This window comes from Aethalodelphis obliquidens, unplaced genomic scaffold (genome assembly GCF_003676395.1).
Source record: "Aethalodelphis obliquidens isolate GAN/ISIS:26980383/991018 unplaced genomic scaffold, ASM367639v1 scaffold66, whole genome shotgun sequence".
Classification (NCBI taxonomy): Eukaryota; Metazoa; Chordata; class Mammalia; order Artiodactyla; family Delphinidae; genus Aethalodelphis; species Aethalodelphis obliquidens.
In genome coordinates, this window is record NW_020838010.1 from 290,776 (window position 1) to 412,671 (window position 121,896).

General features: G+C 43.6%; 3 protein-coding genes across 6 annotated transcripts; 1 reads left to right on the forward strand and 2 right to left on the reverse strand.

Moving 5' to 3' along the window:
* Positions 1–14,940: 14,940 nt before the first annotated feature.
* On the reverse strand, positions 14,941–17,568 carry RIPPLY1 (ripply transcriptional repressor 1). Of its 2 annotated transcripts, XM_027089624.1 has the most exons (4): positions 17,426–17,568; positions 16,479–16,554; positions 15,799–15,863; positions 14,941–15,261 (listed from the first exon to the last, which is right to left on the reverse strand). In XM_027089624.1, exons 1-4 carry the CDS (start codon positions 17,566–17,568, stop codon positions 15,015–15,017), a joined length of 531 nt encoding a protein of 176 aa, XP_026945425.1. In that variant the 3' UTR covers positions 14,941–15,014. The 2 variants fall into 2 exon arrangements, with proteins under 2 accessions (XP_026945425.1, XP_026945426.1); XM_027089625.1 differs by lacking the exons at positions 15,799–15,863; positions 16,479–16,554.
* A 22,154-nt stretch (positions 17,569–39,722) lies between these two features.
* CLDN2 (claudin 2) lies at positions 39,723–41,481 on the forward strand. Its single transcript, XM_027089571.1, has one exon. It carries the CDS (start codon positions 40,111–40,113, stop codon positions 40,801–40,803), a length of 693 nt encoding a protein of 230 aa, XP_026945372.1. The 5' UTR covers positions 39,723–40,110; the 3' UTR covers positions 40,804–41,481.
* A 12,292-nt stretch (positions 41,482–53,773) lies between these two features.
* MORC4 (MORC family CW-type zinc finger 4) lies at positions 53,774–104,470 on the reverse strand. 3 transcript variants are annotated; one of them, XM_027089435.1, is made up of 17 exons: positions 104,101–104,470; positions 103,910–103,982; positions 97,782–97,914; positions 92,005–92,222; positions 91,104–91,251; positions 88,678–88,810; positions 88,215–88,343; positions 85,384–85,503; positions 83,876–83,976; positions 74,975–75,073; positions 71,145–71,273; positions 69,144–69,212; positions 68,696–68,747; positions 67,137–67,312; positions 55,594–56,287; positions 55,006–55,289; positions 53,774–54,678 (listed from the first exon to the last, which is right to left on the reverse strand). In XM_027089435.1, the coding sequence occupies exons 1-17, from the start codon at positions 104,200–104,202 to the stop codon at positions 54,525–54,527; spliced, it is 2,814 nt and encodes a 937-aa protein (XP_026945236.1). In that variant the 5' UTR covers positions 104,203–104,470; the 3' UTR covers positions 53,774–54,524. The 3 variants fall into 3 exon arrangements, with proteins under 3 accessions (XP_026945236.1, XP_026945238.1, XP_026945237.1); XM_027089436.1 differs by having other exon boundaries at positions 53,776–54,678; positions 55,044–55,289; XM_027089437.1 differs by lacking the exons at positions 91,104–91,251; positions 92,005–92,222 and having other exon boundaries at positions 104,101–104,438.
* Positions 104,471–121,896: the final 17,426 nt, after the last annotated feature.

The following is a 121,896-nucleotide window of genomic DNA, read 5'->3' on the forward strand; positions in this document are numbered from 1 at the left end:
TTCTTTTGCCAGCCAGAATCTATTTCATTGGCTATCTAAAGTAAGATTGATACATGTGACACCAGGAGCCCTGTAGCACTGAATCCCTCGAGGTCAGGTAAGCAAATTATCCTGGTAGCTGCATTCCTGGGCTTCCAATCACTGGCAGAAGGGCATTTTATCCTTAATCTCACATTATACTGCAGCTTCCATTTCTGTCATCAGAACTATACCTTTTCCGCCATCCCAAAAGCACCAAGCAGTAGATTTCCTAGCCTCTAATTCTGTTTGTCTTCCTTTGAGGGTAATGTCTTTTCTTTATGGCTGCTTTTAAGATCTTGGTGTTGCCAATGTTCTGCAGTTTCTTACGATTTATCTAGCTTTTAAAAAAGTCATGTTTGGCATTAATTATTAAATTTTGATTATCAACTATCATTCTCCAAGACCTGCATACCTTTTGCACAGGCCAAACAGGCAAGTTAAATGAGGATGTACTAGAAACCACCTCCCACCTCACATACACACACACACATCCTTCAAATCTTTGGCGGGCACTCATCTGTGTGATTTCCCCAGGGATACAGTATTAACAGATACAGTGAATTCTACCTGGCCCTTCCTACCATAAATAGCCCTTATTACACCGGTCAGGGAGAAAAAGTGGTAGGTCTGCCAGTGGCTGGGTATTGCTATTTCAAATATTCATTCATAAACTAAGAACCATATGATGTACTTGCAGATCCACTGGACCCATTGTAGATGGATTCAGGGTAAAATTATATTTCTTAACTCCATGAGCCCTGACTCCAACCAATGGATGACCGTTGTGTTCTAAACTCTCCCGCTGCCCCCAACACTGGTCCTGGATGAATGTGAACTCATAGTGTCCAAAAGACTGAGAAGTATGAGTGTTTCCAGTTGCCCAGTGCATGGCTACCCTGGTAAATGACCACAGGCCCCTCTGGCTAGAAAGATAAAGGAAATCTAGGAAGAAAATCTACAACACATGCTTATGGTATTGCTGAGTCCTTCCTCAAGGGTACCCGGCTTTCCCTTCCAGGGCCTCTGGGTGTGTGAACTGACTCATATCTGCAAATAGGTGAGACTCATATCGAGCAGGACCCTGTGGGGCTCCTGGGCACACAAAAGCCCTCCTGTGTCCCCCATTTCTTGATTACAGGAAATAGGCTTCATTCGGCCTCCATGACCTTCCCTGGGTTCCAGGGAGCAGGTTCAAACAGTTGCTAATCAGGGAAGGAAGGGGACGCGGAGACAAGGAAGGAACAGTCAAGAGAAACAATAGTGCAGCCTTGGGGCAGGGTCCTGGTTCCCCCTTGAGGGACATATATTACAATATCTTTGACCTGTTTTGCAGATACTGAAACCACCAGTAGGTGGGAGAAGTTAACTGTATGTTGCCCACACGCACGTAGACCCCAGACCAGCTGGAACCAGAAGGTTGATGATGCTGACGACCACTTACTTCACCACCAACCAATCAGAAGCATGTCCACGAGCTGATCACGCCCTCTTTGAACCATTACTATAAAACTTCTCAGTACCCCCTCCAGGTCGGGGACACACAGTTTGAGGGCATTAGCCCGCTGTGGCCCCCTTTGCCTGGCAAAGCAATAAAGCTATTCTTTTCTGCTTCACCCAAAACTCTGTCTGAGATTTAATTCAGTGTCAGGGTACAGAGGCAGGATTCGGCTTCAAGAGGCCATGAATCTCCATCATAATAACTCAAATTAGATCTTTATTCACCAGAGAGAACTGTTTCGGCTACGCGGATCAAGTAGGAATTAGTAGGTTGCTCATCTATTTCCATCTAAAGTATCTGAAGAACAATTAGCCATTACCAAATTTCTCTGCAGGTCAAAAACATTCAGATTACTTCTCTGACCATGCTTCTGTCATGTTCACCATGCTCACCCCATCTCTGGTCATTAAGTGCTGCCGCTTGTTCTTTGCTATTCTAAGATCCCATTATTCTCATTGAAATTAGCAAATTACTTTCAGTGGCAGCATCTCTCATCTCTCATCTCTCATCTCTCATCTCATCTCTCATCTCTCATCTCTGGCCTACTCAAGACTACCACTGTAGCATGTTCCAAGAGTGATAAGGCTGCTTTCATGAGTGTATTTTTCAATGTCTTGGGGAAGAGAACATCCCCTAGGTCCTATTGGGGGACATGGTTAGGACGTAGGTGAGTGGATCATATATCATAAATGTATTCCATGTTTCTATTTCCTTAAGCCTTTGGAGAACTTCCTCTACATTATACCAAGGATATCTGGCATATCAACTTCATTTACTATGGGCTAATTTTCAGCCTTGGCTTCAATCAACCAAGCAAATAGAACCACTGCCAATTGGGCAAGCTAGTAATTGAATCCAGAACCTCTGGTAAGTATTCAGATGTTGATATATTTGGTCCAATCTAAAATTACATTCCTTCCTCCAAGGTATAGTATCCTTAAAATACATTCCCACACATATTCTCCAAATTTCTGCCATTATAAGTTAGCAAAATTTTGCAATTTCCTCCTTCCAGTTCAGACTTATATTTGTATCCTTGGAGCATACTGTGTTCTAACTCTAGTTATAGGTCTGGAAGCCACGAGAGGTGGTAGGCATGGTACGTGAGGAAAATTGGCATTCCCTTGCAAGTAACCTGAGGGTGTTCAGGTAAGGCAGGACCAGCCTCATCAAACTAGGGATGCTTCTAGTGCAAAGAAGTCTCATTGGTGAAGTACTTAGAGTTATCTGAATTCACCCAAACATCCTCATTTCTATTCTAGGAGGTCTCATCTGGCCAAACAAATGCCCTTACTTTCCCAAAAGTGACACCTGGAAAGGCTGTGAGTTCAACGTATATTGCAATTCAAAAACCCATAGGATAAGACTCTAATTTTCAGCTATGTGAAGCCGCATCTGGCCTCTGTACCCCTACACTGAATTCTTGGAGATAGTTTTGGGTAAAGTAGAAAAGAATAGCTTTATTGCTTTGCCAGGCAAAGGGGGCCACAAGGGGCTAATGCCCTCAAAACTGTCTGTCCTGACCTGGAGGGGGTAATGAGAAGTTTTATAGTAATGGTTCAAAGATGACATGAGCAGCTCGTGGACATTCCTCTGATTGGTTGGTGGTCAGGTAAGTGGGAGTGAGCATCATCAACCTTCTGGTTCCAACCGGTCTGGGGTCTTTGTCAACAAGAGATAAGAGAATACAAACTTACTGTCCTCTGTTTCTTGAGCTGGGAATTTAAATCCTAAGATTGCCATTTTCTGCCATTTTCTTTTTTCAAACCTCTACAGCACAGTTAGAAGTTATCCCACTCCACAGTTCTTGAGTTCATCATTAGTGCCCAAATAATCTGTAGTAGCAGCTACTTGGACCATCAAGCCTTGCGTTCAATAGGCACTTCATTGTAGATGCCCACCAGTGATGATCTGATTGGTTTGCCGTTATGTGTCATGAACTACCAGCATCTCATCTTCTAATACTAACAGAATTATCACTGCTTTCAAATCCAATCAGGCTATCTAATCAATTCCAGTTCTGCATTTTCTTTTCTTTTTTTTTAAATAAATTTTTATTTATTTATTGGCTGTGTTGGGTCTTTGTTGCTGCACACAGGCTTTCTCTAGTTGCGGCGAGCGGGGCTACTCTTCGTTACAGTGTGTGGACTTCTCATTGTGGTGGCTTCTCTTGTTGCCGAGCACAGGCTCTAGGTGCGCGGGCTTCAGTAGTTATGGCTCGCAGGCTCTAGAGCGCATGCTCAGTAGTTGTGGCGCACGGGCCTAGTTGCTCTGCAGCATGTGGGATCTTCCTGGACCAGGGCTCGAACAATTGTCCCCTGCATTGGCAGGCAAATTCTTAACCACTGCGCCACCAGGGAAGTCCCCCCATTTTCTTGAAACACTATCGCCTCTGAGCACTCCTGGTACTACATCCTTCATTGGTCATGGTTCAGTTTCAGAGAGCAGAAGCCACTCTAGCTAGTTTAAAGAGGAAGCAATTTATTACAGGGTATCAATAGGTATAGAATTATATTTAGGAGGGCTGAAGAAACAGATGCTATGTTGAGCCTTCAAGAATGATTCTTGGGACTTCCTTGGTGGCGCAGTGGTTAAGAATCCTCCTGCCAATGCAGGGGACACGGGTTCGAGCCCTAGTCCGGTAAGATCCCCCATGCCGCGGAGCAACTAGGCCCGTGCACCACAACTACTGAGCCCCCATGCCACAACTACTGAGTCCGCGTGCCACTACTACTGAAGCCCGTGAGCCTGGAGCCTGTGCTCCACAACAAGAGAAGCCATGGCAATGAGAAGCCCGTGCACCACAACAAAGAGTAGCCCCCGCTCGCCGCAACTAGAGAAAACCCGAGTGCAGCAACAAAGACTCAACGCAGCCAAAAATAAATTAATTAATTAATTAATTTTAAAAATGATTCTCAAGGCCACATCACAAAACCAAGCCATCAAAGAGTGCTGCTATCTCTCCATACAGTCAAGAAATTTCTGGCTCCAGAGCCATGTCACTATTGCCACAATCTGGAAGCCATGACTACTGCCACCAGCTCCAGAAACATACCACATATAGTACAACCTGCACCAGCAAAATGGGTGCCACATGCACTGCCTCTTGACTCCCATGTATTTAATGACTGGACCGTGGGGCTTCTGCTAATCCTCCTGCAGAATAACTAAACATCTCAACTGCTATGCTTGGCAGCAGAAATGAAGCAAAAGCCGTGTTATACCTTCCAAATCTCATGCCTGTGCATCTGATTAGCTGCACCTAAATCATATTCAGAATCTCAGCTGCGAGGAAATCTGGGAAGTGTGTATGTGTGAGTGTGTGTGTCTTTATATACTTTCTATCAACTGCGTGACACACTAGGATGAGGGTAGAATGGAGTTGAATACAAAGCTACCATATCTACCTCATCAAAGATTTGGCATATTTGCCTTGAACCCCAATTCCAGGATCACAGGAAATCCAGAGTTCTTTCTGTGATTTTGTCTCTATTTTCTTGTGTTTCTCTGAATCATTCTCTGCTTCTAAACGCACACAGGCTTTCTGGTGCCTCTAATCAGAACCTGGCCAAAAACTCCACCCTTCTCACTATCTTCTAAAAGAAATCAAAATACAATAAGTAGTACATGATGATTTTTGTATTTTCCCTCAAGATTTGTGAGGTTATAGGAGAGAAAGTCCGTATCAAGGAACACATAGCCATCTGCCATCTCACTGCTCCTGTCTTTTTCCTCACTTACTCTTGAAGCTGATCCCTCAAGTTCCTATCCTTCCATGAGTCCACAGTCTTCGTATATGACTCTCCCTGTGGTACTCTTAATAATTTTATTTTTATTCCCATTACTCTCCTTTTTTTTTTTTTTTTTTTTTTTTTTTTTTTTTGCGGTACGCGGGCCTCTCACTGTTGTGGCCTCTCCCGTTGCGGAGCAACAGGCTCCAGACGCGCAGGCTCAGCGGCCATGGCTCACGGGCCCAGCCGCTCCGCGGTATGTGGGATCTTCCCGGACCGGGGCACAAACCCGTGTCCCCTGCATCGGCAGGCGGACTCTCAACCACTGCGCCACCAGGGAAGCCCCCCATTACTCTCCTTTAATCTTACTTTTTATGTTTCATTCAGCGAACGTTTTGGTCAGTTGGGATGTCTTCTACCATTTTTACTGTTGCTCTTGTGCCTGCGGTAATTCTTTTATAGACTATTTGTAAGTTTTTCCACTATTTTAGAGCACTTTTAAAAATTTCCAGTATCTTTTTGGAATTTGAATAGGGTGAGTCCTTAAGGTGGCTTCTAGAAAAAGAATTCATTTTGCTAACATGCTGAGTACGTTATACTCATATGTGAAGGCAGCTTAGCTTTGGAGAAATAGCATGAATTGAGGATTTTGTAAGCTATTGCCAATGGCAGCTACCAAACGTCACCACCCCCAGCAATTCGAGCAAAGCTACTGCTCCAATATGCACAGTTTTGTACACAGAGCCTCTTGGACAGCTTCCCCAAGTTGATTAGGAAATGGAGTATCCAGGAAAGTTGGGCAGACAGAAAAATGGAAATATTTCAGCTACCTCTAGGAGTGAAGCCACGAGCTTCAGTTCCTCCAGTAATTTACCTGAACTGCTTTATGCCAGATCTCCAAGGGTTTCTCTCAGAAATGTCTGGGGCTTATGCCTGCATTTTTTTTTTTTTTTTTTTTTTTTTTGCGGTACGCGGGCCTCGCACCGTTGTGGCCTTTCCTGTTGCGGAGCACAGGCTCCGGACGTGCAGGCTCAGCGGCCATGGCTCACAGGCCCAGCCGCTCCGCGGCATGTGGGATCCTCCCGGATCAGGGCACGAACCCGTGTCCCCTACATCGGCAGGCGGACTCTCAACCACTGTGCCACCAGGGAAGCCCCTATGCCTGCATTTTGAAAGGCAGATTATTATACTGAAGTTTCTTTCACAGTGCTTATTAAAATGCAACTCTATATAACATTTTACAATTTTCAGACTGACTTCATCATCTAACTATTCACTCAAACCTCACATCCAGCAAACCTAAAGAGGTTGATAGGCTAAGGACTGTCCCCATTTTAGAGATGAGGACACTTAGTCAATAGTCCAACATACTACAGAACCTGAACAAGTACTTGAGTCAAGTCTCCTGATTCTGCTGCTCTTTCCTTTCCACAACACTGCCCCTACCTCAGAAACTACTAGCCATTAATAAAATCTGATAAGTTTACAAACAAGGGATTTTTACTGTAAACTTTTCTTACCTATGGAAATTGTCATCAGTTTTCCAAAAGTGCTTGATAATTAAACAAGTTTCCATGGATCAGTTTAAGCAGGGGATATTCTCACTGTTAGCCCAAGGCAAAGCCCCTACTCCCAGGCTCATAATTTCATGACATAGTCCCGTCACTCCTGGGTGTCCATGAAAGAGCTACACACAACTAGAAGCTCAATATGAAATTTGAATTTAAATTGAAGTTGCTCCCCAGGTCCTCAGAGGACCTCAGGGGAAGGTGAGGAAATGGAACAAGTACACCCTCTCTGTCCAGCATAGACATGGGCTAGGACAAGACTCTGGCCCTTGGCAAACCTTCCTAGGTGTTGTGGGTTGAAGGAGGAGATTTCATGGCTGAATCCCGCCACTCACCCTGCTTCTCTTCAAGGCTTTCCACTGAGAAAGCACAGAACGATTAAAACAGCAAGCAAAGTGTCATTTATTAATAAAAGCTTGAATCGAGAATTTAGCATACACTAGGTAACCCCTCCTCCCCTCTTTCTCTCTTTCTGTTGTAGGTTTCTCTGGTTTAACAAATGGATTGGAAAACACAACTTAAGCTACTCCTTCTCCGAATCTGAGAAGCTAGGTCTTCAGAACAAATGTGGCCTGTGCCAATCATCCAGAGCGGGTGGACCCAATAATATGGTCACAGATGTATATCACTTTTCACTGTGATGACCGTGCTCCCTGGTACCCTAATGATTGACCTCAATCAGATTAGCAACTCTTATGCAGGAAGATCTAAGAAAGAGGTATATCAAACACCGGAATTGTAGGTGAAAAACTTTGCTCTCTGCCATGGACCAAGACTGAAGTGTGGTGAAAGGGTTAAAAATGTTCGCTTTCCTGGGCTTCCCTGGTGGCGCAGTGGTTGAGAGTCCGCCTGCCGATGCAGGGGACACGGGTTCGTGCCCCAGTCCGGGAGGATCTCACATGCCACGGAGCGGCTGGGCCCTTGAGCCATGGCCGCTGAGCCTGCGCGTCCGGAGCCTGTGCTCCGCAACGGGAGAGGCCACAACAGTGAGAGGCCCGTGTACCGCAAAAAAAAAAAAAAAAAATTCCCTTTCCCTAATATGATAGAGAGTACACTTGCCTTTCCACACATGTCTGTTGTGGAGGAGTTGATTTTGATGCTGCCTCCCTTTCAGGTTGCCATGGTAATGACAGAGTGAGGAGCAAGTGACAGCAGAAACAAATTCAGTGCCACTCAGAGATCCAATGCTCCAGGAGGAAGTGACAAGATTCCCCTCATAGCAGAAACAAGCTTGCCAGGGTTTCCAAGTGACATAGGGCCTGAGGAGGAGGTCTTTGGGCTCAATGATCTGTTATCCCAGTAGGGCTTGTGCTGCTGCCAGTGTCTCAGAATGAGAGGAGCCCTGCCTCCGGTACTGACACTCGGGCATGCATTCTCTACCCCCCAGAGTCATGTCAAACGACACCAAAAGCTATTATCATACTGCTTCCCTTAGTGCCTGCACACAGGTGCTGCCATTGGGACCCACGCTGATGACACACATCAACACCTCCCAATCTTTGTACTGACTCAGGGCAGAGTTGCCCTTCTGAGCCCCTGATGGCTCTGTCCAACATGAGATGAGTGGCGAAATCAAGTTGGCTGTGAGTACAGGACAGCAGTTAATTTCTCAGCAGTGCCCACAGCTTGGCTGGGGAGATAATGTTCATCTCTCCTCAAACCTGTCATCTGACATTTAATTGTATTATTGGCATGTGTTGGAGATGTGGCTATCTTGGGTCACCAGTCCTAGTAACTTGCTGTCATTTCTTTTAGGGAAATAACATAGTTTGACAGTTTATTGGAGATACCCTGGCCTCAGTAGAAGCAGGAAACCTGTTGTCAGAGTGCAGTGATGTGGCTACCAAACAATAAAGCTGTACCCTGGGTTATAGACACGTCCCGTTTAGCCAGAGCTCAAGGCCCTGGACGATTGCAAGGGTTGGTGGAAAAACCCTGGACTCAGCATAAGATTCGGGGGTCCAGTCTTGGCTCCTGTACTGACTTGCCGTGCAACCCTGAGCCAATCACTTCTCTTCCCATCATATTCAATTTCCTCGTTGAAAAATGGGAATAGCTCATGGAGCGTAGTAAGAGACTCAAATGAGATCATGGAAGCCAAGCTGCTCTGAAGTGCAGAAAGAGCCCAGCATGTGTGTAAAACAAGCTTACTAACATTCACAGGATAGTGAAGGACAAAGATGTACAGTCCAAGGTACTTGAAAGTATCCCTGGAGAAAAGCAAGTGTCTTAGCCCATGTCTCGCCCACAAGCCTTAGGTAAGTGTTGACAGCACTTCCCTCGGCAAGACAGCAGGCTTGGAGGCACCAGGGGAAGTCAAGAGGAGTCAAAGATGTAATTACTGAAATGACAGCATCTGTCAAAAAAGGAAAATGATTATATATATGCACACATTAGATATATATATACACACGCACCACACACACAGATGTATTATCTCATATCTGTAATGTGCCAAGTACTCTGCTAAGTGTTTTACATGTATTGTCTCATTTAATCCATACAATTACCCTGTTAAATTAGTATTATTATCATCCCTATCTTATAGATGAAGGAAAAGAGGCTTACAGACTAATTTGCTATTTTGGCCATCATCATTTAGCTAGAAAAAACCAGTATTTGAAACCCAGGTGTAGTGTGACTCCAGAGCCTGTTCCTATAACCACCGGGCACTAAATTGCTAGCCATAGAAGGTGCGTGGGCCTCCTATCCCTTGCCGGGTGCTGTCGGTCCAGGCTCAGTTTAGAGCTCAACCACTAGGGGGCGCTGCCTCCCCTGCTGTTAATGGACAGCGGTTGAATTGCTTAGGGACTTGTGGGAGCTGGTCGTTCTCTCCCAGGGGTGGAAGACTTCTGGAAGAACCCAGAGCCCGACTCCAGGTTGTTCATGGGTTCTCCCTCAACCCCTTTTCACACTTGGCCCCAAGCCCCAGATGTCCCCAATGATGGGGCTAGAAATGCCTTTGCATGACAGTTTATGTGCTTCTCTTCCGTAGGCCACAGACCAGGTGAGCAGCCTGCCCTTATGAGACTCTCAAGGGGGATGAATAGAAAGGTAGCAGGAGCCAAGTGGTTAAGAGCCAGCACTCTGTAGCTACACAGTCCCGGGTCTCCCCCAGCTGCCCCACTTCCTGACCTCTCTGAGCCCCCATTTCCTATCTGTAGGCATGAGGATAGCACCCCGACCCTGCTGGGATTTGATGAGCCTTGATCGGAATAAAGCATGTGCGGTGCCGACTCAGTTCCTGGCGCATCTCTGGAGAGCTGGGCCGCTGGTAGTTTCTCCTTCTGGGCCCAGACCCTTCAGCCAGAAGGAAGCTCACCCAGCCAGGGCCCGGTCCACACAGAGGCTGCACAGCGCTGAGGGGCGGGAACAGAAGTCCCTCATCCGCCCCTGGCCTCTGGTAGCCCTGTGCCCCAAAGAGCCCAGGCTGCGTGAGAGGCTGCCACTGCCCAGCAGGAGGCCCCCAAATATCCCTCCCTCGGTGACACCTTTCAAGGGCCCTCAGCTCTTCATGGCCCAGAATTGTTCCTAATGTCTGAGTCACTTCCCTCCAGCTGGAATTGAAACCTTTTCTTTCCTGCCCTCCCACAAATTTAATCTTTCACCAAGCCCTGTAGATTCCAACTCCTGAAAGCCCTGGGGCTCTGGAGTGAGACAGACCTGAGTACTGGTCCTGCTGCTTATCACTGGTGTAACCTGGGCAAATGCTGTAATCTCTCCAATCTTGGCTTAGCCACTGATTCATGGTGCAACCTCGAGCAGATTCCTTTACCTCTCTGGACCTCAGTTTTCTCATCTATAAAATGGGGATAATAATAGTACTTATGTCTCAGGGTTGTTGTAAGGATTAAATGAGGTAATAATGTAAAGGGCCTGGCACTTAGAAGGGGCCATGCTCCTAGTAACCTCCACGCAAACACACAAACCCAGGGACAAAAACCTAACTCTTAGTTTTCTCCTTCATAAAGGGGCATAATAACGGTGTCGCTCTCCGAGGATTGTTGCGATCATAGTACTGTAGGAGATCATGGGGGTAATGTGAGCAGTGAGTGCCTGGCAGAGGGTGTGGCTACCACTTCCTGAGGACTCGCTCTTTGCCAGGTTTTCTACCTGGGTTTGTGTGCTTGCCTGGAGGTTGCTACAGGACTTGCCAGCTGGGGAGTAAACCCAAAACATAGTAACCAACACCAGGCCCCCGATAGGTCCAATCAGTGAACTCAGGCCACCTAACAACTTTGTTCGGGAGGATTCACCACCATTTTACAGCAGGGGCCTGGGGCGGAGAGGAGACAAACTGCCCACTAGATAACCACACAGGTACAGTCTGTGGGGAGGGGAGAGAGGAGGGGGTTGGTAACAACCACTGGGGTCGGGGAGGCGACCTTCCTTGCCCAGAGAAAGGGGAGAAAATAGGCAACTCTTTTCATGAGCATGTGCAGCGTGTGTGTGTGTGTGTGTGTGTGTGTGTGTGTGTGTTATAATCAGGGACGACAGAGATGGAGGTGAGAGGGTTGAGAGCACAGAGCTGACCTTGACACCTGAGGGGAGTGGGTCTATGGAGAGAACCAACAGTGGCAGATATGGTATTTGAACCCAGGTACATCTGCCTCCAAAGCCCATGTTATTAATCACTACAATATTAATGCCTGGCACAGAGTAGGTGCTCAATAAATATTTGTTTAATGAAGGAATTTATACTGCTGCCTCTTTCTGGAAACTTTTCTCTCTCCATCTCTACCTGAGCCCATCCTTCAAGGCCCAGCTCAAATGAAGTCTCACACTCAACCGATTCGCCCTCTTTCCGTTGCTACGGGGTGGGGGAAACGGGAGGCAGCAGTGCTGGGATGAGGAAGTATGGGGCACTAGGATGGGCCAGCTAGGGTGAAGCCAGAGGAAGGACTCAGTTTTGCAAAGATTATTTTTCCCCCTGAGTTTGTGCACTGGATCTGAAGTTGCTACAAGGACTGGATACACCCATAACAAGGTAATTCACACTGGGCTCTGATTAGTCAGAACGGTGAATTCCAATCACTTAGCAACCATATCTGGGGAAGAGGATTGGAAGCCATTTCAGGGCAGGGCACTGGGAGGAAAATGAGACAAAATGGCTACCACTGACCAAGGCACATGCGCAGTACGGGGGAGGGGGGGAAGTCAGAAGAGCTCATTCTGAGTTAAGAATTACTGCTCCAAGGGTTTTAGGGTGTTTAAGCCACTGGGGATTTAAGGATTTGTAATTCTATGCTATATAATACCCTAAAACCAAGGATATTGGGATTCCAAGGATTTTAAACCTCTACTACCTATGGTACAAGGACTCGAGCAATTTCTGAGATATGAAATGCTCAAATGAAATGAAATGCTGGGAGCTTAGGACACAAAACAAGGATTTTAAACGGAACGCTGGACATGTGGACATATTAAAATACTAATCCCCCTTTGACTTCAAATCAATCTTGGTTTAACCCTTAGGATAGTGGTTTCCAAACAGTCTTCCTCACAATCTAGGGATCTCTGAAGGTGCCTCACAGAAAGGGGGTGGAGAGAGTTCGTTTACAGAGAGAGGACACCAAGGTAGGAATTCTTTTTTATTTTTTAAATTTATTTTTTAAACAGCAGGTTCTTATTAGTTACCTATTTTATACCTTTTAGTGCATATATGTCAATCCCAATCCCCCAATTCATCCCGCCACCCAAGGTAGGAATTCTGTGTCTCCCATTGTGGCTCCGGCCAGGGCAGCGCCATCTTTATTTGGTTGGTATGTTGGCTTTCTGCATTCAATTCAAAAGAAGGGTGTTCCTGCTGAAGCACAAAAAATAAGTTGAAGCCACATTTGGCCTCTGTTTCTTTTTTTGTTTGTTTAATGGGGGACAAACACTACAAAGATGCTGTGACTGGTAAACCATCCATCAAATGGTGCCAAGGAGCTCAGGTGGAGATGACCGATAAATCAGTCGTTAGTTGAATAAAAACCAGTCATTAGCTGACTCTAGCCTACTAATTCATTTCTGTTATAAAATTAATAATAACCACTACTACAACTATGATTACTATGAATACTAGCACTTATTATTTGCTTTTACTATGTGCCAGGAGTTGTGCTAATTACTTTGCATATATTATCTCACTGAATCCTTACAACAACCCTGAGAGGAAGTATCATGACTTTCCCCATTTTACAGATGAGGAGACGGGTTCAGAGTGGATAAGTAACTTGCCCAAGGTCATACAGCTAGCACATGGTAAATTCCACTTTACCTGCAAGCAGAAACAGAATGGCCTAAAGGAATGAAAGTGATCAAAGGTCAACTGCCTGGCAGCCTTAATTAAGGAACAAGGTTAAATTCTGACCAATAGGTGGCACCAGTGTGTGAGTTTGGTGGCCTGTTTAAGGCTGTGTCCAATTCAGGGAAGTCCCAGTGAGGGCTCAGAACTGAAGCAGCCTGTCTTAAGCTGAGAGAGGAGAGAAAGAGAGATGGCCAGCGTTTCGCTACTGAATCAGATAATGCTACCCTGTCCTGTCTGTAGCTCAGCAAAGATACGGGAAGCCAGCAAGTGGGGGGACAGAGCTCGTTCTACCAAGAACTGCTTTAGGAAGACCTGAGAATCTTTTTCCTTCAACATTTCCTGGGCACCTCCCTTGTGCCAGGCAGTATGCTGTGCAAAGAAGTCACGTAGGGATATCAAACACAGTCCCATCTTACTGCACAGAAAGGGAGGTAGATGCTATGGTAGATGAGGTACTGAATGATGGGGACACCCAGCCTGGGCTTGGGGGTCTGGGGAGGCTTCTCACAGGAGACGTGTCTGAGCTAGTCCTGTTGCATGCATGAGAGCTTATCAGATACAAAAGTGGAAAAGCATTCCAGACAGAGGATTAAAGCCACAGAGGGATTATAAAGCATGACACATTCAAAGACAGGCAGCATGAGCTTCGAGTGTTGAGATAGGAATCTTAAGAGATAGGCAAGAACCAGGTAATTGAAAGGCCTAGAATATCAAGTTGAGGACTTGATTTGTGAATGTCTGAGTAGAGAAGCTATGGATTCTCAAGAGGACCTGTGATTTAAAAAAAAAAAGTCCAACTGTTGGTGAGGCAATGAAAAGCCATGATAGGGCTTTAAGGAGGGGGCACAACGTGGTCTGATCTGGTGGCCAGTGTAGAGGATGAATTGCAGAGGGAAAAGGAAGGCTGATTGGGGCAGGGGTGGGCCTGAGGGCCTGAGCTGTGGCAGATACAAAGGGACTTGAGAAGGTAAACTTGATAGGACTTAGTAGCCTCCCAAGGCCCCTCCCCACATGCACAGGCTCATAACCATGGCTGCACCTCTCACCTCTTCTCCCAGCCCCAGCCCTGCTTCCGACATTTAAGCTGCCCTCTGGGGGCCTTTTTGTTCCCTTTCCAAGCTGTCTTTGAGGTTTAATCAAGCCTGATTGCACAAGCTGACGAAGAGGGCCTGGCTCCATGTTGGGCCTCCCGTGGTACATTCCCATGAAGAAGGATCTGTCAACTGACCTCAGGTAGAGCAATGAAGTGGCCTTGAGCTGGTGTCTGACCCTCTCCCCAGGGGTTCACAACGCGGGCAGAGTTCAGTTAAGAAATCAGTCCAGTTCCAGGAAAAAAGGTAAACATCATCTAGTTTATTTTTCTCCTGATTCATCTCATGCCAACACACAGACCCCAGTAGACAAGGGCCAAAAGGGGGGAGGTCCCCAAAACAAGTTGAGTTTTTCGATGTCCCCTTCCTTTCCTGCAAGTTCCATCAGAAAGGCACCCCAGCTGTGCTTGCATCTGGTGTTGGTATCGTATCCGTGGAGGTGAAGCCAGAAGTCAGGCTTTCCATGGGGAGACAGGAGTATGTGGCCACGTAGAAGGCTGGGGAGTCAAAAAGCCCTGAAGAGTGACAGTTCCCCTCTGCGTGGCAATGCTCTGTCCTCATCTGCTCCCTGGGGGCTTCAGAAAGCAAGTCTTCTTTCCCCTAGGCTTCCTAGGACGCTCTCACTGGCAACACAACAGCAGCCCAGTGAGATGCCAGAGGCCTGGGCTCGCAGGCCTGTTGAGTATAGCCAGGGTGAGCCGGTGTCTTGAGGACCCAACTTTCAATCCAGAGAGCTGTGCCTGGAGATTCCTGGCTAATCGATGCCCTGAAGCCTTGCCAGGCATACCGGACCCCAATTAGACTCTGACTGGCTCAGTTGGGACAGGTCAGGAGCAGGGAGGGAGAGGGAGCTGAGGCCCTGTGCGGCGCTGGCCCTGGCGCCTTCACACACCCTTCTGGCCCTTTTTCATCTGCTTCCTCCTCCTCTTCTTTGTCCTCCTCCTCCTCGCTGGCTGAGTCCTCATAGAGGTTGATGGTTGCCTGGACAGGGAAGTTCTGCAGTAAAATCTCCCCATCGCTGTACAGGTAGTCAAAGGAACGGGATTTAGGCCAGAAGAGCCTGTGGACAGAGAAGAAACACGGCCCCCACTTAGGGCGCATATGTGCAGAGGGGTCAGTAGGGCCAAGAAGGAAGCCAGCCCGTAAACCCCTTCTACCTGCAGTAATGGGATGAGAGGGAAAAGAAGAAAGGGTGCTTTGTAACAGAACCTTCTGGATTGTTACAAAATGGCTCCAGACAGGAAGGTCCATAGCTCATAGCTGTGGGGAGCCCCAGCCCCGGCATGTATCAGTCCTGACACTGATCCCACCGCCCACCTCTGAAGGCCTCCAGCCAAGCATTCTCTAGCCCTGTGTCCTCCATCTCCTACTAAGGCTTTCTTCACTGACCCTTCCATAGGGGCTTAGGGGTCATTGACAATGACCCCAGGGAAGGCAACCTTGGCCAAGTCCCTTAACCTCTCTGGGCTTCTGTTTCCTGGTCTATGAAATAGTGATCATAGCAGTGCCTCCCTCCTCCTGCCTCACAGGGCTGTTGTGAGGATTCAAAGGGCGAATGGATCTATGTCAAGTTCCAAGTCTGGTGCCAGAAGCTTACCTGACAGGGTGATGGAACTCAGAGTCAACCTTGGTGACCTCGGCACCTGTTGCCCCACCGGCAGCCTGTCCAAAGCAAAAGCTAGCATGTGGCTCAAAGTGCATGGCCAGATAACTGCCTCTTCCGTATCAGGGGTCAGCAACCTGTAGGTAAGATGGTCTAGAAGAGACCTCAGACATCTCTGGGGTCCAGTCCCCACCCCCCCAGTAAGGGGGTCTGTCCTGGTTCTAGTTGAACAACAAGTGGACAGAGTCCGGGGGGTTGTTTGCTTTCCTGCTCCTGTTCTAACACCTGTTTGGAGACCGTCCAGGGGACAGAGTCCTACTGGAGCAGACAAGACGCAGGGGCGGAGTGGAGGTGGGCGAGAGCACCGGGGTTGGGTGCCAGGAGACCGGGACGCTAGTGCCAGCTGCACCGCGGACGTGCTGTGGAGCCTGCCCTCATCCCTCCCGCACTCTGGACCTCAGGCTCTTCATCTTCTAAATTACCCAGAAACCTCAGCTCCGCCTTCCTCCCAAAGCTGTTGTGGGAATCAAAAGTGGGCAAGGCTGGGAAGGTGCTTTCCGGGGACTGCAGCCCTGGACAGAGGTCGGGGGCTCTCTGGGAAGGGACCAGTTCAGCGTGCCTGAACGTGGTCATGTGTGTGTGCACGAACACATGGAACAGGGGCTCAAACTCACCAAATCCACAGGTTTCCTCACCTGCCTTGGGAGGTCATTTGTAGAGGAGAGCCAGGGTCTCCAAAGACAAGCTCCTCTAGGACAAAGGGGAGAGATCAGCTGGTGGAGGGAGAAGAGACGGGGCTCCCTGAGATAACAAAAGAGGCCTGCCAAAAACGTGGCTCGGACTCCATCTCCTTCAGGAAGCATTTCTTAAGAACCCTGAGTCCAGGTCAGGACAGATGCCCCTCCTCTCTGCTTCCACAGTGTTATCACACTGTTCGGTGATTATCTGTTTACTCGCCTTAGAGCTTCTTAAGGGCAGATTTATGTTCAATCATATCTGAATCCCCAACACCTAGCGTAATGCCTGGTACACGGTAGGTGTTTCTGTAAATGTTTGGTGAACGGTAAATGTTTGGAGGAATGAATGAGGGGTGGGTGAAAACTATCCTGCCCCCGCTCCAGGAAGTAGAGCTCACAGTTCTACCCTCTTCCTGGGCTGGGGAAAGGGGCCAAAAATATTTCTGGGTCCACTGCTTCCCCACTACCTTTTCCTGCCAAAGGTAGGAAAAGAGCAAATGGAAATCTTATGGGGTTGTCAGGAAAGAGACGGTCCTTCAGTCACAGACCTCTGGGGACTTTGGACCTCTTTCCCCTCTCTGCAGCCTAGGTCATGTTCAACCCACATTTCATGGCAATCTCCCCCTTTGCCCCTCGGTGGACTGGGCGACTTGGCCCATGAGGGCCTGGCTGCTTGGCTTTCAGCTTTGGCAATGCCCACTGTCCCCAAGTCCCCTCCTGCCAGCCGGAAGGATTAGTGACGTGAAGAGCCAGTTGAGATATTGGCGCCTGAGATGGGGAGGGGGCACAGAGAACAGGGGTGCCCTGGACATCTCATTTCCTTTCCTCTCCCAGGAACCCCACTAAGACTGAGTTCAAATTGCCAAGGGCCAAGTTCCACTTACCGTTCACTTCTGTCTACTTCTTGTCTAGAGGAGAGAAGGGGCGATGGGTTTCCCAGGCCAGGGAGCGCCAGGGGGCCTTGTGCTAGGGCTGGGGCTGAGGCCGGGGCCAGGGCCGGGGCTGGGGCGCGAGCAGCAGGGTCCATCCTTAGGGTGTCACGGCCAGGCAGGCTGTGGGGTCCTCCTATTTCTCAGAATCTCCCGCACTCTTTTGGCTTTTCCTGGGAGACCCTTTTATAAGGCCTGCCTGGACTCATAAATTATTCAGGGCCGTGCAAGGATGGGCTCCCTGACCGGTAGGGGAGGGGAGGGGAATGAAGATATAGGAAAAGGGGCTCAGGGAGGGAGAACTGTGTCGCTGGGTGTGAAATCTCTCCCAGTTGAGTAAACAGAGAGTCAGTGGGGGGCAAGGGGTTCTCTTTACCTCCAAGTCAGAAAGGAAAACACAAAAGGGGCAAATCGCACACCGTTTGTGTGAATTCCCCAGGCAGTAGCAAGGCCTGAGGGGTGGGGAGGGAAGGAGGGAAGCTCGTTAGAAACCACAGAAAGTTCTCAGGCGCAGAGGGCAGGGTAGACAGGCCTTTAGCAAAGCTGGTTCCCAGTGAGAAGGCACAGCTGATCCGGCTAAGGCGAGTGAGGGACTCATGTTATTTCAGCTCAGACCCCAAATGGAGTTGCCAGGTGGACCTGATACGGGGTGACTTCCATTAAGCATATCACCGGGGTTAAGGAAAAAAAGGAGGTTGTGGGTAGGACGTGTCCGGATGCCTGCGGGGGTGGGGGGTGAACCTCAAGTCTTTCCACGCCCTCCTGTTTACTGGTCAGTTCATTTGCAAAAGTGCCTGAATCCCCTCTCCAGCCTCAGCAGTCAGTGGTCCAGGAAAGGAGCGCGGGTGGCATTTCTAGGGTTTCCAGGTCAGAATCCGGATCTCAGAGCTCAGCTTCCAGTCGGGGCGCCAGGGTGCAAAGCTGCTGACCATCCCTGGCCCCGGGGCCTTGGCTCCCTCACGTGTGAGAGAAGGATGCGAGCCCTGTGGTCCCAAAGGGCACCATCAGCCTGAACGCTCTGCGACGGGGGCTGGATAAATGGGTACTGACCCCGGGCAAGCCCAGCTGCTGAGCCACGGTCTCGGCCTCGGCCAGTCTTCTGGGTCTTTGCAGTTACAACTACTGGCAGGTTCCTTATGCATTAGAGGTCCGAAAATATGCCTCCTAACCTCAGTGTCGAGCACCGGCGCGGATTTATTTAGCTTCTTGGATATTCGTCACAGCCGGGTGTGTAATCGTCAAAAATTAGAGACCGCCTCAATGTCCAATAATAGGAAACCAGTTACGTTAATTAGAGGAAGTCCTTGTAACCGAGTACTAAGCAGGCACTCACAACCATGTTCTGGGAGGTATAATTATCGACACAGAATGTAAAAAAAAAAAAAATCAGATGCTAGAATAGTATGAATAATTTGATTCAAGGGCTCTCCTTTTCTCTGTTCACCTACCCACTACCTTCACCCCACTTCAAATTCCAGCCCCACTGTGTTCTTTGCAGCAAAGGAAAATTGGAAACAAGCCAAATGTCTCACTTTAGAAAGCTGGTTAAATAAATCATTGAACGGTTATACAATTTTATATTAAAATTGGCTTGGTAGAGGATTGGGAAAAAGTTAATATATTGAAGAGTGAAAAAAAGAAACCTGTACAATATAACTTAGAGGATGATCCTGTTTTGGTAAGAAAAAAAAAAGGGGTAGCATATACAGGAAAGAAAAAAAGAGAGAGAGACTGGTTAGAAGAAAGGAGAAAGTTACAGTGGTCATTCCGGGGAGTGAGATTATGGTAGAATTTTACTTCCTTCTTTGGGCTTTTCTGAGTGTTTCTAAAAGTTCTGCAAGCCCTGGTACTCCTTGGGTAATAAAAAGTAAAGACACATAAAAATAAAAAGAAAGAAAGAAAGAAAGAGATGCTTATCCACAGAGGAGAGAAAACTCCTGGGAAAATGACAGCCATTTTCAAATATCTGAGGATTAGACTGCAATGAGATTACACTTGTTCTGTGTGACTTCAAAGGTAGGGCTGAGGCCCATGGGTAGAAGCTACAGGGAGACACATTTTGGCTCAGTCAAAGGAAAACTTTGCAACAGTCCAGCCAACACCTAAACCAGAGAGCTGGCACTGTACTGGCCCTCAATAAACAGAGCTTTATTATATGCGGCGAAATGAGTGGAGCCTTGGGCTGGGCTAAGCTCTCTGCCCCTGAATTGTATAAGTGCAGGCTGGATCGCGGATCCTGGATCCTGGAGTGGAAAATCTAGAGGGTGGGGCAGGAGATAGTGAGCAGGGCTGCTGGGGAGCCCGAGTTTCTGTTAGTCTCTGAGGGTTCTTGCTAAATTTGCCTCCAGAAGATGAAAATGTGCTTGTATTTTGTCAATACAATGGTTCAGATGAGCGCCTGAGAGGGAACCAGGTTGAAGAGACTGGGCTGGAAGGAGATGGTATGTGAAGGAGAAAGAAGCAGACCTATTGTCACACCCGGGGATCTTTTTGATCTCTAGGCGGCCATGGACTCTGAAAATGGGCAGGAGCGGGGACAGAATGGGAGATGAGGTAGCTATTCCTCCAGAGCCCGGGGCTCATTCCCAACCAACCGTGAACTTGTGTTTATTCAGCCAGTCTTTCATGATCGGGGCTATCCAGCCCCTTCATTCCCCTGAGCAGCAATCCTCGGAGTTCCCCCCTCACGCCAACTCTCTCATCCTTTCCCAGAGCCCAGGTAGCCTTCAGGCCTGTGTTCATGGATCGTTCTTCTCCCTACACAGCTGCTCTGTCTTAACTACCTCCTAAGAATTACCTCCGTCTCATTCAGCTTGTGGGAGATGAAACCACTGGCCCCTCTTGGGGGCCTCTCCCCAGCCTGAAGGATTTAAGGCCTACAAGGGTTGCTGGGCAAAAATGGGAGCCTGGCTGTTCTCCATTGCCCTCAGCACGCAACAGGAGTGAGGTGGACAGCAAGGGGGCAGGAAAGGTCTGGGACCACCAAAATGAAGCACTTCCTGTCAGGGCAATTACAATCCTACCTCTGTTTCCCCTAACAGCCCTACAGTGCCCCTGGGTTTTGTCGGTGATGGCTTTGCCAGAGCATCGAGAGGGCTGGGTACCTCCTCTGGGCCAGATGCTGCTGGGCATTGCCAGGCAAGAGAATGGTCTAGAAAGAGGAGCGGACACTGCCTCAAGGTTCTGACAGCCTAGGGAGGGAGACAAGACCTAGGGAGGGGGGAAGACTTGGTCAACCTCAGCCGGGCCTGCTACCCCTCCACCACCCTGAAGCATGTTCCCTTGTCGACTCCCCAGCTCCAGTCTCCACATTCCCTGGGCCACGTTCCAAACTTCCTTCAGCTCCTACCACGTTCCCGCCCCACCCTCTCCCCACAGAACAACCTCTGCTCCCACTTCCCTGAGAAAACAGAGGCTTTCAAGCGTGAATTACCTCAATGCCCTGCCCCCCATCCAAACCTGGTCTGCCTCCCCAACTTCCTTCCCCTCCAGCCCGCCCTTCTCAGGGGACGATGTGCCCCTCTCGTTAAAGGCTAATCTGTTCACCCGGGGGGCCGTGGCCTCATCCACCCTCCTTCTCTGGGGCCTTCCTCCAGGCCCTTCTCTTCAGGAAACTTCAGCTTCTTTATTCCAGCTCTTTCCCTCCTGATTATAAAGTGCCTGTCTCTGTCATCCCCCAGAACAAGGTCCCTCCTTCCCTAGATGTGTTCTCTTGCTCCCCTAACTTGCTCTCTCTCTCTCTCTCCATCTCTTTCTCTCTCTTCCCCTCCCTCCTTCCCTCTCTCTTTTCTTTCCTTCACCCTCAGATTTGTTGAAAGTAGAGTCTATACTTTTCCCAACTTCCCATTTATATCTCAACCTACTCCAGTTTGGCCTCAGCCCCCATCCTCCTAGGGAAAGTGCACTACCAAAGGTCCCCACTGACCTCCTAATTGCCAAGTTCAATGATCTCTTTGAACTCTGGGTGGCCAAAGGCCCTGTTGGCCAAATCCTCATTTCTGAGGCTCTCCCTTCTCTTTTGGTCACTCTCTCCTGGTTTCCCTCCTACTTCTGGAACCATCCCCCTGGGCATCTTTTGCTGACCTCTCTTCCTCTGCTCAGTCCTCACATCTGTGGTTCTCAATTAGAGTCCACAAATGAGGCTGATACACAGTAATATTTTCAGTAGGTCACAGCAAAATGGGAAAAACATCAAAGGTAGAGCTTTTCAAAAATCTCAATGTATTCAATTATAAAACATTGTCTTTTATTCTGACATTATGCCTTTCCTAATTTTGGGGTGGCAAAATATTCTCTTTCTTGAAACGATGGCAATGATGGGTATTAATTTATTTCTTTAATGTCCCTACTTGGCAAAATAAAAGTGTTAGTTTCTCTATGTCAGTCCCATTCATGTTTATTCAACGAATGAAAAATTGACCCATATTTCCAGCCTGAAGTTTTCCTGATAGGTGTCTCAAACTCATTCCAAAACCAAACTGGTTTTGTTTCCCACAAACTTCCTCTGTACCTGCCTCGATAAGCAGCATCATATTGGCCCAGTCACTCAAGCTAAAAGCCCCATTGGTTGTAGTCTTCACCATTTCTCACGCTTGTCCTCTCTGAGCTCCCCACTCTCCTGGTTGTTTCTTCAATTATGGCCTCATCCGTCCTCTGTCACCTGGATGCTCGAAGCAGCTTCCAGATAGGCTCCCCCATCCTCGACTTGGCCTTTCTGATCCATCCTCCTCACAGCCACTCCAGTGATCTTTCTATAACACAGGACTGAGTATGCTTTTCCTGGGCTTAAACACTTCCAGTGATTCCCAATTGCCTATGGGAAAAGTCCAATCTCTTTTGTGTGGCAGTCGAAGCCCTTTGTCGCCTAAGCGCGGCCTGCCTCTCCAGCCTTCTACTTCCAGTGCCCATCCTCCACTGCAGCTCCCCTTTAGAGACCTCCACTCTATAAACAGGTCATGCCTTGCACCTGTAATCATTTCACGGTTTAGAGATGCTGAAGGTCTCAATCCCACCCTGTATGCGACTTGTCACGGGGAACACTGTGGGTCACAACCAGTGGCAGAGCTCAAAATCGATCTAGTGGGTTGCAGACAGCATTTGACAAAATGAATGAATAGCAGATAGAAAAGTGAATCACATGGGGCAAGGGTATATGTTGTTCTGTGAAGCTTTTGCTTTAGCCAAATATCTAGATCTAGATTGAAAGATACACAAATGCATGTCCTGGATGACGCTTTAAAATCCGTTTCTTACTGTGGGTCCCAGTCATAAAATTTGACTGCACTCAAGGGGCTAGATGTTATTCTGGGACTCATTTAACTAGTGCTGTTCATGTCAGAGTCCTTGCTCTCAAGATGGGTCCAGTCTCACTGGGGAGTGTAACAGGGGTCAGGAGAACAGGTGATGCCAGGGAGACCTCATGGAAGAGGGGTGATTGAGTGGGGCTGGGCTTATGTGGGCAGAGAGAAAGGGAAATGTAATCCTGGCACAGGAGTGGATAGTAAGAGGGCAGAACATTTGTTAAACATTTATGTACAAGGCCCTGTTCTAAGCATTTTGCATGGATTCATTCAAGTCTCACAAACAACCCTGTGAAGAAGATACTATTTCTAGCCTCATTTATAGGTGAGATTAAGGTACTTGCCCAAGGTCACAGAACTACAAGTGACAAAGCTGGGATGTGAACTCGGGTAGTCTCTGTGCTCTTAAGCACTGAGCTGCACCCCCTGCCACTGGGGGCCGGTGCAGAAAGCGGGCCGAGCAGAGGAGAGGGAGAGCCTAGGCCAGCAGGAAACCGGAGGAGGACCTAAAATGCCAGGTTGAAAGGCCCAGAACAGGTTCTGCTCTCACCTCGGGAAAGGAGATCTTACTCGTTCTCTCCAGCGTCTGCTTCTTGAGCCAGGGTCCCTGGGGTTAAGGGCAGGAGGCCTAAAACCCAGAATGGGGGCCAAGTGGACGCAAGAAGCTAGGCAGGGCCAGCTCTAAGAGAGGAGGGAAGGGGACAATTCTCTTCCTACCCAAGCCTGTCCCCAAAGCAAAACTAGCAAATGGTGCCTGGGGCTTCTGCCCTCAAGTCCAAATGTCCCAAATGTGCCAAGTCTTGGGCCCAGCCCCTTGGGTGCCTGGGACAGGGGGGTCCCCTCTGGAGAACAGTTTGTTGCCGGGTCAGCTCTCCCCCTGCGCTTTTTGCCTCTTGGCCGCCATTTGAGCCAGGGCTGTGGCCCATGTGGTGCTGGGCTCTCTGGACAGAGCCCCTCGCAGCTCCCCATTTGCTCCTCGTTTGGACGGCAGGGGCCTAGAAAAACAGAGCGCTGAGGAGGCAGGAGGCGTGGGAGGGAGGGTGCCTGGGAAGGTCACTCCCTTCTCCATCAGATCCATCCAGCCCCATCCCTGGCTCCTCTGGCCAGACTCTCCAGCCTCTTCTCTGAGCCAGCTTCCTTTCCCAGCCTGGCCTGAGGCCTGGGGAAGATGCAGCGATGCTGAGTTCTCAGTAGTGCATTCTCTTCTCTTTTCTTTTTAGTCTTGGCATCCTGCAGATCCTGCCTAAGTAAACAACAGATACCGGTAACTAGCGCCAGATGTCTTCTTGGGAGGTGGAGCCTGACAAACTGGTAAGAATAACCAGCACCGCAACAAAAATAGTTAACATGTATTGAGCCCTTACGATGTGCCAGGCGCTGTGCTAAGCGCTTCATTGCTTTATTATTTCATTTACTCCTTGTGGAAACCCTATGAGGTAGGTACTATGATTCCTCCCATTTAAAGGCACGCAGGAAACTGAAGCACGGGAAGATTAAGTGACTTACCAAATAGCTAGTGAGGAACAGATCTGAGACTGGGATTCAAGTCTGTTTGGTTTCAGCGCTCTTTGAGATTTTAGAATCCAGCTGTGTGGAGAGTGTGGTCCATTTAGCAATTGCCCCGGGTGCCCCACTTCAAGGCCCGTGTGCTGCTATAGAGTTAGGCGGGTGGCAGAGGGGGCCAATGAAAGTGGGTGACTGGTGTCACAAGCTGAGCACATCTCCACCATAGCCATCACCAGTGCCCTGGGACTGGGCCTGATCCGTCCATGACACCACCTCTCGACTACAAAATAGGGACAACCCGAAGTTCTGTCCGTGCTTCCTTCGTGACAGCTCTGGACTCAGCCCTCCCTAGTCATTGCTACAGAATGGTTTGGCTACCACACTAGCTCAGGCGCTTATCATCTAACGTCTATATTTTTGCAGTAGACCTTAAAGTGGAAAAGCTGGGGCTTTAGAGGTAGACGGACTTGGGAGTGTGTTCCAGCTCTAGCACTCAGCTGTGTGACCTGGGGCAAATAACTTAGCCTCTCATTTCTCAATTTCCCCATCTGTGAAATGAGATAGTAATGGCGCCTACCTCACAGGGTTGTAGTGAAGATTGAAGGAAAGAGTGTATAGATTGTCCAGCCTGACACATATTTAGGACAATATATGTTGGCTGTTATCGTTATTGTAATTATTCTGTTTTTCCCCTCTACCACTGTGGTTATTCAGAGCATAGGCTTTGGAAGCAGGCCTGGGTTGGAATCCCTCCTGTATAGTTTACCAGCCAGGTGGCCTTGGGTAAGTTAACCAACCTCTCTGAGCCTCAATTTCCTGGAGATGAAAACAATAGTACCCATCTCACAGGGCCTGAGTGAGGATGGAATGAAATACTGTAGGTAAATTGGTATTAATGCTTTTTGTCCCACACACTTTCAGGTGTTTTCTGCATACCTGGCCAGATTCAGCTTCCTAAAGCACAGCTTCCGTCCTGCTCACACATCGCATTGGCAACCCGTGACTGACAGAATAAGCCAGGCATTCACAGTGTTCCCTATAACTGCAGCCTCACTTCTGACTCCACCCAGCTTCCCCTCTCACTTCCAGCAGGCTTGTTACTGCATTGGCCCTGCACATGATCATCTCTACCCCTGCCTAGGTCTGGAATGCCTTCTGTCTCCCCCATGTCTCAAATTCTACCTCTCCCTTCCAGGTCCTCCTTGAACCCACACTTACTCCAGGAAGCCTCCAAGAAATCTTAATATCTGCCTACTTCCGTGGCCTTATCATCTGAGTTCCCTTCTCAGATGTGAAGCAAGGTACCCTATTGAGGTGATCAGGGGAGGGGCCGTGGCTTTGTCATTGCTCCTCCCTCCCATCAGCACCCGGCACAGGACTGGGTACACCGCAGGCACTCATTCCATGTGAATGGAATGCCATTTGACACAGGGTAATTGGTCTGAGAAGACTAACAGATTCAGTCTAGCAGAGCCTTGGGGCTCTAGGGTAGGGTGACAAATAGCCGTGACAGGTGCAGGGGCCTGGATGGGTTTCGCTGTCAGTATTGTAAGACAGAGTATCCAAGATCGCAGGATGGGGAGTTTTAGAGGGTAGCTGTTGACTTGGCTGGGACAGCTCAGGAGCAAGGCAGGTTATTAGTAAGGAGCTGCATAGCAGAGGTCCTCGGGCAGGGGGAAGCTAGAAATTATCTTGAATCCAAAAATTCTCTCCTCTTTATTCCCAGCTGTCTGCTCTATTTGACAGAACATTTCTAAGCATGTTTAAGGTTTCATCTCCACGCCTCCTTTCCCTCTCATTCCAGCCTTGGCCTAGACCAGCAGCCCTAAAAGTATGATCCAAAGACCCATCGGGGTCCCTCAGATTCCATCAGGGGGTTCAGTCAAAGCTACTTGATAACACTGAGACATTATTTGCAGTTTTCACTGTGTTGACATTTGCACTGATGGAGCAAAAGCAACAGTGGGTCAAAGCACCTAAGCATGGATCAAAGTGGTGGCACCAAACTATATTCACGTTATTCTTCATCATCGATGTATTCCTGGTAGAAGAAATATCAGTTTCGCTTAAGAATGTCTTGATTGAACAGTAAAGATGATTCATTTTTAATAAATCTCAACCCTTTGAGTACATGTTGTTTTTAATGGTCTGTGTGACAAATAGGAAAGATATATAAAGCACTTCTACTGCATACTGAAGTATGATGTTGGCATGAGGAAAAGCACTTGTTTGATTGAATTGCAAGCTAAACTAGCCAGTTTTTCATGGAACTTTTTTCTTTTTTTAACTTGAAAGAACAACTGACAGAAAAACTATGGTTATTCAGACTTGGGTATTGGCCAGCATTTTGTTGAAAATGAATCAAGTGAGCCTGTCATCGCAAGGCAAACAATTGATAGTATCTGTTGTCAATGATAAACTCTAAGCTTTCAAGTAAGAAGTAGAATTTTGGAAAACCTGTATCTATTACTGTAAGCTTGAGAATTTCTCAATACCCTAAGGAAATTTCTGATAAGATTAGTAGTGATATTAATGAATGTGGGTTTTTATATTGTATAATCATGAAATGAGTCAACAATTGGAAAATCTGCATAACTGGGTGGACCAATATTTTCCAAATGACTAACGCATGATGTTACAAAATCATGGATAATAGATCCATTCAAAGTGCAAGTTAAGCCAATGGATTTTAATGTAACTGAGTACAAAAGGTTCACTGATGTGGTTTTAGATTCAACATCGCCAATAAACATTAAGAAATGACCACTTGTGAAGTTTAGGTGTAGTATCAAAGAAGAATATCCACAGTGTATTCGTTTTCTATTGCTGCCATAACAAATTACCACAAACTTAACAACTTAATATGACACCTATTTATTATTTCACAGTCCAGGGTGTTTCACCTGAGTTCTCTGCTTAGTCGAGTTGTTGGCTGGGCTGGGCTGTTATCTGGAGGCCCTGGGGGGAAAAGGTGTGCTTCCAAGCTCATTCAGAATGTTAGAAAAATTTAGTTCCTTCAGGTTGTAGGTCTGAGGTCCCTGTTGCCTTGCTGGCTGTCATCCAAAGGCCAGTCTCTGCTCCTAGAGGCTGCCCATCTTTTTTCTCATGTGGTCCCTTCCATGTTCAAACCATCAATGGCATGTCAAGTACTTCTCATGCGTCCAGTCTCTCTGACTTCCTTTTCTGTCACTAGCCAGAGAAAGCAATCTGCTTTGAAAGGACTCATATGATTAGATTAGCCCACCTGGAGAATCTCTCCTTGCCAAATAACTAACATAATCATGGGAATGATAAACATCGTAAACACCCACTCTCAAAGGAGAGGAAATTTATACACAGGTGAGGGTCATTTGGGAGATCATTCTTAGAATTCTGCCTAAAAAGCTATTAAATAACCCCCTTTTCTAACTACATATCTTTGTTAAGCTAGATTTTCTTCATATATCAATGCTTTTAACCAAAACAACGTATTGCAGCAGATTGAATGCAAGAGCAGGTATGAGAATCCAGTTGCTTTTTATTCCGCCAGATATTAAAGAGATTTGCAAAAATGTAATACAATGCCGGTTTTCTTGCTAACTTTTTTGTTCTGGAAAATAGTAATTTTTCATAAATATATGTTATTTTTAAAAAAAGTTTATTCATTTATTTTTGGCTGCGTTGGGTCTTCATTGCTGCGCGCGGGCTTTCTCTAGTTGCGGTGAGTGGCGGCTACTCTTCATTGCAGTGCGCAGCCTGCTCATTGTGGTGGCTTTTGTTGCAGAGCACAGGCTCTAGGCACGTGGGCTTCAGTAGTTGTGGTATGTGGGCTCAGTAGTTGTGCTTAGCTGCTCCGTGGCATGTGGGATCTTCCTGGACCAGGGGTCGAACCCGTGTCCCCTGAATTGGCAGGCGAATTCTTAACCGCTGAGCCACCAGGGATGACCATATATGTTATTTTAACATGCAGTGGGTTTATCATTGTGATTTTAAATTAAAAAATAGTTTAAAAACTTTATCCATTTTAATTTCTAATATGTTAAATAACGATAGAGAGAACCCATAAAAAGGAGCCGTTTTGGAGTCTTTAATATTTTTTTAACTAGTACTTTTTATTTCTTTATTTTATTTCTTTCTTTATTTTTGCGGTACGCGGGCCTCTCACTGTTGTGGCCTCTCCCGTGCGCAGCACAGGCTCCGGACGCGCAGGCTCAGCGGCCATGGCTCACGGGCCCAGCCGCTCTGCGGCATGTGGGATCTTCCCGGACCGGGGCATGAACCCGTGTCCCCTGCATCGGCAGGCGCACTCTCAACCACTGCGCCACCAGGGAAGCCCTATTTCTTTATTTTTAAATTGACATACATGTTGTTTTATATTCTGTGTGACAAAATGTGAAAAGATACATAAAATTCACTCTTTTGGGTGTATAGTTCCATGAGTGCAGAGTTATACAACAACGTTTACAGTTCCAACACCCAAAATAATTCCCTATGCCACATCGTTTTAGTCAACCCCTTCCCCCCATCCCCAATGCCAGGCAACCTCTAATCTGTTCTCCATCCCTATAGCTTTGTGATTTCAAGAATGTCATATAAGTGGAATCACACAGCAAGAAGTCTTTTGACTCTGTCTTCTTTCACTCAGCATAACACATTTGAGCCTCATCCATGTGGTTGCCTGTATCAATAGTACATTCCTTTTTTATTGCTGAGTAGTATTCCATTGTACAGATGTGCCATAGTTTATTTATCCATTCAGTAGCTGAAGGACATTGGGTTTTTTCCTAAATAGTTTTTAAAAGTATAAAGTGGTCTTGAGACCACAAATTTTGAGAGAGAGGTGATGGTAATGGATGGTAATGGACATATCATTTTTATACGGGAAACCAGTAGACGGATGAAAGAGCCATACATTGGAGGTAGGATTGGAAGGAGTTACAGATCAGATGTGATGGGCTGTAGAGGGTCAGAGAAAGAGCAAAGAGTGAAATTAAGTCTAACTCTGGGGTTTCTGGCTTAAACAGCTGGCTTTCTCAAATGGAGAAGATGGAGGGAGGATTGGTTTTCTTTTTTGTCTTTTTTTAAACTTTTAATTTTATATTGGAGTGTAGCTGATTAACAATGTTGTGATAGTTTCAGGTGCACAGCAAAGCGACTCAGTCATACATATACATGTATCCATTCTGCCCCATACTCCCCTCCCAGCCAGGCTGCCACATAACATTGAGCAGAGTTCCCTGTGCTATACAGTAGGTCCTTGTTGGTTAGAGGATTGGTTTTAGTTCAAAGGGAATCAAGGATACAATTTTGGACATGTTGAGTTTGAGGTGCTTTTGAGATATTCAAATGGAGGTTTCAGTTTGTAGGGGTCTGGATTTCAGAGAAGTCTGGGCTGAAAGTGATGATTTGGAACTCATCAGACTATAGAGGGTAATTGCAACCATAAGAGATAAATGAGACTTCCAAGAATGGAAATGCAGAGTGAGTCCTGCATAGGGAAGGAGTCCTAGGTCAGGCTCCTGAGAAACACTCATATTTAAAGATCTAGCAGAGGAGGAGAAGTCAATGAAGTAGTAGCCAGAGAGATAGGAGGAATATCAGGGGAGAGTTGTATCGCAGAGGCCAAGATAAGAAAACATTTCAAGAAGGGCAAAGTCACTGCGGTTGTTGAATTCTGCATAGAAGTCGAGGAAGTTAAGGACCGAGATGTGGCCATTGGATCTGATGAGTCAGGGGTCATTCGTGACCTTGATGAGAACTTCTTGGTTTGGTGAAATAGTGGGGTTGGACTGGCTCTAATCCTCTCTGCCCTGAGCCCCTGACTCCTCCCACACTCCTCTCATCGCTGCCCCTTTGCCCCTAGAATCTTTCTTATTCCTCCTTCTAGACTCTTCTTTTCATAGCACCATCGTCTCCCTCTCCCTCAAGATCTTGCTTTATACAGATCTCTCTTAGACTTTCCTCCTCGAAGACCCTGCTCCTACCTCTTCTGCTATCTTCCCTAAGCCATCTCTTCCCAGATCTCATTTTCCTCCTTTCATTCTCTCACCACTGACTCTTCTCCTTCACCACATACTGCTTTTCTCAGACTCTCTTCTTTCTTATCTTCTTTCACACTCTTCTCCATTCCCCCACCTATCTAGGCTCTCTGGACCTCAGCAGGAGTCCTAGCAGATTACTAAATAGCCTCCTAGGCTTAACGCTGAGGAGTCATAGTCTTTGGCATGATTCCACCAGGAACGGACAGTGCCGACCTGGGGCAACGCAGCATCAGAACCTAGTCCTTCAGTGATTGCCAATCTGGTAACCACATCCTGCCCTCATCCGCCCTGGCACCTTCCCCTAAGATTCTGCCTTTTCCTCTCAATTACACAGAATCAATGTGAGTTGATAAGGCGCCCCCTCTACTACAAATTCTACCTCGCTTCAACCAGCATTTTCTACTTATCAAAATGTGTTCCTCTACGTTAGCCCAGGCTTGGGAAGTCAGCTGGGTGAAGCCAGGAGAAAGAAGGTAGGAAGACTTGCCCCAGGTCACACAGCAGGGTAGAGGATTAGCCCGCTCTTCCTTCCACCCCATCGGTGTTTCTTGCTTTCATGCCCACAGACTCCCCCGGCGTGAGCTCAGGCACGGCTGCCCTTTTAGCTTGTCCCAGCCAGCCACGGGGTAGTCCCCTGGAGAGACCCTGGCTCAGGAGCACTGCCCGGGGATCAGTACCCCACTCACACCTGCAAGACAGTTATAGGCCGCCTTGGGAAGGAGGATGATTTCTGATTTGCTTCATTGAATTCACACTAGGCAACAAATCGGACTGTTTGCTTTGATATTGCTTCCAAAATGGAGTAGAGCGTGATTCTGCTCTGCAGTAGCTCAGTCACACGATGTACATGAAACACTCAAGCACAGTGCCTGACACCTAGAAAGTGTTCAATGAATAGCGGCCACTGGCCTTATCATTTGTAATGAGGAATTCTTGGGAGGGAGTCGGTGTGGTACACTGGCAAGCTTACTGAACCAGACATCTAGAGGCCTAGATTCCAGGTCTAACTATTCCTGCTCAACTTGAAACGCTGGGTGAGTCATTCATTTCATCTCAGTGGGCCCAGGCTTTCTCATCTGGAAATAGTAATAGCTGCCCTACTTCTGTAATATGTTGTATTAGCCTTTAAAGCATTCACAATCTTAGACGTAGCAATTCTAATCCTAGGAATTTGTCAGTGTTATGTGCAAAGATGCTAGGTTATAATAGTGAAAACAATGGAAATCACAAAAATGTCTAATAGTTAATGGTTAAATTATATTTCCTTATGATAGAATGCAGCACATCCGTAAGAGAATGATGCAGATTCGTTTTTTTAATTGACATGAAAACAGGGCCATGTCAATGGACCCTGTCAATGTCTTATCATTATATTATTTAGAAATGATAGAAGGTTATAGAATGGTAGGGAATAATGTGATTCCATTTTATAAAAAAAAAGTTCTATTCATGTCTTCTACAGTACATCAAAATGTTAACAGTGATTAAAACTATACCTCTTGGTTGTGGTATTACGGGGACCTCCATTTTCCTCTTTATACTTTATAATTTTCTGAATTCTTTGCAATCGCATCTAGTATGTTTCTAATCACAAAAAAACCCAACAGGAAAGCTTTTTTTTTTTTTTCCATTTGGAGAGGAAACCCAGTTGCCGCAATCCACTCCACAGAACTTTGGAGAGACTCAAGTGACATAGACTGTGGTCTATGTGGTACTGCTGTGTGTGGTACAAAGGGGAGGCCCACCATTATCATGGCTGCCTCAGTCCCACCTTGTAGGGACCAGGTCCTGCGCTTTGAAGCCACCAGAGTCTGACCCTACAGTACACATGTCTGCCCTTGGACTCAATCTTAGGGGTGGGGTAGGGCTGGGGGTTCGCTGGAGAAGAAGCTGGGTGGACGAGTCTGCAGGGCTGTAGGCAGTGCAGGGCTGCTGAGGTACTAGCTCACCAGGGCTGTGTTTGTGAGGCTTACTTCCTGCTGGGCCTCAGGGCCGCTAGCCAGGAACACTTAATGGGGGTTAACAGAGCCCCCTCCTCTCCCCACCCCAAAGCTGGAATGTTCCGAATTCCTCCTTGGGCCAAACCTCTCTCCCCCCAAGATCTCTCCTGGGCTCACAGAGGTCACTTCACAAAAGCTCAGCTGGAGTTTTTGACAGGAAAAACACAAAACTCACCAAAGTTTTTTTTTTTAAAGTACCTCAATCTTCCACAGCCTCCAGGGGTTTAATTCTGATCTGTAATAAGTCTCTGACCCAAGGCTGAGATTTGCACATGGATTTTGCAAAGCTGCAGCTAACAATTAGAAATCCTTTATCACCTCAGCCTGGGGCCCCTTGCACCTTACTTCCCTCCCTCAGGATCCCTTCCTTCCTCTCCAGGGCCATACATCTCTTCCAAGGCTCTACAAAAGAACTGCTTCGTAAGTGTCTCAATTCTGATTTGTTTTTAAATTCACCTAGGTGGGCTCTTGCTTCCTGGTTGTTATCGCTTTGGCCCATGGTGAAGCCAGGCTGGGCCACCTTGGGTTTCTGAGGGGAGGGTACCGGAGGGAAAATTCTGGAGGCACTTGGGTTGGTAGTATTTGTTTCCTCAAGGCTACCACGAAGTTTCCAGTCTTTGAAACTGCAGGGCCAGAGGAAGCACTCTCCAAGTCAGATGATAATTTCTGGATGGAGCTTTTGAGAGCAAAAGGACTGAGACAAAGGGATGGGAGGAAAGGAGCTACAGTTTACCCCTCTGCTTAACTGTGGTGGTGGGAGAGCTGAGGAGGACGGAAGATGGATTTCTGAGTGAAGTCATAAAGTCTCCCCCTTAAGCCCTTAAGTAACTGTCTCCCACTGGTCTCCAAGTCTGTCAGTAGAAATTCCTTCTTTGAAGAAAATCCTGCTATTTGTGACAATGTGGATGGACCTGGAGGGCAGTATGCTCAGTGAAATAAGTCTGACAGAGAAAGACAAATACTGTAGGATCTCACTTATATGTGGAATCTAAAAAAAAAAAAAAAAAAAAAGAGCTCATATATACAGAGAACAGATGGTTATCAGAAATGGGGATGGGGATTGGTGGGTAAGATGGGTGAAGGGGGTCAAAAGGTGCAAACTTGCAGTTATAAGATAAATAAATCTCAGGGATATAAGGTCCAGCATGGTAACTATAGTTAACAATGCCGTACTGTATATTTGAAAGTTGCTAAGAGAGTAGATGATGGGAGTTCTCATCAGAAGAAAAAAGAAAAAAAATGTGTAGCTCTGTGTGGATGGATGCTAACTAAACTTATTGTGGTGATCAGTTTGCAGTATATACATATATCAAATCATTATGTTGTACACCTAAAATGAATACAATTTTATATGTCCATTACATCTCAATAAAGAAAAAAGAAATTCCTTTTTTTGGACTGAGACATTATTCTCTTCAAGTGGCCTCTTTGAAAATGGAGTTGGAACCATAAACATTACCAGCACTTATAGCTGGAGAGGTTGTAGGTGATGTCTGTTTTCTAAGTTCTGCCTTTCTGTGTTTTCCAGCATTCTAACGTGAGAGTGCTTTACTTTGATGATCAGGACAAAAAGAAACTTCTTTTTAAAGCAATTAGAATATCTCTCAATCCAGTTGTAGTTCCCTGAGCTGTCATCAACCAACTGATGCAGAAGGAGAGGTGAACTGCTCCAAGGACAAGCTTTCCAGAAAATAGGGCTTCAAAGGAATGGCTTTGCCACCTACTAGAGCCCTTGGGAGCTGGGGGTGAGGTGTGGAGAGGAAAGCAAGTATCTCAGATGTCTGTGAGACCAAGGGATGGAGCAATGAGACTGGCTGACAGAAGAGGGCTGTGGTGGCCTCCGTCACCCCCAGAGCAGCACATCAGATCCTTCCTTGCGCCTGAGAACCCCACCTATCTGATCCCACAGAGTCATATGAAAAGTACCCTCAAAGAAAGTGTACCATGCACAAGACTCTTGGAGCAAGAAGTGGGGAAGAGCAGGGCAAGGAGGGGTTAATTCAGGAGCTGCTGTCAGTCTTGACCCTCCTAATCCTCTCCTGCAGTTCCAATCCCTCCCCTAAGGAAGATTAAGTAAGAATCCTAAATGAAGCCTTCTTGCCCAACCCCTGGGCCATGGAGTGTGTTGGCCTCATGCCCAGAAGACAAGTTCAGCTGGCCAGGCCTAGAGTTCTCTGTCTCTCCCTCCAGAGACACCAGGGCTTGACTTCTAGGAGGACCCCTCAGAGAGAGGAGTTTCTTTCAAAGCTGCCTGCTTCTAATAACAACTGTTCAGTCTTCCATATTTATCAAAGTGGCTTCTTGTCCCCATTACCTTAGTTGAGACTCAAAACTTGGGAGACATTTTTCTCATCAAAACTAGGGCCTGGAGAAGTGAGGGGACTTCCGCAACAGGTTCCCAGCAGAACCGAGATGAGAAGTTAGTCTTGGTTCTCAGGCCAGGACTGGTTCTCTAAACCCTCTACTGCTCATCACACAAATCAAAGCAGAATCTAGACTGGCTCATCACTCAACCACTACCTATTTTGTCCACCCCTGCCTTCCTGACCCTGGCTGAAAGCTGACCCCATTGGGCCATTTCTCCCAGTTGAATAAGCTCCAAAGACTTGTTCTTCCTCCTGCTCAGCTCTGCTACGTCAGACTCTTTAGAGATTCCAAGCCTCAGTAATAGCATTTTTAAAATTCTGCCTTCCCCCTGCCCCAAACCACTTTCCTATTTCCTCCTACTGAGTCAGGATTGGCTCTGGGGAGAGGTTTTCCTCTTGGGGTCACTGTCGACTCCCATGGGAAACCTAAGCTGGGCTCTTATGTCACCATCCCAAGTCCTTAAGGCAGCTCACCAACCCTCACTGAAAGCTTAGATATGGATAGGGAGTACAAAGGGAAAGTATTTAAGCCAGCTTGGGTGGGAAGAGTGGTTAAAGGAAGGTTTCAAGGAGAGGATGAGTCCTGAAGGATGACTAGCAATTACCCACGCAAATGTTGGATGGTTGAATAGCATGCTTAAGGGTTTGGAGACACAGAGAAAGGCAACTTCAGATAAGGACACATGTTCAGGTATGGTTAGATTGTGTGTGTGTGCGCGCGTACATGCACATTGGAGCATAAAACATGAGGGTGGAGGTTATTCGTGCGAGATGAGCCTGGAACAAAAAGCAGGAGTCAGACATTGGAGGGCTTTCCTGGTTTCCAGAGCTAGAGAGTTTGAACTTCATCATGAAAGCAATGAAGAGGTCCTGAATTTTTTTTTTTTTTCTGAAATTTTTTAAGCATGGCAAAGAGCTGGGGTGATACTAATGATTCGATTTCCATTTTAGAAAGATCCTTGTTTGCTGGATGGATAATTGATTGCAGGGGCGGGGCAGAAGTAGAATTAGAGAGACCAATTTGAGGTGCCTATGAGATTTCCAACTGGACAGAGATAATACAGCGTTTGAACCAAAGTCTAGGCAGTACAGATGGAAAGAAGTGGATGCATTCAAGATGTATTTTGAAGGTAGATCTGATAGGACTTCATAACTGGCTATAGGTCAGGTAGAGGTTAGGAAACAAGGATGACTGGCTTGGGTTGCTGGATGAGTGATAGTCCCATTGAGATAGGGAACACTGTGTGAGGAATAGTTTGGGAGTGGAGAGAGAAGAGTGAATATGATTTCAACTTTGCAAAATGTTGAGTCTGAGGTGCCATTAAACCGTTCAGATGGGCTCATTCCAAAGGCAGTTGCATACACACATCTTGAGTTCAGGAGAGAGATCTGTGCCAGTTATGTAGATTCAGGAGTCATTGGCATAGAGATGGAGTGGATGAGGTCACCCATGGAAGATGTAAAGAATAAGAAGAGAACTCTAGCTGAAACCCTGGGGTGGGGGAATAGTCAGATTTATAGAGTGGGTAGAAAAGGAGGAAGTTATAGAGGAGACCCTGGAGGAATCATTTTGAGGAGCTGGGAAAACTGGGAGGGATGTTACAGAAAACGAGAAGACAGTTTTATGAAGGAGAGGGACAAGGTGAGATGACAGAGATAGGACCACTGAATTTGGGGCAAGGAAATTGTTGGTAACCTTAGTGAGAACATTTTCAGTGGAGGGCTAACAGCAGCAGCCTGCCTTCAGAGGGTTGAGCAGTGAGTGGGAGGGGGAAGAAGTAGAGACATCGGCATTAAATGGCTTGTTTAAGAACCTTGGCTGCAAAGAGAATGATGAGGAGAGGGTGATAGCCGCATAGGTAGAGTAGGAAGCTCAAAGAGAGTGGTAGGCATTTGAAGTGGTCACCAGCAGATGCTCACCAGGGACAAGCAGAAGGACTTCCAAGCAGCTCTGAAGGCCCCACAGAGATGCACAATCATGATCAGGTAGAATTGTGCCCGTTTTAGCAGTAAGAAAACCAATGGCTGGAAAAGACTTGCAGTGTCCCCACTGATGAGTGACAGAGATGAGATTCAAGTAGATTTCCCTCCATACCTCCCGTCAAGTGTTTTCTTGCCCCTGCTTTGCACTGCTTGGCATCCACACTGGCATTGTTATGTCCATCACTGATGAGTAGTGTTGACTATCAACCACGTGCCCAATGCTATGGAGGCACAACAGAGGTTTCATATATGATTTCTTCCCTCAAATTGTTTAGAATTTGGTTGAAGAGACAAGATAGTCAACATATGCACAAACCTATAAAATGGTGGAACTGTGTCTCTCTCTCTCCCTCTCTCTCTCTCTTTCCCTCTCTCTCTTTCTCTCCTGTGTTCCCCACTCCCTCTTCATTTCCCTTCTTTTCCTCTGATCCTCTCTCTCAATCTTCTTTCCCAAAATTGCACAGCCCTGGTCTCTTACACTGAAGTGTCATTGACTCATTTAGAAAGTCTATATCTTATAGTCCTTGAAACCTCTTTATCACTTTTATTTACTCATTAAGAGGACATTTTTGAACACTGGCTTTGGGTGTGTAATGGGTGGGTAATGCACTGTGCAAGGCACTGGAGATACAAAGTGAATAAGATACAGTCCTTGCCCTCAAGCAGCTCACAGACTAGTGGGGAAGAATAAGGATATAAAGAGGAGAGTGCAACATAGTGAAATAAGTATTATCTGTATCTCAGTTTCCTTATTTATACAATAGGGATTAGTACCTACCACAAGACGTTGTTGTGATGATTGAATTAACATGTATAAAGTGCTTATAACGGTCACATAGGATACACTATGTTAGTGTTGCCATTTTATTAGTAGTATTAGTAGTAGTAGCATTACTATGATGGAGGTAAGTAAAGACAAGATACCATAAGAACACAGAGGATGGGAACTTGACCCAGGCTAGAGTAAAAGACATCTGAGTCCTAAAGGATGAGAAGGTGCTAAACAGAGAGAAAAGAATGCCAGGCATTCTGCATAGTAGGAACAACCTGTGGTCAGGTTTGGAAGCAAAAGGCAACAGGACATGATTGAGGAACTCAAAGTAACTTAGTTCAGCAAGAGCATAGAACATGCGGAGGGCAATGGCAAGAGATGAAGTTCGACAGGTCATAGAGTCCAGACACGTTTTGGACTTTATCCTTTAGCCGATGGGGAGCCAACTGGAATGTTGTATGTAGAGCAGAGACTTGATTAGATTAGTGCTGAAAGATCACCTTAACAACAGCATGGAGAACGAATTGGAGGGGGCAAGACTGGAAATAAGACCAGTTAAGAAACCGTTGCTATAGTCCAGAGGAGAGAGGATGATGAAGCCCTGGACTGTGGAGGTAGCAGTGGGGATGGAGAGAAGGATGCCATCGATTTGAGGTATCTTCAAGAATTGGTGAGACTGTGACAGTAGAAGGTGAGTGGTAAGTGTGAGAGAGGTGTCAAGAATCACTTCCAGGATTTGGGTCTGGTGCAAGGAGATAAATAGAGGTGTCACTCAGTGACCACAGGGAACCCACGGAAGAACTGTTTGGGGAGGGGTACAATGGGAGAGGTGATGAGTCTTCTTTTGAACATGTCCAATTTGAGATGCCTGTGAAATTTCCAGGTGCACATTTTATTTTATTTTTTTAAATGCATTTTATTTATTTATTATTTATGTATTTATTTTTGGCTGTGTTGGGTCTTTGTTGCTGTGCGTGGACTTTCTCTAGTTGTGGCGAGCGGGGGCTACTCTTCGTTGTGGTGCACGGGCTTCTCATTGCTGTGGCTTCTCTTGTTGCGGAGCAGGGGCTCTAGGCGTGTGGGCTTCAATAGTTGCAGCACGCAGGCTCAGTAGTTGTGGCTCGCGGGCTCTAGAGCGCAGGCTTAGTAGTCGTGGCGCACGGGCTTAGTTGCTCCGCGGCATGTGGGATCTTCCCGGACCAGGGCTCGAACCCGTGTCTCTTGCATCGGCAGGTGGATTCTCAACCACTGCACCACCAGGGAAGCCCCCAGGTGGCCATTTTAAATAGGTGATTGCTCTGGAAGTCTCAAAGCTCAGGAGGAAGGTCTATGCAGATTTGGGAGTGCCAGTGGGTGGGTAGGAGGTTATGTCATGGGGGTGGATAGTTTGCTCAGTGACAGAGTGTACATTGAGCAAAGGATGGATTTCTGAGGAATACTCACATTTAAGAGATGATTACAGAAAGAGAAATCTTGAAGAAGGCTAAAATGGAATAGCCAGCTTGTGGTGGCTTGAAAAACTAGTGGGTTGGAGGGTCTTGTAGTGGATGGAGAGAAGGATGTGCCCTTGACCTTTAGTGTCTTGAACCTTGATAAGTGTTGGGGGCGGTGAGAGGGGGACGCTTATTGAACACTGCAAAATCCTGAACAGCTCTGAGATTCTAAAGGATTGACTCACATGCCTGCCTCTTACCAAGTCCCCTTATTCTAGAGCAGCTACCTTTTCCTTTGTCTCAGTGCCCCTAACAAAGAGCCTAGGGAATGTCAGGGCTCCCTCCGGGCCCTGGAACAACCTTTTCTGAATCCTGAATCCTCCCACATCACCCGAGAGGCCTAGGGATGGTGGCGCAACTATTAGGAGAGCAGACAGGAAATGTCTGGGTGTGTTATACACGTGGGAGGCCTCAGGCTAGCCTGTGGAGGGGGATTTGGGCAGGGCTGGGAGGACTTGAACTCTGAGACTGTAGACAGATGCTTCGTTGCCTGCCTCAACCTGCCCTGGAGTCAACTTTCACCGTGGGCAGGATGACCCAGGGCTAGACCATTGCTCTCTAGGCTGCTGGAGATTCAAGAGGCCTCTAAGAACCTAGAGTCCAAGGCTATACCTTAGGGTCTGTTTCTCCTACTCCAGTCTCCTGGGGTTTGGCACCGGTGTGCAATTGAGGGGCCCCGTAGCACTGTTGCCAGGTAATGCGTTAAACAGCATGCCTTGGAGGCGGAGCCAGCCTACAGCCTGACCTGGAGTTAACACAGTCACCACAACCGACAATGGCATCACCACCTTCTTGGAAAGCAGCCACTTGTCTGGCCCCTGGCTTTGTCTGGCTGCCAATCTAAAGCATGTACCTACGCAGGAGCCGATGACATTTTGGCTCCACTTTCAAAGTTTTTTTTTTTCTTTCTCATGTGTTATTTCTAAAGAAGATAACAAAGGTCAAAAGGCATCCAGCATTTTCTGGTTTCTCATAAGCTTCTGGTCAATATTTAATCTGGTTTATGGATTTTTTTTAGGTCTTCTAGATGCCTTCTTGAGCCTGCCCGTGGCCACCCACAGACACTTGTAAGGAGGAGAGAAGTCGGCCTGGCACAGACACTCTGAAATGAGGGATTAGAGCCCGGGATCTAAGGAGGAAGAGCTACAGCCAGAAGACGAGGGAGCAGGCCCTGAAGACGCGTCTACTGAGAGGTCTGCCATGGCCTCTCTTGGCCTCCAACTTGTGGGCTACATCCTGGGCCTGCTGGGGCTGTTGGGAACCCTGGTTGCCATGCTACTCCCCAGCTGGCGAACAAGCTCTTACGTCGGTGCCAGCATCGTGACCGCAGTCGGCTTCTCCAAGGGCCTCTGGATGGAGTGTGCCACACACAGCACAGGCATCACCCAGTGTGACATCTACAGCACCATGCTGGGCCTGCCTGCTGACATCCAGGCTGCCCAGGCCATGATGGTGACGTCCAGTGCAATCTCCTCCTTGGCCTGCATTGTCTCTGTGGTGGGCATGAGATGCACAGTCTTCTGCCAAGAGTCCCGAGCCAAAGACAGAGTGGCGGTGGTGGGCGGAGTCTTCTTCATCCTTGGAGGCCTCCTGGGCTTCATCCCTGTTGTCTGGAATCTTCACGGGATCTTGCGGGACTTCTACTCCCCACTGGTGCCTGACAGCATGAAATTTGAGATCGGAGAGGCTCTTTACTTGGGCATTATTTCCTCCCTGTTCTCCCTGGTAGCTGGAATCATCCTCTGCTTTTCCTGCTCGCCCCGGGGAAATCGGTCCAACTACTACGATGCCTACCAGGCCCAGCCCCTGGCCACTAGGAGCTCTCCAAGGCCTGGTCAACCACCCAAAGGCAAGAGTGAGTTTAACTCCTACAGCCTGACAGGGTATGTGTGAAGGACCAGGGGCCAGAGCTCGGGGGTGGCTGGGTCTGTGAAAACCAGTAGACAGCCTCCCCCAGGGCCACAGGTGAGGGACGTTGCCACTGGATCGTGTCAGAAGGTGCTGCTGAGGATAGACTGACTTTGGCCACTGGATCGAGCAAAGGCAGGAATGGGAGCTGGTGTGACAGCGTGCAGGCTGAACTGTCAAGATGCTTGTCAAGTCAGACTTTCTGTTTCCTTCATCCTGGCTCCCCATCTCCCACCCTGAGTCCCCAACCCTCAACTCCACTCCACTCCCCCCTGAGGCCAGGCCCCAGAGTCTCCCCTTTACCTTCTGCTTTACCTGGGAATCCATCCCCAAACCCACTAATCACATGCCACTGACTGACCCTCTCTGTGATCAAAGACCCTTCCTCTTGCTGAGGTTGGCTCTTAGCTCATTGCTGGGGGATGGGGGTGGGTGGGAAGAAGTGGCGGGTTCCGTGGGCATGGCGCTAACCTCCTTCTCAAGCCTCCCTGCAGAGAAACTGATTGGCCAGTAATGGGCCCTGGAGCCTCGTCCATCCCACTCTTGTTATGACTCCACAGTGTCTAGACTGGTTTGTGTATGAACCGAAATAAAGCCATCCCACAGTATGGAGGGAACAGAGAGCAGCTGGGTGTAGAATGAGACGGGGAGGGCAGCCTCGGAGAAGAAGCCAAGGACCAAAAAAAAAAAAAAAAGAGCAGAATCATGGCCCAGGACTCTAGCCCCCGGCTAGAGGAGAGCACAAGGAAAGAAACTGTGGTGGGACGCACAAGGTGGCAGCAGACTCTGACTCTACTGAGGAACTCCCTCAGAAGCTCCAGCTCCAACGTTCACTGAAGCCCCTGCCTCCCTTTGACCTGGCTAACAACGAGGTTAAAGGGCCTACACAATGGTTTCTTTAGGAACAGGAAACTGGTTTTTGTAGAGATGGCCCTTGGCTGGGGGATGACAGCATGGGAGCAGGTGGGGACTCAGGAAGGCACCACTCCTTGATGCTGCCCGAGAGAGAATAAGAACTTGGGTATCTAAGAAGCTGGGTGGACATGTGTGGGAACCTCAGTGGGTATTTCTATTGGGCCAGAGAGGCAGCCCCCAGAGAGTCTTCAGGCCTAACGGAGAATCAGCCCAAAGGCTGAGATCAGGCCCCCGGGGTCTGCCCACAGAGCACTGCAGAGTCTCTGACAGACCACAGCCCCAGATGGGCCCCCTGTCAGCCACCTCCATATTCTCTCCACCATCCTTCACCAGATATGGTAGAGCTGCTAGAAGGCCCTCATCTGAGTGATAGCTGAGCTGCTGCCTGGGATTTCAGTTGAGATGGAAGAGTCGAGAATGATTCCCAGGCAGCCGGTTCCAGCTCCAAGGTCTAAAAATGCCCCATTTCCCCTGGGGGGGCGGGGCGGGGTGGGAGTCACGAACAAACCGAAAGCTTGACCATGACCAGCTTCTGACAAACTCCAGTACACCTCCCCAAACCTCAGTGCCAGCAGGAGGGGCCCAGTGACTGTCTGTGACATGCCTTTCACAGTTCTACCTTCTTGCCTATATTTAAGCTCCTGCCCTAAGTGGGAAGGCCCTTTCCCCTTAGCCAAGTCTTCCTCATGTTGGAGAAGTTGCTCGGCACCCCTCCTTCACTGAGCCTCCACTGACCACTCCGTCCCTACCCTACCCCTCCGTCCTCTAACCCTCAGTATAAAACTCATTCTTTGATGCTTATCATTCACAATTTTTGATGGATACTTATCTTTCCATGTGCATGTAACTGATTTCACGAGTACATTGTAAACTCTTGGAGGGTAGGGGCCATATCTCAGACTTGTCTATATTTCCAAGACTATCTGTAAGAGTGCTGGGCACACAGTAGGCGATCAATAAACACTTGTTGATTGAGTAACTGTTTTATTAATACAAATTAATTCAGACAGGGCAGGTGTGACTGAGGGAATTGGGCGAAGGGGAGGGTAGAATGGAAATTGGCCTTTCTCCCCACTGGGTGGATAGAAAATTCTAGACTTTACTGGAGACGTTAAGAAAGCAGGACACAGGGCTTCCCAGGTGGCGCAGTGGATAAGAATCTGCCTGCCAACGCAGGGGACACGGGTTCGATCCCTGGTCCGGGAAGATCCCACATGCCGCGGAGCGACTAAGCCCGGGAGCCACAACTACTGAGCCTGAGCTCTAGAGCCCGCGAACCACAACTACTGAGCCTGCGAACCACAATTACTGAGCCCGCACACCTAGAGCCCATGCTTTACAACAAGAGAAGCCACTTCAATGAGAAGCCTGCGCACCGCAACGAAAGAGTAGCCCCCGCTCCCCACAACTAGAGAAAGCCCACAACTAGAGAAAGCCCATGCGTAGCAACAAAGACCCAGCGCAGCCAAAGATAAGTAAATTTAAAAAATTTAAATTAAAATAAAAAAAAATAAAAAGAAAGAAAGCAGGACACCCTCCCTCTCCCCAGGGAAACATTAACCTTTTCATAACGTCCAGGGATCCTCCCGTCTCACAACAGTTGTTTCATTTATTTGTTAAAAGGCTATGTGTTGGGCTTCCCTGGTGGCGCAGTGGTTGGGGGTCCGCCTGCCGATGCAGGGGACGCGGGTTCGTGCCCCGGTCCGGCAGGATCCTGCGTGCCACGGAGCAGCTGGGCCCGTGAGCCATGGCCGCTGGGCCTGCGCGTCCGGAGCCTGTGCTCCGCGGTGGGAGAGGCCACGGCAGTGAGAGGCCCGCGTGCCGCAAAAAAGAAAAAAAAAAAAAAGGCCATGTGTTTATTCCATTCAGCTCTGAGCCACCATTATGAGGAATGTGAAATAGATCAGAAAATCTCCATTTGGCGGATGGGGAAACTGAGGCCCACATCAGTAAAGAGATTTTCCCAGGGCCACACGGCTGGTGTTAGTGCCCCAGTCTCCTGACTCCCAAAACAGGACATTGCCGATCCAACAATATTCACAGCCAAAACGACGAGTCTGCCAGAGGTCCCAAGTTGTCTGAGGAAAACAACGTGTGTGGCCAGCAAGGTAACATCGGGGACACATACGCTCTCCGGGTCTCCCGTGAGGGGAATCTGGGAGAACAGACCCAATTCACCGAGTGAACCACTTGGAACTGCCCCTCCTGCTGTGCTGGCCACTGGGCCAGCCTTGGCCCAGCTAGCTGTCCCATCCCAGGGATGCCAGGCTTACATTTGAATAAGACATGACACCTTAGCTCCAATTCCTCTACCTCTGGAGGTGTAGGAGTTTGGGAGGCCAGTGATTTGGCCCTGTTCTAACCTCACTGGGAATTAACCAAGCTTGATTCTTAAACATGTTAACTGTGGCTACACTGACAAGATTGGAGCCCTACAAGTCTCAGCTTCCCCAGTCCCCAGACCTAGCGGGCCTCAACGCAAAGGAGCCTGTTATAAGAGGCACTACACTTGCATTCCTGAGGTGGGCCTTTTTTGTTGCAGACGCTAGGACCGCAGCATCCAAGCCCATTTAGAGGGAATAGTGGCAGGTAGGGGTGAGGGTGGAGAGAAAGGGCTCTTTGGACAGAAGTTTAATAAGAGGTCATGCCTCTGCTCTGGTACCAGGAAACCCGGAGTCCTTGACTGGGGGCCACGGAGGCTGGAAAATGGATTTGCCTTCCTGACTCTGCTGTGCTGAGTGGGCAGCAGTCTGATACGGGCTCTGATGATCCACCACCTGGCAGCCAAAGCGCGTTCAGACCCACGATTTCACTGCATCCTCCAAATACCCCCAGTGAAGCAGGTCTTTTACAGGAGACAAAACGGAGGCCCGGGGAGGTGAGTAAATTCCCTGAAGCCACAGAGTGTCAGAGTCTGAACATAAGCTTGGAAACTCTTCGCACAGCAACACGGGTCTGGGATTTTGCCTTCAGATTGCTGCTGCCCCCCTGCCCCTGTCTGTCACCGCAGTGTAGGGGCTTTTGAGGAAAATAGGGCACAGAGCTTCCCTTCCTCTTAGGCTGAGGCTGGCTGAGAGAGGTCCTCCTTCCTTTTAATCTGGGAGGATTCTAGGGAAGGAGTTAGAAGTTCATCCTCAAGTAGAAAAACTAAGGCAGACCTGATAAAGATCAACTGTTCTCTTTGGCTGGTTGAGCAAGAAAAGCCTTGCTCTAGATAGTTTCCCAGAGTCTGGGTCCAAGTTGAACAGCTTTCAGCTCACCCCATTGCCTTCCATCATAAAGTAATTTAGATTAGCCACAGACCCAGGGGATAGTGAAGGCCATTGTGTTTATTCCCTGGCCTCGTGGTTCTGACCCTTGCACAAGGAGAGATGTTTCTGCCCTCCCTCATTCCTCTGATAATGGCGTGACTCACATTTTCTCCCCCTGGGGGCCCTAGTGACCCACTGCTATGTGATCATTAACAGGGGAGGAGGAGGCCGAAACTGGCTTCTTGGTGGAAAGACAAACTCCAGCTCTCTGAGAGACCTGCATTCAGCCAGTCAAACAGCCATTCAGCTAGCACTCTAGCCGGCGAGCTACCAGCCGGCCCACACTAACTGCGCTCTCACCTGGTGGCAGGCAATGTGCTGAAGGCTTTGAGGGTGACAAGGGTGAACAAGGTAAAATCTGTGCCTCGTAGGAGGCTGCAGTTGATCTAAGGGAGACATAAGACATGCACACCTACCTGTGGTACCAGGCGCGATATGGTCTGTCCTGTGAGAGATAAGGAAAAGGTGTCGTAAGATGGGGTGCGTCAGGGGCTAGTTAAAAACGGTTTGTGAATCCCCTCAAATCCCAGCCCATAGGAAATGAGGGTCTGGCAACTACTTGAGCTTCTGGGGGAAGGATGATCAAAAGAAACTGCTTCCTCCAGCTGATGGGCCATGGGAAATAGAGAAATAGGGGAGAGGGCAGTGCTAAGGAGGAAGCAGGGCTACAATGCACAGCGAACCTAGGAGCTCCTGGGACACCCTAAGTGGCTCTAACGGCAAGACTGACACTGGGGCTCAGCCCCTCCCCCCTCATCTCCTTCTCCTGGGCAGGGCTCCCGGAAACTGCTGGGGGCAGCAGAGGCAGTGCCCATCCAGGTAACCTGAGGCCTTTTGGCTCTGGCACAGAGGACAAACACAGATGTGGGAGAAGGGAGAGAGGAGAGAGGAGGGGCCCAGTGCTAAAGGAAGCCAACTGAGGCCTCGCACGGTCAACTGTTCTCTCCCACTCAGCCCTAGGCTCACGGACGGGGTATTCTTTCGTGCCTGTAGCTGCCCACTCCGGGACATGGAGGCCCCGGGCTGGGAAGCCCATGGGCTCCTCCTCAACTGGCTGAAGCCTGGCCTTCGCCTAGCCTGGTCTCGCTTCCCCGGGCGAGCGGCTCCCAGCTTTGATGAGAAGTTCTGTTATCTCAACGGGAAGGAGCAGGGGAGACCTCAAACAGGAAGTCCAGCAGGTTATCTCTCTCTTTGGCCCTAAGTGGTGGCTCCCCACATGCTGTGATGTGATCACTGATAAAATATTAACAGGCTGTTATCAGGCACAGCAATACAGAAGCTGTCGTCTGACTACCCCTCCACCTCACACAACCTACCACCTTCCTGAGGATTGCAGCTCAGGGTTTCCTAGTTAAAACTTGCCTACACTTCCCTGCTCTAGGCCTCACTTCTCCACAAGAGAAGCAGGAGTCTCTTAGGGTTTGACGAAGCAGGAAGTCACCATGCAAGGGCAAATCATCAGGTGCTGCTTTTCTGTTATCCTGGAAGTCCCATTCCTCCAGAACAGCACCCTCTCACCGCTTCACAAGTCACTTCCCAGGAGGGCTTTGAAGAAGCTTCTCTTCGCAGACATAGCCTTGTGGAGAAAACACTGAGAAAACTCACGTGCTTTCAAACACATATTAGGGAGTGTAACGGGATGTGCAACTAGATGCCAAAGGAGTGTGAGTAGTGTGGCAGGCAACCCAGCGTTTCAGTGGTTAATCCCTTTTCTCCAATAGCACTTTCAGAGTCTGTGATATTTGACAAAGTTCTGTTTGCGTTGCTCAGGAGAAAGGCCAGTCACACCAAAAGTACGAAGAGAAGATGCTCTTGACTTGAATTTGTTTCTGGAATTACCCAACTGGATGCAAGAAGGTGGATCAGCAGCCCCACAAAGGATATCTGATGACACGGTGAAGATCCTGCTCCCTTTGTTTTAAAGGCACTGAACGCCCTGATTAAAAAGCAAGTATATTTTCTGGGAAGAAACACACATTCAGCCACAGATTGACCATTAACGCCAGAACTTGCACTAGTTTCTCAGTTTAGTTCTTGAAGGAGCCAGAATGAGAAGATGAGTCTAGTGAGTTAAAAAAAAAAAAAGAACACTAATTCAGAGACTACGGACACTGGAATTTGGGGGACCAGGGGACTTCTCTGAGTAACACACACACCCTTCAACTAAATGGTTCAACAGCTTTAAGAATGGAGATGAGGTAGGACTCAAGAGAAAGGCAGACAAGATGAGAAAGGTGGTGCCACCTTCCCCTCGGCAATTCCAGAGGCACCTCGTGTGGTTAATTTTACTCCTCCATGTGTAATAATAAACCAATATGTTCTCAAGTGTCACTTTCTCACTCCCAAAGAGATTTGCCCAACTCAGCACTGTCTGGAGGGGGTGGTGCAAAGGAGCCAGTGAGAACACTCAAAGGCAGAGGCCAACAAGTCCAAGACCTCCTGGAGTGTAAGAATAGGATCTTGGTGGCTGTTTTGATATCAGGAAAGCTGCCAAGCGACAGCCCTGAGTGAAAAACCCAGTCAAGAGGAAATGAATTTCCACGTTGTTTAGAGGGATATTCGTTACAGAGTGAACGATTTCCTGATCATGAGGGCAGTTAAACATTGTGTGGGATCGTGGAACTTTCTTCCTTGGAAATTCCTATTAGTGTGGGCTGGCTGTAGCATTTTCTTATCAAGAGGCAGAAGACGAGACTGATCGTTTTCAAGATAGTATGGTATAGTGGGAAAAGAGCCTGGAGGCTCGTTAGCCGCACTCTAGCTGTGTAGTCTTTGGAGAGTCACTTCAATTCTTTACGCTTTAGTTTCCTCATCTGTAAAATGGGGATTATACCTGCCTCTTAGTGTGGTCATGGCATATAGTAGGTCCTCAGCAAATGGTTAACTGTATTCTAAGCATAGGTGACCTAAAAAGTTGTGCCAAAGTCACACTAAAATGTATGTGTCTTTGGGGAAAGGAGGCAGACAAAGTATATTTTCTACCACAGATCAGAATCTGCATTAGCAAGGGGATATTCCTTCCCAGGACAAAACTTCTTAAGATTCTTCCCCAAAGTCTGAATGAATACCTTGAAGATTTTGAATAGGCTTCTACTCATCAGATTCCATTAACAGAAGCCAGGGGCAAAACAGACTTGAGAAGTTGGAGAGGAAAGGGGTGGTGATGGCTCTTTGACCTTCATCCAGATTTGTAAAAATCTGAGGTGGAACAGAATCATAACCCATCACGTCCCACTGCTAGAGAAAAGCTTAGTCCAGGGGAACTGCAAACTAGGCTTAATTTCCCAAACTCAACAAGTGGGGAGATTCCATTAGCCACTTTCCTAATTCATATCCTACGGAGGCTCCGTTGTTAAACAGATTTAGGGCAGCCCCCGCTCTTGCTGGCATTCCAAGCCCTTGGTCCATTCTGTTCCTTATGCTCCAAATCGAATAATTCACTATTCCTCAAACCTTCTTGGGCGTTCCCTTATTCACCCCACACCCGGTCTTGTGACTTTGCTTATACTATTCCCTACACCTGGAAAACCCTCCCCACACACCTCCACCTTTCCAATCCTTACAGGTTTCCATAGCCCATCTGGAAGATCAGGCCTTTGTGAACACTTTCCTGAGCCGGTCCCTGAGGACTCAACGGGCAAATGTATGGAACGTGGCACCGAAACATTTGAACTACTATCTAAAAGTGTGTTGGGGATTTCTGGAGATTCACATCAAAACTTTGGGTTTAGGTATAGAGGCAATTAACAAAACACATTACTCTTGCAGATTTTATTTTCCATTAGAAAATGAATGCTCTTTATGTCTCACTTAATGACTAAAGCTTTAACATACCCAAGAGTATCTAAGTCAATTCTTTCCAGTTGTGTAGTTTATTATCCAACCATGTGCCCTGACTTTGGAATCAGAAAGTATGGTTCCTGAATTTCCTCTCTGCCTAAGGTAATTTGTGAGTTAGGGATGTCCTTGTCACCAAGCACAAGTTATTCTTTTGGGGAAATTACACTTGACTTAGCTTGAGCTCACCCCTAGCTTTCCTGGGCATACCCCAGTGCTTTACTCCTAACACAATACTACAGAAAGAGGTTTTAATGCATAGTACAGAACTCTGAAACATGTTCTATCTGGAGATTACTCTTGGGAACTGAGAGCCTGCCAATTAAGCCCCTCTCTCTAAATTGTTACCCCAGATTATTTGCAGTCACTGGACTTGGGCAAGCAAATCTTCCCGTCCCCTGGGGCCTCAAAGTCTCTGATCTAGTCCTCTGGTAGGTGCCCATGTGTTCATCCAACAAGCATGTACATACAGTTGTCCCTTTGTATCTGTGGTGGATGGGTTCCAGGATCCCCATCGGACACCAAAATCCAAGGATGCTCAAGTCCCTTAGATAAAATGGTGTTCAATTTGCATAAAATCTATACACATCCTCCCGTATACTTTAAATCATCTCCAGTTTATAATACCTAATTCAATGTAAATGCCATGTAAATAGTTGTAAATACAATGTAAATGCTATGTAAACAGTTGCCTGAATGAGGCAAATTGAAGTTTTGCTTGTTGGAAATTTCTGGATTTTTAAAAAAATCTATTTTTAATCTATGGTTTGTTGAATTCGTGGATGCAGAACTCACAGATTTGGTGGGTTGACTGTACTTGTACTGATTTGCTAACTTGTGTGGGGAACTTACAGGTATACCTCATAGATATTTCAGGTTCAATTCCAGATCACTGCAATAAAGTAAATATCTCAATAAAGAGAGTCACAGGAATTTTTTGGTTTCCCAGGGCATATAAACTTATGTTTCCACTATACTGTAGTCTATTAAGTGTGAAATAGCATTAGGTCTAACAAAACAATGTACATACCTTAATTAAAAATACTTAATTAAAAAACTTTATTAATAAGAAATGCTAACCATCATCTTAGCCTTCAGTGAGGAACAGCAAAGATTGTTGATCACAGATCACCGTAACAAATAAAATAACAGTGAAAAAGTTTGAAATGTCATGAGAACTACCAAAATGTGACACAGAGACATGATGTGAGCAAATGCTGTTGGAAAAATGACACTGATAGACTTGCTCCACACAGGGTTGCCACAAACCTTCAATTTGTAAGAAAAAAAAAATCGCAACATCTGCAAAGCGCAATAAAACGAGGTAACGAGGTATGACTGTATTTCCTTGAGGTGTGTTCTGTCTGTCCTTTGAAAGAGGATAGCTCCTCTTTCTTCCCTTGAAATAAACTATCACTGCTCTTGGGAAAATGAGCAGAAGATTCCTCAGAATTTTTTTCCCTTTGAGTTCTCATTCTCAAGATCTGGTCTCTATAAACTTCTTCTGATTACATTCTGTAATTTTCAGTATTTTAAAATTGAAATCTAGGAAGCCTCCTTGTGACAATATTCAAATATTTGTCACCCATACTCCCTTTCTCCTTGATAGCCTTTCTAATTATCCAAATCAAAGATCAGCTAAAGAGAAACATTAGGCCTCCCATAACCTGTAGCACTTATTGTCTCAGGCTTTCATTTTCAGAATTTAATGCCGAGGATTGTTATCTACCTCACTCATACTGTATTTATCCAACCCCTTCTACAAACGAGGCACTGTTTCAGGCTCTTGAGGGAGATGCAGATATGAACAAAACACAGTTTCCATCATTAACTTGTTCAGTAACAACCATTGATCATCTACTATATACCAGGTACCATGATAAGCTCTGGGGTACAGTGATTGGAAAAAACAGGCGTGGCCCTTCCCCTCATGGAAGTGAGGGAAGACAGAAACCGCGTGTTGTGTTCTCCACTGTATATCACACAGCACACAGTAGGTACCCAATAAATATCTGTTGAATACATGAAATTAAACGGCCAAATATGTGACTGCAAATTGTGAGAAGTGCTATGGATTCAACAAAACAGGAAAAAGTGATAGAATTGGGTAGATAGAGAAAAATGGCTGCTGGGGAAGGCCTGTCTGAGAAAAGTTGGTAACACTAAGGCCTGAAGGATGAGGAAGAGTCCACCATGCCAAGACTGGACACACAGCATTCCAAGAGAGGAAACAGTATGGGGAAAGTCTCTATTTAAGTAAGAGCCTGAACTATTTCTGTGGGAAAAGCACAGTGAGCAAGGGGAAAAGCGAGATATGAAGAAGAGTTGCAGGAGACTCAGTAGAAGAAACAGGCAGGGCTCTTGTAGGACATAGTAAGGAGTGTGGATCTTATTCTAAGTGCAATGAGAAGTAGTGGAAGGGCGTTAAGCGGGGAGTCACATGTTCTGATGTGTACTTCTTAAAAAAAAATCACTCTGGCTGTAGTGATAAGACAATCGTGGGAACAAGAGCGGAGACAAGGAACCAGTTAGGAGTTGCAATTATCTATGGGAGATGATGGTAGTTTGGACTAAGGTAGATGTGATAAAAATGAGTGGAGTCAAGATACACTTTGAAGACAGAATTGACCGACTTTCTGACAGACTGGATGTGTGGGACTAGAAGAGGAAAATTAAGGATGACTTCCAGGTTTCTAGCTTAAGCAACTGGGTGGGTGGAGGTGCCATTTTATAAAATGAGTAAAATTGGGGGAAGGAACAGTTCCAGGGTGTGTGTGTCACTGTTTTTTAACATGTTTTATTTGAAATGTCTGTGAGACATAGAAGTGTAAATGTCAAGTAGGCAGTTGAATTTATTTGAATGTGGAGCTTTCTAATGGGGAGCACAGGATAAGGACACTTGTGATAAGAGCCTAAGTGACACAAAACTTGCATGTTCAAAGAAAATGTCGTACCTGGCTAGGTTAATCGGAGGAATTTTCAGGAAAAAAGTGATTTTAGAGCCAAAGGAAGGATAATGAAGGAAAATATTCCAGGCAAAGGGGATGGAACACGGCAAAGATGGAAAAGGAGAAAATCTCAAGGCAGGTTCAGAAACTGAAAACTAGTTCAGTTTGGATGGAACACGGTTGGCATTTGGAATGTTGGAAGAGTCTAGAGAGCAGGGTTGAAGCCAGATGGGAATTTGTACTGTACTCGGCGGACAACTGAAAGCGCTGGCAAGTCGTTGAGCAGAGGCCTAACTTGATGAGGTCATTAAAAGCAATTTAGTGACAGAGAGTAGAGTAGACTAAATGAACGAGAATTGGAGACAAGGGAGGCCAGCTAGGAATCTTTCAATTAGGAAGGCATGAGGTAGTAAGGACCTAAGTGTTGACTGTGGAAATGAAAAACTGAAGGAGAATTATGATTATGTTAACCTAACAGGATAGCCAGAACGAGGCACCCAACTTTTTTTTTCTTTTGCCTCCACGCTACGTCATAACTTCTGCTAAGGCTGGGTGACACTTTTCAATTGCTCCACTGCTGCATTTAACTTTGCTTAAAGGGACCTCACGCTGGTAAGGTTTCACTGTAAACAGGTAACAGAGAGGTAGCTCTGGTACTGCAGGGAATGAACTCGCACAGCTAACTCTCGCTGGAAGGAGCACTTTGGGGTTGAGGCCACAGACTAGGAAATGGGCTGAGAGTAAGCACAAGTAGAGTTGAGTTAAACTGTTTCCCCTTTGCTCATTTTGAAGCCCAACTGCCTGACCTCCTTCCTACTCTGCTCCACTGCTGACCCAGCACCCGCCCCGCCCACATCATCTCTCTCAGGCTGAATCTCCAATGCTCTGAATTTCCCCCGGAACCACCCTCCCCTCCACGTTGTCCCTATCTGTGCAAAGTCCCACCGTTTCATAGCTCTCATCTGGAGAACAAGTATCCCAGAGAGAATGGCTGAATGTGCTACCCGCCTTCTCTCAGTAAACTTACATTTAGACAACCAGGGCCTTCCATATCATGGTCTGTCTGACGTGAGAGTTCATCACATGGCAGGCAAGAGCCAGCAGAGAGGTGAGGGAAGGGGGCGGGGCTATCTCTCAGCACTCATTCTACTGGTGAAGCGTGGCTCTAGCCTCCCCGTTACTCCCTTGCAGTCCCACTGGAATATCTACGATGGGCCTCCTTTTTAAAAAGTTCAAGTAAGTTTGGGAGAGTCTTCTGAAGTAACTCTGCAGAGGAGAAATAAAACGACCACCCAAAACATCCCTCCGGACTAGCTAATCCTTTTGCGACTGCTTGATCCCACCTCCTCCCTTTTCTCCATTACTTCCTATTTTTCACTGCTGGTATATTTTTATGTGTTCATTGGTCAAAGCCTTTTGAAGAGTACCTTGAACTCTCCGGAGAGTATGCACTATATAAATACTATAAAGAAATGAATAAATAAAATGTCTACTTTTAAAAGAGTGTAAGTTTTACTATTTCTGATAATGTAAGATCTACCCCTCATCAGCACTAGCCTGAAGAGTAGGTAGGAGGTGCATTCTGAGGGATATCAAATAGATCTCGCTGCTCTAAAATACCTCCCCCACCACTACCTTAAATCCCATAGTTGTGCTGATACACATTTAAAAATGTTGAGCCTTGAAGATTTCTTTTTCAAGAATTCCTCATTAAAATGCAAATACCACAGAGGCAGGTGGGTAGGTGGGTCATGATTTAACCTTAGTTCCCTTTACATTAACCCATCACTCCTACCAGACACATTTTTTACATTCCAGCTTTTTCCATGCTTTCTTTCATGTTATTCTTCCAGAGGTAATGCTAAATACAACATAAATTATAAATATAAAAATTACCTTATATTTTCACACAGTCTTTCATTTGATATCTAAATCCAAGCCTACTCATTTTTTTAAAAAAACGATTTATTTTTCCAATGTAAGAAGAATAACAGGTTTATTATAGAAAATTTGGAAAGGCAGGAAGATAGGAAGAAGAAAAAAAATATCAACCATAGTCCTACCATGTAAAGAACAACCGTTGTTAACTGTGCTGTTATGCCCATTCTTTAAACAAACCTTAGTTTAGCTCCCACTTCTGATGTGATGCCTTCCTTGACCTTCCTCCCCCAGAACTTCTCTTTCATGTTTGTACCACTCACTGTACAAGTCAGTTAACCTGGTGTATGTCTTGTGTTTCCAGCTAGATTGTTAGATCCTTGAAGGCTGAAACCATGAGTTATACTTCTTCACTTGAACCCAAACACCTGGTACATTGGACCCAATATCTGCTGACTGATTTAACCTAAATGAATACAAATCATTTCAGAAAGGATATGAAATTGGCCAAGTATCTGAGTCATGAAAGTTAAAGCTTTCCGGTCACCTGGTTTGGTGACTACTGCTTTTCCATTCCTGGAACTCTTGAAAGCCTATTTAACTAGCCTCTTTCTCCACACCAAGACTGAATAAGAAGCAGACTGATTAAGAGCCAGGATTTACTCAAAGATTCTCCACGTAAGGCATAAGGGTGAGAGAGAGAGAGAGTGAGAGAGAGAGAGAGAGAGAGAGAGAGAGAGAGAGAGAGAGAGAGAGAGGTGTTGAGAGGGAGGGAGGAAAGAATAGGGTAGAAAAGGGGATATAGAGTATCTGGTGCTCAATCCAGTATGTGATTTGCCTCCAGCACCGTATACAGGATCCCATCCACTTGTTCTGAGTCAAACCCGATCTCACGAAGCTCCAAGTGAGGGAGGACAGAGGTAAGGAGATAGCTGACGTGGATACGCAGCCGCGTAAGCTTTGCCAAAGCCCTGTATGATGGAGTGAGGGACAGGAGAAGAGATGACATGAAGTCGTTAGCCAACAGAACAAAATGAAGCTCCTTCAAAACAGGCCTACATTTCTCAACAATTACGTTTCCATTAGCTAGAAAGAAAGAAGAAAGCACAATGCCACCAAGCACTGGGAGGTTGGCTGCAGCTCTCTAAGAAGCGATTGCTCAATCCTTGGTGGCCTAGGAATTAATTAAGGCTTCTTCCCTTATCTATGACCAGTAATGGGGCGGGGTGGGGGGAGGGGTCCTAAGGGAGGCTTCCCATTAGCACTCACAAGCTGATTACTAAACCCTAGTAATTAACCTTTCTAGGTCATCTCCCTCTGGGGTCCGGTAGGAGACCTGAGCCTTCTGCAGAACTTCCAGGTGTGTCTCTGTCTCCTTCAGTTTCTCTTTTAGTTCCTGCTTTTCCTCTTTGGTTCTTTCCAGCTCAGCTTTCAGAATCTGGAACTCAGCTTGGCGATAGCCCATGTGTTTCTTGCTCCAGTACAAGCCTTCTGTCTCCTGGGTACTATAGGTCACCAATTCATGTTGGACTTTCTTGAATTCAGAATGCCAGTGATTCCTCTCCTGTTCCAGCTCCTCCACCTGCAGTCCAAGAAACAGAAATTCAATGACCCCACATACTAGTGAAAGCTAAAGAGAGTGCCCCAAATTTTCCTGAATATATTCACCCTGTGATTTCTCTAAACATATTCTACTATGGACCTTTTCAAACCCCAAATATAGGAGGGAAGCCCATTAGGGTTCACTCAATCTGAGATATACCACAGGATCATTCAATGGCTTATTCTGTTTAAAGGCCACAGAACATGAGATCATTGGAGTTCCATCTCTCTGGTTCCTTGGTTACAATGGCCTCTCATTCCTAGTGGTAAGGTGTTACTCTAACCTTTTGCTGGAACATATTCCTTTCTGCCAAAACACGTTCCAACTTTTCTGTGGTTCTCTTCAGTTCCTCTAGCTCTCTTTGGTTCTTCATCTTTGGTGTATGACGACCTCCGCTCTCCTCAGAGCCTCTTCCTTTCTCCACAACAGCTGCAGCAGGAGTTGCAGCAGAGGCCACAGAAGAGTAAGGCACCGGGTTCCAGGATTCAACTGCTTTCCTCCTCTCAGCAAGCTCCTCTCTGTTAAAAGGGATCAGCTGAATGGGAGCTCCTGAATCTCTAACACCTTTTGCAACACCGACAACAGCTACAAAAGGTCCCTTGCTTACTTCCTCCTTGTTTAGGTGTGTGCTGCCTCTGTTAGATTCTTCTGCCACCAATCTTGGCATCTGATCTTCTAATTCTTCAGGGAGCAGGGAGCCCTGGTGCTGGTCTTGGGCCCCTGCATACAGAACTGAGACCTCCCTACTCTGACTGGTATTCTTCATTGCTTCGGGGTATTCTGGGGAAAGGTATGGTGGTGTGCTTCTCTCAGAACTCGATTTATCATGGCTGTTCTCCCCTTCTGGGTAGGCAACTGCTGCCTCTACCCTCCTGTAAGGGCCAGGCATGGAATAATCTAGAGGAGGTGTTGTCATCTCATTCTGGAGCCTTCTTCGTTTCTCCACAGGTTCCTCACCTAGGATCCATTTGTACTTACTGCAAGAAGAGAAAATTAAATTTTAAGCTGTCACAATACAAGCTAAGTATATTCTTATCCTATGGAGCCCCTCTTCAAATTTCCCATATTAAAACTGACTCTAGCTGTTATTCACAGATCATTTCAGATTAGGAATATGTCTTTACCTCCAAACCCCAAACCCTTCACTTATGCAATTTGCTGAGACAGCAATGTGTCTTAAGAGACAGAGTAAATTGAAAGGTACGAAGAGTCAGCATCTGGATATAACAGGACCAGGCTGACCTTGGTAAGATTTCTGAAAATAGGATTGAAGCTAGCCTGACTTAGAAGCTTCCGAACGGCAAGTAAAGGAAGAAAAACAAAAAAAAAAAAAATACACATTCAAAATCCCCTAACACGAGAATGGGAAAAAAGGTCATAAAAAGCCTAGTGGAGTAAGCAGAGGAGACCGAGCCAGATCGTTAGTGTCACAAAGACCTTCCAGTATCAATGACTTATGCACATTTTTTATACTGCTATGGAACAATACACAATGCCTTTGCCAGCCAACTGGATTGTGGCTATTGCCCATTATCCACTTGTAAAAGTTAATTAAAACACAGGGCCCTAGTCAGAAACAAAGAAACTGAATCGGCCAATTCAAGTCATTCCCCACTTAGGGCAAAAGAATTCCCCTTTGTCAGGGCAAACAGGCACTCCCTCAGTTCTTCAGGAAAGCCCAGGACAGTGACCTCAAATCACCTTCTATTTGTAGCTGCTATATTATACTAACGGTTGAAGGAACTAACAAGAAAACTGATGCCAACGAAATCCATATGCAAGTTTATATCATGCAGCACCATGGGACCCCCATTTTTATCCTTATAACTCTTGTGCTCTCTCTCCAGAAAACCAAGAAATTTCAAGGTGAAAATTAACTTTCAAATTCTCAGTGAGAGGGCTTCCCAGGTGGCGCAGTGGTTGAGAATCCGCCCGCCAATGCAGGGGACACGGGTTCAAGCCCTGGTCCGGGAAGATCCCACGTGCCGCGGAGCAACTAAGCCCGTGCGCCACAGCTACTGAGCCTGCGCTCTACAGCCCACGAGCCACAACTACTGAGCCCACGAGCAACAACTACTGAAGCCCGCTCGCCTAGAGCCCGTGCTCCACAACAAGAGAAGCCACCACAATGAGAAGCCCACGCACCACAATAAGAGTAGCCCCTGCTCGCCACGACTAGAGAAAGCCCGCACGCAGCAACAAAGACCCAACACAGCCAAAAATAAATAAATTAATTAATTAAAAAAATTTTTTTCCAATGAGAAAAGAGCCAGGCACATTACTGGCCACCATATCTCAAGGCTGCTTGTATTTCTCTGTAATTTCTGAGAATATCTGTTAAGACACCTCAAACCTTAGCTTCTTAGAATGCCCTGAATGTTCTTCAAAACTGGTGTTCACCCAGAAATAAAACTGGTCTGTCATCTTAATAGATCTTGTTGTGTCGGCCTTAGGGGGAAAGCAAAAGGACTTAGGGGCTATGTAAGAACGAATGTATCCATCTTTAAACATGCGTAGGGCCACTCTAGGCGGTCCATTTAGCGGTGGTAATGAGGATGATAGTAAAACAAGCAGTCTGCAGGTATAAAGGAAGGGTACATGATACTAGATAGCAACAACAAAGTTTTATGAAAGGCAATTAAAGTCAAATTATCTGCCTTCTCTTCATTTTCCCATCTCTAAGGATTCTGTCTTTAATTATCCTCTCTTCTATCCCTGCATTTTTCTTTTTATTTATTTAATTATTTAACCATTTAATTATTTAATCATTCATTCATTTGGCTGTGCTGGGTCTTCGTTGTGGCATGCGAACTCTTAGTTGTGGCATGCATGTGGGATCTAGTTCCCTGACCAGGGATTGAACCCGGGCCCCCTGCATTGGGAGCGCGGAGTCTTAACCGCTGGACCACCAGGGACGTCCCCCTACATTTCTTTTCTTTGGTAATCTCATACAATCTTTTGGCTCTAACTTCTGGAAGATAACTTCCAAGTCATTTTCCCAGCCTTGATCTCCAGTACTGAATTTCAAACTGCCTGTTACACATTTCTTTCTGGAGGTCTCACTGATATCTCACTCAGTATGTATAAAACTGACCTTTCACCTTCACCTTCAAACCTGCTCCCTCTCCCATGTTTCCTATTTGTGTTATGACACCAACAAACTCTCAGTAATTTTATATAGTTCTACCACTATCAATACCCAAGTTCAAGTTCTCATTACCTCTCTTGGACTCTTGCAATGGCCTCCTCCAGTCTCCCCTTGTCCCACCTCCAGATCACCCACTGCCAAGTTAATCTTCCTAAGGCATTGCTCTGATTATGTCACCTCCCTATTTGCAATCTTTAGTTATTGTTCCCCACAACAGAAAAGCTCAGATGTCTTAGCTTGGTATTCAAGCTTTTCCCTTCCAAAACACAGGAACCATTTACTGAGCACTTACTCTGTGCCAGACAGCTCTTAACGTGTATGGTCTCACCCAATTCTCCCAATAACCCTGAGGGAGGAGGTATTTTTATCTTCATTTTAAAAAGAGGATGCTCAGGCCTAGAGAGATTAAATAACTTTCCGAAGGTCATGTAGCTAGTGAGAGGCAGAGCTGGGATATAATTGGCCCTAGCTTTATTTCTCACTACTTCCCTTCAAAAATACCAGCCAAACAGAATGCCCCATAAATTCTCGGGCTGCTTCTTTTGAAAGGAATACACTTCTCCTCCTCAACACTGCAGGTCTTAAGTCCAGTTCAAATGCCACTTCTGAATTCCTATAGCACTTTAGCACTCTCTGTATAATATATATTACTTTCTACTGTGTGTGTGTGTGTGTGTGTGTGTGTGTGTGTGTGTGTGTATTGCAGGTTTCCCACTAAAGTATAAACTCCTTAACAGAAGGTAGTTTAACTAACTTGCTACATGGAGATGAGGGAACAAAATTTTGCAAATAAAAGGCAATCAAAAAAGGAACTATTATGTTAATGAGAGACAGTGAGTGGATTTTACTTACTGGTTCTGTAAATACTCCTGGTTCTTCCCTCTAGGAATCAAATCTTATTCCAGACCTGTATTCATTGATTCAGTAGAGATTAATTTAGAGTTTACATAGCAGGAATTATTTTCCAACTACATAGTTTCTTCTTATTTTCCTTTTTCTTTCAGTCATATTCCTCCATTGGCTGTCTGCAGAGAAGTCAGCTGATATTTTGATAGGGATTGCATTGAGTACTCAATTTCGGGAGTACTGCCATCTTAACAACATTAAATCTGCTGATACACAAACATGAAATGTCTTTCCATTGGTTTAGGTCTTCTTTAATCTCGTTTAACAGTATTTTGTAGTTTTCAGTGTACAAGTCTAGCTTTAATTTCTGTTAAATTTGTTCCCAAAGATTCTATTTTTGAATCTACTATAAATAGAATTATTTTATTAATTGTTTTAATGTTTGCTGTTCCTTTCAAAGAGCCAACTTTTGGTTTCACTGATTTTCCCTATTGTTTTTCTATTCTCTATTTCATTTCCATTCTGATCTTTATTTCCTTCTTTCTCCTTGATTTGGGTTTAGCTTGCTCTCATTTTTGTAGTTTCTTAAGGCGGAAGTTTGTTACCAATTTGAGATATTTCTTCAATTTTAATATAAGCATTTACAAATATAATTTTCCCTCTGAATACCTTATTAGCTTCAATCCATAATTTTTTGTATATTTTATTTTCATTTTCATCTTAAGATGTTTTCTAATTTCCCTTGTGACTTCTTCTTTTACTCATTTGTTATTTTGGAGTGTTATTTAATTTCTACATATTTGTGAATTTCCCAAATTTCCTTCTGTTGTTGATTTTTAATTTAATTCCACTGTGGTTGGAGAACATCCTTTGTATGATGTCAATCCTTTTAAATTTGTTGAGGCTTGTTTTATGGTCTAACATATGGTCTATCCTGGAGAATATTCCATATGCACTTGAGAAGAATATGTATTATGCTGTTTGGGGGTGAAGTGTTCTGCACATATCTGTCAGGTCCAGTTGGTTTATAGCATTCTTCAACTGTTTTACTTCCTTTTTGATCTTCTACCCATTACTGAAAGTGAGATATATCTTTTTACATCTTTATTGGAGTATAATTGCTTTACAATGGTGTGTTAGTTTCTGCTGTATAACAAACTGAATCAGCTATACGTATACATATATCCCCGTATCTCCTCCCTCTTGTGTCTCCCTCCCACCCTCTCTATCCCACCCCTCTAAGGTGGTCACAAAGCACCGAGCTGATCTCCCTGTGCTATGCGGCTGCCTCCCACTAGCTATCTATTTTACATTTGGTAGTGTATATATGTCAATGCTACTCTCACTTCGTCCCAGCTTCCCCTTCCCCTTTCCCCGTGTCCTCAAGTCCATTCTCTACATCTGCATCTTTATTCCTGTCCTACCCCTCAGTTCATCAGAACCTTTTTTTTTTAGATTCCATACATATGTGTTAGCATATGATATTTGTCTTTCTCTTTCTGACTTACTTCACTCTGTATGACAGACTCTAGGTCCATCCACCTCACTACAAATAGCTCAATTTCATTTCTTTTTATGGCTGAGTAATATTCCATTGTATATATGTGCCGCATCTTCTTTACCCATTCATCTGTCGATGGACACTTAGGTTGCTTCCATGTCCTGGCTATTGTAAACAGTGCTGCAATGAACATTGTGGTACATGTCTCTTTTCGAATTATGGTGAAAGTGGGATATTAAAGTTTCCAACTATTATTGCTAAATTATCTGTTTCTCCCTTCAATTCTGTCTGCTTTTGCTTCATGCAGTTTGGGGGTTCTGTTGTTAGGTCCATATATGGGTATAATTTTTATATCTTCCTAATGGACTTTATCAATATGAAATGTCCCTCTTCATATCTAGTAACATTTTCTGTTTAAAGTCTATTATTCTTCCTGATACTAGTATAGCCACTCTAGCTCTCTTATGGTTGCTATTTATATGGTACGTCTTTTTTCATCTTTTTATTTTCAACCTATTTGTATCTCTGAATTAAAGTGTATAGATACTAAATTTGTGTATGTTAAAAAAAATCCAATTGGATAATCTCCATCTTTTGGTTGGATTGTTTAATCTGGTCACATTTAACATTTTTACTGTTATGTCAGAATTGACGTCCGCTATTTAGCTTTCTGTTTTCTGTATGTGTCATGCCTTCTTTGTTTCTTTCTTCCTCTACTTTTCCTCTTTTCATGTTTTGTGGATATTTTCTAGTTTAACATTTATGAATCTAACAATACATTACTACAATTATTACTTTATGTAATGTTATGCCTTTTGAGGAAGCTAAGAGAAGAAAGTGGAGCAAGGACATATTTATAATATTTATAGAGTTTGTTAAATCAACCTTCTTTTTCCATTTTTAATTTTCTTCACTTCTTACTGTGGATCTGAGTTACCATCTGGTGTTAATTCCTTACTCTAATACAGCTTTGCTCCCACCCACTTCTTTTATGCTGTTATCGGCAAATATTTTACATCTATAGACAAGCCCAACAATAAAATTATATTCATATATAAAATTATATACAAATATATACACATTGTTTATGCAATTATTCTTTAAATCAGTTAAGAACAGAAAGAGGAAGAAATATGCCACTGTATTGTCTTTTACAATTAATTACAGTTACCACTGCCAGTACTCTGTTTTTTCATGCAAATTTGAATTACTGTTTGGTGTCACTTGCTTTCAAGGTGAAGAACTCTTTTTAGTATTTCTCGTATGCAGCTTTGCTACAAACACATTCCATCAGCTTTTGTTTACATAAGAATATACTTATTTCACCTTCATTTTCTAAAAATAGTTTTACTGGATTTATGATTCCCGGTTAAGTCTTTCTTTAAGTACTATGAATATGTCATCCCACTGCCTCCTGGTTTCCATTGTTTCTGATGAGAAGCCAGATGTTAATCTTACTGGGGTTCTCTTTTACATGATGAATATTTTTCTCTTCCTGCTTTCAAGATATTCTCTTTGTCTTTGGCTTTCAATATTTTCACTGCATAGCTGTAAATACCTTTGCACTTATCCTATTTTGAGTTACTTGAGCTTCTTGGATGTGTAAATTAATGTTTTTCATCAAATTTGGAAAGTTTTCAGCCATTATTTCTTTGAATATTTTTTATACCTCTTTTCCTCCCTCTCCTCTTCTTCTTGTACTCCTAATTTGCATATGTTGGTGCACTTAATGGTGTCCTACATTTTTCTGAGGCTCTTTTCATTTTTCTTCATTCTTTTTTCTCTCTATTCTTCAGACAGCATAATCTATAATTGCTGTATCTTCAAGTTTGCTGATTCTCCTGCCAACCCTAATGTGCTGCTGAGTCCCTTTAGTGAAATGTTCACATTAGTTATTACACGTTTCACCTCAAGAATTTCCATTTGGTTCTTTCAAAAAATAAATTCTGTCCCTTTATTAATATTCTGCACTTGATGAAACATGGTCTCCTTTAGTTCTCTGAACATATTTATAATGGCTGCTTTGAAGTCTTTGTTTGCTAAATCCAACATCTGGGTCTCTTTAGGAGCAGTTTCTATTACCTGCTTTCCCCCTACCCCTATGTACAGGTCACACTTTCCTGTTTCTTTGCATGTCTCATAATTTTTTGTTGACAACTGATATTTTAGATAATAACAGTATAGCAACTCCCACTTCCCTGAGTGGTTGTCGCCACTGTTTGCTGGGTTGTTTTCTCAGTGACTTGGCTGAAGTGACTCTATGAAATTTGTTTCCCCAGTAGTATGCTGAGTATTCTGCTCAGATTTATTCTTGATTTTTATCTTTTACCTGGCAATCTAGGAGTTACCCTGAGTCAGCATAGGCCAAAGGTTATAATTAAGCCCTCTTAGCCAGTTAGATTTTTACCCTTTACCACTGGATATATGTGTGGCTTGGAGGCTGCTATCACAGTTCAAGGAATTCATGTTTCTACCCCACATTCAGCCAGGTAGTAGTAGCTTGGATTTTCCCTCTCCAATCACCTCTGACCCCTGGGTCAGAGTAGCTTACTGTTCATCCAGTGGTTGATTAGAGGTTGTGCTTAAGTCCCTACTACCAGTGAGGCTCCTGCTCTCTGTTGTTTGATCTGTGTGAGGCTTGGGGACTGCATTCAAGTCCACCTTGTGTCCTGAATGAGTGCGGTCTTGTGCTTATGCACAGCCTTCCTAACCGCCAGGGTTGACTATGATCCCAGGAGTGCTCTTCTTGGCTATCTTTTTGCTTGGTTCTCTCTGTTACCAAACTTATGATTATGCAGCCATTTTGCTTGTTGTAACTTGCATCAAGGAGCTACGAGTGCCCTTTTAATTGTTCGCCACTAAGATTTCCATTGTTTGTGACAATGCCCTTAGGAATGGAATTCTTCATGATCTGTTCCACACAAAGTCAGTTCTCCCTAAGCAGAACCTCTGTGCCACTGTGCAAGAGCTGATGGCAGGGACAGTGAGTGGTCCACTCTCTAAGAGGGAAACCTTTTCTTTACAAATGGGTGCTGGGATGGTTTTTGGCTTGCTCCTTCTGGCATGAAACTCTGCCCTATAAGTAAGCTAGGGCTGGAGCAATAGGAGTCCAGGATTGTCAGCATGCTGTCCCTAGGTGAGTGCTTCCACACTTTGAATGGGGGCTGGGTGGGGGAAGAGAGACCCAGTCCTCTTGATTCTGCTTGGAATAGAGCTCCCGCAAGACAGACCTGGGGGATATGAGAAATGTCAGAGGCCTAACCCCCCAGGTGAAACCATAGCTCTAGACTAGGAGCTAGGAAGAGAGGGAGCCCCCAACTTCTTGACCACGCCTACCTGGATTAGAGCTTCTTGAGTAGTTACATAGCTTGGAGGGGGATGAGAGCAGGCGAATGCCAAAGACTCTTGCTGTTCTTTCTGAGATTTAATAGATTTTCTTGAATGAATGTTTCTGTACTTGCTGTATGCCCCTAGGACAATTTCTAGGAACTAGGAATGATTGCTTTGTTTTGTTTAATATTTTTTTCCAGTTAAATGGGTACTTGTTGGTGAAAGAGTTCATCACACTACTCATTTTGCCATTCTGGAAGTCTTTCTCAAAGATCATATTTTAAAATGTTAATACTGGCTCTTGAATCAATCTTATTCATTTGCAAAACTGTTTTTCTATTTCTACCTCATGTTTGTTGTTTCAAATATTCCTTTAACTATATTACAATGTCTCCCTCCTCTCCTTCCACCATTACGATGTAGTTTGGATTTTTTTGGGTTATCTTTTTAAAACATGAAATAATTAGCCTTTGACATATAGCTTACTCAAAGGTTCTCTAAATATCTAAATAAATTACAGCCACTAATTCTCACCTTTGTCTGTATGCTTATGGCTACTTTAGACCTTAGTTTATACCACTCATATGAAACCTAGCATGTACCAGGGATGCTTACATATATAACTCTGAGTACCATAAGCTCCTTCATCTTTGATTCCATCACTGCCTTAGAGCACTGCTTTCATATAGTAAGCACTCAAATGTATGTAGAATGAATGAACAGAAAGGGGACTATTTCCTTTAACAGATATAAGCTGTCTTCCCCTCAAAGGTTATGCTTGCTTACATACTAGCTAAACTTACTCTTTATTGCAGGTCTTCCCCTCCCCTTGCTAGATTCGTGAGACTCACAGAGCTGTTTCCAATGACACCTCTGGAACACCTTCTAGGTCTTATAACCTACTCCACTAGAAATTTTTAAAACATGCTTGGATGGTGTAGGCTTTATTTTATCTAGAGTTAAAGAGCTGTACTACATGACCCAAGGACCCTTATCAGCTTCAGGTTTTGATAACGAAGGAGACTTTTGCAACCCTGTTATTCCCTTAACATGGTTTTAACAAAAAACCTTGTATATTTTATTAAACTCTTGGGCACCTTAATTTTCCTCTATAAAATTTGAATCCCCCTATATGTGTAGCTTGAAACGACATATCATTTACTGACCTTACATAAAATATATGACATTAGCAGCATCGATTATCACATATCTCTTGAAAGAACACTATTCTCGAATTAAAATTACACGTAAATAGTCACAGTACTTTGCCTGTCCTCCAGAGCCAAAACCCAACTCTGGATACAGCAGTTCTATAAAGACTCATATAGAAATCCTAATTAAGACTGATGAAGTATGCCACCCAATGGATGTACTGCCATACTGCACTCATAAAATACACACATACATAGGTTAGCATTTGTTTTCTCCTCCAGGTTACCAAAATTCACTAGACAGTACCAAAAGAAACACTGAAGAGAAAGGAAAAGTGGTCACAGTAGGAAAAGGACAGCCTTCAAGAGCAATGACACCCTGATACTCCAGTGGCAATTCTGATACATGACCATCTCAAGGAGATCGAGGTAGAGAGGTAACAATGTGCTTTGAAAAAACACAGCACTTTACTGTACACCCCTCCCAACCAAAAAGGGGAGTTGGAAAACTGTGGATGGAAACAGTAGAATTAGACTCAAATCCCTGAGACCGACTAGGCTATATTTCTTACTCCCTTGTTGCATAGTTCTATCTCAGAAATAGCTCCTTCAATATGACTCGATTCAACCATTAGTTACTGAGTACCTACTCTCTTCCAAGGCATTATTCTTGATGCTTTCATACAGATTCTCACTTAATTCCTTTAGAGTTCTACTAGTTTTTCTCCTAACAGTTTACTTCTTCTTGAGACTTTTTGTTCATGCTCGGGGTGACATGGGGTTCCTTCAGTATCTACACGGCTTAACTGTGGAAGAATCACTGAAGAGGGGACTTGCACACATAAAGAGATGTTTGTCTAGGTATAAGAAGCTGAAAAGACCCACCTAAGAAGAAAGAAGGAAAGGAATCAGTAACTTTGGCAGGGGCGGGGGCAGGAATCATTTTTACCCTATTATATATTCCACTGTTTTTTTCCTACAGTATGTTAGGAAAATATCCAAACGGAAAAGGGTTAATGAAAACTTCACAACCTACTATTTAACAGTCATATTATTGAGGACTATAGAAGTTTCTACTGTTAGAGAACAACTCTGTACCTTCCCTATGGCTTGGCCCTGCCCGAAGTGAGAAGCACAGTGGCGAGGAGAAAGCAAGTCATAAATAGCAGTCCTGAGTTCCAGTCTCATGGCAGCATAGGGGCAGTCATACCTTTTAGTGCTTCAAATATTCCTGATGTTTAAGAAAATTTCTGTTGTAAAGACTAACAAAATAATATTGATAAGGTGCTAGAAGATGAACAAGTAAATCCTAAGACTAAACTTATACTAAAAATTTACCCTAGGAAACAATGAACTAGAAGGCTTACCTAATGGCACAAACTTCTGATACTTATTTTTATATGTGGCCAACATGTGCTAGGCCTACGGGGCTGCACAGGATTTCAATATTCCTAAACTTAAGGAAAGAAATAATGCTTATCTATGTAATGTTACCTTACATTTGTATAGTACATTATGCTTTTCAAAGGGTTTTCATGTCCATTATTTCACTTACACAATTCCCAACATAATGTGAATACATAATCCATAAAAGAGCATTTGTCAGATGATGATCACCTCCAAAAAGTAAAAAAAAAAAAAAAGATCGACAAACTTGACATGACAGTTATAATGCTGAAAAATGGGGGATACATGCAACATGCAATTCTATCAACCCAAAATGGTGTTTCTCCTTCTGAATTCCATGCCAGGCCTTAGGAAAAACATAAACATTATAACCATACCAATTTATTTTATAGGAAAAAAAACCCTGAGGCTTATTACTGAAGAGAGTCTGTTTTTTTACCCACCTGGAAAACTGAAAAACACTGGAATCCAGAGGCTTAAGTTGAAGAGAAGGTGTTCTGCTTTCTTCTCCAACAGATGAAAGCCGGCTAGGGCTATCAATTCCCTCATATTCAATCGTCTTATTATTCAAGTCGTCCATATCTTGAATAGAAGGGATCTTGAGTGGATTAGTGAATACCTAGCAAAGAAAGAAAGAACTCATAAAAAATCCCAATTTCAAACTAAATACCAAAGGATGAGTCAATCCTTCTGATGCTAGGAAAGAACACTTGGCCAAATAAAAACAAACTGTTTCCTACACAAAACAAACAGCGCGCAGTAATGTACACTAGAACACTGACCCCAGGCATGTTCAGTTATAACCTTATCAACTGGACACCAACAGACCTCCCCAACTCACTTATTGGCTCCTAGAGTCATCCCATCCACAACACAAACCCAGGCCCCCTAGTCACTGTCTAATTCTCTCTTGTGACCCAGTTTAAGGCTGGGTTTTCACTCCTCTGAGCTCTCTGATGAGGGAAGGGATGAAGGGAATAAGCACTGCAGCAAGGGTCTGTGCTGGTCTTGGAGAAATGCATGCGAGAGACTAATATATATTCGTATTGCACACACACAGAGACATGCATCTGGGATCTTGTGGGAGAGCCAGCTTATGAAGATAGTATGAATGATGAAGGTGAAGGAGTATAAAGGGGAGGTAAACTGAATGAGGACAGGGCGGTCCCAGGAAATCTCCCAATCTCTAGATCAGACTATTAAGCCAAGACATGAGGGTATGCAACCTGTTTATTAATACACCTGGGTCTTGGAAGGCTATCAGAGGAAGAATTAGTATTTAATTGCCTCTATCCTCACCAGTCTGACCTACCCTGACTGAGTGGGTGGAAGGTGAATCTAACATGCTACTAGCAGGTATCTCTGGGAAAGAGGGTCAAGAGGAAAATCATGCAGAAAGGCAAGGTTGGGTGGGGAAGATATATGGGTGCTATGGTGGCTGTCAGGAAAGGAGTGTCCCTGAAAGGACGGCCAACCTTATTGCACCCTTCAGCGTCCGGAGCTGGGCAACCATGTCCGAGAGACAGTGCTCCTGAAAATTCAAAACAGCAGAGTCTTTATAAAGCCAGCCAGCCTGAAAGCAGGGATGGGGAGGGGCACAAAGAACCACCCCTTCTTCCCAAGAGGAAGGAGAAAGGAATCACCCCTGAATCCTGGAAGAAAGGAGACTGAGGAAAACCAGACACTCAACAGGAGCAGCCTGTATGAGGATGGAACATAACCCTGAATATTCTGTGACACCGAATGTGATATTCACACTGTCCAGAATCAGTACTGAATCCAAATCTGGACAATAAATGATTTGGCTTTTCTATTTTTGGTGATCTGAACATCAGTAACAGCAGATCAAAGCAAAATCAAAAGATCCAGTGAAAAAAAAGACCACCAGAACAACTGGTTTGTTATTGCTATGCAGCTTTCAAGAGTGCTGCTTCCTTCAACCTATGTCCTCTGTTGGGGAAAATTTTGTGTAAGAAAAGCAAGAGGGTGGACTGTCTCTCACCTGGTGGCTCTCACTTTCCACTGGTACCTTCTTCTTCTCAACAGTTTGATCTCTAGGAGAAGATAAAAGGGATATTTAGTTCACTCATGAAATTTCTCAGTCTGAAATGGATTGCCAATTATAGACTTAGGTTATAATGTTCCTTCTAAACTAGAAATAGTGTGAGCCTTGTTGAGTAACTAAGTGTTCCTTCCTGAACTCTGCTACTGAAGAGGGATTTCAAATGCCCTATCAAAAGGTGGGGGGAAGAGGGAGAGAGGGTAAAGTCAATCACTAGTTGAGACATTCAGGAGATGACTAGAAAGAATAAAGAACTGGAAGACCAGAGAGGTGAATAGGGAAATCATTTAAAAAAAATCATCTCTCTTCTCAAAATTCCCCTGTCCTATTAGGAAGGGTCAGGCTCCTCTACCGTACGATATAGAGCACCACCTCGGGTATACTCAACTGTTTCTTAGCTTTGCTCAAGTACAGGTCTTCATCAATGAGTTCTTGTTCCTCTGGAACAGAGCACCTCCTGCAGTACAGAGAAGAAATCATCTTTCAGAAACAAAATGTGCCCTTCACTGTTACCCTTAACTTTCCTCACGACTATGACAAGGCAGGTTAACCCCCCTCTAACATTACAGAGTTCAGATTCCACCCACATTACAAAACCTGTGTGCAGGATAACATGTAGCAATTCTCTTTTCAAGGCATATCATATTATTATTTTTGGTGTATATATCACCATTCTCCCAAGACACTCAAAGTACTAAAGCATAATCTCTAGTTCTACACAGTGAAGTTCAAGCACAAGAGAGACTTGCTTGAGGTTCCATAGAAAGAGAATATTGCTGAGACTAGAACCGAGGTCTTTTGCCTCGTGTACTAAGAAAGTAATTCCCAAGGTGCCATCTAGAAGCAGGAGCATCCCTAGACTATGTGATGATACCTGAAGAGGAAAATCAGAGGCTATGATAGAGAGCAGCAAGAAGAGACTAGGAGCTGACATTGTAAAAGGGACAGAACAGAGACCAGCAAAGAGACGAAAAAGAGAATTCTATAAATGAAAAGACTAGATGTAAAGCACGAGGAAGAGAATTTTAGGAGTAAAAGCTGAAAGGAGTACTAGAAAATGTACTCAATGGACAAAAGCAATCCTAGAAATAAACAAAAATTAATAATAATTGGAAACCCTATGTTATACCCATTTTATTAGGGCACAAAGTGTCCTGGAAGGCTATGTCTCCTGGACTAAGTATAGACTGATAGCATATACAGGATTCAAAAATGAGACTTCTAAGCACTCAGGCCTACTTTCTTTTTTTTTTTTTTTTTTTTTTGCGGTACGCGGGCCTCTCACTGTTGTGGCCTCTCCCGTTGCGGAGCACAGGCTCCGGACGCGCAGGCCCAGCGGCCATGGCTCACGGGCCCAGCCGCTCCGCGGCATGTGGGATCTTCCCGGACCGGGGCACGAACCTGTGTCCCCTGCATCGGCAGGCGGACTCTCAACCACTGCGCCACCAGGGAAGCCCTCAGTCCTACATTTTAATCACACAACCCTAAGAGGTACTTAGGCACATCTGGAGACTACGGGGAAATGCTTGCTCATTACAGACCTGGACTTTGTTTATTTAATTTCCTCCATTTAAAAAATTTTTTTCTAAAAAGCATACTCTGGTTTAGTACCTTTTTTCTATCAGCATTTATTCTGCAGAAAAAAGTTAAGAAAGTCACAGCTGAACTGAAGCAAACTGAGTTATTATCAACCTATGTGACTAAGTCATATAAAAAATATTTGTTAAATTGAAATGAATACCCATGGATATGACAGGCACTATCTAGATGTTAGCTGCTTCAAGAAACACATGGTATATTAGAAAGACAAACATGTAAACAACCTGCATTGAATGTACAATAGGTACTACAACAGATGCAAGTATAGGAAGCATATGAAGAAAACTGTCAACTCAACCTGAAATGTAAATCCCTTGTTCTCAAATAATTTATAATCTCTTGAAGGGCCCAAGTATATATATATGAAAAACATCCAAAAAATTCAAACAGTACGTGAACAAATGTGAAGAATTAAATACCACAGGAAGCCAGAGTAAAATAACTGTAAACTACTGTCAACTGGAGAAGTATCACACAAAATACTTAAGCTTACCAGACGGATATGATTTAGATAGGCAGATGGAATACAGAAAGTCACTGTAAGCAAGTGGAATGACAGTATCAAGTCATGGAGATGGGAATACGTATGGCATGTGTGGGGAAGAGTGAAGCCACAGGCCTGCTAAAGCAGAAGGTTTGTGTTAAGATACAATGAATAGGTAGAGTGGGACCAGTTAGCATAGGGGCTTGAATGCCAGGGTGAAGAGTGTGGACTTGAGATGAAAAGTGTTTTAGGATACAGAGACAAATCAGGAGTTCTCTCTGACATAATACTGAGTCTTAACCTTACCTGTACTTTGGATGGGAATTATAGTAACAAAACCATCTTGCAGGTAATGTAGATGGATCAACCTTGCCAGGAAGCTTCCTCCATTTAAGACACTCATCACACTGTACCCATGTCTGGTCAGGAATCTTCCTGAATGAAGGAAAACAGAAGTATGACTGTGTATATCCTAGCTCTGTACTCTGTCTTACATTAGAAAAGCATAACCTAAAAATGAAAGAGCATGATTTTATATATGAAATGTGTTAGAAATGTTATCGTCCAGGTGTCTAAAATGTATATATCTTAAACTTCACAGATAAAATAATGATAGGACTAGACCAGATATGGATATGAAAAATAGTAGCAAGTTTTAACATGGTGAGCTACCATATTACAGAGGTCCATAGTACTTACCTTGGAATCTTATCCTTAAGCAAACAAAAGGATAACTTTAAAATTTATTAATCAGCAAAAAGTTTTATATATATTACAATATTACTAAAAAATAAGACCGATAGAATCATTTTATTTGCTTCTATCCAATCCCGTGATAGATTTGAAATGCATTTGTGAGAGTCATTGAAGCACTGTCATTAAAATGACTCCCCCTTTTCCCTGCAGGCTCCCTAGTCCTCCCTTTTTTATTTTCCTTTCAAGAAGTCTTTGTTCATACTTAAATCAAAATCAATATTAGGTTGATATTCCCAAAGTTAACCTTAAAAAGTAACATAAATTTGGGTTTCCCTGGTGGCGCAGTGGTTGAGAGTCCGCCTGCCGATGCAGGGGACAGGGATTCATGCCCCGGTCCCGGAGGATACCACGTGCCGCGGAGCGGCTGGGCCCGTGAGCCATGGCCGCTGAGCCTGCGCGTCCGGAGCTTGTGCTCCGCAACGGAAGAGGCCACAACAGTGAGAGGCCCATGTACGGCAAAAAAAAAAAAAAAAAAAAAGTAACATAAATTTGATTAAATTTCGTAACTAGAAATGGTGGCTCCAGTTCAACAACTGGGTTAAGTTATGAAGAGAAAATTCTTCCAGAGTTCTACTCTTAAAACACATGCCCATTCCCATCTCCTCTAGGAAGTGTAACCCAGTCACCTACACCTTAGAGTAAATTTGTTTCTCTGTAAGAGGAGATGATCATTATATAATAGAAGTAGTCAGCATCTAATATGTGAAAGGCAGACCAGGGTGGGAAAGGGGAAGGCTGGAGAAAAGACAGAAAGAGGGTAGAGGGACACCTAGGGCCAATTTGAAAAACATGTAATTTAGACTAAAAGATTTTGTGTATGTTACATTTACACTGCTCTTTAGTATACTAGACATTTCAATAGAGTGGTATGATTCTTTTATGCCTTAGTTCAATATTTTTCTTATCTATTTTAAATGGTGCTTTTTTTCTAGTTATAAAAGCAATATAAGCTCATATAGAAAATACAGAAAGATATAAAAAAGAAGTAAAAGGTGCCCATAAGTCTACTACTCAAATACAATGCCCTCTTCTTGTTCAAAACTGTTTTTAACAAAGAGAATTCATACATATTCTTGGATATATAGCTTCCTATCTCCTAGCTACAGGCTGCTCCAGCCTTGCAACCTCTAAACTCTAAGCTCAGGCCTGACCTCTGGTGTCTAAATATTTCTGTACAGTCACCGTTTTATTTAGAGCCAGAGAAAGGAGTTTCAGCCGTAGTGGAAGGGGAGAGGAAAGGTCACAGTAGCTTTGGTTTTACGTGCACACACACAGAAGAGTCTCGTGCAGAAGCGTGCCAATATTACTCCCTTGGGGACAAGCATTAGAGACGGTAAATCCCTCCCTCAGGTTACATGCAGACCATGGTAGATCCTCCCATCCAGGCAGATAGGAGAGACTTTTAGCTTGTGCTTGCAATAAGTAGGTAGTTGAAGGGGCTATGCCATATTCTCATTGCATCCTCCCAGAAGAGTGTCGTGGTTGAGAACCTGGGTTTGGGGGCCTGATTGCCTATATTTGAACATAAGTGGATCTACCACTTTTTACTTATCCAATCTTGAACAAGTTACTTAAGCTCTCAGTGTATCAGTGTCTACATTTGTAAAGAAGTAATAATATCATCTGTCTATCTCATAGGGTTGTTGTGATGATTAAATAAATACATGTAAAGAACTTAGACCAGTGTCCGGCATGTAAGTACTCAATAGATAATCATCATTCTGTCTACAGAAAAGGTTGTATAACATACATAAACACACTCCAGCAATATATGAACATCTGTTTCACTGCATTAATCACTGCTTATTTAAAAGGCAAAAAAAGGCATCTCAATTTGCATTTCTTTGAAAACCATGGATGTTGGACAGGAGTAGAGATCTTTAGAATAAGATATAGTGATATTCATACAGCAATCATGTTGCATTTAAAACAAAATTTTATATCAAACATTTGTCTGATTATTTCCTTTTTTTTTTTTTTTTTTTGGTGGTAGGGGGGGCTCTCACTGCTGTGGCCTCTCCCATTGCGGAGCACAGGCTCCAGACGCGCAGGCTCAGCAGCCATGGCTCACGGGCCCAGCCGCTCCGCGGCATGTGGGATCTTCCCGGACCGGGGCACGAACCCGTGTCCCCTGCATCGGCAGGCGGACTATCAACCACTGCGCCACCAGGGAAGCCCTGATTACTTCCATTTTTAAAAAAAACATGGGTGCCTACCCCAAAATGAACCTCTAATCTTTGTCTTGATGGTATAATTGACTGTATACATGTTGTTACATATCCTATCCTCTATATTATGCTCCTTTCCTGGCCTACTAAGGCATTTCATCCTGATCCACCATTCTGTGTGTAATCTCCTCTCTTAGATTCAATAAATTCTACATCTTTTTCTGACATGCTGGGTTCTCTACTTCTAGTCTCAAATTTCTTGGTACAGTTCCAACAATGTTCGCTAGTAATAAAGAGAAGGGAAATTGGCTAGTATTTCTGAACGCCGGAATGCCTACTATATGCCAGGTACTGTGCAAAAAAGGTTATGTCATCTAACTTAATATATTCAGAGAGGTGAAGTGACTTACTTAACCTAAGCTCAACCAACTATTAAGAAGCAGATCTAATAGACTTGTGGTTGCCAAGGGGGAGTGAGTAGGGGAGGGAAAGAATGGGAGTTTGGGATTACCAGAGGCAAACTACTATATATAGGATGGATAAACAACAAGGTCCTACTGTATAGTACAGGGAACTATATTCAATGTCTTGTGACAAACCATAATGGAAAAGAATATGAAAAAGAATATACATATGTATAACTCAGTCACTTTGCTGTACAGAAGAGATTAACACAACATTTAAAATCAACTATACTTCAATAAAATCTAAAAACAAAGACTAACAGACATTTATCCATGATTTAATTTCATGATTTTTGCCTAATTATTTGAAAGTAGAGAATACACTAGTGAGTTATTTAGGGTTTTAAGTAATATTCATAATATTTATAGAACTTATAACCTTAAAGCAATTGTAATACATTAGATATTGATACAATAAAAGTTTCAAGTTGTTTATTAAATAAAAAAGAAGAAAAAGATCTAGATTTTCAACCCAGGAGTGGCTGATTTAAATGGTCATCATCTTCTACTATATCATGCTGCCTGCAGGATAAACTGACAGTACTAAACTCTTCATATTTATGATCCAAATCACAGAAGTGTCAAACCAGAATGAAGAGGTCTAGAGAATGATGAAATTAGTACCTGTGATTTCCTATTTTTAGTTAATTAAACTTCCTTATGTGAAAAGCACCATCTTATCCCATTCCTTCCATTTGCTCCATAGACATTACCCCTAATACTTTTATATTCTAAATTTACTACTCACGGTATTGGCCTGACTATGGCTGAGGTCTCAAAATTCTCTTGGGAGGTCTTTTCCTTCCAATAAGCATTGAGCTTCTGGGCAAGGGCATTTATTGTCAACCTGAAAGAAAAAGAAAGAAACATGTCAATGTTGAGAATCTGTTGAATAATTCTGCAATCTTTAAGATGCTCCCATTTAACAGAAACCAGCAATTTAGAATATTCAGGATAGGTCTGAACATCTACACTTTCAGAAACTAGGATGGGAATGTACTGCCTTTGTAAATTACATGTCAAAATGACAAAGTCAGTTGAAAAGGTAAGATGGTCACAAGTCCTAAAAAGTACTGTGTTCTCCAAATTTTAGAATCATGGTGAGGGGAGCTGACATTAGAGAAAATGATAGAAGACTAAATTGCAGATAAGTTGTTGGGGAGTTATTCAATTGTCAGATGACTACAGGTAAACAATTGAGGACCAAGTTGAAAGGCAGAGGATCAAATACTGCACCCTATCTATTACAAATCAAACACTAACTTAAAAATGTCTATATGGTTCTTCTTTGTCTAAATGCTGATCACAGCAGTTATAGCAACAACAGGCAACAAAGTCCCCTTCAACCTTCTACTCTATAGCTGTTAGTGGAGGCTATGCCCCAATTATGGCTCTTGCCCTTTCTCCTTTATCTCTCTTCCCAAATGAACAACAGCAGACCCAGGGTTAAACAATATAATGTGTAGAAAACCTGAATTTTACTTTTAAAAACTGCCAATTTCTAGTGACTAATTCCTATTTAATTCTACAACCCAGGATTACAACTTAATGTAGAGCTGTACACACCTGAAACACTACAAATTTAGTGTTTAGATCTCTTGACTCCCCGGATAATTCCCCAAAGGTTTTGTAGACCTCTTCTCTCCTTAAGAGGAATTCTTCCTTAACTCCACCTTACTCATATTAAATTATATTCTGACTACACAGAGAAGATTAAATCATATATGAGTTCCCCTATAAACTCTTAGTACCCTCCAACCTACCAATGTTCCTACCTCTATGTTTATATCCTTCCCTAAAGTCACAGATGAAGAACTATTTCTTGTTTTCTCTTAAAATTTTACTTTAAATCTACTTTTTAAAAAAGATTACATGGGATTCTGGAAAGGTGATGGAGTAGGAAGCACCAGGAATCTGCCTTCCCATCTAGACAACAATTACACTGGCAGAATCTGTCTAATGTAACTATTTGGAACTCAAGAGTCTACTGAAGACTTGTAATTTCCAGGGGAATGCTTGGATGATAGATTGGCAAATTTCAGCTCTTAGCTACCCATCTCCTACCCCAGCCCTGTGACAGGCAGCTGTGCACACATTTCAAGACCAGCTTGCAGGAGCCAGGGTAGGCAAAAAAGGCCTTGTCCTCCAAATATTGGGGATCTGTGCTCTGATCTCTGTTTGCTGCTCCTGATCACAGGATAATGTAATCCCATGGTAACCACAAGGGAAATAGCTATAAAATATACACAAAAGGAAATGAGAAGAATTTAAATGTTTCACTACAAAAAAAATCAGCTAAACATAAAAGAAGATAGTAATACAGCAAATGAAGGACAAAATATCTATAAGGCATATAGAAAACAAATAGCAAAATGACAGTAGTCCTTTCTTATCAGTAATTGCTTTAAATGTAAATGGATTAAACTCTCCAATCAAAAGACACAGAGTGATGGGTAAAATAAAAAAAAATGACCTAAATATATGCTGTCTACAGGAGACTAACTTTAGATACAAAGACACAAATAGGGTGAAAGTGAAAGGATGGAAAAGGATATTCCATGTAAATAGTAACCAAAAGAGAGCAAGGGTAGCTATACAAATATCAGACAAAATAGACTATAAATCACAAGAGCTAAAATGGTGAAGCAATCCAAGTGTTCACTGATAAATGAATGGATAAGCAAACTGTAGTATATACATACAATAGAATATTATTCAGCCTTAAAAAAGGAAGGATATTCTGACATATGTACATCATAGATGAAACTTGAGGACATTACATTAAGTGAAATAAGCCAGTCACAAAAAGACAAATACTGTATAATTTCACTTTTATGAGGTACTTAGAGTAGTCAAATTCATAGAGACAGAAAGTAGAATGGTGGTTGCCAGGGGCTAGGAGGAGGTGGGAATGAGGAGTTATTGTTTAATAGGTATAGAATTTCAGTTTTGCTAGATGAAAAGAGTTCTGGAGTTGGATGGTGGTGACGGTTGCATAACAATATGTATGTACTTAATACCACCGAACTGTACACTTAAAAATGGTTAAGATGGTAAATTTTATGTTATGTGTATTTTACCACACAAAAAAATTGAAAAATAAAGGAAGCAGATTATGTGGTTACCAGGGGTTGGAGAGGAGGGGAAATGGGGAGTGACTTCTAATGGACAAGGTGCTTCTTTCTGAGGTGAAGAAAATGTTTTGGAATTAGATAGTGGTGATGGTTGTACAACTTTGTGAATATACTAAAATCACTAAAGTATACATTTTTAAATGGTGACATTTATGGCATGTGAATTATATCTCAATTTAAAAAATAAAAATAAACCTCTGTCCTCATGTACTCGGGCAAAAAATATTGAGGTGAAATTTACATAGAGTAAAATTTATCTTTTTAACATGTAGTTCTATCGGTTTTAACAAATGCATACAGTCATGTAACCACCACCTCAATCAAGACACCGTTCTCATGTATTTTGAAACCCCATTCCTTCTTGCAAAAACCTGGCTTGACTCCACTGTTCCAGTAATCTCTTTCCTTTTACTTCCCCAATCCTGGTATGTGGTCTATACCCACTATCTCCTCTTCATTCTCCTGTCTTAATCCCGTACAATCTAATTTCCACCATTGCCACTACACAAAACTGTTCCTTTCCCCAACCTCATTATTCTATCAACGATCCTGTCAATATGCCAGTCTACTAAATTTGAGGCTTTGAAGTGATCTTTGATACTTTCCTCTCTTTTATTTCCCTTATCCCATTATTAATTTATCATCAATTTTTAAAATAAATTTATTTATTTATTTTTGGCTGTGTTGGGTCTTCGTTTCTGTGCGAGGGCTTTCTCTAGTTGCAGTGAGCGGGGTCCACTCTTCATCGCGGTGTGCGGGCCTCTCACTGTCGCGTCCTTCTCTTGTTGCGGAGCACAGGCTCCAGAGCGCAGGCTCAGTGGCCATGGCTCATGGGCTTAGTTGCTCCACGGCATGTGGGATCTTCCCAGACCAGGGCTCGAACCCGTGTCCCCTGCATTGGCAGGCAGATTCTCAACCACTGCACCACCAGGGGAGCCCTCACCAAACTTTTTGATCTTTTTTTTCAGTATCTGTCACATACTTCCTTTCTCACAGCTACTCTTATTTCACACCTTCACCCCACACCTAGATTACTCAAATAACATATAATCCTTCTTTCAATCTATCCTGCACCCTCTTTCCAGATTTATCAACTGATATAATTCATGTAGAGCACTTTATAAGCCATAAAGCAGTATATAAGTGTAATGTACTATATTCTTAAGATAGAATTGTTTCAAGTCACCCCTCTACTTAAGAATACACAATGAATTCTCATTGCCTAAAGCATCAACTACTCTATCCAATGTCCCTCTAAGACAGAAGTTCTCAAACTATCTCGCTTCATGGTACCTTTAGTGTCCCAAGTTTTTCATGGCACCCTTAGGTCTAAAGAAATATGTACTGGTTCCAATTACTATTAAACGGTTATGTCGAAACAACTTAATAACTATTTATGTACTAAAATTTAGGGTCCATTTGAAAAATATATGTATATATTTTAAAAATATTTCTGTTTCAATCTTAAATAGCCACAATTACTTATAATGGAATGGGTACGCCTGTTGGATATTGTACAACTACTCAAACCTTGGAGTCAAACTGGACACAACTTCCCTCATTTCTTATTCAACATTGATTTTTGGTAATACTTGCTTTTTATCACAGCAATCATAAAAAACCCAGATTCACAAAGATATGATATAATCAAGAGGAATGTAAACATTTTTTACCTGAAAGTGGGGTGCTACCATAACAAATACCTAAAAATGTGGAAGTGGCTTTAGAATTGGACAGTGGGCAGAGGGTGGAAGAATTGGAGGAGCATTACAGAAATTGCCTGATTGCCTTGAATAGACTGTTGTTAGTACAAATATGGATGTTAAACACCCCACTGGTGAGGGCTCAGAAGGGCAGAGCATGGTCGAGAAAACACAAATTTCCTCAGAGTATATCTAAATCATTGTGAACAGACTGTTAGTAGAATTATGGATGTTAAAATTGTGGCTGGTGAAGGCTCAGAAGGAAATGAGGAACATGTTATTGGAAAACTTGAGGGAAGGTGATCCCCGTTACATACTGGCAGAAAGCTTAGCAGAATTGTGTCCCACAGTTAGGTGGAAAGCAGAACTTGTAAATGATAAAATTGGAAATTTAGCTGAGGAGACTTCCAAGCAGGCTGTTGAAAGTGTGGCCTGGTGGTTGCTTGCTGCTTATATAAAATGTGAGAGGAAAGAAATAAATTAAGGGAAGAACTGTTGAACAAAAAGGAACCAGGACTTAATGATTTTGGAAATTCTCAGTTTATCCAGACTGCAAAAGATGCTAACATTTAGAAAGATGCTCTAGAGAAAAAGCCAAGGCAGTGGCTGGACAACCTTTCGCTAATATCTCAGGAAGATCAAAAGGTCAAAGTATTCAGTCACACAAAAAGCTCTCTGAAAAGATTAAACACGTGAATCAGATCTCCACCACCATCTCAGCAGAAGCCAAGAACAGAAATAGGATTATCTAGGAAAGACATGTCAAGAGTCGCTTGTCTGATGGAGTGAATATCCATGATACATACTTGAGACCCACAAGGTTCTTGAGAATGGTATACAAGGACAAAACTGCTAGATTGGACTGAAAGGGACAGAGAGAGTATAAATGAAAGAAGGCATTTAGACCCCCAAAACTCTAGAGTTAAGAAACAGGCTGATGAAACTACTCAGCTACAAATACATGCATGCTACCTTTCAAATAAAAGGAAAAATGAGTCTGTGGGTGGAGCCATGAGGACAGAGAACAGAGCCTTAAATCCAGAGGGTGGAGCTGAAAGCCCCAGAAGAGTATTCCCAGGCCTTGAAATTTAATGGAGTTAGCATGGAAATTGCTTGGAATCTGTGATTCCTTTTTCCTTCATTTTTTCTCCCTGTTTGAACTGGAACATCTATAACTGGTATCCTATGCCTGTCCCACCATTATATTTTGGGAGTAAATACAAAAAAAAAAAAAGACACACATCTGCAGATGGAGAGGAATTTTACCTCAAGATGCATCAGACCCAGAGTATCATCCATACCTGGTTTAGATGAGAAGATTTGGGCGTTCTGAGCTGATGACATTAAGAGTTTAGACTGAGCTGCTGTAGGAGTTGAGACTTTTGGGGATGTTGGGATGGGGTAAATGTATTTTGCATGTGTGATGTAAGTGGATCTTAAGGGGCCAGAGGGCAGACTGTAGTAGCAGAAAAATGGTCCTCCAAAGATGTCTATGTCCTAATCCCTGAAACCTATGAATATATTAGATTACATGTCAAGGGGGAAATCAGGTTGCAGATGGAATTAAGGTTACTCATCAGCTGAACTTAAGATAGGGAGATTACCTTGAATTACCAACATAATCATTAAGGGTCCTTAAAAGTGGAAGAGTGAGGCAGAAGAGTCAGAATCAGAGAAGGAGAGTGATGACAGAAGCAAGGTCATCAGAGTGTTATGATGTGATGACCCAACCCACCACTGACGGCTTTGAATATGGATGGAGGAAGAGGGCCATGGGCCAAGGAGTACTGGCAGCCTCTAAAAGTTGGAAAAGCCAAGGAAACAGATTCTCCCTTAGAGCCTCCAGAAATAAATGCAGCCTTGCCAACACCTTGATCTTAACCCAGTGAGATCTATGATGGACTTCTAACCTACAGAACTCGAAGACAATATACCAGTGTTGTCTTAAGGCACTAAGTTTGTGGTAATTTGTTACGACAGCAACAGAAAACAATTTCTATTGCTTATAGGCAAGAGTCAATATCACTGTATTCCCCTCGAAAATTTTAAACATCCTGTGGCTCCTCTGTGAGTTCATTATGTGCACCTTGGCACACAGTTTGGGAACTGTGGCTCCAGGACAGGGGTCAGCAAACTACAGCCTGTAGGGCAAATCCGGGCCACTGCCTGTTTTCGTAAACAAAATTGTATTGGACACAGACACCGTTCATTCCTTTACTTATTGTCTACGGCTGCTTTCCTACTACAGCAGAATTGAGTAGTAGTGACAGAGACCATACGGCCCACAAAGCTTAAAATATTTATTTCCTGCCCCTTCACAGAAAAATTTGCCAACCCCTGCCCTAGGACAGGGCCATACTCTATCCATCTGACTTCACTCCCCTTCACTCTACTTACATCCCCTTATCCCCACTCCTCATATTCTTCCCACTCTGAGTTGCTGTCACTTAGCTCACGCTATAATTCCATCCTGGAATTCCCTTCCCTCCCTTTTCTAAACCTGTATCCTTTAAGCAGATCTCAAGTCATACCTTCTACCTAAAACCTTCCCTATCTGTTCTACCAGGGAATGCTTCCTATACCATACCACTTAGTTTTGATTGATCAAAGAGCAAGTTTATTGCTCTCTAAACTGTTTCGTGTCTGTGACAATCCGTCATTACAATTACACTGTGAGCTCCTCAAAGACAGCAACCATGTCTCGAATTTCTCTGGAAAACTCCACAAAATCTAGCCACTGTGCCATGTACCAGTGAGGTGTTCACTTAGTATGCATTGACTGCATTTCTTCAGCTGAAATTCACTCTAAAAATGTTATAAGTTTGAGCCCTGATAGTTGTAGCTGAAATCTGATATCTACAACTATTAAAAGTGATATTACAAATGATTTATTTGTAGACATTCCAGCAGTATGATGGCTGGTATCTCTTATAGCGGTTTTGAAATGTATAATAAATACTCTTAGGATGAGTTTGTGATAGCAGACAACCTTCTCTAATCGCCCTCTCAAATTCCCTTATATTTTAACTAAAGACTTTTTTCATTTAACATAAAATAAATTGAGTAAAAAGGGAAATGCTGCCAGAATTGGGATGAGTTATGCACACTTATTACCCTCAGAAGACTCTGTATGCAGGACAGTATACTAGTTTTCTGTTTTTAATAAAATGTGTAGCAGATATTAAGCTACTTAAGCCAGAAGTCCCATATGTTTAGCTGAATAAACCTACTCTCTATAGAATACCTCCATTTGGTTCCCCTGCCATCACCTCAAACCCATCATACTGAAACGAAACATCACAAACCAAGCATCTAATACCTCTAAACTTTAAAAGCTAGATTGGGGGGTGGTGGAGACGGCTTAAGAGGATGTTACATAATTTTTAATATCTAACATTTGGATTTCACAAATCTTAACTATTTGGTTAATCACCAGAAATTCTCTATTCCTTTCACTCAAGAGAAATAGAATGACTTGGCTCTGAGACTTTTGTCAAACTGATGTCATTCCTAAACTTTCACTCTTGTGAGTCAAGTCCTAGTCAAAGATCTCCATTATGTGCCAGACTCATATTTAAAAGACCATTTTACTTAAACTAAGGGCAGGTAGTTATTATAATCATTGAGCAGCCCGAGTGACCAAGAACCAATTACCTTGAAATTAATCTGGGGTTGTCATCCAAATAGTTCTCTGTCAAATACTAAACCTAAAATTCTTATGGTTTCATATAAATTAAGGCACAACATTTAACTAATTTTATTACAGTTTTGGACACAAAAAAAAAGAGATTTGGGGAAATACTTTTCCCCCACTCTAAGAAAAGATTTGCTACTGAGATTTCTAGAAAAATGACACCAAATGTCCTCATGCCTTCTTTCTCCATCCTCCCAGAACACCCTTTGCCATTTCAAATACTTCCCTGTGCTTAGAATGTCCTCCCCCTCTTCATCCACCTAGCAAACTCCAATTTTTCCTTGAAGTTTAAGCTCAAACATATTCTGCTCTGTGAATCCCTTTAGGCATATTTAAAGCTTCTTCCCATTTGGCATACATCCCCCATTAAAGCAATTATTCTATAGGTATTTAAGTTTCTTATTTACATATATCTCATCCCATTTGTTCATAGGCATCAAGGATTCTTAACTTTCATTCTTATGTCCCTAATACCTGGCACAGAGGAGATATCTCACAATACTTGATGAAAGAAGGAATGTATGATCCATCCCTCCCCACAAGTTTTAAAACAAACTATTATATCCTGGCTTTAACAACTCCCTTCTTTGCCTCCTAAAAATATCCTTACTGGTTCAGCCTCAATGTCAAGTTCCTTTCTGATTCTTTATTGGTCTTACCTATTAAATCTAGATGCTTCCGGAAAAACACACGTTTTTCCTGCTGCTCCAATACTTTCCTCTCAATCTGTTCACTGGCTTCAAGGAAATCTTTCGGAACAAACTTCAAACTGCTGCTTTCCCCACAACATATTCAATAACTTCAGATCCACTCATCTCTTTTCATTAAGATCAATTCCAAGGCTCTTTGTTTCACCAAAGTATTTTACTAAATAACCCCTATGCTCTTTCCCTAATTTTTAAAGTTAAGGTTTACTTCAGTTGGGCTCCATACATCATGTATCAGTAAGCTTTTAATTTAAAAATCAAATCCTTTTATCTCTAATCTTAGAAAATAGATTTGAAAGGATTCTCAGTTAACTTATGTGGCTGGCTTTTAGAGATGATTTTAGAGGTTTCAGAGAATAGAATCATATCTGAACAAACCATCAGAAACACCTCAGGTTGGGAGTGACTCACCGGTACTCCTTGGTGTACTCAAAGTCTTGTTTGTTGTAGGCAGGTTTTAAGAAATTGCACTCAATGACTCCAATTACTCCCACACCTTCTCCATGAGTTGGCTTACAAGAAAAATATTAATTTCAACACTTACATTACTGTTGACTGCCTGGAGGCACTTCCTTTTGATTCTAAACAATAATAGAAAGGTTACATAACGTTCACGGGCAAGGAGAGGCCAGTAATATCTAGAGAAACACTGAGAATGTACGCCAATAGACTGCAAGTATTACAATGAACTGGAACCTCTGGCAAATTACAGGGCAGAGATTTTCAAACTGTGATCCATAGATTTCCTAGGATTTTCCAGGGATTAATAGCCATCTCTACTTCACCCACACTACCTCCACTTTCATCTGTTTTATATTATGGGACTGCCAGAAGATTTCACTTGAACAAAGAATGACAATGCTAAAAAAAAATCAAGGTTATATACTTCTGTTCTAGGGAACTAAAACCAAACTCCATCTGAAAAAAAATTAAGGATGCTATATAAATCACACTCCATTAAAATAAACCATTTTTATATATGTATGCCACCAAACAACTGCTAAAGAGAGTCAGACTTGCAGTATTATTAATTACAAGTTGATACAAGAGATTTTTGGATTTAAAATCATTTTTGTATACTTTAATGGAAGGAGCTGAGTCGGAGTGTAATTAGACTGGCAAACAAACAAGTTGTATAAAGATGATATAACAATGAAAAGCAATATAGGCTGAAAACTAGCTCTCCTGGGTCATATGTAACTTTGTCCTACTGTGTAATATAAAGCAGCTTATCATTCTTTGTGCTTTAGCAATCTTATCTGTAAAATAGGAATGAATGGGATACTTGCAGATATTACTACTTTAAGTTGTCATCAAAATTTTAAGATGATGGTAATATTTGTATAGTTCAGTTATAGAGTACTTTTGCATAATTTATCCCATTTAAATCTCTCAACCCTGCAAGTTGTAAGGTAGGCAGAGCAAGTAAAATTACTATCGTTGTTTCCATTTTACAGGTAAGGAAATTGAGCCTCAGAGAAATTAAACAATGTAGCCAGGATTACATGGCTTTTAGGTGGAAAAGCCAGGCCTCAAATCCTGGTCATAAACCACTACATTTTATACATCTTCCACGATGCCTTACTGTCTCCCCAAGAAAATGGAAAGAGCGACCTCAAACATTAATAAACTTATACGCATGGCAGAGTTGCTGGTGCTCTAATTCTACCTCTTATTAACAGCTACCTAGAAAATGCCTTCAGTAAAACTCCTGGGTTGATTGACATCTATGAAGAATGAGAAGTAGAAAGAGCTTTTGAACATAAGACAGCTCACTGGTAACATAGAATTCTAGGATCAGATTTAACAACTATCTCAAGATGAGTAAAAAGCCATTCATTAGTCTATCCCTTTTGCAAAATTTAAATCCTTTTCCTACTCTTTTCAGCCTCTATGACAGAGAAGCATTAACTACTCACCTTCACCTGGCATCCCACCTTCTCAAAAGACTTTATGAGGCGGTTGTTATGATACATCATTACTCCAAACTGGTTATTATTCTTGCAAGAGAACCCAAAAGTTATTTTCACCTGCTTATTCTGAGAAGAAAATCATTAAGGAGACAAACACCAGGAGCTTTAGCACACAAAATTTTGCACTATATTACAGCAAAACACATCAAACACCATTGTATGTAAACCGGTATAACCTTTCTAGAAGGCATTTTAAAAATCGGTAGCAACAGTTTAAAAATATTCTTAACCTTTGAACAAGTAATTCTCTTTCAGGAATTTATCCTACAGAAACAGTCAGAGAAGACCATAAAGGTTTATGAGTTACAGAAATTTATCAGTGATTTATAATGGCTAAAAAAACATAAATAATTTAGATGTTTGACAATAAGGGAATGACTAAATAAATGTTGGTGTATCCACATGGTCTGTTGTGCAGCTCTTAAAATTATGTCTTTGAAAAGTATTTGGGAACATTAGGAAATGTTCAGAACAACAAGTTTCATCTAAAAATATATACTATAAATGTATACATGGAAAAGACTATAAGAAAATATATCAAAATACCATCAGTGATCTAAAAATTCATAAATCACAAAACGTTTCTTAACACTTGCTAACTGCTTAACTTGCTGCTAGGTAAGATACATGGTACAACACAGATTCACACAATTACATGCAATAAGGTAAGTCCGGCTAATCATACAAAACACAATGAAAGCAAAACCATGAAGAACAAAACCACTTTTAAAGGTAAAGGACAATAAATAGTCCTGTTGTAATATATTTCATGGGAAGAAGTTAACAAGCTTGGATAAATGAAACAAAGAGAACTAAGTATTATACATAAAACATGAATAATTTGAGTTTTTAGCAACTCCTATTTGATTTAAAAACCAAGGTAATAGAGTGAGAAAGATAAAGGAGATAGAGAAACTGAGATTTTCATTAAAACAAATACTAAGAAATCTTCATGTCCAAATGAGTTAAATGAAAACTTATTTTTGTTACTTTTCCAAAAACTGATCTCCATTACCCCCTCTAAGTAACAAGCTACTTGCATCAAATCCATGTGACAAGTGGGTCAGGTATGATATGAAGACATAATACGAGTGGGTACATAACACAGTAATGTTTGGCTCAGAACATATAATGTTCTGGGCTCCAGAAGCTCAAATCAAATCTCAAATAAGACCCTATTCCAATGAAAAAACAAAACAGGGCAAAACTGCCCCAAACAAAAACCCAAAATTCTACACCATAAAGTTAACATTTTAAAGATAAAGATAGTCAAATTCTTTCTGTTGTATACTTTTAAATTCTAAATTATGGGGTGGAAGTACACTGGGGTAGGAGATTCCCCAAATTAGAATAAGGAGAAAGGACAAGAGGAGAGCAGACGCCTTTGCTAACTGAACTGAGGAATAAATAACTCAGCATCAGTAATCTTTTCCCTCAGTGACTTTAGGGGAAATTTTATTAGAAGTTTCATTTTACTCATGCCTAGAGTGAATTCGTTTAGCCCAAATTCTAATAGGGAAAGGTAACCAGTTTAATGGGAAGGGAGGTTGAGAAGAGCTCAGGTACATACAGAATGCATGCATAGGAGGTACCCTGGTAGAAACCCACAGAAGAAAGAAGCTGGAGGTAGAAATGTGGTATATCCTGAGACAGTAGTTGAAAGACACTTTAGACTGGCTCTGTTAAAACTATGGCACTAAGATCCTAGCTACATACAGTGATATTATAACTAATTTACCTACAGATGCTAACAATGTTAGCTCTGGCTTTGTTAAGTTAGGTTTGTTTAGGGCTTTAAAAAAAACTTTCACAGTAGACAAGGGTTGTGTTCTTCAAAAGGAGAAAATCAATCTGCTTATGAGTAACAACCATATGGCTATTTAAAAGGGAATGGCATTTTCTAATTTTTGGTCAGGGGAATAAAGACAAAGTAAGCTAGATAATGACTTTGATAAAGCAAACAGAGTGTGAACATGTTTCTTGGGCCAAGAGCTGAGCTTATTACTAGAGAATAAATTACAAGAGCAATTCTTCATAACTGCTTATGAACTCTCACCCTTTCAAAGACGTTTTTGACCCCAAAATCCATCAACAAAGATGGACCTAATTTCCAAAGCTCATCTTAAGATTTCCTCAAGTGCCTGAAATCCATTCCCAGGGCAATGGGGTGGGGTGGAGGGTAGAAGTGAAAATGAGTAATTACTTCTCTGAGTGGCTGTCAATATGAGAAGTACCAAGAAATCCATGTCAAATCTGTTGAAGATTTATCTCACCCTAGAAAATCAACTTTTAATTTCCAATCTCCTAACTTTTATCAACATAAGTCTGGACTTGTTACAGCAAAAATCATAGTATGTCCAAAAGATGAACAAGTTCTAGTCAACATTTTGCTTATTTCAATCAATGTAATATATATATAACAAAATTCCAGTACAAACCAAACAGTGTGAATCATTCCTTATAGCAGAGATTCTCAAACCTAGCTATTCATTTAAATAAATAAATATTTCTTATTAAAAAAAGAGATTTCAGAATCTACTGAACCAGAATCTCTAAAGTCTCAGGATACTGTATTATTTTAATAATTTCTAGTTGATTTCTGATAAAATTGGCACACAGATTGGCATTCAAGAAATACCTCCTTAGATACCTAAAATAGGGTTTGTACTATAACACATATTTTTGAATTGGAAAAGGAAAGGTTTCTGTTTTTCTGTGCCAACTTGGAAATCTAATCCTGAAACAAAGAGGTCAGCTTCATGTAGTTGTAAGGATACTGTGAAGGTAGGTTTATATATATCATATCCTACATTGGCCAGGCTCTTGGCAATCATCTGGGTAGTCACCTTCTTTTGACGCAGAAAAATTTTCATTCGTGGCTTCATATATAGAATGCCACAAAATGCCTATGGAACAGTGAAGGGAAAGTTATTACACAATATTGCCAATTCTACTGACATCCCTGTTGCTACCATCTACTGACTCTGCTAGCAACTGAGATCTAATCTGGGCAAATACTTGACTCAGTTTCTATACCTTGTTATTCTAAATCAACTACCACACTAAGTGCTGCTGACTATATTAGCTACATTGTTTCAGTGGAGACAGTGAAAAGGAATCCTAGCATAGGGTCAAAAGGTTGTCATCTTTATATAACTAAAGTGAGATCTTGTATTATAATATTTTCATGTTACAGGATATCTTACCTCTCATTGTTGAAGAAAAACCACTCTTACTCACCCGTAAAGAATACTCTGTTTCTGGCAGCTCAGAGGTAATGCCACCAGTCTCTTTTTCTTCTGTGCCAAAGTCTGATACCAGGATATCATACTGATCTGTATCAAAGTCCAACTCAGACTTTCCATCTTTATTTCTGGGTAAAAGAGACAAGTACCAATCTAACAAAAACTGGCTCCAAAGGACAAAAATGCACTAGGAACCCAAGAGAAAAGAAACAACATGAGCCAAAACTCAGATACCTATTTCTTTCCCTGACTACCAATTCAAAGGAACTACACATTACTTGCTTTGAAGATCACACAATATTTAAGGGCCTTTCCAGCCTAAAAAAATCTACTAAGTTTCATAGAGATGTGATACAAAGCACAGAAGGAAAGAAAAAAAAGGAAGGTGGGAATGTCTGTGATCCGATAAATCAAATGGATGCCAGCTATCCTCAAGGCAGGATCTGAAAACAGATCTCAACTTTCTGGGTATTGTTCGGTAGGTCATTCAACATCATTTCCCCCAAATGAATAGACAGATGAATCAAAACCTACTCTTTCTAACTTTAGCAATAGTATAAGGACTACTAAGATTTCCCCAGATCTAATTCTATTTCTTAGAAGGACAAAAAAAGGTTGCGACAGGAACAGCATATACTTGTTAGTCTTCTAGAATTATCATTTAAATATAATAGTACTCATATTGTTTTCCTTAGGACCATTTCTTCTTCTCATAATCCCTTTGGGTCACCTAAATATGGTCCATTCCAAGACCCTGGGCTACATCACTAAAAACTGCCAGGGAAAAAAAGGCAAGACCTATCTTTGTTACTGGAAAAAATGCAAAACAAATGATAGGTTACAGAGAAAAAATACATATCAGAACAATGGTCCCCCAAATTTGTTCTGTGGGACAGCAGTCCCCCAAGATACTCTTAAATAAGAAATAAAGAGATAAATAAAGCCTGTATAATCAAATAAAATTGAGAAACAATTCCTGGCTCCCAGAGCCACCTCAAGCTCTAGGGATACCTCCCACATACTGGAGGTTTCAGAAGCTCAGAGCTGCTGTGTTGAAAATGTAGCTCCTTTTTCAGGGCTGAACCAGAGCCACTATGATACGTATCCTGTCTAAAGCTCATGTCACTATAATAGTATATCCTGTATTTTGCAGGATAATCCTGACTCTTGCTACGCCACCCCACTCTAACGCATGTACTCTGAGGAGATTCCCTGTCCTCTCTGGTGCTCACCATTCACCATCCAAGGAAAGGAGGTCTGGAGAAACATTTTTTCTGAAATTGGGAAACACTGCATTCTACATTGCTCTCTTAAATGTTTTCAATGTATTTTGAAATAACATTAGCATATTAAAGCCTCGGAGAAGTCCTGCAATAAAGCAACATGGTAAGCTTTGTTTAAGCCAGCTTTTTCCAAAGTTCTTGGACCACAGAATCTTTTATTTATATAACACCTAGTACCATATAACTGAGAAACAATATACAAAGAAAAAGTCTGCTTATTGTGTTTAAATCACTGGAAATGGCTCATGAAAATGATCCTTTATAATATAAATTATATTACTTGAGGTTTTCTCAGTAGGACACAGGAAGATGTAAATTACCTTACTTTTTTTTCTTTTTAATGGAAAGTACTTTCTATATAAACCAGCATGGTTTTTATCTAAGTTTTACCCAACTAAGAAATGAGGCAAAATACTTGACCTATGGAGAAAAAAGAAGAATGAATATATCTGCTCCTCTGTTCTATTAAACATAAGAGTAACACCTCTATTTTATATTAAAGATTTTTAGGTTTCAGTGGACACTGTGTTCCATTTAACATGGCAAAGTTAAACAAATGACATACCCCAAAGTATTTCTAGGTTATTTTATTAGCTCTAAATACATAACCTGAAGCCAGCTTCATTATAGTTCAAATGTATCTGCTTTGAAGATTTTTCCACTTCTAATCCAGCTACTCTGAAAACAGTAATACAGAGGTCCTTATTATTTATACAGAGGTCCTTATTATATAAAGATTGTGTTGTGCTTTGTTACCCTAATTTCTCCTTCTCTTACTTCATTTTCACTGCAAATAGGTAAAATAACTACCATTGACCTATCTCAAAACAGTGTCCGTGAATATAAAATAGATATTTATAATGGATTCTGAAGATTTTAGAATAATGTTGAACTGTCTTGATGGTAATAGCTTCAGGATATGTATGTAGGTCTCCACCTTATCAAGCTCCACGTTTTACCAATAAGAAGCACTGTCTCAAACAGAGCTGTGGTTCTAAGAAAGTTAAGGATAGGTTTGCAATGATATACAAACATGTATCAAAATTTATCTACTCTGTTTCTCTAGAGCGATTTATTAAAATATGCTTCATCATACTGCTTTTGCTTATTAGAATCTATCACTCTTGGAATACTATACCTGCGGATGTTCCAAATGAGAACACGAGTGCCTTTTTTGCCTGGGATGGCATCAAACTGGGACAGCAGGTCATTTTCACTGTTGAAAATTGAATAGTTCAAGATGGCTTCTAGGCTGGGCAAGGAATCCTCAGTAATAATCATTTTTTGTAAAACCAAGTATAGTCAAAGAAAAATTAATATCTTAAGAGGATGCTATCAGTCAGGAAGATCTGCCTTTTGGGTTGCCAGTTTAGACAAAATATAGACATATAGATATAAAGCATGGGTGTTACTGCTACAGAAGAAAGGAAAGGGGGGAAATGCAGAAAGGTTGTAGAGACAAAAACCAAAATCAGTTACGCCTGCAGAATATAGCTTCAAAGATATAATATAAATTAAGACAGTCCTATACTTAAGAAATAGTTCAAAGGCTGAATTTTTCAACTCTTTGGAAGCAATGAGTTCAAACTTTATTGCTATACTGCCTGCGTAAAGACACCTGGTGTCTAACAGAAATAATAGCTTGTCCAGGTATAGAAAAGTGAGCTATTCAGCTGTCAGATAAGCTGATAAATAGTATGTTTCTAGGAGAGTGACGCAAATGTAACTACCCTTAGGGGGAAAGAAAAGAGAAGGCCCGAGGGAACTTTACCACAGGAGTGGTGGGAGTAGGGAGATAGTATATAGATCAAATCGCCTAACAGTGAAAACTGCAATATAATTCTAAGATTCTGTCAATGATCCATTTATTTAAAAAATATTTAATAGGGTGAAATTCCAGTTAAATTTAAGACACCTGAATACCTCTTTAAATATGAAAACTTTTGATAGCTGGATTCGACCTGTAGAAAGAGGTTTCTATCAGAATAGTCAGATAGGACTAATTTTTAACTAACATTTTCCATTTCCAGAAAGGATATTGTTTTGCTGGTTGAATGGAACAATTGGTACAATAACTGCTTGGGCCTGGACACATTCCAGATAGGTCTGTGATAGGAGTCCAACAGTGAGAGTACCCCCATTCTTGGTGAAGACGAGAGTGTCCTTTCCTAGTCGCATGGAGCCTGACTTGAAACCATTACCAAAGACCCCGATGGGACACTGGCTCTTCTTTATTACTTTGTCTGTAAAGCCAAAGCTGTAATTATACAAGAAAAAAGAAATCAGAAAGGTAAAAAGCATCCTAAGATAGGTAGGCAGAATGTCTGGCTTTCAAATGAAGAACACTTATGAAAAGTCCTTCCTTTTTTCTTCCTTTCGGTATTTCTGGGCAAAATTATTAAGTTAAAAACATAGGAAATAACTACAGGGTAATGGGACCGATTTTCCTGTGTGGTCTGTGTGTACATAAACGCTTCCGCTACATTAGAGTCACACTTTATAAAACGTAAAGGCGGCCTCTTTTCACTCACAGAGAGAGCTGGAGAAGGCCATGGGGCAGCTGCCTTTCTTGTCTAGATAAAATAGCTGTGATTGCTAATAGTAAAGTTAGGGGAAGATGAAAAGGGTGGTTATCTCAGAGTACACCCTAGAGAGGGTAACAAGAGTACCAGATAACTGGCACTAGCACTAGTTAGAGGTACTAGGCTAGGCATCCCTAACCTGGTCATATCACTCTCTAGAAATCTGAAAGTCAGAGGTTATATATCTTGACAATTTCAACTATTCACTCAAAGGATAACACTTCCAGTTCTTACCCTCTGCTCCATCTGCTGGGACAGTTCATTGGAATGTGGCCAAGGGATAAAAATAGGTAGTTCTGCCTGTGAATATCAGCAAACAGCTGCAGTATAAAGTCTCCCTTGTTTTATTAAGGGCCTTTCACCGAGCCACCTCAACAATCTCTGTAGCCCCTTATGATCAGCTTAATCTGGGAGCCAGATCCTTTCCCTTTCTTATATTTTCCATTCAAACACACAACAAAATGACCGAACCAAAAAAAAATTAAAGATATGACATCTAGAAAATGATTATTATCTTCATGTATCTTCTCTCATTACAAATGAAACTAATTTTTTAAGGATTAGTTCTCTCTAGATGGACTAAGTTTACAATGTTGTACACTACCATTCATTCAATAAATATTTACTGAGTACCTACTATGTGCTGTGCATCATGCTAAGCACTGGAGACACAACTGTTAGTAAAAGAGACATGGTTCTTGCCCGCACGGTTTACAGTCTAAGGAAAGATTTCGTATATTACAGATTAGATACTTCTCCAACATTAATAAAATAGATGTTCTACCTGCCACGGCTGAGCAGCTTGGCCCTGGCTCTTATTCTTTTAATTGGGTTGAGGTGCCTGATTTCAACTTCCTGGAGGCCAGGGTTTGTGTTCACTTCCTGAGGAAGGGGGACCACCTTTTAATTTTCTATTTCAAAGTGTTAAACGATAACATCATTGTGTCCCTCTAGAGCAGACACTTTATAGGAGCTTTGTGTATCCAACAAATAAATCCTACCACATAAAAAGGTAATTTCTAGGAGAGTAGTTCCTTTGAAAATACCAAAAGAGCATTGAGCTTCTGCAGTCTATGGGTCTTAGCATTCCAGGAAGTAAACTTAAAGAAGTTGGTAAGATTCAGGCATTCCTTTTCCTCCTGTGGAAGAATTACCTAAAAACGATAGGGTCGTTAGGAGGGTTAAATGATACACTGTATGTACAATATATTACAACTTATAAAGTAGTATTCAAACTTTAATTTTAAACTAACTCTAGAAGTCATTCTGAGAATTGTCATGTGCTATCCTCTACCTCTACTTGAGATCTAATGTCATATCTAAAACTCAGGGCTCTTCATAAACAGTAATGTTACCTACCATGTGAAATGGATCTATAAGGTTATTTGGACTTAAACCTACTCTAATGCCACCAAAGCTTCAATTAGGTGCTCAAGGAGAAGTGGTGAGAATAGGGAGACTATATTACTCCCTTAATTTCCTTACCTTTCTGGCCTGTTCTGCCATCTAGCGTCTCTTTTTTCCTTTGTAACTATAAACTTTCATTGTGTTATGGTTTGGGGAGACTAAATGACTATATAAGGTTGAGAAGATAAGTAGTGGGGCAGGGCCAGAACCAGAAATGGAAAAGGATGAGAATAATGAGATGAGAGGAGCTGGAAGCTCAGTATGTTGGTGTTGTTATGTTACCCTTAACTCTTCCCGTGTGTTCTTTTATGCCACTTGCATTCCCATATTAGGTATTCTATTTAACTGAAAATCGCAGAATAGATGCCAGATACCAATCAAATAACTACCTAATATAAAAGCCTTCACAATAAATAACAGAATGGTAGGAACGTATCTTATATAGTTTGGTTAGACAGGTGGTTTCTCTTCATTAAGTAAGTCCTATTCTATCCTCTCGTGTAATAGATAACGGTGTTTACACACCAAGGGGGCTCCTTGAGTGGAATCCAGGAAAATAGCAGCTTGCTCCCAAGTTCCTTAAAATGTCACGATTCTAGAATCTAGAGGGGTAAATTTAAATTGGGACTCTGATCCATGAAAAAAAAACCTTAGCAAATTCATGGACATACAAGGGCAGGTACTGCTGCTCCCTAAATATACTGGTGATGTAATATGTTGTATAAAATAATGAAAGAATGCTAAGCACACTGTTATTCTCTGGCTGTTGTTTTAGAAGAACAGACCTACTAGGAAATGCACTTCTGATCAGAGGTAGCAAATACCTTCAATCCATGGATCTGTGGCTGCTTTTAATCCTTGACCTTTTCCAACTTGCTGAAAAAGGCAGCTGAATATATAGACTAGTTGGTTCACACCCTATCCCCCTAAGCTAAAGAGAATTAATTATGGACCTTACAGAAATTTAATGATAGGCTTTTTCTTTTTAACTTGATTTTCATGGGATTCTGCATTTATGGGAGAAACTGTTGTTTCAGTTACATAACTATTTTATTAGCCTGAAAATATAAGAGTAGCATAAAAAGTTGGAAAATGTGAATAAGATTATAACAAATGTTACAGGTCAAATAGAATTTCTGTAGGCTTAATAATTTTGCATAGTTACCTATTATTTTTTTCCAAATACAAAAATAATATGCCTCCAAACCACAAACAGAAAAATTAATATACTTAATAATAATTTTCAAAGTTACCTCTAAAGTTCAACTATTTTAAAACAAATTGTGGTAAGTGGAATCCCTGGCTGGAAGTTAGAATTGGACTAAATAATCTCTTTTAAATAAATGGGACCTTCTAACAGATTCAAGTTTATTTTAAGATATGATCAGAAATAAAATCCAACACATATAACTATACATAATCCAGGACTCATTTTAAAAATTCTCTAAAATTGATCAGACTTGTGGCTGCCAAGGGGGTGAGGGGTAGGGAAGTATTGGGAGTTTGGGATTAGCAGATGCAAACTATTATATATAGAATGGATGGACAACAAGGTCCTACTGTATAGCACAGGGAACTATATCAATACCCTGTGATAAACCATCATGGAAAAGAATATGAAAAAGAATATATATATATATATATATATATATATGTATAACTGAGTCACTTTGCTGTACAGCAGAAATTAACACATTATAAATCAACTATACTTCAACAAAATTTTTAAAAATTCTCTGAAATTAATTTTCAAATATGAGGAACAACGGCCCAGCTTAAATTAGTGGGAAACATATTTGGCATGATAATGCCAAAAAAACCCCCTATGGCTGCTGTAGTTCCTGCCTGATTCTTGGGACCAAAACATCCTTCGTATCTGAACTCAAATGTCATTTCTTCATGATAGCCTTTTTTTTTTAAAAACATCTTTATTGGAGTATAATTGCTTTACAGTGGTGTGTTAGTTTCTGCTTTATAAAGAAGTGGATCAGCTATACATATACCTATATCCCCATATCTCCCCCTTCTTACGTCTCCCTCCCACCCTCCCTATCCCACCCCTCTAGGTGGTCACAAAGCACCGAGCTGCATGGTAGCCTTTTATGATTCCACAGACTAGATTAGATCCCTCGGCTATATACCCTCATAGAAACTATACTCTTCCTTCATAGCACTTACCACTAGTGGAATAACCTATGTAGTTGTATTACTAGTCAATTATTTTATATCTTTCTCATTAAACTGCCAGCCCCTTGGCAATAAGGATCATGTCTGTCTGGTTCACCACTTTATCTCCAGTGACTCTCACAAAAGTGCTCAGTAAAAATTTGTTGAAAGAATCTGGAACAAAAGTTGCTGCAATTATTTTGAAACCATCCTCCTCCTTCCTCTTGCCTTGTAATTGTAAGCACCAAATCTCACAGATGTAGTTCTACAGACAAAATAGAAGGTAGTAAGATTTGTCGGGCCCAGTATTTGACACCCATGTCACCGGGATAAGGTGTGGGGGGAAGGAACCAATAAGAGGATAAGTGATTTTAGAAAAAAAACTAGTATATAAAGAATTAGACACATAAATATTTTGGTTCCATCCCATCTAAAATCCTCTTTTTCTTTATATAAAATATTAATTTTAGGAGATAAAAGTGAGGCTATAAGTTTAAAAATAGGGCCAACTCCATACCTTCATCAACATACTGGCCGCATTCTTATCTCACTTCTAGAAGCTTTCCTCAGATATTCTTCTAATTATAAGGATCTGAGACGTAAGGTACACAGATTGCTGAGTGGTAAAACATAACCAAATTTATAATTGGTTATGTCCAAATTTCACTTCTTTTCTTTGGTGGATCAAAGGGATTTCCCTACAAACAGGGTTATAGAATTAGAATACCTTCAAAGAGAACTACAACCAAATGAATTTTTTCCGTTTTTATAGTTCAGAGCCCTTTCCCTCCTCCACAGAACCCCTCCACTGGTACTCATGCTTCACACGCTAGTTCAGGAAGCCTCATGGAGAGTAATCAACCTCATCTGCTAAAAAAAGGAAGAGAGAAGGAAGGAGTTGAGGAAACACTCATCTTTTACTGAGTGATATGTGAAGATGATAAAGTACAAACTTACATTCTTAACTACAAACCTTTTAAAGTAATTAAATGAACTGACAGTGGCAAGAGAAATCTGTTATCACCAGCTTCAGCAGTTAGAAAAGAGAATTTCCTAACCTTGTAATTCTACTGCAAAACTTTCAAAGATTATGTGTATGATGTCCTCTATTTATCTTTCGTGGGGCTTGATTATACCCAGGCATGTTCATGGTTCAATCCATAAATTGTTCCAACGCCAATACTCCTGAACTAAGAGTGAATTTAAGTTAATATAAGTTTGCAAAGGTCTTAGACCAGTGAAGACCTCCAGGTTTTTACCCATGCTGTTCTTTTTGCGGGGACTCTCATCCCTTGCCCCCCTGCTTCTTTACCTCATTGAATTCTACTACTCACCCCTTAGATCTCAGCTTAAATATCACTTAATCTAAGAGGCTTTGCCTGACCTCCTGGATCAGACTGGGCTCCCCTGATGAGTTATCTCATTGCATCCTATACTTTTCTATCATTTTTTGTTATGATTATCGCTTGACTGTCTGAATTGCCAGCTAGACTCTAAGTTCTGTGAGGGCAAGAAGAGTGATTATTTCATAACCTGTGTCCTGGCACATAACAGCAGCTCAATAAATATTTGTTGAATGAATAAAGGGAAAGGAAAATTATTAAGCCTTAAATAGAGTTCATGAACTCAAGACAAGAGAAAAAGAATGAAGACATCTTTACCTGAGCATGCGGTGTAGTTTATGAGGTGTCATCCCACATCCATCATCAGTAAAGGTCAAACAAGATTTATTCTTGACCTCCTCAACATCTATGAAGACCGTCCTGGCGGATACATCTGGATCTACAGCATTATCTGCAAAAGGTAGAAATCTGTGATATCAGATCTCTTTTTCTAATATTCTATTAAAAGCTCTAGTTCAGTGTCCCTAAGGCATAGAAACTGTCCTTTATTCCCTTCATGTGAATGTCCCAGAAGGGAGCAGGGAGCATTAATGGTATAGGGAAAAATAGGTATGATGGCAGATGGGTTTATGAAGCTGATTTCTAGATTTCATATGATGACTGATGTGCTATCTGCTTTCTCTCTTCAAACTTCAGAGATTGTGGGAAAAATAACTCCTCCATATACCAAGCATTTTGCTCCATTTTCGTCTTATCCCTTCTTGTCTTTTCAGCCACTTTACTGCTCACAAACGTATACAGTAAGGGGTGATTATGGAGAAGAGTTGAACCTGCAGCTTTGGTACAAATAGATACATACCACACGCGTTAGAGTTTATTGTGAAGATTTTATCTTTTACTTTCTTTTTACATCACCTCCTCCATTGAAGAACACAGATATTATCACCATCCTTGTTTATAGCCTAAGAGGCACTGAAAGAGTTACAGGTTAAAAACCAAAACACTAACTGCCTGCCTAAATCCCAATGATCGTAGTAAGCATGCTTAGAGGAGTGATTCTGCTTAGGCACTCTGTAATAGTCTTGAAGGTGAGGCTGTTTACCCTCATTAAATGGAGAACATAGAATTAGAGTAGGAAATATAAATACAGAAAGTTTCATGATTCTTTCTGAGTTAGGTCTTCACAATAGGTTAATTATTTAAGACTCCAAAAACATCCAATATAGCCATATTCTAACATATGTGCCATGTCTACAACCCCAGGGGGTGCCATTGTCTAATAGCCACATCTTTTTGCCACAGGTGCCAGTTTACATAATTGTCAGTCACTAACACATGTGGTACAAAAGTCTCATTAGGGCTCACTGGCCCAAGTGGGAGGACAGTCTGTGCAATCTGTTGGATAGGTTCCTTAAGCACTCCTGTCTTTACTAGCTGTTTAATCAAGACAAAGACCTTCCCTTCCACCTGTTCCCCTTTCCCTGGGATCCTACACTGATTTACTAATACCATGTGGCTGGGCTGAGGGATCCGGGTAGGGTTCTGGTTGTGTACTCGTCCCACTACCAATGTTCAGATCATGGCATTTCTCTACTGGGAACATCCCTTACAAGCAAGAGAAGTATCGCACATATTCAAAATATCAGTTTTTATAACACGATTAACAGTATCAGTTACAACCACTTAAATGTGTGGAATGTCCATCAAATAAAACAAGACAGATTAATTTCAAGGGCCACAATGGTGTTGCCAGAGTCACTGATAAAGCTGTCACCAAAAAGTCTTAACAGCAGAAAGGCATCACCGATAGCCCCAGAAGGGGGTTAAAAGGTCTGATATAGTCAATCTTTAAGGACTAGGTGGTGCCAAGCCTTGTGGCACGTGGTAAATCGAGTGGGTCAACTTTTGGCAGGAATTTTAAGTCTGACATGCGATAGTGGCTTTATCAGAAATACAGTGTTTTACTTTGTAATAAGAGGCAGCAGGTTTTTTTTTCTTTAACTGACAGAAGGATTCAGCATTGTGAAGCTGCCTACATTGTTCCAAGAAACTACTTGGCAAGCAGGCCCTGAATTGTTTTAGAACCTATCAATCACTCCTACTGGAAGAAAGCCAAGGCCATTGAGACTGATACCTTTAACTTGTCAACCAACAGGACATCATTTCTACTTTGGAAACTTTGGACATAGAGGAATTTTTTTCTAACACTCAATGAACATTCACAATTCAAACATATAATACATATCAATTCCAATTCTGCATTTATAAAACTGTACATTCAATGAACCAGCTTGCAGGCCTCTCACCAAAAAATCACTTTTATTTTTTCCCTTTTTACTGTAAATTTCACCTAAACTTTACTAGGTACTTTTTTACAGAAACATACCAAAGAGTTTTAATACAGGCATTTCAGGAGTTACAAGGTAACGGCCAGGAGCAGCTAGACCTTTTATCTCCTTGGCTGGAAGCGGGTGGAGTATGGGGGTGGCATGCCAGAGGCCAGGGTCAGCTGAAGCAGCAGGGAAAGAGAGATCAGCAGACAGGCCAGCAGCAGTAAGCACAGCTTTGCACTTACTTTCAGTTTTAAGTGGCCTTTCACTTGGCCTCAACAAATGAAATTGTAATAATAACAGATTGGCCTCAATAAATGAACTTATAATAATAAGGCACCAATCCGGTGGCTGGCTTCAATCTTACCTCTTTTAACCTTCCAAAAATTTATCAACACGTAGCATATGCTCTCAAATCCTAGGGAATCTATCTTCTCCCATGGCCCAGCCCATCTAGCCTGTGAACAGGTAGGGCAGTGAGAGAACCCCTATTCCTCTCCCTTGGCCCACCACTTAGGTGAGAGGGTAACAGGGAAGACCCAAATCTGACTACATGTTGGATCTGTTTCTTTTACTTTAACCTTTGCTTTCCACTGCTTTTGTTCACTAAAAGGATACTGTCTATACACAATGGGCTGCCTGGGGAATCCTGCCTCTCTGCCTGAATGTTAAACCAAAGTGCCTTTGTTCAGGGAAGCATCCTGACCCAGTCCACCTGTGGATGGCTGCAAGAAAGAAGAAATTAACACATCCCTTGCCCGAGACTGGCCATTCTAGAGGACATTTGCAAAACCTATGGCCTTTTCACTTTACCTCCTCATCTCCTCCCCCCTTCTGTTCTATAAAAGATACTGGCATCCAAACCCTGATAAGATGGTTCTTTTGACACCCTAGTCCACCATCTTCTCGGTCGGCCGGCTTTCCGAATAAAGTCATATTCCTTGTCTCAACACCTCGTCTCCTGATTCACTGGCCTGTTGTGTGGCGAGCAGAGCGAGCTTGGACTTGGTAACAAGAGCTACACTACCAGGTCCTGGGATGTCTTTATTCCCTAACCTGGCCCACACAACCTCATGTGCTACCAGATCCCAGTAGTCTTATCTCTCGTAACCTGGCCCATGCTACCCTCAGTGGGAGAACTCTAACTTCCCTCACCCACCACTTAGGCAAGAGCATGAGAAACCAGACCCCAGGGACTCTATCTTATCCCCTAACCATCTGACCCCTGATCTTCTAAAAGAGCATTGTAACTGAAGCTTCATAGCTCATCATAACCCAGGAAGCAATGAGAAAGTGTCCCATGACAGAATCCTTGGAGAGACAGGATGGCGAGTGGGAGATGGCTTTGACGCAGAGCTTCCTCCCATGGCCTCCTGTTGCAGCGGAATAGCCTATGAGGATCCTGTAAGGTTGTCAGGGCCAAGCTGCAGCCCTACAGACATCCTGCAAGTATCTAAAACTGTTCTTGTCTAAAATTAAAGTCATCATCTTCTGATACAAGGCTATTCTTCTTCCTCTGTTTTCCCTCCTTCTCTCTCTCTCTCTCTCTCTCTCTCTCTCTCTCTCTCTCTCACACACACACACACACACACACACACACAGTGTCAGCATTCAAATGACCACAAGTTTGAAATTTCAGTCATTTTTTTGTGCTCCCTCTCTCTTACCCTATACATCCTTAGGCTCTCTTACACCTTGCTATTGAATATTACTATTCCCATTGACACTTTCTTAGTTTACAGAGTTTATTCCCTCTCATCTGGATTATTTCGATAACCTCCTACCTCGTCTTTCAAAGCCACGTCTCTCTTTTCTCCAATTCATCTTATACAACGCTGCAAGATTAACTTTCCTGAAGCACAGCTCTGATCATGACATTCCCTTGCTCAGAAAACTTCAGATTAAAAGCTCAAATACCCAAGCCTCCCAGTCACATTTCAGTCCCAGCCCACCTTCCTAACTTCATTCCCCGCTTGGTACTTGGAGTAAAAATGTCTGTGTTTGAGTCCTGGGTCTGCCACTTACTAAACACACAATCTTGGAAAAGTCAATTAAATTCTCTGAGCCTCTGTATTCTTATCTGCAGGATGATAATAATGATGATGATGCCGTCTACCCCAAAAGGTATAGTTAAAAATGTATTTATGAAAGCTCTATGTAAACTCTCTAAGGACCTATAGCTTTGACTATTCATGAACTCCATGCTCCAATTAAACTCAACTACTCAGTATTCTTCATGCCTTTGTTCATGCAGTTGTTCCTTTTGCCTGGAATGCCCTCCCCTCCCCACACCCATATCCACATGTCCCAATCCTTCAAATCTCAGCTCAAATGTCACCTCTTCTCCAAAGCCTTTCCTAAACCTCCTCTTCCTGGTAAGCTGGAAGTCATCCCTCCTTCCTCTGAACTCCCACAGCACCCAATGTGTCTATCTTTGCTGATATATCACTTTCTATCTTGCAGTTATACAAAGAATAAACCTTCTGTACATGTTTTGTCTCCCCTACTAGAAGATGAACCTATGTTGTATTCATTTTTGTACCCACCACAGTGGCCTTGCCCACAGTGAGTGCTCAATAAATATTTATCGAATGAATGGTTCACCAGAAAATTAATGCATAAGTGGAGGAGAAAACTATGAAGGAAAACCTAAAATGAAAGCTTCGGATTACCTGTTAACACTTTGCTCTCCCTTTTCCCTATTATTAATATGACCACAAATAGTTGTGATTTGGTTTTAAAATCTCTGTGTTTGTATGTATGTGTGCAGGGATGTGTACGTATGTATTGATATATAATACACGTGTATACTTGCACTTATACGGGTCAGCTTAGGCTAGAATTAGGTTAATACTTAAGGCAAAAATCATATATATTCAAAATTACAAATGGAACACTTTTTAAATCACCCATAAAGTTCAGTACACAGTACAGCATAAGTGCATATGGTTTTGCACAGTGCCACTGTGAGGGAACAACACATTTCTGTCTCTCATTTCCCACTAAGCAAATTGTTACTTTTTCCTCTTTTTTTCTTTTTTGTAAGTTGCATGCACTTATATCGCATTCCACTATGAGTTTCCCTCAAGGCATGGTGCAAAACCTTAAAAATATAGTCCCTGTTCTCCAGGATTCAAAACGTACCAATGTCACTTTTCCCCTTTCACCTTCTAATGAACATACATATTGTGAGCATTCTGTGTTATGGTCAAACTAATCATCAAAGCTCCCCATCACCCTTCCAAATAACTCTCCTGACCATCTCCTCCTGCTGCCCACTGACTTCTCGCCCAAGGCAATCCACACTGCATGGCCACAGCGATTGCTTAAGTTGTAACTGGGGCTCATCTGGGGAGCTTTGAAACCATTTTCAAGATTTTGTTCTGTGCTATCTTGCCCCATAAACATCTCTCCCTAATTTCAGCTTTTGAAACATTTGCAATGTGCTGCATTTTGTCCAGGAATGTTTTTCTTCTTTGCTTTCCACACAGTATTTAGCACACTGCTGCAAAAGCTGGTGTACTTGGCTTCAAGGGATCAACTGAAAACGCTTTAAAAGCAAACATCGGTGGAGCGAGAGGTTAAGTGCTCAGTATTCATTCCAGCGGTGTGAGGGCGCTCGTGGACCGCGGACCCAGCCCTTCGCAGTCGCAGGGAGCCAAATGCACTCGTGTCATCTCCTAAGAGATGTCCCATCATTCCCAGACTCTCTGGTCCCAAAAGTTAAATAACTCCGTCTTCCAGACCTTTCTTCATGCCCCTTTGCTAGCTTGGCGTCCTCCGTCTGTCGCCGGCCCCCGTGGAGCCCAGCTGCCTCAGGGCCCGATATTTTTATGCATCTCCTTTTGATTATTAACTACGCTATCCTAAAGTGCCCGGAACATCACGAGCCAGAGAGAAAAACCACACTGGAGTCCTAACTCTTAGGACACACCTTGTTTCTTCAGCTTAATCCGCGGAACCTCGTCCCTGGCGACGGAGCCGGGGCCGGTCCCGACGCCCCCACCCCAGCCCCCGCCCGCCCCGCGCGGCTCCGCACATTCCTCTCGCGTCCGCGGCACCACGTTGGCACCGCTGCCTCGGGCGATCGCGGCCAGGCCCGCCCTCGCCACTCACCTAGCAGCTCCGCGATGGCACTGAAGGGTCGCGTGTGGCTGCTGGAGTTGCTCTGTAGGTAGCGGGGGCTCATCTGGGGGCGAGAGAAGGTCCAGTCCCGCGTGAGGCCTCGGCCCGCCGGGCCCTCCCCGCGCGCCCCCCGCAGCCCCGGGACCCGCGCGCGCGTCCGCCCCCTCGGGCCCCCGACCTACCGTACTCAGGCGGATCCCAAAGGCCTGCGGGCCGCCGCCCGGCCGGGCCAGCGCGCTGCCCGGCGCGCCAGGGCCCGCGGGGGCCCCTCGGTACAGGAGCATTTTTTTGGCCGCCACGATACTCGTTTGCCGCCGCCGGACTCCTCGCCCGGCCGTCCCGGACTGGCCCTCGCTCGCTCCCGCTCGCAGCTGGCGGCGGCCGTCCGGGACTGGCCCTCGCTCGCTCCCACCCGCAGCTGGCGGAGGCGGGGCGCGCTCCAGCCACCTGTCCGGGACGGGAGGGGTGAGGCCGGCAGCGCCGCGCGGTGGCCCCGCCCTGTCAGCACCTCTCCCGACCCGCGACTGCTGGGCCGGCCGCGGGGCCGTACAGAAATATGGCGACCTCCTGACAGCCGCTCCTTGATCCCCGCCCCTAATTAATTCTTGGCGTTTGCCATAGGCCAGGCCGCCGAGCGGGAAAGCGCGGGGGGAGGGGGCGGACGCGTGGGGAGGGGCGGGAATGAGGCGAGGGGAGGGAGAGGGTGCAGGGATTTCTGGAACAGAGTCCCAGTTCGGCGGTATGACTAACGGGCAGGATAAGACAAGTCTTACAAGTTCTAAAGACTATAGTTTTGCTATCTGGGGAGATAGCAGGCTCGCGTGATGGGCAAGCATTCGGACTATTTTGCCTCAAATGCCTCCAGAAACAGCCAGAACTTTCCAGAAGGCAATTGGCAAATCCACTTCAAAGCTTTGCAAGCGCGCAGGGAGGCTGTTTATAAAGGAGAAATTGGAATGCACTTAAATACCCCAAAGTAGGGAATGGGTTAGGTTATGCAGTTTCCATAAAATGGAATACTATGCAGTTCTTAAAGGCCGTATTTGTGGATGAAAATTTATTCATGTGGAAAATATTCATGAGGGAATTAAGGAAACAGGAGGTCACCACATATTGTGTAACGTGATACCTTTTTTATTGGAAAAACAAGTACATTTATACATACATATGCGGACACACACACACACACACGCACACACCCTACAATGAGAAACACCTGAAATGATATATTTCAAGATGATATCTCCAGGTCTGGAATTATGAATATTTTCCCTTTTTTTTCTTGTTTGTATTTTCTAGTTTTTGTGCTATTAAACATACACTTTGATTACAGAGAAGAGATTTTTATTTTTTTTTAAATATAATGTTCCCTGGTACAGATGAACCATTATTTGACCATTCCTTTGTGATATTTCATATTGTTTTCCATTTATTTATTTTTGGCCAATGAAAAAAGTGCTGCCTCAGACATCCTCATGCACAGATCATGAATTTCTGGTGCAATTATTTCTACAGAATATTGTTGTGTCTAATAGCATGTATGTGATTTACCCTTAACGAATACTGTGAGATGGAGGCAACTTGCCCTCCCAGAAGCAGTTAGCGATTTTGCCACATTCATAGCACTACATAGCTTTGATCTTTCAACTTTCTGTCAATCTTTTGAATAAAAAATACTATCTCGGGGCTTCCCTGGTGGCGCAGTGGTTGAGAGTCTGCCTGCCGATGCAGGGGATATGGGTTCGTGCCCTGGTCCGGGAAGATCCCACATGCCGCGGAGCAGCTGGGCCCGTGAGCCATGGCTGCTGAGCCTGCGTGTCCAGAGCCTGTGCTCCACAACGGGAGAGGCCACAGCAGTGAGAGGCCCGTGTACCACAAAAAATAAATAAATAAATAAATATTAAAAAATACTATCTCCTTATTGTTCTAATTTGCATTTCCCTTTCAGTGTAGTTGAATATCTTCTCAAATGTTTATTGTATATTTATATCCTTTGAGCATGATTTCCCCCATTGGGTCCTTTGAATTTGTCTTTTTTTTTTTTTTTGGCGTCTTAAATTTTTTTTTAAATACCCAAAAGTGCGAAGAATGATAAAATGAATTCCCAGGTACTTATTACTCAAATTCAAAAACTGAATCACTTTGCTGTACACCTGAAACTAACACAACATCGTAAATCAACTATATTTCAATTAAAAAATTAAAAAAAAACTATCAGGGCTTTTCTATATCTGCTTTATATATTCTTTTATTTTTTTATTTCTGTATTTTAGAGCAAATTTCAAACAGCATGTCATTTTACCCTATATACTTCATTGTCCTCTAAAAATATGGACATTTCTAAGACATACAGCCACAATGCCACTTTTGCACTAAACAAAATTCATAACAGTTCTTTGATGTTCTCTAATACCCAGCCATAGTCTGATTTCCTCAATTATCTCAAAAAATGTCTTTTTACATTTGGTTTGTTTAAATCTAGATCCAAACAAGAGGCACACATTGTACTTGGTTATGTGTCTTAAATCTACTTTAATCTAAAACAGTCTCCCCTCTTTTTTTTCCTTCATTCTATTGAGTTGTTGAAGAAATCAAGTCCCTTGTACTGTTGAATGTCCTACATAATCATTTGTCTGTTTACTTATTTTTGTTGTTACTTAGGTTGCTCCTCTCATTAGAGGAATAAAGTTGACATAACTATAAACCAGAAGTTGGCTCTAAAGCCTTCAGCAGATTCCAGTACAAAGTTTTTTAAAACAGGAATGCTCAGAGATGGTGTTATGTACTTCCTATTGCAACACATCAGAAAGTACAGACTGTCTAACAGTCAGTGGTGTTCAGACTGATGAGTGGGTTCAAGCAGAGGCAGCTTGAACGGTCCATTATAAAGTTTCCCATCGATCTTTTACTTTGTAGTTTCATCAATTGATGTTCATTGCCTGAAAAAACTATTTTATTAGGGCTGCAAAACAATGATAAACTAATCTCATCATTTCTTGTAATTTATTAACTGTATCCCTCTGTACAGAATTTCTCCTCATCAACCATGGCTATTTGGTTACTCTGAAATACAATTCACATAGGAAGGGCAGGATAAATGCTTAATTCTTTACTTTTAATTGACAATTCTTAAAGAGTTGGTGCCTGTGTTGGATACTGTGATGTGCCAGCCCATCTCCCATTTCAATAAAGGACTTTCTGCCTGAGGTGCAGAGAGCACTGTTGGAAAGCTGCCTCTGTTAGCCCCTTCAGGGATTGCCGTAGGTACAGAGAGTTGCCTCACTCAAGGTCACAAAGTTTTCTGGGGCAGCGCACAGCAGTGACTGACCAAAGAAAGGCTATAGAGGCTTGACCATCTCAGTTCAACTTGGGATAATTCGGAAGGGTCATTGTAACTCCAGATCTCTCTGTGGGGTTGGCAGAAGCTGCTGTTAGGCCTACAGTGCAGCTCAACTTTCCCCTCTGCCCAGGACTGCTCCTTCCACAGGTGTTATTCCAAAAAACATCTCTTAATAGGCTTCTTGCATGCTACATTCTGTCATAGAGTTGGCTTCCTGGGGAACTCAAATTACGACACTTGAAACTGGGTGTTACCCGGGAAAGTCAGCACTTAGCTGGGATTTGGGAGCTAGATCATTCACTGCCCAGTTGGCAAGGAGGACCGCATCGCAGAGGGGTAGGTGGATCACAGATAGCCCCCTGCCACAAGGTGGCAGTCCTATTACTGTTAAGACTTTCACCGGGTGGTGAATTGGGTTGGTATACTGGTAGAAGGGGAACATATGATCTGGTGTGATATATCAAGTATTTGAGAAACAGGGTGAAAGAGTAGCTATAAGACCAATAGAATTTGGTGGTTATTGAGCTCCAAAGAAGATTAAATTCCCAATGGAGACAGGTTTGCTGTGCCAAAGTCAGGATGCTTCCTGGGAAAGCATAGGACCCTGACATACAGTTTGGGGATATCTAGATGGATGCCACCAAAATCTTGAATCCCCAGATTTCCCTGAACCCTCTGAGCCTGTAGAATTGGCCTGACTTCCCTACTAATAGTCTCCCCACCCCTTACTTGGAGATGATGCAGAGCTTCTCCACCACAAGACAAAATGTACCTTCACTTCCCCTCTTGGCCACTAGGCCTATAACAAGGGTTAAGGCATAGCATGAACATGCTAGGCTTGATAAGGGAGGAAAGTAACTATGCCCCCAGGAGCTGCATGGCCTAGCCTGCATAGATCGGCAGGACCTAGAAAAGTACACATAACATTGGATTCTGAGATCGCTTGATCAAGGGAGCTAGACTATAAAGTTGGAAGAGGAGAGTTTATCAATGTAGGAACACTCCCCTGGAAAATAGGATTTAATACCCTGGCAAGGACCACAAGAGGTGGTGCAAACTCACTACTAGGACAGCTCCTAGAGGTATAGAAAACATGATGATCCACACTAAGTGAGGTCGAAATGCCAGCATTGCTATGGAAATAGTGGAATAAGGGATGAAAGGATTCAGAAGTGAGCATATTGGAGTGGACATACTGAAAAGACTGCAAAACGCAAACAGAAAGGCACAGGATACACCATTTACCACGGCTCTGAGAAGCATGCGGCTGAGAGGGCTACTGGCACCACTAAGAAATTCAGTGGTGGTTCTCCTCTGTAGGTTCGGCCTGTCCAGAGAAGAGGCCATGACAGTAGGCTCACTATGGCAGTGGTCATTGTAGAGCTCTGAAAAGACAGAGACCCTGTGGCTGAGTGTAACCATCAGAAGTCAGGTGGGTGCAATTATCATAATGAGTGCAAGGTCGGCAGAGAGGTTGGTGGAGAAGCCCAAGGAGCCTGAAGTGTAGTTATGGAAACCATAAATAGGACGTGGCATCCTAGGGGAAGGATAAATGAGCAGGGACAATAAGTGTCCATTCTGTGGCCATCATCAAAAAATCTAGAAACAATAAATGCTGGAGAGGGTGTGGAGAAAAGGGAACCCTCTTGCACTGCTGGTGGGAATGTGAATTGATACAGCCACTATGGAGAACAGTACGGAGGTTCCTTAAAAAACTACAGAGAGAACTACCATACGACCCAGCAATCCCACTACTGGGCATATACCCTGAGAAAACCATAATTCAAAAAGAATCATGTACCAAAATGTTCATTGCAGCTCTATTTACAGTAGCCCAGAGATGGAAACAACCTAAGTGTCCATTGACAGATGAATGGATAAAGAAGAGGTGGCACATATATACAAGGGAATATTACTCAGCCATAAAAAGAAACGAAATTGAGTTATTTGTAGTCAGGTGGATGGACCTAGAGTCTGTCATACAGAGTGAAGTAAGTCAGAAAGAGAAAAACAAATACTGTATGCTAATGCATATATATGGAATCTAAAAAAAAATGGTCATGAAGAACCTAGGGTCAGGACAGGAATAAAGATGCATACCTACTAGAGAATGGACTTGAGGACACAGGGAGGGGGAAGGGTAAGCTGGGACAAAGTGAGAGAGTGGCAAGGACATATACACACTACCAAATGTAAAACAGAGAGCTAGTGGGAAGCAGCCGCATAGCACAGGGAGATCAGCTCGGTGCTTTGTGACCACCTACAGGGGTGGGATAGGGAGGGTGGGAGGGAGGGAGATGCAAGAGGGAAGAGATATGGGGATATATGTATAGCTGATTCACTTTGTTATACAGCAGAAACTAACATACCATTGTAAGGCAATTATACTCCAATAAAGATGTTAAAAATAAATAAATAAATGTCCGTTCTGGTGAGGTTTTAACCAGCACCCTTCTGTCCGGACCGAGCATCCGTAATCTTCCTTGCACAGTGACCCGCTGCCATTTCTCCCTCTCAGCCCAGCACAACGCTTGTGAAAGCCTTGTGTGGCCCTCACTCTTATTTGGCTCAAGTCTTGGAACTTCTAAAATGCCCATTTCCTGGCCTTCCTTTAAGGCCTGTGGTCCATCTGTCTCGCTTGCTGGGGGGCATTGTGAACGCTGCACTGAGTATTGGCCTGTTTACTACTCGGGGGATTTGATATTTAAACAAAAGCTTTGTGTCTTCCCAAGTACTTGGCCTCCTGATTGTTAACTGGGGTCAGAGGCCTCCTCTCAGCCCCTCTCCAGCTCCCCAAGACAGAGGGGCGATCCGGAGGGGCCCAGGGAACTGTTGAAAGACCAGGGTTTGGTCTCCTTTGGGCCTCGCTGCCACTTATCGCTGCCAGCGATAAGCAGAAGCAGCAAAGGAATCCGTACAAATTCCATCACTGTGGCTCCACCGAGCTGTAAACAGGCCATAATGCGAGGTTGCACATACTTCACCGCCAAACAGGCTGCAGTGGCAGCCGACACATGGTGAGGGAGGACTCCAGTGAGCAGATCCTGCCGGTGGCCACAGCATAGGTGCCAGTTGTGAACCCCTGGGTCTTGCTGCAAAATGAAGAGCAGGAAATGCATTAGCAGGGTGTGGTGGGCCCTCTGAAACTCCCTAGCACGCCTCTCTGTGTCTTGGGGCAGAGCTTTAGTCCTCAAGGCCAGCCTCACCTGGTCCAGGGCCTTGGGTTCCAAGCCCTGAGCCACTGACGTGATCTCTTTTATTTCAGCCTGGTCCAGGCTGACTTCCCCTAGCCACTGTCCCAGGCAAGTGGAGGAGCCTGGAGGGGCCAGGAAGGCACCTCGCATTTCCTCCTGGCGGATGAACCTGTAACAGCTCTAACTGTTTGACGCACGCATGTACTCATTACCGTGCAGGGCACTCCTGGCGCACAAGGGGCATTTCTCCTAGCACCCTTTGACCCAGTCTCTAAGGTCACTTGTCCCAAATCCCTGCATGGATGTTATATAGAGAGAGAGCCTAAGAGGAATCAGTGTGGGAGGTCAGCCAGGTTTGGTAGAAATGTCGAAAGTCAGAAGACATGGGCTCCTGTCCCGAATCCACTGAATTGGCCTGTGACCTTGGGGAAGCATCATGGGCTGTGTTCCCAGGGAAATAGAGCGTGACACAGAGCTTCGCAGGCAGGAGGATTCTTGGGGAGCATCGTCAGGCTCAGTACCTGTGGGGAGTGAAGAAAGCAGGAGCGGGAAGAGGAGGAAGTTGAACTGTGATGCAGACACAACATGGGGAGCTCTGGAGCCGGCATGACCCGTCAGAGAGGTCCTAAGTTGTGGTAAAGGAGCCAGGGCTTTATGTCCCTGTGTTGGCCAGTCACTAGATGCAGGCTGCCACCTGGGATGGGTACACAGCCTTGGGCACGGTGGCTCTCTTCAGCTGAGGGTCATTCCCGGGGAGGGGCTGGGCTGTGTGCTGTCAGTCACCAACAGGCCCTTCAGCTGGGGAATGAGGGCTCCAGCAAGAAAGGGTAGGGGTGGAGCTGGGTGGTGCCCCACTGCATCCTTCCGGCAAGTTACTTCCCTGCTCTGGGCCCCAGTTTTCTCATCTGTCACATTCCAGCTCCAGGGCTCTGTGATTCCACCCCCTCTGCTCTTACCCCCAGGACTCCCCCTCACCGGCCTCTTAGGCTACACCCAATTTAGCATCCCACCCCTGCTACAATGTTTGCAGCAGCTCCTCATTGACTACGATAAAGTACAAATTCCTTGGGTGACTTTCAAGGCCCTTCACAATCTAGTCCTGACCTATCCCTTCAGCCTCCATCCTCATTGCTTACTCTCCATGACAGATATTTTGTTTCTATCATGATTTCCCTGAAAACACTCTCCCTCCTTCCTCTGCTCTTTCGTGAGCAGGGTATAGCGGAAAGGGCTTTGGAGCCAGACCTCAACTCAGGTCCCGCTCTTATCAGCTGTGTGACCTTAGGCAGGTCACTCAAGCTCTTTGAGGCTCAGTTTCTTCATCTGGAGAAATGAAGACTTTTTTTTTTTGATGTCTTTTCCCATTTGTTTGTTGTGAGAAGCAAATGAGGTAACATATGTAAAGGGCCTACTGCAAAGCCTCTTCCCTTTGTTGAAACAGCTGAACGTAAATAACATCATCCAATGATTAGTTTCAAATATATTTAGAATGAATAAATGCTGTATATAATTTGGTGCTTTTCTCACTAATCCTTAACAAAAATCTAGTCACTCAGAATTTTTAGTCTGGTGCCAAGTAAATACCCAGTCTCTGCTCAGGCTGCTCCTGGTCTGCATCTTTCTCAGCAGCCTCTCTGCCTCAGTCATAAGAACACAGAAGCCTTTTTATTCTCTTGGCCAAGAGGCATCAGTCAGCATCACCTGGGAACTTGCTGGAAACTCACATTCTCAGCCACCACCACCCTAGACCTAACATTCAGAAGCTCTGCGGGTGGGCCCCGCAATCTGGCTTTTCCCAAGCACCCCTGCCCCAGGAGACTCTGATGCACGCTCAGTTTGAGAACCACGCCTGCTCTGCAGCCTGGGGCTCATCTGAGGCCACGTTCCCTCGGGCTTATCAGTGCTACAGATCCGTCTGCCACCCAGAAAGAGGGAGGCATGACTTGGCAGGAGTTAGACGACTCCAGAAGAGACCAGGCCTTTGACAGGAGGTCCCGGGCGTAACCTGTGCTCTTTGGCCACTGTAGGCTCCCCAGGAGCGGGTTGCTGAGCTCTGCCCGCTGAGCTAGAACCTCCTCCAGGGCACACGGGGCAGTGCCTGCCACTGGGCAAGTCTTCCCAGGACCAGAGACTCGTGACCTTTAAGCCTACTCAGCATAGCCCCTAAAGCAGTGGTGGTTCTCAAAGTGTGGTCCCCAGACCAACAGCATTAGTACCACCTGGGGACATGTTAGCATGGAAATTCTCAGGCCCTGCCCCAGACCAATAGGTGATTTTGATTCAGCTTCAAGTTTGAGAACCACTGGCCTACACTTTGCAAACGCAAACTAGTTTAACTTCATTTGCTTTTTCAGCTGCCCCATTCTCTCTACTTCTTTCTTCCTTACTACACGGAAGATAAAAAGGGAGACAAAAACATTGATAGAGAGGGTATACAAAACCCTGTTTCCTAATTAGAAGGAATTCCCTTTCCACTTTACTCTTTGAATTTACCTGTTCTGACCAGTCATTTCAAATAGGACCCATGGGTGGTCTAACTCGATTTACATTTAGTACTTATTTCTCCAATGGCTTGTTGCTAGTGGTAAAAGCTTTGGCACATGAAATAGAACATTCGGAATACAATATGAATAAGCATTTTTGAACAGAGATTTAGTTTCATTGCAGCCACTGGCATGATGTGCTTTACAGCTCTAATTTCAGTTCCAGTTGTGAAGACTTGAGAAAGGCAAACAGATTTCAGAAAATAAATAGATAAAATAAAGGGCAGAGGTGGGAGAGATATACGCTCCAACTGTCATATCAATTAGAGATCTAAATAGATCTAGAGAGCTAAATTAGGCAATTTTATAGCCAGGGGAACAGGGAAACACAGTGCTGGAGCATAATTAAACTGTGGAGCCCTCACCGTGGAAGGAGGGGGCTGGAGGACAGCAGGGTTGACTGAGGGCCTGGATAGGAGAGACCAGGGACGGGAAGGGGCTCTGAGGGAGAAGCCCAGAGGGCAAATTAGGGCCAGGGGCTCAGACCTACGGGCCAGTGGCACAGAGGACTAAAGGACTTCCCTTCCCACAGTGATGGCTCCACAGAGTTCTTGCTGGGAGAGGAATCGGCACTCCCCCACTGTACCTGCCAGTCCGAGGGAGGCGGCAGGAGCAAAGTGCTAAATGGGCCTCCTGATCTCCCTCCCAGCGCCCCCAGGACTGCCCCCCACCAGGTCTGTGCAGCTCCATCCCTTTTCCCAGTTATGGGGAGCGTGGCCGCTTTCCTCCAGCTCAATGCCAGGCATAAGCCCTTCCTACAGAAAGGCACTCTCCTTTCTGGGCTTCGTTGGCTTTTAAGTGAAATCTTTCTCCTCCTTTCTCTTCCCAGGGTCTTATCAGAGGCCTGAGCGGACCTGCCCCAGGACTGCTACCTCGGTCAGCACAGAGCACACGTGTGCTCTGTGACTGTGATTTCCATGATTTCCATTTTCCCATCGTGACAAACCTGGGCCTCACGCCTCCTGGCTCCGACCTGACAAGAATCCCAGAGCATCCCAGGGGAAAGGAGAGGGCAGCTGCAGCTACCTGGAGGGGCAGGAAGGGGGCACCTATGGCGGGGGGGCCGGCTCTCCAGACCAGGCAGGAGTGTGCCGTTAGCACCCGAAGCTGGCTCTCCCTGGAGAGCTCACGGTGCCAGCTGGCCAGCGTGCCAGTTGGTCAGCTGTGAGTCAGGGAGATGTGGTCCCTGGGTACGTGGGGTTCAGAGGGCAGAAGGCACTTGTCTAACCTATGGGCGAAGGACTAGATGAGTAGCTTGTTAGCTCACCCAGGTGGGGCTAGTCCCAGGTGTGTGTGTATGTGTTGCGGATGGGAGGTACTTAAATGGTATGATACACAGGGTTATATGCATTTGTCAAAGTCATCAAATGGTACACTTAAGATTTGTACATTTCGCTGTATGCAAATGTTACCTAAAACAGGAACTGTAAACAGTGATCTCTAATGCTATGCATGCTGAATTTTTCCAGCAGATGTGTCCTGATGTTTGCAGCTTACATTGAAATGCATCCAAAAATTAAATGGCTTGATACATGGATAGAAGAACGGATAAATATGCAACAAAGCAAATATAATAAAATGTAAAATTTAGAATCTAGCTGGTGTCTACGTGAGTGTTAACTGTATCATACTTTAAACTTTTTGTAAGTTTGAAATATTTTCCATGATGGAACAGTGGGAAAAATAATGTTGTATTTGGCATGGAAGTGTGGAAGTTACTGTCATTCTTAATGATCCAAGCATGCAGAGGTGTTAGACTCTGTCACAGCTATATATATATATATATTTTTTTTTTTCTGTATGCGGGCCTCTCACTGTCGTGGTCTCTCCCGTTGTGGAGCACAGGTTCCGGACGCGCAGGCTCAGCGGCCATGGCTCACGGGCCCAGCCACTCCGTGTCACAGCTATATTTAATTCACCGATCTGACCCTTAGGGAAAAAGAGATAGATCTTGGAAAATGACAGGCTATTGTAAATTCAACCAAGTAGTGGTCCTAACCTCTGCCACTGTGCTAGATGTAGGATATTTGCTAAAGCAGATTAGCACAGGCTCAGTCACATGGTATGCTGCCATTAATTTTCTGAATGTGTTCTTTTCTACACTATTCAGAAAAGAGGATCAAAAAATGCTCAGATTCACATGGGACAGACCACAATGTACATCTGTGATTTTGTTACAGGGCTACGTTGACTCTCTTGCCCTTTGTCGTAATAAAGTCCGAAGGGATCTGGATACCCCACAGAACATCACACTGATGCATAAAGAAATCACGTTAATCAGTCTGGATGAGCAAAAAGTGGCTTGCACATTGGTGGCCTTGGTGATAGACAGTCACAACACGGGAGGTAAATGCTATGATGATTCAGGGGCTTGTCACATCAATACATTTCTTAGGTGTCCACTAAGGTTAGGGGCACACTGAGTAATCCCATCCAAGGTAAAGGACAAATTATGACACTTTGTACCTTTCACCACAAAGAAGAAAAGTGTACTATCTGCTTGGCCTCTTCAGGTTCTGGAGGCAGTATATTTCTCACTTGGGAACACTGCTCTGCCACATATGCTGGATGATGTGAAGACTGGCAACTTTGAGTGGAGGTCAAAGCAGGAAGTGCTCTGCAGCAGTCTACACCAGAGTGCAAGCAGCCCTTTTACTTGGCCCTGTGACCAGAGTACCCTATGGTATTAAAGGTCGTAATGGTGGGAAAAGCTGCCATGTGGGATTGATGGCAAATCTCATGGGATAATCACAGTGCAGACTCCTGGAGTTTTGGAGAAAGGCCATGCCATCTTCAGAGAATTATATGCCTTTGAAAAACAACTCCCAGTGTGCTGCTGGGTCCTGGTAGGAACAGAGCAAGCTGATCATGGGACACCAGGAGAGTATGTGGCCACAGCTGCTCATCATGAGCTGGGTTCTGTCTGACCCACCAAATCCTGAGGGCAAATGGGCCTAACAGGAAGCTCTTATAAGGAAGTGATAAATCCAGCACAAGCAGGACTGGAGGAGTCAAGTAGCTATATCAGCAGGTGGCCCAGACTCCCATGTCATCCACCACTATTTCACTAGCATCTCTTCCTACGCTCACACTTATGGCATATGGGAATATCCCTCGTGACCAGCTGACAACAAAGGAAAAAGCCTGAACTTGGTTCATGGGTGGATTGCTATGGCGTGTGGGTGTAAGCTGAAAATGAATGACGGCCACACTGCAGCCCCACCCATGATGGCTTTGAAAGAAGGTGTTGAGGAATAACTCTGAAGGGCCATTCTAGTTGAGACTATCTTTGGGCCTGCAACACAGCTCTACTCGCTCTGCTCACTCCTGCTTCCTTCTTCTCCCTTCCATAGGTGTTGATCCAAAGGTTAATTAATATGCTGCTTACTAACACCATCTCAGAGTCCACTTTCTACTACAACAGTGCCCTTCTTTTCAAACTTCTTTACTTCTCAGTTTGTAAGGCCTCTTCGTATATTAGGAATATTAACTCTCTGTTACATGTGTTGCAGATATTTCCTCCTAGTCTGTCTTTTGCCTTTTAACTTTGCTTACAGTGTCTTTTGCAAAACAAATAATTTAGTTTCATTTTCTAACTGAATCTGTTAATCTGTCCCTACACCTACCAAAAAATAATGACTTTGATGTATAGCTATTAACCTGAAAGGGTAACCATGGTGTATTGTTAAGAGTTAAAGGCAAGTTGCAGCATTTATCAAACTCTTCTGATTATAGAACTCATTAAACTTCTTTGAAAGCTCACATTCAATAAGCTTAGGGTGGGGCCCAGGAATCTGTATTTTAAAGACAAACAAAGCGAGTCTATGATTGGATTCATTTTTTTTTTAATTTTTGAGACTTTATTTTTTAGAGCGGTTTTAACTTCACAGAAAATTGAGAAGAAGGTAAAAACTTTTCTCATATACTGCCTTCTTCCCACATATGCACAATCTCCCCCATTATCAACATCCCCACCAGGGTGGTGCATTTGTTATAGTTGATGAACCTATGTTGATAACGTCATCATCACCCAAAGTCCATGGTTTACATTAGGGTTCACTCTTGGTTCTGTACTCTCACACGTAACCATCTTTGCAGTATATCATACAGAGTACTTTCCCTGCCTTAAAGATTCATTTGGATGTAAAGTATCACTCCATGTTTGCAAAGAAAATAAGGGGAGAAGTAAGTCTCTATTTGTGTGTGTGTACATACTATATAAGCATAGAGAAAAGTGCATAAGGATACACCTCAGATTAATGTCGTTTTTCCAAGTGGAAGGAACTAGAAAAAATAAGGAAATTATGTCTTTATATACTTTTTTATTCTTATTGCAATGGGTATTAACTAATTATAACGTTTTAAGAAATCCAGTAAATATTAAAGCCATTTCAAATTGCCTTGTTATCTTTTGAGAGAATACTGTGAAGAAGAAAAAGAAGCACTCAGAAGAGTTGTCTTAATTCTTAGCTAAGCGTTCTCTGCACGCTCCACCACAATATCAGGAATTTCCCTTCTGTTAAGGCAGCTAAACCTGGCCAGTAGTGGATGAGGTTTACACCTAGGTGACCATGAAATGGTTAACAGAGTTTCTATGTTGTTAAAATTTTGGTTCACACCAAAAATAGTTTATACAGGTTGTGTAACAGCTGCTGTTGCAATTATGTCTAATGGAAGGTTTTGATTCACACCAAAAACACTTACATGTGTTTTGAGTGGCTAAAACTTCTGGTTTCCAAGGAACTAACTACACAAGTCTCCCCCCTAGGGACTCTGAAATCATCCTTCTTACTTTTGCCTGGTTCACTGCCTTGGAAACATTCAAAACAGATTGCTGATCTGCTTCTAGGCACTGAGATTTTGAGACTTGCTTGTCCCTTTTATTCAGAAGAAATGTTTTTCTGATTATACAAGTAATTACATGCTCACTGTAGAAAATTTGAAAAAGACAGAAAAGTATAAAAAGAAACAAGAATCACTCATAACCCTACCATCCAGAGGCAACCACTGTTAATCTTTTGGCATATTACCTTCCAATTTTGTTTCCGTGAATTTTTCATGTATTTGAGCCCATCCTGGGCATATAATTTCATATACTGCTTTTATCATGTAATGTGATAAAATAAGCAATTTCCAACAAACCATACTTTTACAAGATTCCATTTATACAGATGTGTTCTGATCTACTTTACTATTCCCCTTTTATTCAACATTTAAGTTGTTTTAATTATTTTGCTATCTTAAGTAACATTGAAGCTTTTACCTTTAGGTATGTCTGAATTTGAAACCATTGCCCATTTCTGATGCTGATGAAGGTGTTGCCTAACTGCTATGCTCCAGTAAGGTACTTAGAACTTTTCACCTTGTAATCATCACAGAGACTTCCAGGATATCTTAAGCCCATCAGCTGAGAGGCAGCTCTCCTGAAAATAGGGGACAAGGAAATAAATGAAATCATAGTTCCAATGACAGAAAGGAGAAATGTGTTATCTTAAAACCCAAATATACTGGAATTCCCTAACAGTGAAAACAGTGGTATCCTTGGTATTCAGCCACAACTCCTATGTATCTATTTCTGCGTTGTGCTTTGTTCTTATCTGAAGTGTTCAGTCAAAAACAACAACAACAAACTTTTCCATTCTGTTTGTTCTGGCAAAACCCTTTCAAAGGGAGGAGGGCCAAAAGACACCTTGTCCAGTTGAGCCGTGTGTTGCTAGCTAAGCTAATGCCATAAATGAGATTTCGCTAGGGCCTCCCTGGTGGCGTAGTGGTTGGGAGTCCGCCTGCCGATGCAGGGGACACACAGGTTCGTGCCCCGGTCCGGGAGGATCCTGCGTGCCGCGGAGCAGCTGGGCCTGTGAGCCATGGCCGCTGAGCCTGTGCGTCCGGAGCCTGTGCTCCACAGTGGGGGAGGCCACAACAGTGAGAGGCCCGTGTACCGCAAAAAAAAAAAAAAAAAAAAAGAGATTTCGCTAAAACAGTTTTTAAAAAATCATGCTCGCAATTTAATTAGGACTAAAGACCCATGAGGTTTGGAAGGACATAGATTTTCTCATTCTAATTTCACACCTCTTCAAGCTCTTCTCAAAAATAAGACTATAGTTGCTTTAAAATACTGCAGAAAAAGAAGTTTGGCTGTGTGAAAAAATAGATGAAACAGGATTAGTGAAATGTTGATAATTCTTGAAACTGGATGACAGGTATGGGTTATATTATTCTCTCTATTCTTGGGTATGTTTGAAAATTTCCATAAGAAAGGAGAGAAGACAGAGAGAGAGACAGAGAGACAGATACAGAAAGAGAGAAATGGCGAGATAGAGAATATTAAAAGACATCTAATAATTAAAAGTAAAAATCAAAAAGAAAAACCATAAGACCCCTATGCAAAAGGTAACATTAATCTTGTTTAATTTGGAATTTTCTCATCTGTAACTCACTTTCTACAATAGCTAGGAAACAACATAAGCAGTTTGAAGGGGGCACATTTTGAGTATGTAGATTCTCACCTATAATCATTTAGCTATTTGTGATAAACAGGAATCCTTTTGGTCCCTATATAATTGATGAATTGATATTGCGTTGGCTCAGAAAGTGTACTTTGATTAACTACTACTGCCTTTCACACCTTGCAGAAGGGAAAGGTAGGTGAATGTGACTGACTTCATTTTTCAAAGGCCAACTAGCCTCACTATCATCTGCTGAACACACAAAGCAGATGTTTCAGAAGCATGGACAAAGCATGGCTTTTGAGTTGTCTGTGACACGTGGCCTCCTTTCGATGCTGGCTCCCTTAGTAGAACCAGTTATTCTACCCAGTTTGTCCAAGTATCTATCCCAGCATCCGGCATCTGACGTCATGATATATCCCCCTCTCTCTCTCTATATATACATCCCTCTTTTTCTTCCCCTCTAGAATGCCAGCTATTTCGAAGTCAAGACTGTGTCTTATTCAGTTTTTGTTTTCACAGTACCTGGTACAGTCTCTGGAAATGGGTAGGGAGCATAAATGTATGCTAAGTAAACAAAGAATAAATATACAAAACGACTGGAACGGAGGGAGGATTAGGATCTAGCTTATATATATTAGTTGTTACAATCTTCAGAAAGTTCCTTAACCTATATGGGTCTCAGCTGCAAAATGACAATGACAATGCCAAGCTTTCGTACTTCACAGTGTTATTGCTAGACTCAAAATCAACTTAAAGGGCTTCGCTGGTGGCGCAGTGGTTGAGAGTCTGCCTGCCGATGCAGGGGACACGGGTTCGTGCCCCGGTTTGGGAAGATCCCACATGCCAAGCTGGATCCTGTGACTTTCTGACATGCCCCCCGTTTTAAAGTTCTTTCTTACGTTTGGGCATAAGATGCTCCAGCCTTGCCTCTTTTTTCATTACTACTAATAAGAGCTTCATCGTTCCACACTTATTTTCCCTTTAGATCCATTCTAGAGTTATTTTCAACTCTTCTTCTTCCCATTGTTTTCCTGGGTCCTCAAACCCACTATATTTTTTTGCTTAGTCTTTCAGACTTTATCATTTATTAGATTCTAATTCACACACTTACCACATCAGGGCTACACTAAAAAAGAAGTGCCGGGCTTCCCTGGTGGCGCAGCGGTTGAGAGTCCGCCTGCCGGCGCAGGGGACACGGGTTCGTGCCCCGGTCTGGGAAGATCCCACATGCCGCGGAGCAGCTGGGCCCGTGAGCCATGGCCACTGAGCCTGTGCGTCCGGAGACTGTGCTCCGCAACGGGAGAGGCCATAACAGTGAGAGGCCCGCGTACCGCAAAAAAAAAAAAAAAAAAAAAATCAACTTAAAGTAGTGCATATGAAAGTGTTTTAGAAACCAAAAGGAGGGAAGGCCACCAGTGTTGTGTTAAGGAGAGAGGCTGTATAGCATGGTGCTTATGGCTGCTATCATTGGGTTACTGTGAGAATAAAACAAGGTGATATAGGTAAAATACTTGGCAAGGTACCTGGGACAAAGTAACCTTTCCAGAAATGGAAACAGGGAAGATGAAAAGGTCCATGCAGTGAGGGTGGTAGAACTATATGGGCGCTGGCAAAATGGACCAGATGCCCTTTAAAATGACCACTTGACCTCTCTGATGCTAAGGAGAGCAATTTAGAATCCTCTAATGTCTCAATAACATCAAACCCTCACACAATCTCTGTGGCTAGCTGGTGCCCTCACTGGGTCTGACAGTGGCCCCTCCAGGTGTGCATATGTATGTATATATGTTTGTGTGTGTGTATCTGTATATATATGTGTATTTTTAGGAATGTATGTGTGCTGGGCCTGAGGACAGCGCCAAATGAAGCGCACGTCTCTGTGTTTGCCTGTGTGTGTATTTGTGTGTGTGTGTGCCCCTGTATGTGTCTATGTATACATGTGCTATGCATGTGTGCTAGTATTTGTGTATATGTTTGTATGGTGTGTATTTGTATATGTCAATGTGTATATTTGTGTATGTATGTGTATCTTGATCAGAGCTGGTCACCTCGGCTGACCTGAGTGGAAGGGTGACGAGGGGCTGCAGGCCCTGCGGATCCCGGGCTGGATTAGGCTGCAGCCCTGTCAGCGGGGCTGCGGAGTGGGTGGTGAAGCACTGGCGTGGAGGCTGGGGGAGGATTCTCAGCGTGGCAGGCAGGTCTAGCTGAGGCAGTGCTGAGCGCGAGGCAGAAGCCGAGGAGCAGAACATTTGGAGGTCAGGAGCTGCGGATAGAAAAAGGGGAAGTCACAGGCTGGTGAGAGCCTTTTGTGCAGGAACAGGTCTTGTCCTGGGACCTTCCACTGATGGACATGGGGGAGAAGGGGAGAAACAGCAGAGTGCCCAGGGCCCAGAGGGGTCAAGAGTCACATCTGCAGCACTTTCCAATGTCTACAGAGCTCTCACAGAATAGC

Coding starts and splice junctions, on each gene's coding strand:
- RIPPLY1 (XM_027089624.1), bottom strand. CDS start 17,568: ATGGACCCTGCTGCTCGCGCCCCAGCCCCGGCCCTGGCCCCGGCCTCA. Junction 16,555..17,425: donor GAAGTAGACAGAAGTGAACG/GTAAGTGGAACT, acceptor CCTTTGTCCTAG/AGGAGCTTGTCTTTGGAGAC. Junction 15,262..15,798: donor GAGTTCCATCACCCTGTCAG/GTAAGCTTCTGG, acceptor CTCTGTCCACAG/GCTCTTCTGGCCTAAATCCC.
- MORC4 (XM_027089435.1), bottom strand. CDS start 104,202: ATGCTCCTGTACCGAGGGGCCCCCGCGGGCCCTGGCGCGCCGGGCAGC. Junction 83,977..85,383: donor AGGTGGGATGCCAGGTGAAG/GTGAGTAGTTAA, acceptor TTTTCTTGTAAG/CCAACTCATGGAGAAGGTGT. Junction 69,213..71,144: donor AATTCCCATCCAAAGTACAG/GTAAGGTTAAGA, acceptor TCTGTACTGCAG/GAGGTGCTCTGTTCCAGAGG.
- CLDN2 (XM_027089571.1), top strand. CDS start 40,111: ATGGCCTCTCTTGGCCTCCAACTTGTGGGCTACATCCTGGGCCTGCTG.